At 47.7% G+C, this 144,179-nt stretch overlaps 1 protein-coding gene, 1 long non-coding RNA gene and 1 pseudogene across 4 annotated transcripts; 2 read left to right on the top strand and 1 right to left on the bottom strand.

Annotated features, from left to right (window-relative positions):
- The first annotated feature begins 25,503 nt into the window (after nucleotides 1-25,503).
- On the top strand, nucleotides 25,504-132,435 carry LOC139232681 (uncharacterized). Of its 3 annotated transcripts, XR_011588070.1 has the most exons (7): nucleotides 25,504-25,624; nucleotides 31,600-31,656; nucleotides 35,341-35,426; nucleotides 77,452-77,500; nucleotides 81,516-81,675; nucleotides 122,938-123,108; nucleotides 132,212-132,435. It is a non-coding gene; the product is annotated as an uncharacterized lncRNA (long non-coding RNA). The 3 variants fall into 3 exon arrangements; XR_011588069.1 differs by lacking the exon at nucleotides 31,600-31,656; XR_011588071.1 differs by lacking the exons at nucleotides 31,600-31,656; nucleotides 132,212-132,435 and adding an exon at nucleotides 123,261-123,326.
- On the bottom strand, nucleotides 35,301-86,130 carry LOC139232680 (polyunsaturated fatty acid lipoxygenase ALOX15B-like). The gene is made up of 14 exons (XM_070863149.1): nucleotides 85,951-86,130; nucleotides 82,862-83,066; nucleotides 75,294-75,375; nucleotides 71,919-72,041; nucleotides 69,386-69,489; nucleotides 65,583-65,755; nucleotides 60,374-60,517; nucleotides 58,475-58,678; nucleotides 57,506-57,592; nucleotides 52,684-52,853; nucleotides 48,210-48,331; nucleotides 46,617-46,717; nucleotides 39,936-40,106; nucleotides 35,301-38,020 (listed from the first exon to the last, which is right to left on the bottom strand). Exons 1-14 carry the CDS (start codon nucleotides 86,095-86,097, stop codon nucleotides 37,841-37,843), a joined length of 2,013 nt encoding a protein of 670 aa, XP_070719250.1. The 5' UTR covers nucleotides 86,098-86,130; the 3' UTR covers nucleotides 35,301-37,840.
- LOC139233275 (U2 spliceosomal RNA) lies at nucleotides 98,982-99,225 on the top strand (annotated as a pseudogene).
- Nucleotides 132,436-144,179: the final 11,744 nt, after the last annotated feature.

Below are 144,179 nucleotides of genomic sequence, written 5' to 3'. Positions count from 1 at the left end.
TTATAACCTCCCTGGGCGGCCGGTAGGGGTCCGATGTAGTCGATCTGGATCGACTGCCATGGTCCCTCTACCCGCCTGACGTGTCCCATAGACGCCTTCCTTTTCTGAGGGTCTGGATTGTTTGCAGCGCAAACCAGACAGCCCGCACAGAAGTTGCGGACGTCTTCCCGGAGGTCTGGCCACCACCCTGCCTTTTCTACCCGTTGCCAGGTAGATTCTGGCCCAGGGTGTCCCGCACCTGGACCCTCATGGGCCAGCTGAAGGAATTCCCTCCGGTGTTGTGGCGGCACTACCCATTTGTCCCCTTTAAACAACATGCCTTCCCGCACAGCAATATCTACAGCACTGTATGGGCCCTCTGCCTTTTCCCCCCTTTTGATAGCAGCCAAGGCAGCCTTCAGGATCGGATCCTGCATCTGGACTACTTTAAGGTCCGGGGCCACAGCCGCCTCTACGCTCCCTTGTGTCCCTGGCTTGCTTCTTGCTGCTGCTATCCTGCCTGCCTCGTATGGGTCCCATGGGCGACCTGTGCGAGCACCTTCCCTTGCCAGCAGGTCTGCCTGCTGGTTACCTTCCCCCCGTGGCTCAGTTTTGGAGTGGGCCTTTACCTTATGGATATATACATCCCCGGTTTCTCCCACTGCAGCCACGATCTTTTCTAGCAGGGGTTTGGTCACAAGGGGCTTCCCATCCGCAGAGGTGTACCCCCGGCGTGACCAAATCGCCAGATACTCTGTACATGAATTGCAAGTGAACATGCTGTCCGAGCAAATCGTGTATGGGGTAGGGAATTCCTCGGGGTGTGTGACCACATACATCACCGCCGAGAGTTCCGCCTGCTGGGCGCTCAGGGTGCATGGGAGTTTAAGAGCCAAGGCAATTCCTGCCTTGGGATCCCAAACTCCGCAGCCCGTGAGTCTTGTACCCGCGGACACTGAACTGGAGCCATCAACATAGATCTCGCGGCCTGTGGGGTGTATCCCTGCCCGAAATCCAAAGTTAATGTCCCATACCCCCTCCACAGAGCATCGATGCGGCTGCCCTGGATAGATTAAATTTGCTGCGAGCCTGGGCTCGCAGAGGCCCTTGACCTTTAAAGTCATTTGGGAGAGGAGGAGGGTCCAGCGAGTGATTCTAGCACTGCTCACTGTCCCGTCCTTAATCCTCCCGTCCAACAGCATCTGCGTCGGGGTATGATGGGTGAGGAGTGTAATGGGGGATATTCCGGTAAAGATCTGAGCTCTCTTTACTGCCCAGTGGGTGGCAAGCAAGTGCCTCTCACAATTGGAGTATCCCTTTTCTACCTCCGTGAGGACCCTGGAGGAGTACACCACTGGTCTCAGCTGACCGTTTCGCTCCTGGAGCAACACTGCACTTAAGCTGTCACCACTGGCTGCCACCTCCAGGAAGAATTCCTCACCCCCATCAATTGCCCCTAGGGCTGGTGCTACCTGCAGGTCTCTCTTAAGACGGACAAATGCTGCCTCACAGCCCTCGTCCCATTCCCACTCGACCCCCTTATGTAGGAGTCTGAGCAGAGGGGCGGCAGTGGCTGCATAGTCCTCGATGAAGTCCCTACAGTAGCCAGTGATTCCCAGGAAAGACCTTACCCCCGACACATCCCTAGGGACAGGGAGTTCCTGCACTGCCTTTCTTCTAGCCTCATCAATGGCCCTTTCTCCTGCCCTTATCGTCAGGCCCAGGAATTTTACCTCTCCTAGACCTATCTGGGCTTTCTTGGGGTTAACTTTAAAACCCCCTTCCTTCAGTAATACCAGCAGTTCGGCCAGCAGTGGACCGTGTTCCTCACTGCTGTCTGTGAACAACAACAGGTCGTCCACATACTGGACCAGCTGGTGTGGCTGGCTGAAGCCTTTTAAGCAGTTCGCCATGCATTGGTGAAAGATGCTGGGACTATTATGAAAGCCCTGTGGGAGGCAGCTCCATGTATACTGCTGTTCCCGGAAGGTGAAGGCAAACTTGTACTGGTCTTCCCTCCGTACAGGGATAGACCAGAACCTGTTGGATATGTCCAACACTGTGAACGTGGTTGCGGATGCAGGGATTTCCCCTATCAGATCCGCAACCGCCGCTACTGTGGGGGCACAAGCTGGGATGTTTTTATTGAGCACCCTATAATCCACCGTAGCCCTCCAAGAATTATCTGGTTTCCTAACCGGCCAAAGCGGGGAGTTGACATGGGTGGCTATGGGTCTCAAAACACCCTGCTCGACAAGCGAGCTTAAAGCTGTCTCCAAGTCTGCTTCTGCCTCTCGGGGAAAGCCATACTGCTTTTGCGGGCGCGACATGGGATCCCCATCTATACGAACCTCCACTCCTGTGACTCTCCCACAGTCGTGTTTATGGGTGGCAAATGCTGCAAGATTTGCTTGCACATAGTCCCGGTACTCGGCCGGGGTGTTACTGACCAGAACCTCCAGGTCGTAACCCCCTTTTGGCTTCATTGTACAGAGTCCCTTTTCCCTGTTTCTTATCAATAACCATGACTTCTCCCTCTGCTCCCGTGCCCACTGTGCCCCATAGACAGTGATTCCTCAAGTCTACTAGGATCTGGCGAGCGATGATAAAATCAGCCCCCAAGATCCCTTTTCCCACCTGCTCCCAGTTCATCAGGACGCACTTCCATTGTGTTTGGAGTGCTCCTAAACGAACTGCAAGCGGGACTGAGAAAAACCCAGCCTTCTCATTACCTGTGAACCCAACTAGTTGATACGGCACCCCGTTTGATAGAGGTGAGGTTGCGGGGTCCTCCGAATGGACTATCGTGCTGGAAGCACCAGTGTCCAAAAGGTAGGCACCCAATACACCCTCAACCTCCATCTTGACCCAGGGTCGTCCCCAGGGGTCATATTCTAGTGGGCACAGGTATGCAGGCTGGGTCTGGGCTAGTCACGGTCTCTGTACTGGCAGGGTTGCTGGTGCTTCCCTGCCTATTGCCGTGGCTACCTTCCCAGTCCCCTCCAGCGCTGTCCTCACTGCAGCTACTATCTGGTCAAGGGATAGTGAGGAGCTCACTCCACTTCCCCCACTCTGGGCGGCTCCTGAAGGACTTCTCCCCCCATATCTCTTTACTGGGCTCCTGCAATCCCTTTTAAAATGCCCAGCTTTCCCGCACCCGTAGCACACACCCTCCTTATCAATCGAGCGGCCACCCTCCTGGTGCCATTCCCTTTTGGGAATCGAGTTGGGCTTTACTTCATTTACCCGACCTTTGGAGGTTTTCTCCTCCTCCCCTCCTCCATTCCGTTGGACCAGTGCCAGTTGCCTGACCACTGCTTCCTCGGTGAGGTTGGGGTCCCGGGAATCGAACCACAGTTCTGCCCTGGCCTTGAGCCGGGGCAAGCAGTTTGCCACCAGCATCCTCAGCCAGCGGCCAGTCTGTACCGCGGAAAGATTCGCCCGGTCGAGGAGCTCCCCACAGGCTGCGTGGTATACCACCCACAGCCTGTCCGCAAACGCCTGCGGGGTTTCCCCTGCGAGCTGCCTTGTCCTTTCGACCCGTTCGAAAGGACTGCCGTCATCGAAGCCCATAGCCTCAAGGACGGCCCTCTGGACCTCAGTAAATGTACGCTGTCCCCTCCGGCATTCTGCCGGCAGGGCCTGGTACAATTTGCTGTCCAGAGAGAAGAGCAGCAGCTTGGCTGTCTCTTCCTCGTCGCACCCATTAATTTCCCCTGCCTGCATCACCTCCATGAAGTGGATAGACAGGTCCCCGGTGCGAGTGAGTTTGGCCAAATGGGCCACCATGGCCCTGAGTGATTGAACTCCATGGGGAATAATAAAGTCGCTCTCCAGCGCTCCCCGACCTTGGCCACCTCCCTGTGGAGGACCGTACTTGCGCTGCCTGACCGGGCACATCCGCCCTGGTTCAGGATCTTTCTGCGCTGGTCCCTCTACCTCCGGCTGTCCCACCAAACCCAGTGCAGCAGACAGTGCCTGGTCTCCTGATCCAGCCCTTAACTGACCCTCGGCTGGAGCCTCACATCCCTGCTGCTGAGCGGGACACATTGGTCCTGCCCCCAGCCCTGGGAATGCTACTACCTGCGTGCCCTGCCCCTCCTGGTACCCCACCGGACAAACCACCGGTGCCTCAGGAGGTGGTCGGGCGTCTCTTGCCTTTGGATTCTCCTCTACCCCCCAATACTCTCCTTTGTCCCCTGTGGACCCTCCAGGTCCTATCAGGGCGACCATCCCCTTTGCCTGGGACAGAGCGTGGGTGAGAATTTTAATCCTCTCCTGGCAGGGACCGTGATCTGCGAACTCACTGCTACTGGCCACTTTATAGGCTGCCTGTACGTCTTTTAATTTATTCTCCAGTTCCCAAATTTTCTGGGTGTGCCGAGAATTCTGTTCCCGGAGGGACCCCTCACTACCCTTGGCCTCAGTGACCTGACACTGAAGATAGTCCCGGCTATTTCGGAAGGTCTCCTCCAACTGCCGGTTCCTTTGCTGCTCCCCAGCTAATTCGGCCAGCAGGTTGTCCCCAACCACAGCCCGGATAGCAGAGAGCTCCTCTGATTTCTGAAGACTCTGTTCCAAGTCCTTCACCCGCTGATCGAGCTTTCGGGCTTGGCGGGTGAAGCAGATAAGCCAGATGGCCTTTTCCACCCTGCGGTTGTGGTCCTTCCCTGCTGTCCACTGGGCAGCAGCATCCACTGGGCGCTCTGCCCGAGTGAGGGCTTGTACCCAAGGTTTGGTGAGGTTCACCTTGCCAAAAATGTATGAGGAAATTCTCTCCTCCATTTTAGTTTCCTCTCTAATCACCTCATCTGTTATATTAACATCTCCTGTTTGCTTATGTCCCATCTGGGTCGCCATGTTCTGTAAGGGGTTTTCACAGGGTTGTTGTTGTGCCTTGGGTGTCTCTCTCTGGGCTTCTGCCCTCACAGCTTATGCCTGGCCTGTGAGGTACCCTGAGTGCTGCAAGAGCACCCCTGGAGAGACTGTGTCCACAGCTTATGAAGGGGGTTTTGAGACTCGTGCGTCCCCACAGCTTATGCCTAGCCTGTGAGGCACCTGTGCGTGTCAAACACTCCTAACCCCTTCTTCCCTAGCCTGTGACACACAGTTGAGCGTTTTCGAGGCGCTCCTAGCTTCCCTTACACGGTTCTGACATAAGACTCACGATCAGGAGATGTAATACAATAGAACTGAGACAAGGTGATTCCAAGAGGAACTTTAGGCTTCCAATTTATTTGGCAAGGTGTAACTCAACAAACAGCAATACACCGACAAAACAATCCCCCTAAATCCCACTAAACGGACACAACGAAAATCTTTACACCAGTTTAGCAGTACAATGCCCAACCTCCCACCTTTCCTGGCCTAACTGAGTTGGGAGTTCTGGGGACCAGAGGTTATACTCACTACTGTGCCTTCCGCAGTCTGGTGGTTTGTTTCTTCTATCTTCAGTGTCTTCGGACACTGGTTTTCCTTCCGTGTCGAGAGGCCTGTGGTTGTGGTTGTTGAATCACCAGGGCAGGGAAAATCATCACTCCTCTCTTCCACTACGTCAGAAACCCCTTTTTTTATAGCCAGATTATCCAGTCCGCCTCTCCTGCTGAAGTCGATTCTTCTCATTGGTGGACTTTTGATTTTGAAAAATGCAACAGTTTGAGGTTTTTAGGTTTTTTTCCCCACTGATCTTAACCTACTCAAGGTTTGAGTGGGTGTTGATTGCATTGGCCTCCTGTAGCCATTGTGCTAGTCTGGCCTGAGCCAGATATTTCTATGCCTGATGAAAAAGGTGTTGGAATATGTATGTGGCATTGTTTAAATGCTAATGTTTTCAAGGGGCAAGTTTCGAGGGTATACAGTTCCCAGACAATTTGATTAGTTCCAATGTCCAAACTGGCCCTTTTGATATTGACTCCACCCCTTTTCTTGCAGACCTTTAGAAAAATCCCAAATTCGATTAAAGTTCATAGTTTCTTCCATGTGCACTTTAGGATTTCAAACTTTCTGGTAGATAGTTCCAAATTAAATTCCCTTTCCTATGAGTCCAAACACTGGGGGGGGGGGGGTCTCCATTTGTGTCCCAAAGTTTTCCTTCCATCGGTTTCAATTCACAGCACAGACTGATCCCACAGCCCTTTTCCTTCTGGGTAAAATGAGGGGGGTTTTGTCCTCCCCTACATGATACCAGTCAGGAAACAGAACTAATAACATTGGTTATGTTCTGACAGTATGATAACAAAGTTTCACTCATTAAGTGAACATCAGCTTTCCTTAAATTGATTGTTCCTGGCAGCGACATGGGTCTTCCTGTTATAATTTCAAATGGGCTTAGACCTGTAGTTCTGTTCGGGGTTTCCCTAATGTAACATAGCACTATTGGTAGTGCCTGGGGCCATGGTGTTCCTTCTTGGTGATATTTGGCAAGCCGTTGTTTCAGAGTTTGATTCATTCGCTCTACTTGTCCTGATGATTGTGGATGATAAGGACAGTGTAAATCCCACGTAATGTTCAGTAACCTACAGACTTCTTGGCAGACAGCACCTGTGAAGTGTGTTCCCTGATCTGAGTCAATGCTACTCGGGACTCCCCATCAGAGAATGTAATCCTTACACAAGACCTTTGCAGTGTGATTGGCTGTGGCTCTTTTAGTTGGGACAGCTTCTGCCCATCTAGAGAATCTGTCGACCATGACAAGAATGTTAGTGTATCCTTGGCATGAAGGAAGAGATATATAATCAAGCTGCAGATGCTGGAATGGTCCGACAGGGGCAGGGGGCCTCAGTTGGGGCATTACTGTGATGGGTTCAGAATTATTTTTCTGGCAGACCACACAGCGGTCTGCTACCAGCTGGGCATGTTTTTTAAATCCCCGACCCCACCAGCTTTTCTGGAACCGTGCTGTCATCTGTTCTGAGGCCAAGTGTCCCCACGAGTGGATCTGTTGGGCTAAAAAAGGCATAAGAGCTTGTGGCACGACTGGCTTGTCGGTAAATCTTTGTCTCCAGACACCACCTTCACATAGCTTAATTCCTGCCTCAATCCATGTCCATTTTTCCTCTCGGGAGCACTCGCCTTGCATTGTTTGAAGGTCTCGTGTCAGAGTCCTGAGTGCTTTCAATCTGCACATCTGTGTTGGTTCTTTTGGAGGAACGCCCTGTGAGGCGGCATCTTTAGCTGCCTGGTCGGCTAGGGCATTTCCCTGTGCTTCTGTGGTATTTTCCTTGGTATGGGCCTTACACTTCAGGATGGACACTTCCCGAGGTAATTGTATGGCCTCGAGTAAGTCTCGGACTTCTTTTCCATTTCGGATAGGTGTACCAGCAGCAGTGAAGAATCCCCTTTTCCGCCATAACAGACCAAAGTCGTGAGCGACTCCAAAAGCATAACGCGAATCTGTGTAGACATTAGCTGTCTGTCCTTCTGCTATTCGACATGCTTCTGACAGGGCCCATAACTCGGCCTGTTGTGCTGACGTTCCTGACGGTAAACATCCGTTTGCCACTACCTCATATAAGGTTGTAACTGCCCATCCTGCTTTTCTGGTACCATTGTCAACAAAGGAGGAACCATCTGTAAACAGGATGAGGTCTGGGTTGTGCAGAGGCTCCTCTGCTGCTAAGGCTGCTTCTTCTGTTTCTTTTAACATCTCCACGCAGTCATGCTTTTCATATTCTCCCTCCTCTTGGTCCCTCGATTCTGACATCGGGAGCATAGTTGTGGGATTAACCGGTCTAGCCCGGACGATATGGAGATTAGGAGCTTCCAAAACTGCTGTCCAGCGGGTTCATCTAGCTGCCGTCACCTGAGACATTCTATTCATAGACAGCAAAGCATGTACGGTGTGGGGACACTTGACAATCAGCTTTTGGTCGAGGACTAGACCCGCAGTGATCATTACCGCTCGACATGTAGCTTCCATAGCTCTTAGGCAACTTCCCCATCCGAGGGCTACCGCATCCAGTTTTGCCGAATAATAGCCAATAGGTCTTTGCCGATCCCCATGTTCTTGTGTCAGTATAGCTGTCATGTATCCTTCTTTCTCATGGACAAACAGGGTAAATGGCTTACCACTGTCGGGGATTCCCAGAGCCGGTGCCGAACACAAAGCCTTTTTCAAACTCAGGAAGGCCTCTTGCTGTTCCTTAGTGAAGGTGATGGCTTCTTTAGAGGCACGTTTCCCCTTTAAAATATCATTCAGTGGCTGAGCAAGCTGTGTGAAGGAGTCAATCCAATTTCTGTTAAAGTTACATAATCCCAAAAAAGACCTTAGTTCCTGAATAGTGGTGGTTTTTTTAGCAGCCGGAATGGCTGCAGTTCTATCCTGGGTAAGTTTTCTCTTTCCTTGTGAAATCTTTTGTCCCAGGTATACAACCTCTTCTTGGGATATTTGTGCTTTGTCGATGCTGGCTTTATGTCCTTTCAGCCAAAGGTGGTCCAGCAAAGCTCGTAAATCTTGTTCATGCTGTTCTTCCGTGTTTGAAGCTAGCAGGATATCGTCTACATATCGGATGACTGTGGATGACAGGGGAGGTAATTGTCGCAAATGGCTTTGTAAAGCCATGTGGAATACCGTAGGGCTGTTGTGGAAACCCTGCGGTAACTGGGTCCAAGTATACTGTTGTCCTTGGACCGTGAAAGCAAACCACTGTCGAACCTCCGGTGCCAGAGGCACCGACCAAAATCCGTTGGCCATATCTATAACCGAGAAATATTTATGTTCCGTTTGAGGGCATTAAAAATGGTGGAGGGATCTGCGGCCAAAGGAGCTTTTTGATCAATACACTGGTTAGCTTTCCTATAATCGACAGTCAAACACCAAGCCTCATTAGATTTCTGTACCGGCCACACAGGGCTATTGAAGGAGCTAGGCATTTTAATAAGCACCCTTTCTTTCTCCAATTGCTGAATAACCGGTAAGATTCCCGCAATGGCAGTTGGACTGATGGGATACTGTTTAGTGCATGGAGGCTTTTTCCCAGTAAATGACGCAGGCTCTATCAGGAGTAGGCCACAATCATTCTTATCTTTAGCCGATATCGGGTGTTCCTTCAACTCTTCTTTCTTCAAAGTTCTAATTGACCATGTCACCCGACCATCCTCGAAATGCAACAATGAATCTACTTGGATTCAATTTACAGAAAAGAACTCGCCTTCTTTGACCTTATTGGCTCATTTGATAGTCTTTTAACCTTTAATTGGCTCGCTACTCAAAGGTCCTAAAATGTCAAGTTGATTGGTGACTTAATACAATGTGCTCAGTCACACGTAGACATGGGAGTCTGTGTTTTCTCAACCTGTCTAAATGCAGCCTGTTTGAATTCTCTACCACGTATCAACATTTGGTGTCAGAAGTGGGATCTCAACGGACGACCGCCGGGAACTTGCGAACTAAGAGCCGGACTAGCCTCGGACGAGTCGGGTGGAAAATGGCCACGGGAGTGAGTACCTTTTAAATACCACCTCGGTTTCCTCCAGTCCAAAAGTCTGAAGGAAGTTTTGTCGCTCGCTAGTTCTCATGTAGCGTCTGAACGAGATCCAGGTCAATCTGGCGAATACCTTTTAAACTTAGGAAATAAGTGACCAAGTCAGGTACGACGTCGACCTAGTATATCACTCGGCCTGTCTAGGCACGGATTGGACTTAAACAGACTAACTGGGATACGATTACCGCGGGGCGACGCGAGAGGGATTATCGCGGGGCGACGCGAGAAGGATTGAACAGATGATCAATGGCCCCTAGGAGGCACTAAGAGTGTAGAGGTGGTAAAAAGGGCACAAGAACTAATTTGGAAAAAGGGACGAGGAAAGAGGGCTAAAAGTTTAATTGCCACATGGAGACAATATTGTCAAAAACTAAAAGATGAATCACTTCTGTCAAGTTGGCAGGAAATTGCCACTAAGTTAGGACTCTCATTAATGGAAGGAGGACACGTTAAACCCCTGGATGTATTAAAGAAAGAGTGTGCACACAGAAAACGTACCAAGAGCTCCACTCAGACCTCTGAGAAGGGTATCGACAGTCTACGTAGTCAATTGGTTGGCCTTGCGTTGACCGCGGCCGATGATAAGATCGAAGAATGGCCACTGACTCGGCGCTCGATGGTGCCTCCCACACCTGGACCCCCTGGTCCTCTGTCACAACCCCCAACATAAATGGACTACCGGAAAATCTCCGGTTGATATTTAGGGAACCGCTGTGCCGACAGAGAAGCCAAGCAAGCCTCTCGCGGACAACAGATGGTGGTGCCTAGAATGATGAGTCAGACTAAAAACCCTGCAAAGGATAAGTCAGCCTCGGAAAAACCAATGCCAACCATCCAAGATGTCATTAAAGCACAGGAGGACACTCCTGAAAAAGATAAACCGTTGTGCAAAGATTATGGATGTACTTATGACAATGTTTCTAAACTCTGGACCACTCCCGCAGAACAGACTTGCGTGTCTGACGAGTTGGCCCTATGGGTTATTGAATGTATGCACTTTGCTACACATTGTGGAGCAAGGACAACAAGTGACACTCTTTTGGTCACTTGGTGGCACCCTAGACTCCAGGCACTGGCACAGAACATCAGTAGTCGCTGTCTTGTTTGTCAAAAGCTTAATCAGGGAAAGGAGTCTCCTGTGATTGGGGTAAGACACCCCTACTAGAAGGTCCCTTTGAGACCTCGCAGTTGGACTACATTGAGTTGTAAAGAGTTCAGTGTTACAAATATGTGTTAGTAATAGTAGATGTGTTTAGCAAATGGATCGAGGCTTACCCTACCCTGGACAATAAGGCTCAAACTGTTGTTAAGGTGTTAATGAGGGAAATTGTTCCCAGATATGGTATCTCAGCTCGACTGAGTTCCGATAATGGCCCTCACTTTATTGGCCAAGTTAACAAGGAATTCTGTTCCCAGATGCGCATTAACCAGCAGCTGCATTGTGCCTACCGACCCCAAGCTGTGGGACTAGTTGAGCGTGCGATTCAAATTCTTAAAACCAAGATTGCAAAACTGGTAGCATCGACCGGACTCAATTGGCTCAAACTCCTTCCCATAGCCCGATTCCAGATCTGAACTACCCCCGCCGGTAAGGCTAGACTGAACCCCGCTGAGGTCATTTATGGTACGCCTCTTAGGACCCCATGGAATCAGAATGTCCCTTCACTGTCCAATTCCACCACATGACTGAGGAAATGACGACCGATGTTCTTGCCCTGACTCAGGCTCTGCGAATAGCCCACAAACAGGTTCGAGATGCTCACCTCGACCTCCCAGTCTTACCTGAATCGTCTATCGTGATACCAGGAAAGTATGTCCTGATTAAGAAATGGATTCGAAAGGGATTAGAGCCACGATGGGAGGGGCATTTTCGGGTGTTACTCACTAACCCACTGCAGCTAAGGTTGAGGGGAGAAGCGCTTGGGTTCACCTGCACCACTGTAAACTTATCACCCTATGATGAACCCATTTTACTGGCTTTCCTAACCCTTATTTCTATTCCAGACTTCCTCTTCTCCATAGCTGAATAAGGACCTTCTTAGAGGCTTCCCGATTGGCAAAGTGAATCCCGAGGAAGGCAGTTTGGATCCCCGCCCGGCATGATAGACGAGCATTTGTACCGGCAGTAGACTAAAGAGGAAAACGAGGAAATCGGACTCCTCAACTCGGCGAAGATTTTTTTCAAGAGGAGGAAAAGACCCAGTTGTCATCCAACTTATGGCTACTACTAATGTGTAATATTGTTTGAGCGTAACAAACATGCCTAAGATAGCGTATATAATTGCGTTACTTTATGTTGTCACGGTTGTAAAGCTAAAGGGGTTAGAAGATAACTTGTTTTTCAAGACCCATATTCGGTTGCACGGCAATCGAACCGTGTGCTACCCACTAGCCCAATCAGTAGAGGCCCTGTTCGTGGCCACCCCGGGTGGACCCCCCCGTGACTTATATACGGCAGATACCTCGGACGCGCCCTGTGAGGGACAAACGGACGAATATAGAAGGGGTATACAGGGAATATGTGTGGAATTAATAGACTCCACGAATCCTGAGTGCAGGGGATCCCAGGGAAAGAACGGAGCGGTATGCTCAGACAATGCAAGCTACCCGCTTTGCTTCTCAGCGAAAGGGTGGGGTTGTGTATATGCCCTGGTCCCCGGGAACGCCACCTGTATTCAGAAGCAGTGTGCCTGTCAGCACTGTCGAGTGCGTAAAGGCCAGTTTACCTGTACCTGTAACGAGCAAAGATGCCTGAACGTGACCGCAGGAAGGCAAGTTATCTGCGGTCAGTGTAACGGAACACATGTCAGCTCAGAAACATGGGCATACCCGTTTGATGCTTACCAATTGGTAGGATCGGGCTCAAATTCAAGGGAACCGAGCAATTGGTGGTATAAGCAGTTCACGAGTGTTAGTAACACCAACGTAAAGTGTTAAAGAGCTAAGGAAGGATTCATGTTCCTCCTCAACGGCACCTTCAAGACAGCAACACCGACCCTCCCGGTCCTCTTTGCAGTAGGAACTATAGGACCACTCACTGTCCCATGCCCCAAAAGGGGGCATACCCGGAGAAGGATAGTAACACGGGCTATCAGTAAGGAGTTCTGTGCCGCCAATTGGGAGGATCCTATCACGCTGGGATCATCACTCGGCTACGGGTTCCTCGGGGCCCTATCTGTAGGGGGATCAGCGGGGGTAATTAGTGCCAAAAATAGGAATTATCTTATTTGTGGATTAACTATTCTGGGAAACAGCACATCTAAGGGATTGGATGCCATTAACCGGGAGCTGTCTGAATTAAGATTGTATACGCAGCAGACCCGCTATGCCGTGGATTACCAATTGGCCCAACAGAGGGGAATATGCACAATAATAGGAGACAAATGTATAACGCATGTTACGGATGAATCATATAATATCACCCAAGCCAGTGATGCTATAATAAAGAAGCTTGACGAGTTTAGACAAGGCCCAAAGAAGGGGAATAGCTGGCTTGACTGGCTATTAGAAAATCCTGGGGGTCCTATTTAACGCATGGAGTAGTTATTCTCGTTGTAATAATAATTACCTGTTGCTTGATCATCAGTTGTTTTAATGTCTGTTGTAAAGTCATGATGGCAAAGTTGGAAAATTCACTTACGGCCATGGGCCATCGGATCATGGTCCAACAAACTAAAGACCTCCTCGGTGTCAAAAAAGAGGATCAGGAGTGGGAATGCGAATGGCTAAATGCAATACTCCTGGATTAGCCACCAGAGTTATCATGAGATGATAAAAGGGGGGAATTAGAATGTGAGAAAATGTAGAGTAATGTTGAAAGAATGTAAAATATGTATAAAGGATTGAACTTAAAAACATGCCATGCTTCCACAGACTGTGGTCACCAGCTGGGGTGCTATGTCAGCGTGAATCAGCTAAAAATGTGGTGCAGATAACAGGATAAGACGGTGTAGCAGAACCAGATGGTGCGGTACTGATATATTGTAAACATAGTCTCGAGTGGAGAGCGGGAGAGAACTAAAGTGAGGCGGGCTGTGTCTGCCGACCGTGTGCAGCAGAAAAGCCCTATTGGCCCAGAATGAAGAACGGAGAGACAGGGATTGGGCAAGCTGAGTGTCAGTGAACTGTGTATTGTCTGGAAAATATATAACTACTGTATGTTTGTACTAACCTTTGGCTTGTCTTGCGATGGTTAACTGACTCCCAGAGAGTCGGAACTCTCTGGTGAAGGCAAGCCAGCATCAATGTCGCATTAATAAAGTATAACTCAGAGTAACTTGGTGTTCATGTCAGTGTTTTCGCAGAGACAGATTGAGGGAAAAGAATCCGTATTGTTAGTCCTCTTAATTTTCAATGAAATGCGAACTCCGCTTGTAGTTTTAAAGTAACTTTATTCTGGCAGCAGCAACAATCTTCTGGCTTTAAGCCAGGCCTTTGTCCTTCTGAGACCACATGATCAAAATGGCTGTACTTATACCTGGTTCAATTTACGGAAAAGAACCAGCCTTCTTTATCCTTATTGGCTCATTTGATAGTCTTTTAACCTTTAATTGGCTCGCTACCCAAAGGTCCTAAAATGTCAAGTTGATTGATGACTTAATGCAATGTGCTCAGTCACACGTAGACATGGGAGTCTGTGTTTTCTCAACCTGTCTAAATGCAGCCTGTTTGAATTCTCTATCATTCCCCCCTTTGATTCTTTCACAAACTGAATCATAAAACATCAGGTATCACTGGTTAAACATTCTACAAAATAATTTCATACATGTTAACAGAGTTTCCTTCTAAAATTTGTTGATGTGTTTCGCCACATGTCCGGACTAGTAGCTTCCACACAAATTTACACCAACCCGAGTTCCATCGTGGCCACAATGGAAGTCTGGTTTTAGTAGGTTATTAAGCTTATTCCAATTTAATCCAAATCAATATCTTAATTCAACCAGTAAACAACCTTCCCTTAAGCATAACATACCCCTGTGCCATGTACAGACAGTCTGCTGGGACCTGCTAGGTGTCTCACCTGCGGGACAGCAGCTACAGCCGCCTGGTTTCAACAACATTTAATCAACATAAACAAATAATATAAAAGTAAAATAATTACAACGAATAGAATGAAACTTTCCACCAATGAAATTCCTATTGAACCTAGCCATTCAGTGGCTCCACTCCACAAAGTGAATGAAGAGGGTTGCTTAAGTTTTTCTACCTCCTTTTGGATATGCTCCGCTAAGTGGGTAATTTCTTCGGAGCTATCTGCGATATATGTGCAACACTCAGTTCTGAGTAGGGCGCAAGTGCCTCCCTTTTCAGCCAGGATGTAATCAAGGGCCAGTCTATTCTGTAGGGCTACTGTGCGGATTGCTACCATTTCTGCATTGATTTTAACTAGGGCCTCTGAGGTATCGTTGGCTACCCGTTCCACAACGGATGCCATGTTAATGGATTCCCTTGGTACTCTACTATTTCCCTATGGTGCAGAGGGTCGGCTAGTAAGAAATACTGTATTACTGACTGTAGGTATTCTATGCCTAGAATACCTACAGTCAGTAATACAGTAAATGTATACATTTTGGCAAAAAGTAATTGTCCTTATTAGATTTCAGCTTCAGTTATGGCTGCTCATTTAACGTGTGAAGCATGGATCCAGGCTTTCTTTCCTTGGCCTTTAACAGCTGCCTGGCTGGTCAATAACACTTGATAAGGTCCCTCCCACTTGGCACCCAAAGGTTCTTTATGCAACTTTTTCACATACACCCAGACTCCCGGGATGATGTTGTGTCATCCTTCGGGTGGATTACCCCAAGCTGCTGATACCAGTCAGGAAACAGAACTAATAACATTGGTTATGTTCTGACAGTATGATAACAAAGTTTCACTCATTAAGTGAACATCAGCTTTCCTTAAATTGATTGTTCCTGGCAGCGACATGGGTCTTCCTGTTATAATTTCAAATGGGCTTAGACCTGTAGTTCTGTTCGGGGTTTCCCTAATGTAACATAGCACTATTGGTAGTGCCTGGGGCCATGGTGTTCCTTCTTGGTGATATTTGGCAAGCCATTGTTTCAGAGTTTGATTCATTCGCTCTACTTGTCCTGATGATTGTGGATGATAAGGACAGTGTAAATCCCACGTAATGTTCAGTAACCTACAGACTTCTTGCAGACAGCACCTGTGAAGTGTGTTCCCTGATCTGAGTCAATGCTACTCGGGACTCCCCATCAGGGAATGTAATCCTTACACAAGACCTTTGCAGTGTGATTGGCTGTGGCTCTTTTAGTTGGGACAGCTTCTGCCCATCTAGAGAATCTGTCGACCATGACAAGAATGTTAGTGTATCCTTGGCATGAAGGAAGAGATATATAATCAAGCTGCAGATGCTGGAATGGTCCGACAGGGGCAGGGGGCCTCAGTTGGGGCAGTACCGTGATGGGTTCAGAATTATTTTTCTGGCAGCCCACACAGCGGTCTGCTACCAGCTGGGCATGTTTTTTAAATCCCCGACCCCACCAGCTTTTCTGGAACCGTGCTGTCATCTGTTCTGAGGCCAAGTGTCCCCACGAGTGGATCTGTTGTGCTAAAAAAGGCATAAGAGCTTGTGGCACAACTGGCTTGTCGGTAAATCTTTGTCTCCAGACACCACCTTCACATAGCTTAATTCCTGCCTCAATCCATGTCCATTTTTCCTCTCGGGAGCACTCGCCTTGCATTGTTTGAAGGTCTCGTGTCAGAGTCCTGAGTGCTTTCAATCTGCACATCTGTGTTGGTTCTTTTGGAGGAACGCCCTGTGAGGCGGCATCTTTAGCTGCCTGGTCGGCTAGGGCATTTCCCTGTGCTTCTGTGGTATTTTCCTTGGTATGGGCCTTACACTTCAGGACACTTCCTGAGGTAATTGTATGGCCTCGAGTAAGTCTCGGACTTCTTTTCCATTTCGGATAGGTGTACCAGCAGCAGTGAGGAATCCCCTTTTCCACCATAACAGACCAAAGTCGTGAGCGACTCCAAAAGCATAACACGAATCTGTGTAGACATTAGCTGTCTGTCCTTCTGCTATTCGACATGCTTCTGACACGGCACGTAACTCGGCCTGTTCTGCTGAGGGTAAACATCCTTTTGCCACTACCTCATATAAGGCTGTTAATGCCCATCCTGCTTTTCTGGTACCATTGTCAACAAAGGAGGAACCATCTGTAAACAGGATGATGTCTGGGTTGTGCAGAGGCTCCTCTGCTGCTAAGGCTGCTTCTTCTGTTTCTTTTATAATCTCCACGCAGTCATGCTCTTCATATTCTCCCTCCTCTTGGTCCCTCGATTCTGACATCGGGAGCATAGTTGCAGGATTAACTGGGCTGGCAAGGATGATATGGAGATTAGGAGCTTCCAAAACTGCTGTCCAGCGGGTCCATCTAGCTGCCATCACCTGAGACATTCTATTGATAGACAGCAAAGCGTATACGGTGTGGGGACACTTGACAATCAGCTTTTGGTCGAGGACTAGACCCGCAGTGATCATTACCGCTCGACATGTAGCTTCCATGGCTCTTAGGCAACTTCCCCATCCGAGGGCTACCGCATCCAGTTTTGCCATAATAGCCAATAGGTCTTTGCCGATCCCCATGTTCTTGTGTCAGTATAGCTGTCATGTATCCTTCTTTCTCATGGACAAACAGGGTAAATGGCTTACCACTGTCGGGGATTCCCAGAGCCGGTGCCGAACACAAAGCCTTTTTCAAACTCAGGAAGGCCTCTTGCTGTTCCTTGGTGAAGGTGATGGCTTCTTTAGAGGCACGTTTCCCCTTTAAAATATCATTCAGTGGCTGAGCAAGCTGTGTGAAGGAGTCAATCCAATTTCTGTTAAAGTTACATAATCCCAAAAAGGACCTTAGTTCCTGAATAGTGGTGGGTTTTTTAGCAGCCGGAATGGCTGCAGTTCTATCCTGGGTAAGTTCTCTCTTTCCTTGTGAAATCTTTTGTCCCAGGTATACAACCTCTTCTTGGGATATTTGTGCTTTGTCGATGCTGGCTTTATGTCCTTTCAGCAAAGCTCGTAAATCTTGTTCATGCTGTTCTTCCATGTTTGAAGCTAGCAGGATATCGTCTACATATCGGATGACTGTGGATGACAGGGGAGGTAATTCTCGCAAATGGCTTTGTAAAGCCATGTGGAATACCGTAGGGCTGTTATGGAAACCCTGCGGTAACTGGGTCCAAGTATACTGTTGTCCTTGGACCGTGAAAGCAAACCACTGTCGAACCACTGCCAGAGGCACCGACCAAAATCCGTTGGCCATATCTATAACCGAGAAATATTTATGTTCCGTTTGAAGGCATTAAAAATGGTGGAGGGATCTGCGACCAAAGGAGTTTTTTGATCAATACACTGGTTAGCTTTCCTATAATCGACAGTCAAATGCCAAGTCTCATTAGATTTCTGTACCGGCCACACGGGGCTATTGGAGGAGCTATGCGTTTTAATAAGCACCCTTTCTTTCTCCAATTGCTGAATAACCGGTAAGATTCCCGCAATAGCAGTTGGACTGATGGGATACTGTTTAGTGCATGGAGGCTTGGTCCCAGTAAATGACGCAGGCTCCATCAGGAGTAGGCCACAATCATTCTTATCTTTAGCCGATATCGGGTGTTCCTTCAACTCTTCTTTCTTCAAAGTTCTAATTGACCATGTCACCCGACCATCCTCGAAATGCAACGATGAATCTATTTGGATTCAATTTACAGAAAAGAACTCGCCTTCTTTGACCTTATTGGCTCATTTGATCGTCTTTTAACCTTTAATTGGCTCGCTACCCAAAGGTCCTAAAATGTCAAGTTGATTGGTGACTTAAAACAATGTGCTCAGTCACACGTAGACATGGGAGTCTGTGTTTTCTCAACCTGTCTAAATGCAGCCTGTTTGAATTCTCTACCACGTATCAACATTTGGTGTCAGAAGTGGCATCTCAACGGACGACCGCCGGGAACTTGCGAACTAAGAGCCGGACTAGCCTCGGACGAGACGGCTGGAAAATGGCCATCGGAGTGAATACCTTTTAAATACCACCTCGGTTTCCTCCAGTGCAAAAGTCTGAAGGAAGTTTTGTCGCTCGCTGGTTCTCATGTAGCGTCTGAATGAGATCCAGGTCAATCTGGCGAATACCTTTTAAACTTAGGAAATAAGTGACCAAGTCAGGTACGACGTCGACCTTGTATATCACTCGGCCTGTCTTGGCGCGGATTAGACTTAAACAGACTAACTGGGATACGATTACCGCGGGGCGACGCGAGATGGATTATCGCGGGGCGGCGCGAGAGGGATTGAACAAATTATTAGGAGATGATCAATGGCCCCTAGGAGGCACTAAGAGTGTAGAGGTGGTAAAAAGGGCACAAGAACTAATTTGGAAAAAGGGACGAGGAAAAAGGGATAAAAGTTTAATTGCCACATGGAGACAATATTGTCAAAAACTAAAAGATGAATCACTTCTGTCAAGTTGGTAGGAAATTGCCACTAAGTTAGGACTCTCATTAATGGAAGGAGGACACATTAAACCCCTAGATGTATTAAAGCAAAAGTGTGCACACAAAAAACGTACCAAGCGCTCCACTCAGATCTCTGAGAAGGGTATTGACAGTCAACGTAGTCAATTGGTTGGCCTTGCATTGACCGAGGCCGATGATAAGATCGAAGAATGGCCACTGACTCGGCGCTCGACGGTGCCTCCCGCACCTGGACCCCCTGGTCCCCTTGGTCCCCTGCCACAACCCCCAACATAAATGTACCGCCCACACTACCGGAAAATCTCCGGTTGATATTTAGGGAACCGCTGTGCCGACAGAGAAGCCAAGCAGGCCTCTCGCGGACAACAGATGGTGGTGCCTAGAATGATGAGTCAGACTAAAAACCCTGCAAAGGATAAGTCAGCATCAGAATGCCAACCATCCAAGATGTCATTAAAGCACAGGAGGACACTCCTGAAAAAGATAAACCATTGTGGAAAGATTATGGATGTACTTATGACAATGTTTCTAAACTCTGGACCACTCCCGCAGAATAGACTTGCATGTCTGACGAGTTGGCCCTATGGGTTATTGAATGTATGCACTTTGCTACACATTGTGGAGCAAGGACAACAAGTGACACTCTTTTGGCCACTTGGTGGCACCCTAGACTCCAGGCACTGGCACAGAACATCAGTAGTCGCTGCCTTGTTTGCTAACAGCTTAATCGGGGAAAGGAGTTCCCTGTGATTGGGGTAAGACGACCCTACCAGAAGGTCCCTTTGAGAGCTTGCAGTTGATGTAATAGTAGATGTGTTTAGCAAATGGATCAAGGCTTACCCTACCCTGGACAATAAGGCTCAAACTGTTGTTAAGGTGTTAATGAGGGAAATTGTTCCCAGATATGGTATCCCAGCTCGACTGAGTTCCGATAATGGCCCTCACTTTATTGGCCAAGTTAACAAGGAATTCTGTTCCCAGATGCGCATTAACCAGCAGCTGCATTGTGCCTACCGACCCCAAGCTGCGGGACTAGTTGAGCGTGCGATTCAAATTCTTAAAACCAAGATTGCAAAACTGGTAGCATCGACCGGACTCAATTGGCTCAAACTCCTTCCCATAGCCCGATTCCAGATCTGAACTACCCCCGCCGGTAAGGCTAGACTGAACCCCGCTGAGGTCATTTATGGTACGCCCCTTAGGACCCCATGGAATCAGAATGTCCCTTCACTGTCCAATTCCACCACATGACTGAGGAAATGACGACCGATGTTCTTGCCCTGACTCAGGCTCTGCGAATAGCCCACAACCAGGTTCAAGATGCTCACCTCGACCTCCCAGTCTTACCTGAATCGTCTATCGTGATACCAGGAAAGTATGTCCTGATTAAGAAATGGATTCGAAAGGGATTAGAGCCACGATGGGAGGGGCATTTTCGGGTGTTACTCACTACCCCCACTGCAGCTAAGGTTGAGGGGAGAAGCGCTTGGGTTCACCTGCACCACTGTAAACTTATCACCCTATGATTAACCCATTTTACTGGCTTTCCTAACCCTTATTTCTATTCCAGACTTCCTCTTCTCCATAGCTGAATAAGGACATTCTTCGAGGCTTCCCGATTGGCAAAGTGAATCCCGAGGAAGGCAGTTTGGATCCCCGCCCGGCATGATAGACGAGCATTTGTACCGGCAGTAGACTAAAGAGGAAAACGAGGAAATCGGACTCCTCAACTCGGCGAAGGTTTTTTTCAAGAGGAGGAAAAGACCCAGTTGTCATCCAACTTATGGCTACTACTGATGTGTAATATTGTTTGAGCGTAACAAACATGCCTAAGATAGCGTATATAATTGCGTTACTTTATGTTGTCACGGTTGTAAAGCTAAAGGGGTTAGAAGATAACTTGTTTTTCAAGACCCATATTCGGTTGCACGGCAATCGAACCGTGTGCTACCCACTAGCCCAATCAGTAGAGGCCCTGTTCGTGGCCACCCCGGGTGGACCCCCCCGTGACTTATATACGGCAGATACCTCGGACGCGCCCTGTGAGGGACAAACGGACGAATGTAGAAGGGGTATACAGGGAAGATGTGTGGAAGTAATAGACTCCACGAATCCTGAGTGCAGGGGATCCCAGGGAAAGAACGGAGCGGTATGCTCAGACAATGCAAGCTACCCGCTTTGCTTCTCAGCGAAAGGGTGGGGTTGTGTATATGCCCTGGTCCCCGGGAACGCCACCTGTGTGCAGATGCAGTGTGCCCGTCAGCACTGTCGAGTGCGTAAAGGCCAGTTTACCTGTACCTGTAACGAGCAAAGATGCCTGAACGTGACCGCAGGAAGGCAAGTTATCTGCGGTCAGTATAACGGAACTCATGTCAGCTCAGAAACATGGGCATACCCGTTTGATGCTTACAAATGGTAGGATCGGGCTCAAATTCAAGGGAACTGAGCAATTGGTGGTATTAGCAGTTCACGAGTGTTAGCAACACCGACGTAAAGTGTTATAGAGCTAAGGAAGGATTCATGTTCCTCCTCAACGGCACCTTCAAGACAGCAACACCGACCCTCCCGGTCCTCTTTGCAGTAGGAACTATAGGACCACTCACTGTTCCATGCCCCAAAAGGGGGCATACCCGGAGAAGGATAGTAACACGGGCCATCAGCAAGGAGTTCTGTGCCACCAATTGGGAGGATCTTATCACGCTGGGATCATCACTCGGCTACGGGTTCCTCGGGGCTCTATCTGTAGGGGGATCAGCGGGGGTAATTAGTGCCAAAAATAGGAACTATCTTATTTGTGGATTAACTATTCTGGGAAACAGCACATCTAAGGGATTGGATGCCATTATCCGGGAGCTGTCTGAATTAAGATTGTCTACGCAGCAGACCCGCTATGCCGTGGATTACCAATTGGCCCAACAGGGGGGAGTAAGCACAATAATAGGAGACAAATGTATAACGCATGTTACGGATGAATCATATAATATCACCCAAGCCGTTGATGCTATACGAAAGAAGCTTGACGAGTTTAGACAAGGCCCAAAGAAGGGGACTAGCTGGCTTGACTGGCTATTAGGGGGATCCTGGGGGTCCTATTTAACTCATGGAGTAGTTATTCTCGTTGTAATAATAATTACCTGTTGCTTGATCATCAGGTGTTTTAATGTCTGTTGTAAAGTCATGATGGCAAAGTTGGAAAATTCACTTACGGCCATGGGCCCCCGGATCATGGTCCAACAAACTAAAGACCTCCTCGGTGTCAAAAAAGAGGATCAGGAGCGGGAATGCGAACGGCTAAACGCAATACTCCTGGATTAGCCACCAGAGTTATCATGAGATGATAAACGGGGGGAATGAGAATGTGAGAAAATGTAGAGTAATGTTAAAGAATGTAAAATATGTATAAAGGATTGAACATAAAAACATGCCATGCTTCCACAGACTGTGGTCACCAGCTGGGGTGCTATGTCAGCGTGAATCAGCTAAAAATATGGTGCAGATAACAGGATAAGGATGGTGTAGCAGAACCAGATGGTGCAGTACTGATATATTGTAAACATAGTTTCGAGTGGAGAGCGGGAGAGAACTAAAGTGAGGAGGGTGTGTCTGCCGACCGTGTGCAGCAGAAAAGCCCTTTTGGCCCAGAATGAAGAACGGAGAGACAGGGATTGGGCAAGCTGAGTGTCAGTTAACTGTGTATTGTCTGGAAAATGTATAACTAATGTATGTTTGTATTAACTTTTGGCTTGTCTTGCGAGGAAGAACTGACTCCCGGAGAGTCGGAATTCCCTGGTGAAGACAAGCCAGCATCGATGTCGCATTAATAAAGTATAACTCAGAGTAACTTGGTGTTCGTGTCAGTGTTTTCACTGAGACAGATTGAGGGAAAAGAATCCGTATTGTTAGACCTCTTAATTTTCAATGAAATGCGAACTCCGCTTGTAGTTTTAATGTAACTTTATTCTGGCAGCAGCAACAATCTTCTGGCTTTAAGCCAGGCCTTTGTCCTTCTGAGACCACATGATCTGTGGTTTTACAATGACGAAACAAAGCTCGCATGAGGTACAGTGAGCAGGAATAGTTAAAATGCTGTGTGATATTAAAATATACAGTATGTATTGTCAGAGTACCCCAAAACACCAGTAAAAATTATGGAATTCCATATGGTAAAAGTGGAATTTAATTTATGATCCTGGTAATTACAGACTAGTTGGACTTTTGTTACAAGTGTTGTCACTAGGCATATTCAGTGGATTGATTATAAGGAAAAACTGCGCTTAAACCACAGGTTTTCAACCTGGGATTCCAGGGGCGTGGATCAGGAGATCTCTGAGGTTATCAGTCTGTCAAAATGTTCTTGATTTATTTTTTGTATTTGAATTAGTATCACATTATTTACATAAGAACATAAGAACTAGGAGCAGGAGTAGGCCATATGGCCCCTCGAGCCTGCTCCGCCATTCAATAAAATCCTGGCTGATCTGATCTTGGCCTCAACTCTACTTTCCTGCCTGTTCTCCATAACCCTTGACTACCCTATAGTTCAATAATCTGTCTATCTCAGCCTTGAATATATTCAATGACCCAACCTCCACAGCTCTTAGGGGTAGAGAATTCCAACGATTCATGACCTTCTGAGAGAAGAATTCCTCCTCACCTCCGTCTTAAATTGGCGAACCCTTATTCTGAAACTATGCCCCCGGGTTCTAGATTCCCCCACGAGGGGAAATATCCTCTCTCCATCTACCCTGTCCAGCCCCCTCAGTAACTTATGGGGTTGACTTATGAGGAAAGGTTGAGTAGTTTGGGCCTCTACTCGTTGGAATTCAAAAGAATGAGCCATGAATTCAGATCAGCCATGATCTTATTGAATGGTGGAGTAGACTCGAGGGGCTAGATGGCCTACTCCTGTTCCTAATTCTTATGTTCTTATCTATCGAAACGTATAAGATTATGAGGGGGCTTGACAAGGTGAATGCAGAGAGGATGTTTCCACTGATAGGGGAGACTAGAACTAGGGGGCATAATCTTAGAATAAGGGGCCGCCCATTTAAAACTGAGATGAGGAGGAATTTCTTCTTTCAGAAGGTTGTGAGCCATTTAGGACCGAGATGGGAGAAACTTCTCCACTCAGAGAATTGTGGGCATGTGGAATTCTCTACCACAGAAAGTTGTTGGGGACAGTTCGTTAAATATATTCAAAAGGGAGTTAGATGTGGCCCTCACTTCTAAAGGGATCAAGGGATATGGAGAGAAAGAAGGAATGGAGTACTGAAATGCATGATCAGCCATGATCACATTGAATGGTGGTGCAGGCTCGAAGGGCCGAATGGCCTACTCCTGCACCTATTTTCTATGTTTCTATTTTTCTATGTAAATCTGTGGAATTCGCTGCCTCAGAGAGCTGTGGAAGCTGGGACATTGAATAAATTTAAGACAGAGATAGACAGTTTCTTAATCGATAAGGGGATAAGGGGTTATGGGGTGCAGGCGGGGAAGTGAAGCTAAGTCCATGATCGGATCAGCCATGATCGTATTAAATGGCGGAGCAGGCTCGAGGGGCCGTGTGGCCTACTCCTGCTCCTATTTTCTATGTTCCTATGTTAAATGGCGGAGCAGGCTCGAGGGGCTACGTGGCCTACTCCTATTTCAAAACAAAACAAAACTTTGCAATAAGATCACCTCTCATTCTTCTAAACTCCAATGAGTATAGGCTCAACCTTTCCTCGTAAGACAACCCCTTCATCCCAGGAATCAACCGAGTGAACCTTCTCTGAACTGCCTCCAATCCAACACACATAATTGTGTGTTATGTTTTTAACCTGCATAATTGCGGTGAAACCTCACTAAGTTTTATGTTGCCATATGCCACTAAAAAACCCACGCTTGGGCAATTATATTCCTTCGGGTAGCCGCGGCAGATTTTTAATTAAATGAGTACAAAGGATCCATTGTCAAGATTGCTGGGAGTATTTCAATATTTGATGGGTGATATGTGCCCACCCAATAAACAATTGAGTAGCACTGATCACATCACCTGTAAAACATGGTGTGATGTGCTGAATCTCTCCAAGTGGCCCAGCATTAGTGGTGCTAGGCCTGTGCTCACCTGTGGTCCTCACTGCAGCCTGTGCACTGCTCGACATCTCTTCCCCACATGCACAGGTGTGAGGGCGCACAGTGTCAGTGGTGGCTTACACCAGTCTAGCCGCCACTGTGAGCTTCACCAAAGCTCGCCGTGCCCATACATCTTTAAATGGTCTCCACGTGTGCCGCTCAAACACTCTTCCTACCCGACTGGGCCAAGTGGTCCTTGAAGAGATTGCACGACAGGAGTCGCTGGGACCGCCGTTGGCCGCCCTCGCGCGCTGATGGGGTTGCGACGTGATTGGTTCAGAGTGGCGGGATGCGAGCGAGGGCGGTGTGATTGGTTGAGAGCGCTGAAGGGGGAGCTTGCGGCGTGATTGGTTGAGAGCGGCGGGAATGCGAGCGAGGGCGCTGTGATTGGTTGAGAGCGCTGAGGGACTTGCAGTGTGATTGGTTGAGAGCGCTGGGCTCGTGGGGCGGGAGGTGCGAGCTCGCGGGACGGCGGTTGTCCGGTCGGAGGGTGAGCGCGCGAGCGCTTCCCGCGCACCTGTCGGCACCAAACTGCCCGGAGAGACGGCAGCAGCTAGGTTCGATATTTGAAGAGATTTTGATTTTGTTAAGCGGCGGAAGGATGTTTCCCCCCCCCCCCCCCCCCCCCCGTTGTGTGTGTGTGGGGTGGGGGAACAATTGGCCACCCAACATGTGCGGATGGCGGGGCTGGAGCGGGGGAAATGGCGGCTGCACCTCCGGGGGGGCAGCGGAAAGGGGGCAATAGCCCCCCCACCCCCGGAGTCGAGGATGACTTATTTCCACACTAAAACAGGTCCGAAATTGGAAATGTTCTGAAATCCGGACACCGGGATGATCCGTGGAGGCCCGACATCGCCCCCTGACCTCGGCGGCCTGACCCCCCGGCGGCCTGACCCCCTGGCGACCCCCGGCGGCCTGACCCCCCCCCCCCCCGGTGACCCTGAGCGTTTCTGCCTCTACTACCCTTTCAGGCAGTGAGTTCCAGACCTCCATCTGAAGAAATTGCCCGTGAAATCCCCTCTAAACCTCCCCACGATTACTTTAAATCTATGCCCCCTGGTCGTTGACCCCTTTGCCAAGAGAAACAGATCCTTCCTATCCACACTATCCAGGCCCCTCATAATTTTATTCACCTCAATCAGGTCTCCCCTATATAAACTACATCATACGCACTGCCCTCATCGACCCTCCTGGATACCTCCTCTCAAAATTCAATCAAGTTAATCAGACACAGCTTTCCCTTAACAAATCCATGCAGACTGTCCTTGATTAATCCATGTAATTCCAAATGAAAATTTATCCTGTCCCTCAGGATTTTTCCAATAATTTTCCCATCACTGAGGTTAGGCTGACTGGCCTGAAATTAATTACTGGGTCTATATCTTCCTTTTTAAACAAAGGTACAACATTAGCAGTCCTCCAGTCCTCTGGTACACGCCTGTAGCCAGAGAGGACTGGAAAATGATGGTCAAGGCCTCAGCTATTTCCTTTTGTGCTTCTCTAAACAGCCTGGGGTACATTTCATCCGGGCCTGGGGATTTATCCACTTTCAAAGCTGCTAAGCCCCTTAATACTTCCTCTCTCACTATGTTTATCTTGTCTAATATTTCACACTCCTCCTCCCTGATTGCATTGTCTGCATCCCCCCTCTCTTTTGTGAAAACAGATGCAAAGTATTCATTAAGAATCATACCCTCGCCTTCTGTCTCCACACACAGGTTTCCCTGATGGTCTCTAATAGGCCCCACTCTTTCTCTAGTTATCCCCTCGCTCTTAATGCATTTATAAAACATCTTGGGGTTTCCCTGATTTTACTTGCCAACGTTCTTTATTGCTCCCTCTTTGCTTTCCTGATATCTTTTATTAATTGCACCCTGCACATCTTATACTCCTCTAGCATTTCTTCAGTGTTGAGTTCTTGGTATCTGTCATAAGCCTCCCTTTTTTTCTTTATCTTACCCTGTATGTCCCTTGACATCCAGGGGGCTCTAGATTTGTTAGTCTCACCCTTTTTTTTTAAGGGAACATACTTGCTCAGTACCCTCAGGATCTCCTCCTTGAATGCCTCCCACTGCGCTGACACTGATTTACCATCAAGTAGCCGTTTCCAGTCCACTTTAACCAAATCCCATCTCAGCTCAGCAAAATTGGCTTTACCCCAAATGAGAACTTGTATTCCTGGTCCACCTTTGTCCTTTTCCATAACTACCCTAAATCTTACTGAATTATGATCGCTATCACCAAAATGCTCTCCCACTGATGCCCCTTCCACCTGCCCCTTTTCATTCCCCCAAACCAAGTCCAGAACCTTCCCTTCCCTTGTTGGGCTTGTTACATACTGGCTAAAGAAGTTCTCCTGAATGCATTTGAGGAATTCCGTACCATTCACACTACTTTTTTCCCAGTTGATATTGGGGTAGTTGAAAATCCCCACTATTACAGTTCGATAGTTTTTGCACTTCGCAGCAATTTGCCCACATATTTGTCTTCTATCTCCCTCTGACTGTTTGGGGGGCTATAGTACACTCCCAGTAATGTGATCGCCCCTTTTTTGTTCTTCAATTCAACCCATCATCATCATAGGCAGTCCCTCGGAATCGAGGAAGACTTGCTTCCACTCTTAAAATGAGTCCTTAGGTGGCTGAACAGTCCAATACGAGAACCACAGTCCCTGTCACACATGGGAAAGATAGTCTTTGAGAGAAAGGGTGGGTGGGACAGGTTTGCCGCACGCTCCATCCGCTGCCTGCGCTTGATTTCTGCATGCTCTCGGCGACGAGACTCGAGGTGCTCAGTGCCCTCCCGGATGCACTTCCTCCACTTAGGGTGGTCTTTGACCAGGGACTACCAGGTGTCAGTGGGGATGTTGCACTTTATCAGAGAGGCTTTGAGGGTGTCCTTGTAACGTTTCCGCTGCCCACCTTTAGATTGTATGCCATGAAGGAGTTCTGAGTAGAGCGCTTGCTTTGGGAGTCTCGTGTCTAGCATGCGAACAATGTAACCTGCCCAGCGGAGCTGATCAAGTGTGGTCAGTGCTTCAATGCTGGGGATGTTGACCTGATTGAGGACTCTAATGTTAGTGCGTCTGTCCTCCCAGGAGATTTGTAGGATCTTGCAGAGACATCGTTGGTAGTATTTCTCCAGCGACTTGAGGTGTCTACTGTAAATGGTCCATGTCTCTGAGCCATACAGGAGGGCGGATATTACTACAGCCATGTAGATCATGAGCTTGGTGGCAGATTTGAGGGCCTGGTCGTCAAACACTCTTTTCCTCAGACGGCTGAAGGCTGCACTGGCGCACTGGAGATCGTGTTGAATCTCATCGTCAATGTCTGCTCTTGTTGATAAGAGGCTCCCGAGGTATGAGAAATGGTCCACTTTGTCCAGGGCCGCGCCGTGGATCTTGATGACGGGGGTAGTGCTGTGCGATGAGGACCTTTGTCTTACGGATGTTTAGCGTAAGATCCATGCTTTCGTACACCTCGGTAAATACGTCGACTATGTCCTGGAGTTCAGTCTCCGTGTGTGCACAGACGCAGGCATCATCCGCGTACTGTAGCTCAACGACAGAGGTTGGGGTGGTCTTGGCCTGGCCTGGAGACGATGAAGGTTGAACAGCTTCCCACAGGTTCTGTAATTTAGTTCCACTCCAGTGGGGAGCTTGTTGACTGTGAGGTGGAGCATGGCAGCGAGGAAATCATGCTTGACAAACCTGGAATTTTTTGAGGATGTAACTAGTAGAGTGGATAAGAGAGAACCAGTGGATGTGGTGTATTTGGACTTTCAAAAGGCTTTTGACAAGGTTCCACACAAGAGATTGGTGTGCAAAATTAAAGCGCATGGTATTGGGGCTAATGTACTGACATGGATAGAGAACTGGTTGACAGACAGGAAGCAGAGAGTCGGGATAAACGGGTCCTTTTCAGAATGGCAGGCAGTGACTAGTGGAGTGCCGCAGGGCTCAGTGCTGGGACCCCAGCTATTTACAATATACATGAATGATTTGGATGAAGGAATTGAGTGTAGTATCTCCAAGTTTGCAGATAAACTGGGTGGCGGTGTGAGCTGTGAGGAGGACACTAAGAGGCTGCAGAGTGACTTGGATAGGTTAGGTGAATGGGCAAATGCATGGCAGATGCAGTATAAGGTGGATAAATGTGAGGTTATCCACTTTGGGGGCAAAAACACAAAGGCAGAATATTATCTGAATGGCGGCAGATTAGGAAAAGGGGAGGTACAATGAGACCAGGGTGTCATGGTACATCAGTCATTGAAAGTTGGCATGCAGGTGCATCAGGTGGTGAGGAAGGCAAATGGTATGTTGGCCTTCAGAGCTAGGGAATTTGAGTATAGGAGCAGGGAGGTCTTATTGCAGCTGTACAGGGCCTTGGTGAGGCCTCACCTGGAATGTTGTGTTCAGTTTTGGTCTCCTAATCTGAGGAAGGATGTTCTGGCTATTGAGGGAGTGCAGCGAAGGTTCACCAGACTGATTCCCGGAATGGCTGGACTGACTTGTGAGGAGAGACTGGATCAACTGGGCCTGGATTCACTGGAGTTTAGAAGGATCACAGGGGATCTCATAGAAACATATAAAATTTTGATGGGACTGGACAGGTTAGATGCAGGAAGAATGTTCCCGATGTTGGGGAAGTCCAGAACCAGGGGACACAGTCTAAGGATAAGGGGTAAGCCATTTAGGACTGAGATGAGGAGAAACTTCTTCACTCAGAGTTGTTAACCTGTGGAATTCTCTACCGCAGAGAGTTGTTGATTCAGTTCATTGGATATATTCAAGAGGGAGTTAGATATGGCCCTTGCATAGAAACATAGAAAATAGGTGCAGGAGTAGGCCATTCTGCCCTTTGAGCCTGCACCGCCATTCAATGAGTTCATGGCTGAACATGCAACTTCAGTACCCCATTCCTGCTTTCTCGCCAACACCTTGATCCCCCTAGTAGTATGGACTACATCTAACTTCTTTTTGAATATATTTAGTGAATTGGCCTCAACAACTTTCTGTGGTAGAGAATTCCACAGGTTCACCACCCTCTAGGCGAAGAAGTTTCTCCTCATCTCGGTCCCAAATGGCACAGCCCCCCATCCCCAGACTGTGACCCCTGGTTCTGGACTTACCCAACATTAATAAGAACATAAGAATTAGGAACAGGAGTAGGCTATCTAGCCCCTCGAGCCTGCTCCGCCATTCAACAAGATCATGGCTGATCTGACTCCACTTACCCGCCCGCTCCCCATAACCCTTAATTCCTTAATTGCGGCTCAAGGGATCAAGGGATATGGAGAAACAGCAGGAAAGGGGTACTGAAGTGAATGATCAGCCATGAGCATATTGAATGGTGGTGCAGGCTCGAAGGGCCGAATAGCCTACTCCGGCACCTACTTTCTATATTTCTATGTTAAGAGGGTTGTGGCGATGACGCAGCCCTGTTTGACCCCCATCCGAATGTGGATTGGGTCTGTAATGGATCCTTTGGTAAGGATCACGGCCTGCATGTCGTCGTGGAGCAGGCGGAGGATGGTGACAAATTTTTGGGGACATCCGAAACGGAGGAGGACGCTCCATAGACCCTCGCAGTTGACAGTGTCAAAGGCCTTTGTAAGGTCGATAAAGGCCATGTATAAGGGCTGGCGCTGCTCCCTGCATTTTTCCTGCAGCTGTCGTGCTGCAAAAATCATGTCTGTTGTGCCCTGTAGGGGGCAAAATACGTACTGTGACGGATCCGCATATATTGCCTCGTTTAATGACTGCTCTAACATATATTGTGTGCTCATGTATCGGGTGGAATCATCACTGGTGGATACTGAAATCGATGGGTGTGTGTAGAGTTTGGTGCTCGGATTCAATGTTGGGGGAGGGTTTGAGTTCTATTCAGGAAATTAGGATTTTATGGAAGAATCGGTTATTTATAGATTCAGAATATGTGTGCAGGACATCCCTGTCGTTACATATTAAGATCCAATCAAGACACTGCTTTTGGTAGGCATGTTCACTTCACTGGCTCCTGGATAACGGAAGATTAATCTTGCGAAGGAAAATAATTTTGTGGTGTGTCTGGATAATTGAAATGAACATGTCAGTTGACATAGTTTGAAAATGCCTCCTCTCTGAAGTGGACATAAAATATCCCATGACACTGTTTCAAAGAAGAGCAGGGGAATTATCTCCAGTGTTCTGGCCTATATTTTCCCTCATCAAAATAACAAAAAAACAAAAATCTGGTCATTATCACATTGCTGTTTGTGGGAGCTTGCTTGTGTGCAAATTGGCTGCCACGTTTCCCACATTACAACACTGACTACACTCCAAAAGTACTTCATTGCTGTAAATCGCTTTGAGACGTCCGGTGGTCGTGAAAGGTGCGATATAAATCCAAGTCTTTTTTCTTTCATATAAATAGTAAAAGGGTAGTAATAGGAGGGCTAGGGCCGATTAAGGACCAACAAGGAGCTACACATGGAGGCAGAGGGTATGGCTGAGGTACTAAATGAGTACTTTGCATCTGTCTTCATCAAGGAAGAAGATGCTGACATGGACATAGAAAAGGAGGAGGTAGAGGAGATACCGACTGGGGTAAGAATTGTTAAAGATGAGGTACTAGAAAGGCTGGCTGTACTTAAAGTAGATAAGTCTCCAGGACTGGATGGGATGCATCCTAGGCTGCTGGGGGAATGAAGGAAGAAATCGCGGAGGTCCTGGCCATAATCTACCAATTCTCCATCGAAACTGGGGTGGTGCCAGAGGACTGGAGAATTGCACATGTTACACCCTTGTTCAAAAAAGGGTGTAAAGATAAACCTAGCAACTACAGGCCGGTTAGTTTAACCTCTGTTGTGGGGAAGCTTTTAGAAACAATAATCAGGGACAAAATTAACAGTCATTTGATTAATTAAGGAAAGCCAGCACGGATTTGTTAAAGGCAGATCTTGTTTAACTAACTTGATCGAGTTTTTTGATGAGGTAACAGACTGTTGATGAGAACAATGCGGTTAACGTGGTGAACATGGATTTCCAAAAGGCATTTGGTTGACGGCGCCATGTCTCACATTTACACTGGAGGGCGCTGTGTCTCACACTCACACAAGGGGGCCCCATGCCTCACGTTTACACAAGGGGGCGCCGTGCCTCACGTTTACCCGAGAGGGCGCCATGTCTCACACTTGAACAAGAGGATGCCGTGTCTCATGCTTACACAAGGGTGTGCCGTGTCTCACGCTCACACAAGGGGGTGCCGTGTCTCACATTCTCACAAGGGGGTGCCGTGTTTCACACTTACACAAGAGGGTGCCATGTCTCACACTCACACAAGGGGGTGCCGTGTCTCACACTCACACAAGAGGACGCCGTGTCTCACACTCACACAAGAGGGCGCTGTGTCTCGCACTCACAAGGGGGTGCCGTGTCTCACACTTACACAAGAGGGTGCCGTGTCTCACACTTACACAAGAGAGCACCGTGTCTCACGCTCACACAAGAGGGCGCCGTGTCTCACACACAAGAGAGCGCCATAAGAACATAAGAATTAGGAACAGGAGTAGGCCATCTAGCCCCTCGAGCCTGCTCCACCATTCAAAAAGATCATGGCTGATCTGGCCGTGGACTCGGCTCCACTTACCCGCCCGCTCCCCATAACCCTTAATTCCCTTATTGGTTAAAAGTTGCCTCACGCTTACACAAGAGGGCACATGTCTCACACTTACATATAAAATTCTGACGGGATTGGACAGGTTAGATGCAGGAAGAATGTTCCCGATGTTGGGGAAGTCCAGAACCAGGGGACATAGTCTAAGGATAAGGGGTAGGCCATTTAGGACTGAGATGAGGAGAAACTTTTTCACTCGGAGAGTTGTTAAGCTGTGAAATTCCCTGCCGCAGAAAGTTGTTGATGCCAGTTCATTGGATATATTCAAGAGGGAGTTAGATGTGGCCCTCGCGGCTAAAGGGATCAAGAGGTATGGAGAGAAAGCAGGAAAGGGGTACTGAGGGAATGATCAGCCATGATCATATTGAAGATCAAGAGTGCACGTGTCTCACACGCAAGGGGGCGCCGTGTCTCACACTCACACTGGGGGGGGCACCGTGCCTCACACTTACACAAGAGGGCGCCATGCCTCAAACTCACACAAGGGGGCACTGTGTCTCACACTTCTACAAGGGGGTGCCGTGTCTCACACTTCCACAAGGGGGTGCCGTGCCTCACACTTCCACAAGGGGGTGCCGTGTCTCACACTCACACAAGGGGGCGCCGTGCCTTACACTCACACAAGGGGCGCCGTGTCTCACACTCACACAAGGGGGCGCCGTATCTCACACTCATACAAGGGGGCACTGTGTCTCACGCTTACACAAGAGGGTGCCGTGTCCCAAACTGGAGGCTATGTGGAAGGAATGTCCCAGAGACCAAATCCAGGGATCACTGACACCCAGTGACTTCCTCTGCAAAGTACCTGAACGTGTTGTCGCCTCTCAAATCCGTGCCCATCTTTCCCGCAACTCCATGTTTAAATCCCTCCAATCTGGTTTCTGTGCCTGTCACAGTACTGAAACTGCTCTCAGTCACAAAATGACATCCTTTGTGACTGTGACAAAGGCAAACTATCTCTCCTCATCCGTCTTGACCTGTCTGCAGCTTTTGACACGGGTGACCACTCTATCCTTCTCCAATGTCTCTCCACCACCGTCCAGCTGGGTGGGACTGCACTCGCCTGGTTCCATTCTTATCAATCTAATCGTAGCCAGAGAATCACCTGCAACGGCTTCTCTTCCCGCCCCCGCATTATTACCTCTGGTGTCCCCTAAGGTTCTATCCTTGGCCCCCTCCTATTTCTCATCTACATATTGTTCCTTGGCGACATCATCCGGAAACAGTCAGTTTCCCCATGTACGCTGATGACACCCAGCTCTACTTCACCACCACACCTCCACGGTCTCTAAATTGTCAGACTGCTTGTCCAACATCCAGTTCAGGATGAGAAGAAATTTTCTGAAATTGAATATTGGGAAGCCCGAAGCCATTGTTTTCGGTCCCCGCCACAAACTGTGTTCCCTAGCCATTGACTCCATTCATCACCCCAACCTCTGTCTAAGGCAGAACCAGACTGTCCGCAACCTTGGTGTCATATTTGACCCTAAAATGAGCTATCGACCACATATCCACACCACAACTAATACCGCCTATTTCCACCTCCGTAACATCGCCTGTCTCCACCCCTGCCTCAGCTCATCCGTTGCTGATGCCCTTATCCAAGCCTTTGTTACCTCTAGACTTGAGTATTCCAATGCACTCCTGGCTGGCCTCCCACATTCTACCTGACGTAAACTAGAGGTGCTATATAAATACATGTTGTTGTTGAGAATCTAAATCTAGGGACTGCTGACACCCAGAGACCAAATCCAGGGATCACTTACACCCAGAGACCAAATCGAGGGACCACTTGCACCCAGGGACCAAATCCAGGGACCACTCGCACCCAGAGACCAAATCCAGCGACCACTTGCACCCAGAGACCAAATCCAGGGACCACTCGCGCCCAGAGACCAAATCCAGGGACAACTCGCGCCCAGAGACCAAATCCAGGGACCACTCGCACCCAGAGACCAAATCCAGGGACCACTTGCACCCAGAGACCAAATCCCACCTTCAGTGTCTTGGCTACACACTCAGACTCTTTCCCTAAACTCCACCCATCGTTCTACTTCTCACCCCACCGTTAAAAGTTCACACAGAACCTTCCTCTTCAACCATGGCCCCCTGTCACCTCCCCACTCCTGCTCCAAGTTCCCATCTTTGTGTAGTCCCACATTCAATCCAAATTGTCGTAAACTAATGACATTTAACATTTCTGAAATAGGTTAATTTTCCCATTAATAAAATGTTATTTTTTAAATGTTTTATTCTCTGGTGTAGTAGAACAATACTGGAGATGTTGCTATTTGAATATGTACACATTTGAATATTAAATGGAAGCAAAATACTGTGGATGCTAGAAATCAGAAATAGAACAGAAAATGCTGGAAACACGCAGCCGGTTAGGCCGTACTGCAGAGAGAAACAGAGTTAATGTTTCACGTCGATGATGTTGAAATGGCTCTTGTAGCACAGAATAGGAGGTAGCATTTTATAAAGGGTTAATCCTCTCAATTTAAGTTATGAGGCAGCTTTGTCTTGCCCATTTTTCACTAGATGTCACTTAAATAAGACAAGTCTCTGTTCAAAATCATTTCAGTTCCTTTTATTAAAGATATATATTTCTGCAGGCGATGCTGGTTAATGTGGATGCTTGTTTACGAGTTCTTGCCCAAGCATAGCTAACAGGTGGTGCAGATCTGACAAGAGCATTTAGGTAAGTACAACTCCTTTCTCTCCAACTCCATTTTTAAATCCGTTTTCTCTCCCACATCAAGGACACAGTAGACAGGTGTCAGTGAGCTCTGGGGAGCCATTCAATCAGATTGACACCACTGTTTCAGACAATGAGAATGTCTATTGACACCACTGTTTCAGCCAATGAGAGTGGTTATTGCCACCACTGTTTCAGCCAATGAGTTGGAGGTAGGGCAGGACTTATGGCAGGAATCACAGCAGAAGTTACGTTCCAGCAAACAAAGTGTATTTAAACAGCGCATCACAGCAAATGGTCTACAAAGTCTAATTAAAAAGTACATAACTCACGACCGAAGCTACAGCAACTTCTCTGATAAAAGCAGGGTTATTGCTCCAGTGAGCAAGGGATAGTTCCATACAAATTATGTTCTTAAATTCAATGGCAGTCACTGACAGCAGTGATGGTGGGGTATATTGGTGTGACCATATGGAGCCATTTCAGTTCAGGGAACCTTAACCGGGAAGACAAATCTTAGTTGTTTATTAAGCATCAGAAAGGATTGATTGGTCTTTAGTATAAGTTGGTGATTCTGGGTTTTCTTCCGTCGAATGTACAGACGGTAATCATTAAATGAAACATTTCCTCCATCTCGCAAGGACCATAGCCCCTGCTGGAGGCCAAATCTAGAACAATTGGGAGTCCAAAAAGGAACAGGAGGAGGCCATTCAGCCCCTCGAGCTTGTTACACAGGAACAGGAGGAGACCCATTCAGCCCCATTCAATAAGATCGTGGCTGCTCTGCGACATAACTCCATATACCCGCCTTTGGCCCATATCCCTAAATAACTTTGGTTAATAAAAAGCTATCAATCTCAGATTTAAAATTAACAATTGATCTAGCATCAATTGCCATTTGCAGAGTGAATTCCAAATTTCTACCACCCTTTGTGTGTAGAGGTGTTTCCTGATTTCACTCCTGAAAGGTCTGGCTCTAATTTTTAGACAATGCTTCCTAGTCCTAGAATCCCCAACCAGTGGAAATCAAGGAATCCTTATCTGGAGCTGGTCCATTGTAGACGACATGGTGTGAGGGGACGAAAATGTTAACCTGCCTCCCAGCTGAAGATTTCACGTGACCAGTAGTATTTCAGCTTTTTCTTTTAAGGTCACAAAAGAAGAAATTGTCCCAAGAAGTTTTTATGCCTTGATAATAATATATTAGGAATTATTTTCAGAGATTTACTATTGAATGGTCTCAATTCTATTGCAATGTGAGTAGTTTGTCTTTTTGCATTTTGGCTCAGTCCAAATGACATATTTTGTGCACAGGAACAGCTTCTATTTCATGATCACAAATGGAGAAACGAGTAACCAAGGGAATTATAGACCTGTTGGTCTTAGCTCAGCTGTGGGCAGACGACTAAAGGTAGACTTTTCAAACTGGTACACCGAGCATGGATCATCACCCATTTGGGGCATATCGCAGGAATTCAGATGGAAAACCCCATGACCTTTGATCTATTAATGGACCAAAAAGCATGGGTAGAAGTCACACGTCTGAATTCCCCAGATGTGTTCCTGATGTGTGAAGCAGGGGGTTAATCAGAGAGTCAGCACAGGGTAAATCAGAGACGGGTAGGTTTTAAGGAGCGTCTTGAAGGAGGAAAGAGAGGCGAAGAGGTTTAGGGAGGGAGTGCCAGAGCCTGGGGCCCAGGCAACACAAGGCACAGCCACCAATGGTGGAGTGATTCTAATCAGGGATGTTCAGGAGGACAGAATTAGTGCAGTGAATGAAAGTGACCCCTAAAAGATAGGAATGTCAGTAGAAAGGAACAAACCAATAGACTGAAGGGTTTGATACATGGGAATGACGAATGAAGAAGCGGGGTTGTGATGTTGAATTTGTACAAGACATTGCCTCGGCCACAGTTGCAGTAGTGCGTGCAGTGCCGAATGCTTTCTTCTTTTGTACAGCCACGGCCAGCATCAGGCAGGCCCGTGTCTCTTTCTTGCAGCCTCTTTGATTTGCCAATTTGTGCTTTGGGCCCAAACTGTCTGGAGCTGGGTTGAATCTGCGAAAGCGAACTTCACCATCGGACAGAGAGGATTTCCCTCTAAATCTGTGAAGTGCAACCCAGCTCCAAGAACAGAACAAACTGAATAGTTATTAACGACGTCACCCAGCACCGCCCCCAACAGCACATAAAATAAACAGCAAAAGAAATACAAAATGCAAAGGCAGTTCATTATGAAAAAGATCTGTAGAAATTATTCCTTGTTTTCATCAATAAAAAAAAGTAAATAACAGCAAGTTTCAATTCAGCTGCTTTAGTTTGCTGACGAGCATTTTTGAATAATTTTGAAGCACAAAATTCTAATTTATCGCAATGCATGAAGCAACCCTTGTAATCTCTGATCAATGATTCTGCATTTCATATTGCAACGCTGTTTTCGATTAGGTTGGGCAGCAGATAGCCGTACTTCAGCTCAAGGCCCTCATTCCTTGTCTCAATCTCACGCTGGATTTGCAGGAGATCTGTCTGGAACTTTTTTATGCATGCCTGCGGTGCCGCTTCAGTGAAACGCTCTTCAACGTACGTCCCAAGTTTTGCCTGGAGAATAAAGAAATGTTTTTGTGTATGACTGCAGATAAGATCGGCCAGCCCCAATCAGTCCAGATGGCAACATGCTGTCCGCCATCCCACACACACTGCAATACAATCCCTCACAATATCAAACCTTTCCTTTCTCTACGCTTTCTAATATCACGTGGGTAAGAAAAGTCAATCAAATTTGTCTAAGTTTCTCCTCCCCTACCCCTTCCCCCAACCGAATGTTGTCCTCTCTGTCAGTGCCATATATGGGGAAGGATGTACTTGCATTGGAGGCTGTTCAGAGAAGGTTCACTAGGTTGATTTCGGAGATGAGGAGATTGACTTAAGAAGATAGGTTGGGCCTATACTCATTGGAATTCAGCAGAATGAGAGGTGATCTTATCGAAACATATAAGATAATGAGGGAGCTTGACACAGAGGATGTTTCCCCTGATAGGGAAACTAAAACTAAAGGGCATAGTCTCAGAATAAGGGGCCACCCATGTAAAACTGAGATGAGGAGGAATTTCTTCTCTCAGAGGGTTGTAAATCTATGGAATTCTCTGCCCCAGAGAACTGTGGAGGCTGGGTCATTGAATATATTTAAGGAGGAGATAGGCAGATTTTTGAGCGATAAGGGAATAAACGGTTATGGGGAGCAGGCAGGGAAGTGGAGCCGAGTCTATGATCAGATCAGCCATGATCTTATTGAATGGCGGAGCAGGCTCGAGGGACCAGGTGGCCGACTCGTGCTCCTATTTCTTATGACTGGATAGTGATCAGGATCTGGAACCTGAGCTAATTTCCCCTCCTTAGACTACAGATGCTGCCCCGGCACAGATTGGCTCCAAATCTTCTAAATCTCCAATAACCCTCACTGCCAGTTCAATGCCCTTAAAGCCCCACTGTCACCCTTGCATTGCTCCTAAAGCCCCACTCTCACCCTTACATTGCCCCTAAAGCCCCACTCTCACCCTTACATTGCCCCTAAAGCCCCACTCTCACCCTTACATTGCCCCTAAAGCCCCAACCTCACCTTTGCATTGCCCCTAAAGCCCCAACCTCACCCTTACATTGCCTAGATTGCTTCTGACCCCACTTTTTGGAAACTCTTAAAACTGCATGGCAATAGTCTGACTCTATTCCTGCTCCTTGATGGTCTGCTGGGGCATTGCTCCATGATACTATTGTTTAAATTGGTAACACATACTGGGAGTAATGACAGGGCAGGGAGTTCTTGGATTGCTGCAGGATTTGAAGAACAGTTTGAGGTTATGCCTTTCCAGAAAAACCTGGTTAGATATTTTCCGACATCGGTAGTGTGGGGGATCGTGTCCACCAGTACTTGTGAAAATATCGAAGGCATGTCCATTACAACTGTGACTACACTTCAAAAGTACTTCATTGGTTGTAAAACATTTTGGGACACCCTGAGGTTGTGCAAGGTGCTATAATAAAATGCAAGTCTTTCTTTCTTTCACTAATAACACAGATTCTGTCCATCAGGGAGGTTGGAGAGGTGCCCAAGAATCATGTTCCCCGTGATGGCTCCAAGCACCCCCAGGAAGTTGGTTTGAAAGATCCTGATGGGGACTATTTAATGCAAACAGTATTTTTGCTGGTTGGCTGAACTCCGTTGAATGAGGGAAATCAGAGTTGTACCCTTCCCTCACCTTAGTACCATGTGTTGGCACTTCAGCATGCCAATAGTGCCAGGACATGAGCACTTTTACTCCTCTGCCCCTAAAACACCAGTCCTTATCAGATCTAGGACTGATTAGCACACTTCATTAATGGTTCAAATTACCTCTAACAGAAATATGCCAGAGGCAGGGGAATTAAATTATAAATATAATTCTTATCGTTTTAAAGGGGCGGGGGTCTAATTGTAACTTATTCTCTGTATTGGTGAGAGGATATTGCTCATACTTACTGAAGAGGGCGATGTTTTACTGAGCAGGTGTATGGTTGCAAGCACTATGGCCATTGACCCTTCTCCTGGTAATGTACAAAAGATATCTGTTTTTCCAACTTTGCCCTTTTCAGTGGGTGGGGGTTTCTGCATGGTACTCGGGTTGTTTGGCATCCAGGAGCCCCAATCAAACTGGGAAAGAAAGCAAACACTTGATTAATATTCATCTAGTCATCACTATGGCAACAATAACTGGCCGACAGATCAACGTGGAACAGCTGGCCGTTTGCCTAAACACACAAACGTCTCCATCTACACATCCCCCATGTTAAGTCTTGGATAAAGAGTCAGACTAGATACTGCAAGCTCAAAGTAAGTGTGACCGTAGTCCTTTATTACAGATCTCAGAGTGTCTCTCCAGCCTGTGAGGCCTCCTTATACACAGGTGCCCCCAAGGGATTGTGAGATCCCTTGGGACTCCAAGGGATAAGCCCTTTGGTGGTTAGACATGGTATTTACAGGTTTAAATACATAACACCCCACACACAAGAGTGGCCTAAAGTAAAGAATACACCGACTACAGTGTTTTTAAAGCAACTGCCTTTTCAAAATCATAAGATATATAACATAATTTTCCCTCTGGAGATGAAATAAATTGAGTTGAATCCATGTAGCAACAGGGTTGGTGCCTGAATGCCTTTCAAGAATGGGAGGTTTCTCACCAAATCTTTGGTCCCATTGCAGTAAACATTATCGGGATTGCCAGAACCATCCCCAAGCTAAGCTGCGACGGACATCAATCTTGAGTTTGTCATCAGGAAATCTTCCAGCTGTGCTCCAGGGTGACTCAGCTGATCATTGTTTCCCCAATCCCTTTTGGAAAGATCCCACCAGATCTTCACCCATCCCACCAGCTCTTTACCCACCCCGCTAAGCACAGGAACGGTAGAATAGTGGTTCTGTTACTGGACCAGTCATCCAGAAGCCTGGATTAATAATCTGGCAGATGTCCGTTCAACTCCCACCGTGGCAGCTTGTGAAGTTGAATTCAGTTATTGAACAAAAATCTGGAATAAAAAGCTAGTATCAGTAATAATGAGCATAAAGGTATCGGAATGTCATAAAAGCCAAACTGGTTCACTAATGTCCTTCAGGGAAGGAAACCTGCCGTCCTTACCTGGTCTGGCCTATACGTGACGCCAGATCCACAGCAATGTGGTTGACTCTAAACTGACCTCTGAGATGGCCCAGCTACTATAAAGAATAAAACCACACGGCATCGACCTAGGCATTGGATTCAGACACGGCAAAGGCACACCCAGCCCAGTCGATCCTGCAAAGTCCTCCTGACGAAAATCTGGGGACTTGTGCCAAAATTGGGAGAGCTGTCCCACAGACTATTGAAGCAACAGCCTGACAGAGTCAGACAGAATTATAGCCATCAGTCAACATCCCACACGCCTTCATCATCATCAGAACATAAACATTAGGTGCAGGATTCGGCCCCTCGAGCCTGCTCCGCCATTCAATGAGATCATGGCTGATCTTCGACCTCAACTCCACTTTCCTGCACCATCCCCATATCCCTTGATTCCCTTAATATTCAAAAATCTATCGATCTCTGTCTTGAATATACTCAAAGACTGAGCCTCCACAGCCCTCTTGGGTAGAGAATTCCAGCGATTCACCACCCTCTGAGTGAAGAAATCTCTCCTCATCTCAGTCCTAAATGGCCGACCCCCTATTCTGAGGCTGTGACCCCTGGTTCTAGACTCCCCAGCCCAGGGGAAACATCCTCCCTGCATCTACCCTGTCAAACCCTGTAAGAATGTTGTATGTTTTAATGAGATCTCATTCTTCTAAACTAGAGATTATAGGCCTAGTCAACTCAATCTCTTCTCATAGGATCATCCTCCCATCCCAGGAATCAGTCTGGTGAAACTTCATTGCACTCCCTCTATGGCAAGTATATCCTTCCTTGGGTAAGGAGACCAAAACTACACAATACTCCAGGTGTGGTCTCACCAGAGCACGATATAATTGCAGTAAGACATTTTTACTCTTATTGTAATAAAGGACAACATTCCATTTTCTTTGTTAATTGCTTGCTATACCTGCATCTTAACTCTCAGTGATTCGTGTACAAGGACACCCAGGTCCCTCTGAACACCGTATTAAACTCGATCATATTATGATCACTATTAGATAAATGTTCACGCACCGTTACACTGTTAACTAAATCTGGCTCATTACTCATTATTAAATATAACATGGCTTGCCCCCTTGTTAGTTCTAGGACATATTGTTGCAAAAAACTGTCCTGAACACACACAAGAAATTTGCTACCTTTCTGATATGAGCTCATCTGCTTATCCCAATCTACATGAAAGTTAAAATCCCCCCATTAACCCACACTGCCTTTACTACATGCGTGTCTGATAACTGCGTTAATTCATTCTGCCACTTTACAGCTGCTACCAGAAAACAGAGAGTAGGATCATTTTCAGGATGGCAGGCTGTAAATAATGGGGTACCGCAGGGATCAGTGCTGGGGCCTCAACTATTTACAATCTAGATTAATGACTTAGATGAAGGGACTGAGTGTGATGTATCCAAATTTGTTGATGATACAAAGCTAGGTGGGACAGTAAGCCGTGAGGACGACACAAAGAGCCTGCAAAGGGATATAGACAGGTTAGAGTGGGCAGTAAGTTGGCAGATGGGAGTATAATGTGGGGAAATGTGAGGTTATTCACTTTGATAGAAAGAATAGGAAAATAGAATAGTTTTTAAATGGTGAGAAACTATTAAATGGTGTTCAGAGAGATTCAGGCGTCCTTGTACAAGAAATAGAGTTAGCATGCGGTTACAGCAAGCAATTAGGAAGGCAAATGGCATGTTGGCCTTTATTGCAAGGGGGTTGGTGTACAAGAGTAAGGAAGTCTTGCTACAATTTCACAGGGCCCCTTGGTGAGACCACACCTGGAGTACTGTGCACAGTTTTGGTCTCCTTATCTAAGGAAGTGCAACAAAGGTTCACCAGATTGATTCCTGGGATGAGAGAGTTGTCCTATGAGGAGAGATTGAGTAGATTGGGCCTATACTCTGGAGTTTAGAAGAATGAGATGATCTCAATAAAACATACACGATTATGAGGGTGATTGACAGGATAGATACTGAGGGATTATTTCCCCTGGCTGGAGAGTCGAGAGTCCAGGTACTTCCTGTCCAAAAAAAGGGTAAATCCAATCCGGCTATTGCCGCCCTAGCAGCCTACTCTCAATCATCAGCAAGGTGATGGAAGGTGTCGTCAACAGTGCTATCAAGCGGCACTTACTCGCCAAAAACCTGCTCACCGATGCCTAGTTGGACCATTCAACTCCAGACCTCATTACAGCCTTGGTTAAACATAGACAGCTGAATTCCAGAGGTGAGGTGAGAGTGACTGCCCTCGACATTGGCAGCAAGGAGCCCTAGTAAAACTGAAGTCAGTGGGAATCAGGGAAAAATCTCTGCTGCTGGAGTCATACCTAGCAGAAAACGAAGATGGTGGTCAATCATCTCAGCCCTAGGAAATCGCAGCAGGAGTTCCTCAGGGCAGTGTCCTAGTACCAACCATCTTCAGCTGCTTCATCAATGACCTTCCCTCCATCATAGGGTCTGAAGTGGGGCAGTTTGCTAATGATTGCAGTGTTCAGTTCCATTCGCAGTACCTCAGATAATGAAGCAGTCTGTGCCCGCATGCAGCAACATCCAGTCTGAGGTTGAAAGATGGCAAGTAACTTTTGCACCACACAATTATCAGACAATGACCATCTCCAACAACAGAATCTAATCAACTCCCATTGACATTCAATGGCATTACCATCGACAGATTCCCCACCAGCAGCAGCTCGGGAGTCACCAATGACCAGAACCTTAACTGAGCCAGCCACATAAATACTGTGCCTACAAGAGTGGGTCAGATGTCAGGTATACTGTGCCTACAAGAGCGGGTCAGAGGTCGGGTATTCTGCACCCTCAACACCATCCAGGACAAAGCAGCCCGCTTGATCGGCACCCCATCCACCTTAAACATTTACTCCCTCCACCACCAGCGCACCGTGGCTGCAATGTGCACCATCTACACGATGCACTGGAGCAACTCATCAAGGATTCTTTGATAGCACCTCCCAAACCCACAACCTCTAGAAGGCCAAGGGCAGCAGGCACATGGGAACATCCATACTTTCAAATTCTCCTCCAAGTCACACACATCCTGACTTGAACATATATCATCGCTACGCCACAATCCTGAAACTCCCTACTCAACAGCACTGTGGCAGCACCTTCACCACACGGACTGCAGTGGTTCAAGAAGGCAGCTCACTGCCACCTTTTCAAGGGCGATTAGGGATGGGCAATAAATCTTGGCCTTGCCAGCGATGTCCACCTCCCGTGAATGAATAAAAAAATTAAAAAGGTTCCCGCCCTCCCCAAAGGTCCTCTCCCATCCCCGCAGGTCTCCACCCTCCCCACAGGTCCTGATTCCTCCCCCCAGATCCTCTCCCATCCCCCCAGGCCCTCACCCATCAAGCCAGAAACCTCTCTCATCAGGTCTATGCCCATCGCACCAGGTGCCTGCTTGTCGGATTTTCTACCAGATGTCAGGGTGGGTGCGGAATGTTGCAGTCCGACCCAGAAAGCCCAAAATCTGCAGGCCTGTATCCCAGCCCCATGAGCTCGAAACCTTAAAGAGATCACTTTCTACAATAGCTACAGTATTCACATCCATGATGAATGCACTGACTGATCTTTGGGCCCTTGTGCCTGGGGTATCACCTGGAGATGTGCTTGGAGCTGTCTCACACCCCAGTCTTCCTCTATGGTACCGAATAGGCTAGGGATTCCAACATCCTTTCCATCTGGTGCAGGTGCTGGGAGACCATCCCTGTGCCCACACATACATGCGATGCTTGGCAAGTATCATTCTTTTAAAAGCAGGCATCGTGTGATTGGATGAGATCAAAACATACCACAGCTTCTATCAGGATGTGTAGATCGCTCATTTTGAACGACCTTATTTAGCTTATCAGCTGGTTTCTTCCTGAGACTGATAAGCAAAAACGGAATTCATGCCACATGCGGTTACTGGTTTAAGTTGATAATACATGTATAAACGTGCAAGAAGCAGAAGTTTCTGTATTCTGACAAAGTGTGCAATGCGGTTGACTCTTAACTGCCCTCTGAAATGGCCCAGCGAGCCACTCGGTTGTAGCAAACCGCTACCGTCACTGCACGGACTGTAGCGGTTCACCACCACCTTCTCAGGGCAATTAGGGAAGAGCAATAAAGGTTGGCCTTGCCAGTGACGCCCACATCCCAGAACAAATAAAAAATTAAACTTGAGTCATAATTAGCTGATATGTGAACCAAACACATTTTCTGCTGTATGTGAATTTGTTTAGAATTCCATACACGCATGAATGGAATTATTTATCTATTGGCTTTTGAGTCCCACAGTGCAGGTCCCTAGCAAGGTTAACATAAAGCAGGATCGAGGAGGCGATCAGTAGAGAAATCGCAGTTTGGTGACATCAAGCTTAGATTGTGAAAGCCTGCAAATTGTAGATTGTGTTCGCATTTTCTTGTATTGTAAGGATGGTGTTTGTGCAGTGTCAGTTCACTGCCCAGAATTCAGTGCTTTCTGTTGAGTACGTAGGTTTATTTCTGTTACCACCCTTGTTTACAAACCCCTCCATGGCCTTACCCCCTCCCTATCCCTGTAATCTCCTCCAGCCCCACAATCCCGCGAGATGTCTGTGCTCCTCTAATTCTGGCTACTTGAACAGCCCTGATTTCCATCGCTCAACCATTGGTGGCCGTACCTTCAGCTGCCAAGGCCCATAGCGAGGGGATTTGAGTACAGGGGCAGGAAGGTGTTGCTACAGTTGTACAGGGCCTTGGTGAGGCCACACCTGGAGTATTGTGTACAGTTTTGGTCTCCTAACCTGAGGAAGGACATTCTTGCTATTGAGGGAGTGCAGCGAAGGTTCACCAGACTGATTCCCGGGATGGCGGGACTGACCTATCACGAAAGACTGGATCAACTGGGCTTGTATTCACTGGAGTTCAGAAGAATGAGAGGGGGCCTCATAGAAACGTTTAAAATTCTGACGGGGTTAGACAGGTTAGATGCAGGAAGAATGTTCCCAATGTTGGGGAAGTCCAGAACCAGGGGACACAGTCTAAGGATAAGGGGGAAGCCATTTAGGACCGAGATGAGGAGGAATTTCTTCACCCAGAGAGTGGTGAATCTGTGGAATTCTCTACCACAGAAAGTTGTTGAGGCCAATTCACTAAATATATTCAAAAAGGAGTTAGATGAAGTCCTTACTACTAGGGGAATCAAGGGGTATGGTGAGAAAGCAGGAAGGGGGTACGGAAGTTGCATGTTCAGCCATGAACTCATTGAATGGCGGAGCATGCTAGAAGGGCCGAATGGCCCACTCCTGCACCTATTTTCTATGTTTCTATGTTTCTAAGCTTCGGAATTCCCTCCCTAAACCTCTCCGCCTCTCTTTTAAGACGCTCCTTAAAACCTACCTCTTTGACCAAGATTTTCTCCTTATGTGGCTCAACATTCCTGTGAAGTGCCTTGGGACATTTTACTATGTTGCTATATATAAATTCAAGTTGTTACTGTTGTAAATACAAGGTTACCTGTCCAGAATTTACTGCTGTGTGCTGGCCAGAGCAGGTGAATATGACCATGGTCAGATACTTGGTGAGATCTGCTTTAGTGCAGAATGATGTTGGGATACCTGGAGAGAGAATATATAAGATGTAACAGGAATTGACAGGACACGAATATGCCATTCACCATGAACACTGCAACATTGTCAAAATGGACGACAACAGCCCACTGCCTTGGATGGCACTGTCATACTGAAGATTATTCGACTCAATTGTCACATAATCCTAAATGTTAGGTAGAGTGGGTGCCTTTACTAGTATTTCCTTGTTCCAATATTTTATAGCAACATAGGAATTTCTAGACCGAAAAATACCACGGTCCATTTAGTTCATCTTCCACCATCTTGGTAGTTGCATGATACAACGATAATGGAGTTATTGACTAATCACAGCGATCAATCTCTAACAATGAATCTACAACAGCCCCGGCTATGACATGAGGAAACCCCCCCCCGCAGAGGTAAAAAGCTTTGGGACTCAGAGGTCCAAAATCACCTGTTCCTCCCGAGCAAGCTACTCTCACCACACGTCATGTCTCAAATCACTCAGATACTGGATCTTAAAATGTTATTTCTGAAATAAATCAATCTATTTTGCATTTGAATGAATCAATACAAACTGATTGCACCATTTTCGTCGGGAGCCTGTTCCATAGATCGACCACTCGCTCACTGATTCATTTTGAATTTCCTCCCCTCAAGCACTGGCCATGTTCTCTGCTTTGACTGTTCTGGACAAGTTGAAACAACTCATTGTGGTCGACATTATCTAGAATCCTAAAAACAGCAATCGTATCATCTCTCAACCTTCTCCTCCAGTGAGAACATGCTTATGTTATAATTGGAGGAGTCATCTTATGTGTCATCACCTCTGGAATAACAATTTGAGTGTGGTGCTCTGGCATCACTGAATGTGAACTTCTGCACAACATAGCTGCTCCCAGGGTGCAGCCTAGACAACTTTGATTAAGCTGACAGCTAATGGTTAATAACAGTACACAAGAATAGTTTGATGCTAATCATGTTACCCCAAAGATGGTTATTGTGGATGATTTTTGTTGATATAAGTGGCCGATTAACAATAAACTGTGTCAGCTGTGGCTCAGTGTGTAGCACCCTCGCCTTCTGAGTCAGAAGGTTGTGGGTTCAAGTCCCACTCCAGGGACTTGAGCACAAAAATATCTAGGCTGAGGGAGCACTGCACTGTCGGATGTGCCGTCTTTCGGATGAGATCTTAAACCAAGGTCTGCCCTCTCCGATGGACATAAAAAATCACATTGGCACTATTTCAAAGAAGAGCAGGGAAGTTTGTCCTGGGGCCAATATTTATCAACATTAAAAAAAAAAAGATTATCTGGTCATTATCACATTGCTGTGTGTGGGAGCTTGCTGAGCGCAAATTGGCTGCCACGATTCCCACATTACAACAGTGACTACACGCTAAAAGTACTTCATTGGATGTGAAGCACTTTGAGATGTCCTGTGGTTGTGAAGGGCACTATAGAAATGCAAGTCTTTTTAAAGTAATATTTTTGAAAATCAGACATTTCAAAAATAACACCTGATGATGGTCTTGCCAAGAATCCTTCAGTGAAGATTTCTGCGACCCACTCTTGCGTTTCGGAATCATCCTGAACGGACGCATCATTCTTGTAGTAGACGTCAACAATGCTTTCTACAAACCTTTGAAAGAAGAAGGAATCTGCATCTGTATGTATTTTGCTCAGAATTTCTATCCATTCAGAGATCTATGTTCAAGGCGAAGGCCTATTGTTGGAAAACACCACCAAGACTAGCACTGTACAAATCAGGTGTTGCAACATTATGGAATCCCATCTATGGGACCATGGGGCTCCACAATGAAACAACACGATAACATCTTTACCGTGGGAAAAGGAACGGCAAGGCGAAGCATGAGTGGGAAGTTGGGAGAGCTGATTGAAACTTTGATTCAAAAGAGGAAGCGAGGAGGGGTTTTATGGCCGGCCATCGAACAGGGAATAGCATATTAGCCAGAGTTAGAGGCAGAACGGGCTCAGGACTGGGCATAAGGGTGGAAAAGGTTACAGAGTTAGGGTGGAGTAAGGCCATGAAGAGATTTGAGGATGAGGATATTGAACCATGTCTCAAAAGGATACTCAAAATCGGCCGGCCAGGATTGGAGAGATGGGCAAGCGGGGTTGAATGAAAGAGGTATTCAGGTGGTGACATTTTGGACTAGGTGGAGGCCTAAATCATCTCCATGCTCGTTGACCTACAATTGGCTCCCAGTACCTCAACTTTAAAATGGTCATCCATGTGTTTAAATCCTTTCAACGTCTCGCCCCTCCCTACCTCTTTAACCTCCTCCAGGCCCTACACCCTTCCTACCTCTGCAACCTCCTCCAGCCCTACACCCCTCCCTATCGCTGTAACCTTCTCCAGCCCCTACATCCTCTCTACCTCTGTAATCTCTTCCAGCCGTACACACCTCCCTATCGCTACAACCCCCTCCAGCCCCTACACCCCTTCCTATCTCTGTAACCGCCTCCAGCCACGACACCCATCCCTATCTTTGTAACCCCTCCAACCCCTACACCCCTCCCTATCTCTGTAACCGCTCCAGCCCCGACACCCCTCCCTATCTCTGTAATCCCTCCAGTCCCTACACCCCTCCCTATCTCTGTAACCTCCTCCAGCCCCTACACCCCTCTCTACTTCTGTAACCTCCTCCAGCCCCTACAGCCCTCCGTATCTCTGTAACCCCTCCCTATCTCTGTAAACCCTCCGGCCCCTACATCCCTCCCTACATCTGTAACATCCTCCGTACATCCCTCTACATCTGTAACCTCCTCCAGCTCTACACGCCCCCCCGCCCCCGTAACTCTGTAACCCCTCCAGCCCTACACCCCGCCCTATCTCTGTAATCTCCTGCAGCCCCACACCCCTCCCTATCTCTGTAACCTCCTCCAGCCCCTAAATCCTCCCTACCTATGTAACCTCCTCCAGCCCTACACCCCTCCGTATCTCTGTCACACCTCCAGCCCCTACACCCCTCCCTACCTCTGTAACCTCCTCCAGCCCCTACACCCCATCCCTATCTCTGTAACCTCCTCTAGCCCCTACACCCCTCTGTATCTCTAATCTCCTCCAGCCCCTACACCCCTCTCTCTACCTCTGTAACCTCCTCCAGCCCCTACACCCCTCCCTATCTCTGTAACCCCCTCCAGCCCCTACACCCCTCCCTATCTCTGTAACCCCCTCCAGCCCCTACACACCTCCCTATCTCTGTAACCTCCTCCAGCCCCGACAGCCCTCCCTATCTCTGTAACCTCCTCCAGCCCCTACACCCCATCCCTATCTCTGTAACCCCCTCCAGCCCATACACCCCTCCCTATCTCTGTAACCTCCTCTAGCCCATACACCCCTCCCTATCTGTGTAACCCCTCCAGCCCCTACACCCCTCCCTATCTCTGTAACCGCTCCAGCCCATACACCCCTCCCTATCTCTGTAATCCCTCCAGCCCCTACACCCCTCCCTACCTCTGTAACCTCCTCCAGCCCTACACCCCTCCCTATCTCTGTAGCTCCTCCAGCCCCTACACCCCTCCCTACTTCTGTAACCTCCTACAGCCCTCCATATCTCTGTAACCCCTCCTTATCTCTGTAAACCCTCCGGCCCCTACATCCCTCCCTACCTCTAACATCCTCCGTACATCCCTCTACATCTGTAACCTCCTCCAGCCCTACATCCCCCCCCCCCCCGTAACTCTGTAACCCCTCCAGCCCTACACCCCTCCCTATCTCTGTAACCTCCTCCAGCCCCTACACCCCTCCGTATCTCTGTAATCTCCTCCAGCCCTACACCCCTCTGTATCTCTGTAACCCCTCCAGCCCTACACCCCTCCCTATCTCTGTAATCTCCTCCAGCCCCACACCCCTCCCTATCTCTGTAACCTCCTCCAGCCCCTACACCGCTCCATACCTCTGTAATCTCCTCCAGCCCTGCAACCCTCTAAGAATAATGCCTTCCTCCAACTCTGGTTCTTGTCAGTGGCAGAGCCGGTGGGTGGGTGGGAGAACGGGTCGGTCGGGGGACCTTGACCTCTCCCCAATCACATTGAGATTGGCCGATTTTGTTTCTCAGAATTCAAACAAGCTGCGTTGCTGTTTTGAGTTGGACGTGAACGGTAAAGCTGCATTGGAGGATGTCGCGGCTGTGCTGTGCCAGGTCAGCTAAATCAGGATATCAACCCCGTCCACACCCCCATCCCCTCCACCCAGCTCCCCCTGCCCACACCCCACCCAACACCCCCCCCGATCCAACCCCATCCTTTGACCGTCGCTCTATTCTTGCCCCTTGTACATCCCCCACTCCCTTCACCAACCATTGACGGTCATACTGTCAGCTGTCTAAGCCCCACGCTCTGGAGTTTCTTCCTGAAATCTTTCTGCCTCTCTGCCTCCCTCTCCTTTGTTAAGACCCTCCTTAAATCTGCATCTCTTTGACCAGTCTTTTGGTTATGCCTCCGAATATCTTCTTCTTTGGCTTGGTGTCAGTCTTTGTCTGATTACACTTCCCTCAAGGTGCTAATTAAATGCATTTTGATGTTGTTGTGGAGCTTGGGGGAGCAGAGGAAGATTTTAAACAAAATTGAGTCTGGCCGTTCTGAAGTGGGGTTTATGGTTTGGGCTGTGGTGGGGGTTATGGTGGGGCAGAGATGGGTGACATGACGGAGGTGGAAATAAGCAGTGCTGGTGTTGGGCAGAATATCAGGTTTGAAGCTCAGCTCTGGGACACACAGGACACTGAGGCTGCAGTCTGGGTGGAAATGGAGTCAAAAGCAGGAGAACAGAGATTTTGGTGTGGGCTGAAAATGATGATGTTGGTCTTTACAGTATTCATTTAGAGAAAATTCAGGCTGATCCACAACATGATGCTGAGGACCAATGAGGGAATCGAGGGACCGAGGATGGTCCACATTGAATGCTGCAGGGAGTCGAGGCGGCCAAGGAAGGATTATGTTCCACGATCGCGGTCTACAAGGTAGATCATTGGTGACCTCGGTTGGACGGGCTCAGTTGCAGGGACTGCACGCAAATCAAACTAAAAGTATTCAAACAGAGTTGTGGAAAAGATGAGCAGAAAGTTGGGAGATGGTTGAAGAACCTTGGAGAGGAAAAGGAGGTTACAGATGGGGCAGTACTTGAGAGGACAAAAGAGTTGTGGGAGGGAGTGCTGATGCTACCAGTACAGAGGGAACCAGTTACAATGCCAATGAGTTTAGGAGAACGGGAAGGTGGTTGAGTGGGCACTGGGCAGGAGTTGGGTGGGGAAGGGATCAGAGGGGCAGGAGGTGGGTAGGGAAGGGATCAGAGGGGCAGGAGGTGGGTAGGGAAGGGATCAGAGGGGCAGGAGGTGGATCTCATGAGCAAAGTGAGCCTGATTAAAGAAAAGCAAAATACTTGCAGTGTCCATATCTCTCCAGGATTTTAATAATCATCTGGGGACTGCGTAGATTGGTAATACCTGTGGCATTTTGTTCTAACCGTTAACGTTTTTTCGCCTCCCCTCCCTCCCTACAGCACAGCACCGAAGAAGAGGAGTGGGAGAGAAGGGGAGGTAAATCAGGATGCAGCAAGAAGGGAAGGCTGAGAGAATAGTGATGAATTCCACAGCTTTGAGGTCCTCGTGCAGGAGGAGTAGGAGATGGTCGGATGAGTCTTGGTTTGAACATAGTGAGGATCTGGGGAGGAGGGAGTGTGTAAGACACGGTATCTGGACCCAAGGAGGAACAGAACAACCTTGATAATAGAGCAGGAGTTTGGGGGCTAGAGGTGAGGCAGAGAGAGACTGATCAGCAATAGGTCTACATACACATTTGTTTTTCCAGAAATCACCAGGGTCAAATTCATAAGCCATCTTTCCTTGTTACGGTTGTCTTTAGCTGATCAATAGCTTGATGGATGAGCCCCTTTTCTCCGGATATCACATGCAGGATATTGAATGAATATTACTTCAATGGCTGGAGTTGTGTCAGCAGAAGGACTCTCACCTGTTGATTGCGAACCAGATTTTCAGTGCATCATCCCTATAATGATAGTTGGGTAGCTTTTCCACACCTCGAATGGCCAGGTCTTCTGGGAGACACAGAGATGCGTAGGTAGTCTGCGCCAAAGCCCGTTGCAGGATTTGGACTTTTGCAATCCCTCCCGTGGAAAATGCCTGGAGTGACATAATATAAATATGATGCAGTATTTGGAACATGCAGTGAGGTACAACATCACCCACAGCACCAGGGTCTTGGGTGGGAGAAATTTGCATTGTTTGCGCATCCTGATAGCCCCCCGGCTGGGGGGGGGTGGGTTCTATCACCTTCCGCAGAATTGCGTGGGAGTTAGCGGAGGTGCAAACCGGCAGCGTACCGAGCCGCCGCATGCGATGTCAGTGCCAGCCTCATGGGTCGTGAACCCGGCCATACACTGATAAGCGAAGCCTTTTCTTTGATGCCATCTGGACGAAATTTGACAGACGCCTATCAGTAACATGGTCAGTAATGTGTGCATCTTGGTTGCTGCATGGTGGGCCCCCCTCCCTCACCTTTATGCCAATTTAGTCCCATTTACACTTGCAGATGATGCCTCGGAGGCGGACCAACCTGTGTCTGTCCCCCAGAGCTAAGTGAGGCCAGCGAGCAAATGTGGGAGGAGGAGGATGCCGAGGAAGAGACAGATCCAAGCACCTCGTCACTGCTTCTCACCCTCGCACGCACCAGCTCAGATACTGGGAGTACACGTTCTTTACAGCTTAGCTTAGTAGAGGGGTCTGCACTGGGTGATGCACCGGGACCTAGCGGGCTGAAGCATGGTCAAGGGCAAAGGGAACCTCGGGAGCCAACTCCCCAGAGGATGACTTCGCGCGGGGGTTCTGCTGCACAGGACTAGATAAGGACCTCGATGGGGAGGCATTCACACAAAGGGTGCTGGCCATGCGCTCTGACATGTTCGGGGCAATGCCAAGGGTACCCGAGAGCCTGTCGCAAGTGGTAAGGAGCATGAAGGAGTCCGCCTCCCGCATTGCAGACCATGGAGCCCATCATTTGCAGTGTGCAGACGATGGTGGGCTCCCAGGACTCAGGACGCGTGCCATGGGCTATGTGGCAGCTGCTATTGCAGCACAGGCGGAAGCGACGCAATGTCTTAGTGCTGTAATGGAGAGGATGTCTGCTGGCGTGGAAGCTCAGACTGCTCTCACGCAGTCTCAGTAAGATGCCACGCAGTGCCTTACTGCTGTCATGCAGTTAGTGGCTGATGGCATCGAGTCTGTGACTGCTCTCATGTAGTCCCAGCTGGATGCCACCACGAGCTCTGACTGCTGCCATCACCACTGGGTCCACCACGGTCCTCCGGGGATCTCGCGGTGTCGCAGCAGGCCACCTAACTGTGCTGCAGCAGATTAGTGGGGATGCTGAGGGGCTGCTCCAGAGGAGTGGTGCTGGCTCATTGGAGCAGGAACTGCTGTGCTCCCCTGCCCTGCCACTCCGTCATTGCCACCAGCGATGGCTTGCACCCAGCCAATACAGACAGGCAGTGCCGAGGATGAGGCGGCCCAGCCTGCAGCCAGCCCTTCGAGGGCCAGAGCTGGTCGGGGGAGACCTTGAAGGACATCTATAGTGTCTGGAGAGCAGCCATGCTGCAGCCACAGTGGAGACACTGCAGTGTAGTTCTAGAGTAAGTCAACGTAAAAGGGGCTATAAGGAAATTCACATGGGTGAAGGAAAATGTTTATTTTGATGCACGTTTTTGTTCTATGAATGTTGATTGGAAACTTTAGTATCTGTTGCTGTGTCTGATTTCAGTGGGAAATGATGTGTGGAAGGGCTCATTGGTGTGGGCATGGGATGCACAGCGGAAGCTGGAAGTGGCGATCAACTTATTGGGAATGAGCAGCAATGAGACGGTCCCGGATGTCCCTTGCAGGATCCAGATGATGAGGCCGACTCCTGCGTGGCCCCGGAACCTCCTCCTGCTGCTTCTCCTCAGGTACTATGGCTACGTCGTCGGCCAATGGCTGTGCCCTCATGATTGCCAGGTTGTGAAGCATGCAGCAGACGATGACGAATAGGGACACCCAGACAGGCGAGTGCTGCAGGACCCGTCCTGAGAGATCCAGGCAGCAGAATCGCAGTTTCAAGATTCTGATGGTCTGCTCAATGATGCTCCTGGTAGCCGAATGACACTCATTGTAAGATTGCTGCGCAGGAGTGGTGGGGTTGCGAAGGGGAGTCAGGAGCCAGGTGCATAGTGTGGAAGGGCTTGTCCCCTAGGAGCCAGCCACTACCTTCATTTGGCGGCTGAAACAGACCCGGCACACCGGTCTGCCGCAGGATGAAGGCATCGTGGCTGCTGCCAAGACAGCGAACATCAATGGCTGTGATTTGACGTTTGTGGTCGCACACCAACTGCACTTTGAGTGAGTGGTATCCCTTCCAGTTTTGGGAGATCTCCGGTTGGTTCAGCGGCGCCCTCAATGCCACGTGGGTGCAGTCTATCGTGCCCTGAACCCTGGGGGAAGCCAGTTGATTGCTCTTAACTGCTTCCTCTGGTCATTGGAAATGAGATGCAGCCCCTCCTCCTATTGTACAGATCGTCTATGACCTGATGAATGGAGCAATGCGCGGCAAACTGGGATATGTTGGACATGTCTGCTGGGGCTCTTTGGAAAGATCCAGTGGGTAGAAATTCAGGGTGATGGTGACCTTGGACGTCATTGATAAGAGTGGTCCTCAGCTTTGTTTTAGGCTGTCTGCAGGAGATGGCACAATTCCGTCACTACGACTTTCCTGAATCGCAGTCTCTTCAGACACTGGTCATCATTGAGGTTGATGTAAGAAACCAGTTGTCGGAAGACACTTGCACATCTGTGTCTGCGTCTTGCTCTGCCTCCTTCCTCATCCCCTTCTGGTTCCTGGTCATGCTGCTCCCGACCCTCTGTGTCCTGGTGCTGCTGCACGTCTGCCTGCCGCTGCCTTCTCCTCTCCATGTCCCTGTCGCTCTGGCTCTGGGTGTCTGCATTCCTGCCCCTCCTCCTCACTGCATGCCCATCTCCACACCTTCTCCATGACCATCTCCATGGCCTTCTCTATCTGGGTGTGCCACCCTGTGTCCCTTTCTCTCAATCTGTATTAGCCGGCACCGCTCTGTTCTGCGAGCCATCGTCCACTGCCAGGACTTAGCCCATTACTCGCAAGCAGTGGGCTACTCTGCTAATGCTAGCTATTGGAGTAAGGTTGGGTATTGCAGGCTGCGCAAACTGAGGCCCAGTAATCGGTGAAGGCTGTATCAGACGCAAAACGTAGAAGGTCTCAACCCAGAAGCAAATTTTGGCCGACAACAATGGTGGCAACCACAGCGCGTCTTTAGATATCGCTGGCGGTTCAGATTGCTGGTTTGACAGCGGCAGAAAAAACTGTCGCTGGCACCGACAAGCATTCGGTAGACGATTCCGGGGCAATGTCTGTTCCGGGGCGATGATCAGGCGATGCGCACGGTGATGACCTGCCCGGATGAGCAGGGCGTTAACCTTTTGTGCCTGCAGAAATTAGGAGTGCAATATTCCGATCGTCGTTGAGGCCGCCCCAACCGGGCGGGAACTAATTTCCACCCCATTACTACGGTAACGGCCCTTAAAAAAAGGGGCAATTTCGGCCCCTTAATCTCTAACAGGTCACAACTCTTACACCAATTACAGTATACATTTCTCGTGCTAGAATTTGCTCTGTCAGGTGTCCCATCACATTTAATCATAACACTGTAACTAGTGGGGTGCCGCAAGGATCGGTGCTTGGGCCTCAGCTATTCAATCTATATCAATGATTTGGGTGAGGGGTTTTGCTGATGATACAAAGCTAGGTGGGAATGTAAGTTGTGAGGAGGATGCAAAGAAGCTTCAAGGGGATATAAACTAGCTAAGTGAGTGGGCAAGAACATGGCAAATGGAATATAATGTGGAGAAATATGAAGTTATCCACTTTGGTAGGAAAATAGCAAAACAGAGTATTTTTTAAATGATGAGAGGCTGGGAAATGTTGGTGTTCAGAGGCACCTGGGTGTCCTTGTACACAAATCACTGAAAGTTAACATGCAGGTTCAGCAAGCAATTAAAAAAGCAAATGGTATGTTGGCCTTTATTACAGGAGGATTTGAATATAAGAGTAAAGCTGTCTTACTGCAATTATATAGGGCCCTGGTGAGACCACACCTGGAGTATTGTGCAGTTTTGATCTCCTTACCTAAGGAAGGATACACTTGCCACAGAGGGAGTGCAACGAAGGTTCACCAGACTGATTCCTGGGATGGAGGGATTGTCCTATGAGGAGAGATTGAGTAGACTAGGCCTATATTCCCTACAGTTTAGAAGAATGAGAGGTGATCTCATTGAAACATACAAAATTCTTACAGGGCTCGACAGGGTAGATGCAGGGAGGATGTTTCCCCCTGGCTGGGGAGTCTACAACCAGGGGTCACAGTCTCAGGATAAGGGGTCAGCCATTTAGGACTGAGATGAGGAGAAATGTCTTCACTCAGAGGGTGGTGAATCTTTGGAATTCTCTGCCCCAGTGGGTTGTGGAGGCTCAGTCGTTGAGTATACTTAAGACAGACATCGATAGATATTTGGATATTAAGGGAATCAAGGGATATGGGGATCGGGCGGGAAAGTGGAGTTAAGATAGAAGATCAGCCATGATCTCATTGAATGGCGGAGCAGGCTCAAGGGGCCGAATGGCCGACTCCTGCTCCTAATTCTTCTGGTCTTGTGTCGGCCACATTTGTATCATTTCAATTATTTTCACCAAAAATGTAAAATAGCTCACTCACCTGATCAAACACTCCACCTTCTGCTATGAGGAGTTTCCTTGCTGCAGTATTTATGTTTAAGGTAAATTTCAGATGAGGCATGAGAAGCTGAAAGATGAAAGAATTTTAATTATAGCGTATCTTCGCACATATATCGGCCTTGTATCCTTCACACTGTGATTGGCCAGAGTGCTTTGATGTTGCACAGCTACTTTGAAGGGTTGCTCCCATTGGTAGTCTCTGTTGTGCATCACCAGTTCTCGTTCTTAAGAAAGAGAGAGAAAAACAACATCGAAAGAATTTTGATGGTCTGTCCAATTCTGAGAAGATGTTTATACTTGTGGGAGAGCCCTTAACTCGGTGCCATAAATATAAGATAGTCACCAATAAAGAATTCAGGAGGAGCTTCTTGACCCAGAGAGTGGAATTCATTATCACAGGGAATGGTTGAGGCGAAAAGCATAGATGCCTTTATGGGGAAGCTGAATAATTACATGAGGGAGAAAGGAATAGAAAGGTATGCAGATAGGGTTAGAGGGAGTAAGGTGAGAGGAGGCTCATGTGGAGCATAAAAGACCAGTTGGGCCGAGTGGCCTGTTTCTGTGCTATAAATTCTATCGAATTACCCCCTCCCCCAGAGGCGTGGATATTTGCTGGGTTGCATTCCACAGGTCCTGGCCTCCTCTGGTGCTTCCATTCTTTCCGTGTGATCCTGGTCAGTGAGAGTTGACAGTATGTTCAACTAATCCTATCGTCACACGTGCACTTTCCAACAGAATTCACAGTGCTGACCAGGGACAGGAGCTGATTTATCCTCTCCCTCGGCCAAAGTTGCCAAGGACAGTTGTAGCGCCTCAACGGAAACCCTGCCAGAAATCAGATACTCAACACAGAACAGGGACGGAATGTGCAGAACAGCAGTGGGAATGATTCCAACTCTGGTTTCTAAAATACAGTATACAGGGGTGATTGCATTTCATCTGAAAGTACCTTGAAAATAGGGTGTGCATTTGGAAGCTTTCGTAATGTTGCGATGGAAAAGACCTCTGCAAATAGGTGTGTCTTCAGCAAGTGTGAGACCAGCTGGTGAAGCTGTGTGTCAGCATGTCGAACCCAGATCTTGGCAAGACGCCAGTCATATTTGCTGTCATTCGGAAAGAAAATCGGGTTTTGGGGTCCTGGTTCCTGTTTGATCTGTCAATCACAGAAATTATAGTCATTACAAGTGACTTTTACTGTAAGCTTGAGGCAAGAACGTGACAGGGTAAAAGGTGTAGATCAATAGATAGCGGTGGAAATGTTAATTTATGGAGAGAGGCATTGGGAACTATAAAGGATAGGAGGGAATCCCAATTTATTGTTTGACTTAAAACCTTGTCACTCCTGAGTGATAATGTCGAGCAAGGAGTAAAGTTTCAGTAAAAATTCAGCTGATATTAAATATTAATTTAAAAATACCTCTCCCAAAAAATGGAGTAAATCTAATGAGTCATCATCATCATCATAGGCAGTCCCTCAAAACGAAGATGACTTGCTTCCACGCCAAAAAGGGATGAGTACACAGGTGTTTCAATGAAAGATCTAATATTCCAGATCCCGAACTACATCTTGGAGGGTGGAAGATGCCTGTGCGTGGATTTTTTTAAAGTGTGGTGGCCGTTGCACACCAGCCATGACAAGGGCTTGACAGAGCTAGGTCTTGGTCCAGTGACAAGGATTACCCAAGACGACTGGAGACCTGCTCTGCTGCACGCACCTAGTGCGCACACATGTCGCAGTGTGGGCTGGCCCGTGCTGCCCCTGGACCCTCGGTTCTTCTGGGACCCAGACTGATGCCTCTCCTGGGCCCCGGTCACTTCCCTTTACAAATTCTTGCCGCTCCTATGCCCCTCATGCTGTGCCTGCCCGCACTGCAATCAGCGACCTGACTTTGCAGCCATCGCTCTCCTGCAGCAGCACGCGCTGCTCCCTGTAGTGGTATGCCACCGCACGCTGCTCCCTCTGATGGCCCCGGCCTGCTGATGGTCTTGCAGGCCGGGACCGCGGCAATTTCCGGGCCGGGCCGCTAATCGATATTGGTAAAAGATCGTTGGTTGTACATAACACACGAAGTACTACATGAATTAACAGCGAACTATCAAAACGAATTAGAAATTATATAGTTTTTGAGGAAATACACCTGTGTTAAGAGCGCAGAAGAGAACGACTATTGATGTAAAATCACTTACCACTTTGTATTAGAGTGTTAGAGAGTACAACGGGGAGGGGATGACAGAGGGAGTGAAAGAGGGAGAGAGAGAGATGACATAGAAAGGACAGCAGATGGGGCAGAGGGAGAGAAAGAGAGAGAGATCAGCAGCAAGGGGGAAACAGAGAGTGAGACAGGGACATAAAGAGAGACAGAAACAGGGAGGGAGAGAAACAGAGAAAGGAGATAGATAAGGACAGAGTGAGGAAAAGAGAGAGGTACCAATAGAAAAAAGATGGACAAAGAGATAGATAAACAGAAAGAGAGGGGGAAATGAACAGAAAGAAACAAACAAAGGGGAGAGATAAACAGAGATAGGAGGGAAATCGCGGAAAGGAGAAGAGATAGAGAGGAGAGAGATAAAGAAAAGAGAGCAGAGTGGAGAAATATAAGCAAAGACAGAGAGAGAATAAATTGATAGACTAAGAGAGTGAGAGAGAGACTTGGTTGACAAGAAAGGGAAATAAACACATTCACAAAGATAGAAAAATACTAAGCAATGATGTGCAACAAGTTCATGAAGATATTTGTAAAGATGGGTAGCAAACAGAGAAAACCCCAGAGACTAGAGGGAGGGCAACAGAACCAAAAACACACTTAGAAACAGATTCGCTGTTAACGGGGAGAGCGGCAGACTCTACCTGGATTGCAATGGGAATTAATTCGTTCTCTGGATTCGAATACAACAGACACATTGGCGCTTCAAGATATTGCTGATTTTCATTGATTGAATGGGCTGGAATCCCAGTCAGCATCTCGTAGTCAACAATAAAAATGTTTCCTTTCTGAAATAAGAATGAGATGTCATTTTTTTTTTAAAAGCTGCGGTACTGTTGATCAAGAAAAAAAACAGATGCAGAGAGGAATACTGCATGGAGTCTGTGACACTCCCGACATCAGTCAGCAAAATAAACCCCTCAATTGCTGCTGGACAAATCACGCAATTCAACCACTGGCGATTTGAGCACGTCCCAGTAAAACTATGGATAGAAATTACAACCCTCCATTCTGTTCAGTGAATGACTGGAGTGAGCAACACAATGACTGGAGCAAAGACTGTTCACGACTAGGTTTAGAGTAGTTATGTAAAGGACACAGAACGATCAAAGGTAAAGATACTGAACTGGAACGGCGCTAATTTTAGGGACTGGAAAAGAGATCTGGCCCAGGTGGAATGGAAACAAAGATTATCGGGTCAAACAGTAAATTAGCAATGGGAGGCCTTCAAAGGAGGAGCTAGTGTGGGACTAATTGGATAGCTTTTTCAAAGAGCCAGCACATAGTCGATGGGCTCCTTCTGTGATTTATGATTCTTTGACACTAACAGATTCTGTGCATTATCCTATATAATACTGTTGTTTCATTATTATACATCCTGACAGCATAGCCTGAGCATTATCCCATATAATATATAATAGTTTCATTATTGTCCTGTTTTATTGCACGCTGTGCATTATTCTGCATAATATCCCTGTTATTATCCTGCCACACACTAAGGTCATCTAGCTATACAGTTTTTAGAATGCATCCAGGGTTCCTTCCTTGATCAGCGTGTTTCTTATCTAACAAGAAATGCAGTGCTGATTGATTTTGTATTGTGAACAGTTGATGCGCGAGTTCAAGAAAAGATGACAACAGCAAATTAACCGTCTGGTTCAAAAATAAGGAAGCTGAACAGGAAAGGCTTAAATTTTATTTAGAAAGACAGATATGGCCCAAATGAAATGGCAGAAACGTCGGCAAATGATGAGAGATCGGAGTGTGGATCTTCAAAAATGAGATGAATAGAGTGACGTATCAAAGCGTTCTGGGGATAAAGAAAGAAATTAACCCACCTTAAAAAGATTCATGAAAAAACTAGGGCCAGCAGTATGAAAGAAAATCATGAAGAATATAGCAAAGGTACTATAATAAACTAGCATGAAATATAAAAACAGATCGTAAGAGTCTCTACACATACATAAAAAGGAAAAGAGTGGCTAAAGTAAATGTTGGTCCCCTAGAGGATGAGACTGGGGAATTAATAATGGGGAACAGGGAAATGGCAGAGACGTTGAACAAATATTTTGTATCGGTCTTCACAGTAGAAGACACTAAAAACGCCCCAATAGTGGATAATCAAGGGGCTATAGGGAGGGAGGAATTTAATACAATCACTATCACTAAAGAAGTAGTACTTGGTAAAATAATGGGACTAAAGGCGGACAAGTCCCCTGGATCTGGTGCCTTACAAAGAGAGTGGCTGCAGAGATAGTGGATGCATTGATTGTAATCTGCCAAAATTCCTCGGATTCTGGGGTGGTCCCAGCGAATTGAAAAACTGCAAATGTAACGTCCCTATTTAAAAAAGGAGGAAGACAGAAAGCAGGAAACTATAGACCAATTAAGCCTAACATCTGTCGTTGGGAAAATGCTGGAGCCCATTATTAAGGAAGCAGTAACAGGACATTTGGAAAAGCATAATTCAATCAAGCAGAGTCAGCATGGTTTTATGAAAGTGAAATCATGTTTGACAAATTTGCTGGCGTTCTTTGAGGATGTAACGAGCAAGGTGGATAATTGGGAACCAGTGAATGTGGTGTATTTGGATTTCCAGAAGGCATTCAATAAGATGCCACATAAAAGGTTACTGCACAAGATAAAAGTTCACTGGGTTGGGGGTAATATATTAGTGTCGATAGGGGATTGACTGACTAACAGAAAACAGAGAGCCGGAATAAATGGGTCATTTTCCAGTTGACAAACAGTAACTAGTGGGGTGCCACAGGGATCGGTGTTGGGGCCTCAACTATTTACAATCTATATTAATGACTTGGATGAAGGGACCAAGTGTAATGTAGCCAAGTTTGCTGATGATACAAAGATGGGTGAGAAAGTGTTATGTATGTAATAACTCGATAGATTGAATACTGTAAACTAACACAGGTACAAACCTGGCTCTGTTTTATTAGGACCCAAAGTGATGGCTGGCCTTTTATAGCTGGCCGCACACACGTGCGTACAGCCCAATGACCTCTGACAGTGGCGCCACCTGGTGGCTAGTAACCCCAAGCATACACACATGACAGAAAGCAAATTGTAAAGAAGGACACAAAAAATCTGCAAAGGGATATAGACAGGCTAAGTGAATGGGCAAAAATTTGGCAGATGGAATATAATGTGGGAAAATGTGAGGTTATTCACTTTGGCAGAAAATAGAAAAGCAAATTATAATTTAAATTGAGAAAAAATGCAAAGTGCTGCAGTACAGAGGGACCTGGGGGTCCTTGTGCATGAAACACAAAGAGTTAGTATGCAGGTACAGCAAGTAATCAAGAAGGCAAATGGAATGTTGGCCTTTAATGTAAGGGGGATAGAGTATAAAAGCAGAGAAGTCCTGCTACAACTGTACAGGATATTGGTGAGGCCACACCTGGAGTACTGCGTACAGTTCTGGTCTCCGTATTTAAGGAAGGACATACTTGCATTGGAGACTATTCAGAGAAGGTTCACTAGGTTGATTCGGAGATGAGGGGGTTGACTTATGAAGCTAGGTTGAGTAGGTTGGGCCTATACTCAATGGAGTTCAGAAGAATGAGAGGTGATCTTACCAAAACATATAAGATAATGAGGGGGCTCGACAAGGTGGCTGCAGAGAGGATATTTCCACTCATAGGGGAAACTAAAACTAGGGGCTTAGTCTCAGAATAAGGGGCCGCCCATTTAAAACTGAAATGAGGAGGAATTTCTTCTCTCAGAGGGTTGTAAATCTGTGGAATTCTCTGCCCAGAGAGCTGTGGAGGCTGGGTCATTGAATATATTTAAGGCGGAGATAGACAGATTTTTGAGCGATAAGGGAATAAAGGGTTATGGGGAGCGGGCGGGCAAGTGGAGCTGAGTCCATGATCAGATTAGCCATGATCTTATTCAATGGCGGAGCAGGTTCGAGGGGCCAAATGGCCTACTCCTGCTCCTATTTCTTATGTTCTTATGTACGGTGAGGAGATAAAAAGGGAGATTAGAAGGGGCTAAAAGTGAACGTGAAAAAGACTAGCAGATGATATAAAAGGAAATAGCAAAAGGAATGAGTTTTAAAAAAAGCTAATAACAGATTTAATTTGCTTCAATTGCTGATTTTCTCATTTTAACTTAATTTATAATTATGATACATATTATTTAATTTTGTTTAATTATAATTAATCTTTATTATACTGATTTTACTATTGTATACTCCTTATTGTATTATTTACAATGTAATTTGAATTCCTTTATTAAGCAAAGGAATAGTTAGAGAGAGATAGGGACCAGTCAGGGATGATGGGGAATCTCTGTGACTTTGGCCATGGCCATAGTGTTCGGTCCCCATCACAAACTCTGTTCCCCAGCCACCGACTTCATCTCTCTCCTTGGCCACTGTCTGAGATTGTCCTCACAACCCCTGGATTTTAAAATTCTCATCCTTGTTTTCAAATCCCTCCATGGTCCTCACCCACTATCTCTGTAACCTCCTCCAGCCCCACAACCCTCCGAGATCTCTGAGCTCCTCCAATTCTGGCCTCTAGTGCTTCCCCGATTTCCATCACTCCACCATTGGTGGCCGTGCCTTCAGCTGCCTGGACCCCAAGCTCTGGAATTACCTCCCTAAATGTCTCCGCATCGCTACCTTCTCTCCTCCTTTAAGACGCTCCTTAAAACATACCTCTTTGACCAAGCTGTCCTAATATCTCTTTATGTGGCTCAGTATCAAATATTGTTTGATAACGTTCCTGTGAAGCACCTTGGAAAGATTTACTACATTAAAGGCGCTACATAAATGCAAGTTGTTGTTGTTTAAACCTATTGAATCATCTTGAGTTGTGAAATAATCAGGTGAAACATAGAAACATAGGAAATAGATGCAGGAGTAGGCCATTCGGCCCTTCGAGCCTGCACCGCCATTCAATGAGTTCATGGCTGAACATGCAACTTCAGTACCCCGTCCCTGCTTTCTCGCCATACCCCTTGATCCCCCTAGTAGTAAGGACTACATCTAACTCCTTCTTGAATACATTTAGTGGATTGGCCTCAACAACTTTCTGTGGTAGAGAATTCCACAGGTTCACCACTCTCTGGGTGAAGAAGTTTCTCCTCATCTCGGTCCTAAATGGCTTACCCCTTATCCTTAGACTGTGACCCCTGGTTCTGGACTTCCCCAACATTGGGAACATTCTTTCTGCTTCTAACCTGTCTAATCCCATCAGAATTTTAAATGTTTCTATGAGATCCCCTCTCATTCGTCTGAATTCCAGTGAATACAAGCCCAGTTGATCCAGTCTTTCTTGATATGTCAGTCCCACCATCCCGGGAATAAGTCTGGTGAACCTTCGCTGCACTCCCTCAACAGTAAGAACGTCCTTCCTCAAGTTAGGAGACCAAAACTACACAATACTTCAGGTGTGGCCTCACCAAGGCCCTGTACAACTGTAGTAACACCTCCCTGCCCCTATACTCAAATCCGCTCGCTATGAAGGCCAACATGCCATTTGCTTTCTTAACCGCCTGCTGTACCTGCATGCCAACCTTCAATGACTGATGTACCATGACACCCAGGTCTCGTTGCACCTCCCCTTTTCCTAATCTGTCACCATTCAGATAATAGTCTGTCTCTCTGTTTTTACCACCAAAGTGGATAACTTCACATTTATCCACATTATACTTCATCTGCCATGCATTTGCCCACTCACCTAACCTATCCAAGTCACTCTGCAGTCCAAACAGGTCCAGAAATAACGTGAAGCTTTGCTTTTGGGATTATTGTATTATCTGACTCCTCTAACATTGTTTATCTGCAATGATGAGTGCCGTGTGACAGTGCGGTTAGACCACACCTACCTGGAGTTCGTGCTGGAGCGAGGTGCTTGGCCCAAGAGAGGGGGAGACCATTTCATCCGTAACAGGGAATTTTGATGGGATGGCTGTGCATTGTTTGATTAGTACAGGGTTTGATCCATTCAGATATTGGTAACCAAAGAACGTGTCTTCCTTCCAGTGTTTCGCCACATACGCTGTAAGGGACAAAGCAGACACATTGTTCACCTCAGTGCACACTGCATTCGATGGCAGTGGGGATCCGTGATGGTACAGTCCTTTGGAAACCAAACGGTTTATACCATAAGTGGATTCTCCCATTAATACCACTTTGGATATTCCCCGTTTATCACATAGGCAATCAACAACTGAGTGGGGGCGATTTGTAATGGCCAGTCATTGTTTCCCAGCAAGAGATCAGGTGTGCCCCTCCTGGTCCCACAATGTAGCTCTGGGCTACTGCTGGTGGCACCCCCCTCCCCCCACCCACCCGGGATCAGCTCTCCCTGTCCCCTTCCCCCCCCACCCGGGATCAGCTCTCCTGTCCCCTTCCCCCCACCACCACCCGGGATCAGCTGTCCCTGTCCACGGATCAGCTCTCCCTGCCCTATCCCCCACCACCCAGGATCACATCACCCTGCCCTCAGTCCCCTCTCCACATCAGCTCTCCCTGCCCCCCCATTCCCCGGGATCACACCTCCCTGCCCTGCCCAGGATCAGCTCTCCCTGCCCCCCCCCCCCCCCGACCCCGGATCAGCTCTCCCTGCCCCCCCCCCCCATCCCCCGGGATCACACCTCCCTGCCCCCCTGGGATCAGCTCTCCAAGTCCCCCCGTCCCCCCCCCATCTCCCGGGATCACATCTCCCGGCACCCCCCACCCCCCCCAAACCGAGATCTCACCTCCCTGCCCCCCCGGATCAGCTTTCCCTGCCCCACCCCTCCTGCTGGTATGTTTGCAAGCTGCAATAGTAGGGCTTGTTGGATTCATACTTGCCAATGATTCTGCCGACAGTCATAACAGGACTGCACTCAAACGTGCAAAGGTTGCAAGGTTTCCTCGATTCCAAGAAACTTGTGTGATCATGACCCCAGAGAAAACAAGATTCAACAAAGTAGAAGATGAGATAAATGAAAAAGTTTTGTTTAGATACTGCTCAGCTGTGGTTTATGGCATTGATAGATGGTTTCCAGTTATTGAGAAAGAATGAGTTACAATGGCGATGATGGAATGAGTTTTGAATTCATCACAGCAAGGGCAATGGGAGAATAAAGAGTACATAGTTAGAGATTAACAGAAACTAGAGAGGAATGTGCAGGGAAAGATTCATAGACACACACACAACCAGACACACACAAATACACAACCAGACACACATACACACAACCAGACACACACACACACAACCAGACACACACACACACACACACACAACCAGACACACACACACACACACAACCAGACACACACACACACACTCACAACCAGACACACACACACACTCACAACCAGACACACGCACACACTCACAACCAGACACACGCACACACTCACAACCAGACACATACACACAACCAGACACACACACACACAACCAGACACACACACGCTCACAACCAGACACACACACACTCACAACCAGACACAGACACACACACTCACAGCCAGACACACACACACAACCAGACACACACACACACAACCAGGGACACACACATAAACAGACACACACACACACACACAACCAGATACACACATAACCAGACACCCACACACATAACCAGACACACACTCACACACACACACAACCAGACACATACACACACAACCAGATACACACACTCACAACCAGACACACACACGTACACACAACCAGACACACACACGTACACACAACCAGACACACACTCACAACCAGACACACAGATGCACACACACTCACAACCAGACACACACACACACAACCAGACACACACACATACACACACACACAACCAGACACACACATAACCAGACACACACATAACCAGACACACACACACTCAACCAGGGACACACACACACACACAACCAGACACACACACTCACAACCAGACACACGCACACTCACAACCAGACACACACACACACTCACAACCAGACACACACACACACACATACAACCAGACACACACACACTCACAACTAGACACACACAGACACACACACACACACACTCACAACCAGACACACACACACACAACCAGACACACACATAAACAGACACACAACCAGACACACACATAACCAGACACACACACACACACACAAGCAGATACACACATAACCAGACATCCACACACATAACCAGACACACACACACTCAACCAGGGACACACACACACACACAACCAGACACACACACTCACAACCAGACACACGCACACTCACAACCAGACACACACACACACTCACAACCAGACACACACACACACACATACAACCAGACACACACACACTCACAACTAGACACACACAGACACAGACACACACACACTCACAACCAGACACACACACACACAACCAGACACACACATAAACAGACACACAACCAGACACACACATAACCAGACACACACACACACACACAACCAGATACACACATAACCAGACATCCACACACATAACCAGACACACACTCACACACTCACAACCAGACACACGCACTCACAACCAGACACACACATAACCAGACAAACACATAACCAGACACACACACACACAGACACACACACACAACCAGGCACACACACATAACCAGACACACACACACACACAACCAGATACACACATAACCAGACACACACTCACACACACAACCAACGACACAAACAACCAACGACACACACACACACACACACACACAGCTAACATAAAAGGGAACCCAAAAGTATTTTATAAATATACAAATAGTAAAAGGGTCATCAAAGGAAGGGTATGGCTGATTCGGGACCAAACAGGTTAGGATTTGGAATGGATTGTCTGATAGGGTGGTGGAGACTGAGTCAATTGTAGCTTTCAAAAGGAAATTGGATAAATACTTGAAGGGAAAATAATTTTCAGGGCTGTGGGTAAGGAGTAGGGGAGTGGGACTAACTGGGTAGCTCTACCAAAGAACTGGCACAGGCATGATGGGCCAAATGGCTTCGTTCTGTGCTGTATCATTCTGTGCTTCGATACATACACACACACACACACACACACAGAGCCCCATACACACACACACACACACACACACACACACACACACAGAGCCCCATACACACATCCAGACACAACCGGGCACAAACACACACACACTGTGTCAATGTTGTAATGAAGACGGAAGCAGCAGCCAATTTGCCCACAACGGGGTCTCACAAACAGCAGTGAGATAAGTGACCAGATTATCTGTTTGTAGTGATGTGGGTTGAGGGATAGATATTGGCCCCAGGACATATGGAAGAACTCCCCCCCGCTCTTCTTCAAAATTGTGCCGTGGGATCTTTCACAATCCCCTGCTAGGGGGGAGCCAGGTCCTGGGTTTAACGTCACTTCCGAAAGACATCCTCAGTACCGTACTGGAATCTTATGTGCCCGAGTTCATAGTTGGCATCAGCACTCATAATCTTCTGACACAGGGACAACAGAGGCACCAAACTACGAGCAGATAAATCAGCACCAAGCAGGGATGGAAGGTGAGATCTTCCTAGTCTGTGTGACTTGGTACAATAGTGGGCTTTTATCCTCTGATTCGTTGTGAAGCCCCATTGTTTATCTAAAAATACAAGTGGGTGTTGTTAGGTATTACCTGAGATTGGAATACTGCTGAAGTCACACTTTTTATGCAGATCACCCAGGCTATTCCATATCTTCTTTGAGATTTTCAGTGGGTCCAGACCAAGTTCTAACATGCTGAGATAACAAAAACATGTTACAATTAAATGCAACAAAAAGTGGAAACTTTTACTGCTGCAGGCAGAGGTGAGTTCAGGAGCCCCAGTGAGTGAGGAGGCGAATGCGGCACCTGGTCTGGTATTGAGCCATACAGGCCAGGTCTGTACTGTCACAGCAACAATAGAGCAACAACTTGCATTTGCACACCACCTTTAATGTGGTAAACCAACCCAAGGCATTTCACAAGAGCGTTATCAGACTTTTGATACTGAGCCACATAAGGAGATATTGGGATAGCTGACTTAAACGTTAGTCAGAGGTAGGTTTTAAGGAGCGTTTTAAAGGAGAAGAGAGGTGGAGAGGGGTGAGATTTAGGGAGGGAATTCCAGAGTTTAGGCAGCTGAAGGCATGTCCTCCAATGGTGGACCAATTAAAATCACAGATGCGCAAGAGGCCAGAATCGCAGGGCTTACTGAGATCTGGAAGGGCGAGCGCCATGGAGGGATTTGAAAACAAGGATGAGAATTTTAAAATTGATGTGGGTCAGCCAATATAGGTCAGCAAGGACAGGGGGTGATGGGTGAATGGGACTCGGTGCGAGTTAGGACACGGGGCAGCGAGCACAGGGGGTGATGGGTGAGCGGGACTCAGTGCGAGTTAGGACACGGGGCAGTGAACAAAGGGGGTGATGGATGAGCGGGACTCGGTGCGAGTTAGGACACGGGGCAGCGAGCACAGGGGGTGATGGGTGAGCGGGACTCTGTGCAAGTTAGGACACGGGGCAGCAGAGCTTTAGATAAGCTCAAGTTTATGGAGAGTGCAAGGTGGAAGGCCAGCCAGGGGAGTGTTGGAAATTTGGGTCTAGAGGTAACAAAGGCACAGATGAGGGTTTCAGCAGCAGAAATTACTGTTTATTCGTTTATGGGATGTAGGACTCGCTGTCAAGGCCAGCATTTATTGCCCATCCCTAATCGCCCCTTGAGAAGATGGTGGTGAGCCGCCTTCTTGAACCACTGCAATCCGCATGGTGAAGGTGCTCCGACAGTGCTGTTAGGGAGGGAGTTTCAGAATTTTGACCCAGTGATAATGAAGGAACGGTGATATATTTCAAAGTCAGGATAATGTGTGACTTGGAGCGTAAAATTGGAGCTGATGGTGTTCCCATGCACCTGCTGCCCCAGGATGTTTATGGTAGAAATTCGGTGTTGGTAATCCCGTTGAATGTCAAGGAGAGCTGGTTAGACTCTCTCTTGCTGGAGATAGTCATTGCCTGGCACTTGTGTGGTTCAAATGTTACTTGCCACTTATCAGTCCAAGCCTGAATGTTGTCCAGGTCTTGCTGCATGCGGGAATAGGCTGTTTCATCATCTGAAGAGTTGCAATCATCAATGAACATCCCCACTTCTGACCTTAGGATGGAGGGAAGGCCATTGATGAAACAGCTGAAGATGTTTGGGCCTAGGACACTGCACTGAGGAACTCCTGCAGCAATGTCCTGGGGCTGAGATGATTGACCTCCAACAACCACAACCATCTTCCCATTGACTTCAGTTTTACTCGGGCTCCTTGATGCCACACTCGGTCAAATGCTGCCTTGATGTCGAGGGCAGTCACTCTCACCTAAACTCTGGAATTCAGCTCTTTTGTCCATGTTTGGACCAAGGTTGTAATGAGGTCTGGAGCCAAGTGGTCCTGGCAGAACCCAAACTGAGTATCGGTGAGCAGGTAATTGGTGAGTAAGTGCCACTTGATAGCACTGTCAACGACACCTTCCATCACTTTGCTGATGATTGAGAGTCGACTGATGGGGTGGTAATTGACCGGATTGGATTTGTCCTGCTTTTTGTGGACAGGACATACCTGGGCAATTTTCCACATTGTCAGGTAGATGCCAGTGTTGTAGCTGTACTGGAACAGCTTGGCTAGAGACGCGGCTAGTTCTGGAGCACAAGTCTTCAGCACGTCAGCCGGGATGTTGTCGGGGCCCAGAGCCTTTGCTGTATCCAGTGCGCTCAGCTGTTTCTTGACATCATGTGGAATAAATCGAATTGGCAGAATACTGGCTTCTGTGATAGTGGGGACTTCAGGAGGAGGCCGATATGGATCATCCACTCGGCACTTCTGGTTGAAGATGGTTGCAAACGGTTCAGCCTTGTCTTCTGCACTTGCGTGCTGGTCTCCGCCATCATTGAGGATGGAGATATTCATGGAGCCTCCTCCTCCCGTTAGTTGTTTAATGGTCTACCGCCATTCACGACTGGATGTAGCAGGACTGCAGAGCTTTGATCTGATCCGTTGGTTGTGGGATTCTCTAGCTATGACTACAGAGGCTACAGTGGATTTCTATAGCCATGGTGCCTGTGGCTGAACATCACCTGGGCAAAGCATTTATCAGCTGATCCATCTGAGCACTGTTGTGTGAATTTTTGACTTTAAACAATACTTACGCAGAATCAACATTGAATACTACTCCAATTTTCCTCTCAACTGTAAAACGTGCATCTTTGGGCAAATCCTTGATAGTTTCTGCATTGATACATCTGGGAATTCCAGGTGCATACGTGCTCCACCTGAAATAGCAAGGCAAAGGTATTCAATATAAAAAATCAACTATGCAATCGATATTTTTGGTGTAATACCACTGCTTATTAAGTTGAGTGATGTTATGCTAAAGAATGGAATACCTTTCAGTGTTTGCACTAGGTGTCAGCACCAAGCACCCAGGGCAGGACTCTCTACACTACCCTATCAAACACTCCCAGGGCAGGTACAGCACGGGGTTAGATACAGAGTAAAGCTCCCTTTACACTGTCCCAGCAAACACCCCCAGGGCAGGTACAGCATGGGGTTAGATACAGAGTAAAGCTCCCTCAACACTGTCCCATCAAACACTCCCAGGGCAGGTACACCACGGGGTTAGATACAGAGTAAAGCTCCCTCTACACTGTCCCATCAAACACTCCCAGGGCAGGTACAGCACGGGGTTAGATACAGAGTAAAGCTCCCTCTACACTGTCCCATCAAACTCTCCCAGGGCAGGTACAGCACGGGGTTAGATACAGAGTAAAGCTCCCTCTATACTGTCCCATCAAACACTCCCAGGGCAGGTACAGCACGGGGTTAGATACAGAGTAAAGCTCCCTCTACACTGTCCCAGCAAACACCCCCAGGGCAGGTACAGCATGGGGTTAGATACAGAGTAAAACTCCCTCTACACTGTCCCATCAAACACGCCCAGGGCAGGTACAGCACGGGGTTAGATACAGAGTAAAGCTCCCTCGATACTGTCCCATCAAACACTCCCAGGGCAGGTACAGGGAGTTAGATACAGAGTAAAGCTCCCTCTACACTGTCCCATCAAACACTCCCAGGGCAGGTACAGCACGGGGTTAGATACAGAGTAAAGCTCCCTCTACACTGTCCCATCAAACACTCGCAGGGCGGGTACAGCACGGGGTTAGATACAGAGTAAAGCTCCCTCTGCACTGTCCCAGCAAACACTCCCAGGGCAGGTACATGGAGTTAGATACAGAGTAAAGCTCCCTCTACACTGTCCCATCAAACACTCCCTGGGCAGGGACTGCACGGGTTAGATAACAACAACAACGTGTATTTATATAGCTTCATTAACATAGTAAAACATTGCAAGGCGCTTCACAGCAGTGTTATAAGACAAACATTTGAAACCAAGCCACGTCAGAAGAAATTATGGCAGGTGACCAAAAGCTCAGTCAAAGAGGTAGTTTTTAAGGAGCGTCTTACAGGAGGAACGACAGTAGACAGGTTTAGGGAGGGAATTACAGAGCTTGGGGCCTAGGCAACAGAAAGCACGACCACCAATGGTTGCACGATTACAATCAGGGATGCTCAAAAGGCAAAATTTGAGGAGCACAGGAGTGTGTTTGTGGGGTTAAAGGAAATCAGAGATAGGGAGGGGACGAGGGCCATGTAGGGATTTGTAAACAAGGACGAGAATTTTGAAATCGAGGGGTTGCTTAACCGGGAGCCAATGGAGGTCAGCGAGCACAGGGGATGATGGGTGAGCGGGACTCAGTGCGAGTTGGGACACGGGGCAGCGAGCACAGCGGGTGATGGGTGAGCAGGACTCAGTGCGAGTTAGGACATGTGCAGCCTCATTTACTGCCCCCCTTCACTCCTGGGACGAAAATGCCCTATTTCCAACAATTTTACAAGCCATTTCGCCAGACGCTAATTTTTCAAAAAGTTAATAGTTAACTTCAAAATGGGGCGCTATCAAACTGTGCCCCCTTTATAACATCTCTGAGGCACATCTGTGCCAATAGAGAACTGAGGTGAAACTTTACAAAGTAATTTCACATCTGACTCTTCCAACCAGTATAGAGGTGAGGGGAGAGGGGTGTTCAGCCTGAGAGCAGGTACTATTATCTATCTGGCAATCATAGGTTGACATGGAAGGTGCTACAGTATTTACATTACTCGTGACTTCACACCGGGACACCACACGGAATACGCCAATCTATTTAATCTCCATATATGAGCGTATACATCAGGCTTGTTGCGGGCTCCCTTCTCCACTGTAGCCACCCCAGCTCAATGCTGGTGACTTGACACCTGCCGTTTGATAGTCAGCCCTGAAGGGTTAGACCTGGGTCCCTGGCACCGACCAGCACCAAACTCTTTGCAGACAAGACACTTGTCCCTCACTGCCAGACTTTTTGTCTTTTTTTGCAGGCAGGAAATCCTGGTGTCCAGCCCAGTGGGACTGGTTGGTGTAGAGGTTTGGCGGCCATTGGGAGCAGAGGTTATAAGAACATAAGAACATAAGAATTAGGAACAGGAGTAGGCCATCTAGCCCCTCGAGCCTGCTCCGCCATTCAACAAGATCATGGCTGATCTGGCTGTGGACTCAGCTCCACTTACCCGCACGCTCCCCATAACCCTTAATTCCCTTATTGGTTAAAAATCTATCTATCTGTGACTTGAATACATTCAATGAGCTAGCCTCAACTGCTTCCTTGGGCAGAGAATTATACAGATTCACAACCCTCTGGGAGAAGAAATTCCTTCTCAACTCGGTTTTAAATTGGCTCCCCCGTATTTTGAGGCTGTGCCCCCTAGTTCTAGTCTCCCCGACCAGTGGAAACAACCTTTCTGCCTCTATCTTGTCTATTCCTTTCATATTTTAAATGTTTCTGTAAGATCACCCCTCATCCTTCTGAACTCCAACGAGTAAAGACCCAGTCTACTCAATCTATCATCATAAGGTATCCAAAGGTCATGCATGCGTCTCTTGACCTTTGTGACTTTAGTTCCTGCCTCTTGACCTTAATGACATCACTTCGAGGTTCAGACTCGCTGGCTGCAGATAACGTGCTGATCCTGAAGGGGGAGGGACTGCAGATCTCAACAAACTGCTCCCCAGGATCCCCATGATCAGCCTGCCCTTAGTTTGAGCCCAGGACAAGTTTACGAGAAGAGTTCATGAAAAGAGCACAAATTTACTGCACTAGCTGGGTCAACACCTGCTTCAAACCACCTGTACCAAAAACATTTGTAACCATGAGTTCAGGAGATCTTTATCCTGCCTGGGCCGGGTTTGAACCCATGGTTCGAGAAGTGAGAGGACAGTGCTTGAGCACTCTGAGACGTTCAGACCCCAGAGAGACACACACCAGCCTGTGTGGCTGTTTGCCACAAACTATAAGAAGATCCCAAGTTTGATGCCTGCTCTACATTGAGTTGCTGTTTCAAAGTGACATTAGCAGAAAAATGCCGTGATTCTCACTCGGTGTAATAAGGTTGCCTCATTCTAAACACTTATATATCACTGCAATACTCACTGATATGCTGCTTGCCTTTCACCCATTTCATTGATCCAGTGTTGTTCAAGGATGTCTGAGTTATATTCATGTCTCTTCCGTGCTGGATAAGGACAATTAAAAAATCACCAGCAAATCAAAGAAAGATGGGTTTTCTCTTGCATGGGGACTTTGCCCCTGGATAAGGCAGCTGGCCCAGCGCAAGCACCAGTTAGAAAATGGTGGCCACTTTGCCTAGCTGCCTTCGGAGCCAGCCAAGTACCTTGTCACTGGCGAAGACGGCGAGTGGAAAACGGGGCCACAGACGCCCAACACCAGCGCCCGGCGCCCAATCTGCGGAGCAACACCAGCTCCCAAAATCTGCAGACCAACACCAGCGCCCAATCTACGGACCAACACCAGCGCCCAATCTACGGACCAACACCAGTGCCCAATCCATGGAGCAACACCAGCGCCCAATCTATGGGCCAACACCATCGTCCAATCTACGGACCAACACCGGCGCCCAATCTATGGACCAAAACCATCGTCCAATCTACGGACCAACACCGGCGCCAAATCCATGAACCAACACCAGCGCCCAATCTATGGACCAACACCGACGCCCAATCTACGGACCAACACCAGTGCCCAATCTATGGACCAACACCAGTGCCCAATCTATGGACCAACACCAGCGCCCAATCTATGGACCAACACCAGCGCCCAATCTATGGACCAACACCAGCGCCCAATCCATGGACCAACACCAGCGCCCAATCTATGGACCAACACCAGCGCCCAATCTATGGACCAACACCAGCGCCCAATCCATGAACCAACACCAGCGCCCAATCTATGGACCAACACCGACGCCCAATCTATCGACCAACACTAGCGCCCAATCTATGGACCAACACCAGCACCCAATCTACGGACCAACACCAACGCCCAATCTATGGACCAGCACCAGCGCCCAATCCATGGACCAACACCAGTGAACAATCTATGGACCAACACCAGCGCCCAATCTATGGACCAACACCGGCGCCCAATCTATGGACCAACACCGGCGCCCAATCTATGGACCAACACTAGCGCCCAATCTATGGACCAACACCAGCACCCAATCTACGGACCAACACCAGCACCCAATCTACGGACCAACACCGGCGCCCAATCCATGGACCAACACCGGCACCCAATCCATGGACCAACACCGGCGCCCAATCCATGGACCAACACCAGCGCCCAATCTATGGACCAACACCAGCGCTCAATGTATGGACCAACATCAGCGCCCAATCCATGGACCAACATCAGCGCCCAATCTATGGACCAACACCAGCGCCCAATCCATGGACCAACACCAGCGCCCAATCTACAGACCAACACCAGCGCCCAATCTATGGACCAACACCAGCGCCCAATCCATGGACCAACACCAGTGAACAATCTATGGACCAACACCAGCGCCCAATCTATGGACCAACACCGGCGCCCAATCTATGGACCAACACCGGCGCCCAATCTATGGACCAACACTAGCGCCCAATCTATGGACCAACACCAGCACCCAATCTACGGACCAACACCAGCACCCAATCTACGGACCAACACCGGCGCCCAATCCATGGACCAACACCGGCACCCAATCCATGGACCAACACCGGCGCCCAATCCATGGACCAACACCAGCGCCCAATCTATGGACCAACACCAGCGCTCAATGTATGGACCAACATCAGCGCCCAATCCATGGACCAACATCAGCGCCCAATCTATGGACCAACACCAGCGCCCAATCCATGGACCAACACCAGCGCCCAATCTACAGACCAACACCAGCGCCCAATCTATGGACCAACACCAGCGCCCAATCTACGGACCAACACCGGCGCCCAATCCGTGGACCAACACCAGCGCCCAATCCATGGACCAACACCGGCGCCCAATCCACGGACTAACACCGGCGCCCAATCCATGGACCAACACCGGCGCCCAATCTATGTACTAACACCAGCGCCCAATCTATGGACCAACACATCCCAGAATGAATTTAAAACAATGAAACTTTAGTCATAAGTAGCTGATATGTGAACCAAACACATTTTCTGCTGTATGTTTGTGAATTTGTTTGAATTCCATACACGCATGAATTGAATTATTTATTTTTTGGCTTTTCATATTTACCCCTAAGGGACAAGAGCTCTGCTTTCCAAAGGAAACAGCAATGGACGACTAAAGAGGTAAGGGACACATAAAACTAAAAGATAAAGCATACAAGAATGCAAAAATTGGCATCTTATTTAATTTCCACTTTACATACCAACGCTGAAATTAATATGTGGAGTTAAGGCTTTACTGAATTCACTTCATCAGCAATTAGGAATTTGTTATTGAAAACATAAAAGCAATTTCATTTCTTCAGCAAGTTATTAAGAAGGTCAACAAATCGTTTGTTGACTTTGTTCGTCATGTTTATATTTAATATATTCCTACGTGATTGTACAATTATAGGGTTCAATTTTCCCCAGTGATTTGCGCCGTTTTTTTGCAGCAGGCTGCTTTTTTTGGCCTAAGTTAAAAAATCAATTTCCCCGATCAATTTGCACCAGCATAACTCAGTTAATATTTTTTAGGTACGTTTTTTTTTCAGCCAAAGGGGGCGTAACCTGCCACCCACGTCAATTCTGGCCATTTAGAAACATAGAAATTTACAGCGCAGAAGGGGGCCATTTCGGCCCATTGTGTCCGCGCCGGCCGGCAAAGAGCCGCACAGCTCTTGGTCAGCAGCCCTAAAGGTTACATATAAACCTGTGAACAATGACGGAAAGGCAAAGGGCACCCAGCCCAACCAATCCGCCTCACACAACTGCGACACCCCTTGTACTGAAAACATCTCCACTCCACCCCAACCGGAGCCATGTGATCTCCTGGAAGAGGCAAAAACCAGATAAAAACCCAGGCCAATTTAGGGAGAAAGAAATCTGGGAAAATTCCTCGCTGACCCATCCAGGCGATCGAAACTAGTCCAGAAGATTACCCTGGCCGTATTCTATTCCCTGCAGTACTTACCATTATATTTGCACCGTCCAACAAAAGGTCATCCAGTCTAATCCCAATTACCAGCTCTAGGTCCGTAACCCTGCCGCTTACGGCATTTTAAGTGCCCATCCAACCATCGATTAAAAGTGGTGAGGGTTTCTGCATCCACCATTCTTCCAGGCAGTGAGTTCCAGATCTCCACAACCCTCGGTGTAAAAAAGTCACTCCCCTCAAATCTCCTCTAAACTTTCCACCAACCACCTTAAAACTATGCCCCCTCGTAACAGACCCCTCCACCAATGGAAATAGACCCTTACTATCCACTATGTCCAGGCCCCTCAATATTTTGTACACCTCGATGAGGTCTCCTCTCAACCTCCTCTGGTCCAATGAGAACAAACCCAGCCTATCCAATCTGTCCTCATAACTAAAATTCTCCATTCCAGGCAGCATTCGAGTAAATCTCCTCTGCACCCTCTCTAGTGCAATCACGTCCTTCTTACAATACGGTGACCAGAACTGCATGCACTACTCCAGCTGTGGCCTAACCAAAGTATTATACAATTTAAGCATAACCTCCCTGTTCTTATATTCTATGCCTCGGCCAATAAAGGCAAGCATTCCGTATGCCTGCTTAATCACCTTATCCACCTGGCCTGCTACTTTCAGGGATCTGTGGACAAGCACTCCAAGGTCCCTTTGTTCATCTACATTACTAAGTGGCCTACCACTTAATTTGTACACCCTTTCCATATTAGCCCTCCCAAAGTGCATCACCTCAGACTTCTTTGAATTAAATTCCATTTGCCACTGCTCTGCCCACATGACCAGTAGATTGATATCCTCCTGCAGTCCATGACTTTCCTCTTCATTATCAACCACACAGCCAATTTTAGTGTCGTCTGCAAACTTCTTAATCATACTTCCTATATTGAAATCTAAATCATTGATATATACCACAAAAAGCAAGGGACCCAATACTGAGCCCTGCGGAACCCCACTGGAAACATCCTTCCAGTCACAAAAACATCCATCAATCATTACCCTTTGCTTCCTACCTCCGAGCCAATTTTGGATCCAATTTGACACTTTGCCCTGGATCCCATGGGCTTTAACCTTCATGACCAGTCTATCATGTGAGACCTTATCAAAAGCTTTGCTAAACTCCTTATATACTACATTGTACGCACTACCCTCATCGACCCACTTGGTTACCTCCTCAAAAAATTGAATCAGGTTAGTCAAACACGATCTTCCCTTAACAAATCCGTGCTGACTGTCCTTAATTAGTCCTTGCCTATACAATTGCAGATTTATCCTGTCTTTCAGGATTTTTTCCAATAATTTTCCCACCACTGAGGTTAGGCTGACAGGCCTGTAATTACTGGGCCTATTCCTTTTCCCCTTCTTAAACAAGGGCACTATATTAGCAGTCCTCCAATCCATATCTAAAGAGGACTGGAAAATGATTATCCGGGCCTGAAGACTTACCTACTTTCAAAGCTGCTAAACCCCTTAATACTTCCTCTCTCACTATATTTATTTCATCCAGAATATCACACTCCTCCTCTATAGCATTATCTGCATTACCTCTTTCCTTTGTGAAAACAGATGCAAAGTATTTGTCAAGAATCCTACCAACATCTTCCGCCTCCACACAAAGATTACCCTCATGGTCTCTAATAGGCCCTACCCTTTCTTTAGTTACCCTCTTACTCTTAATATATTTATAGAACATCCTAGGGTTTTCCTTAATTTTACTGGTCAAGAATTTCTCATGCTCTCTCTTAGCATTCCTAATATCCTTTTAATTTTGCCTCTTAACTTTCTATATTCCTCTAAAGATTCTAAAGTATTTAGCCATTGATATATGACATAAGCGTCCTTTTTTTTCTTAATCCTCCCCTGTAAGTCCCTGGCATCCAGGGGGCTCTAGAATTATTTTTCCCAGCCATTTTCTTCAAGGGCACATGTTTAGCCTGAGCTCTCTGGATTTCCTCCTTGAATGCCTCCCACTGTTCCGACACTGATTTACCCACAAGTAGCTGTTTCCAGTCCACTGTGGCCAAATCACTCCTTAACTTAGCAAAATTAGCTTTTCCCCAATTCGGAACTTTTATTCCAGGCCTATTTTTGTCCTTATCCATAACCAACTTGAATCTGACTGAATTATGGTCACTGGCACCCAAGTGCTCCCTCACTAATATCCCTTCAACCTGCCCAGCTTCATTCCCCAAAACTAAATCCAAGACCGCCCCCTCTCGTGTTGGATGTGCTACATACTGACTAAAAAGGTTCTCATGAAGTTCTCAAGAATTCCGCACCCTCTATACCCTCCACACTAAATTTGTCCCAATCAATATTTGGATAGTTGAAATCCCCTACTATTACTGCCCTATGGTTTTTAGACCACAGAAATTTGCCTACATATTTGCTCCTCTATCTCCCTCCCACTGTTTGGGAGTCTATAATACACGCCCAGCAATGTGGTCACCTTTTTTTTATTTTTCAATTCGACCCATATGGCCTCATTTGATGATCCCTGTAGCATATCATTCCTCCTCACCGCTGTAATAGTTTCTTTAATCAGTACCGCTACCCCCCACCACCCCCCCCCCCCCCACACACTTTTTACCCCGCTCTCTATCTTGTTTAAAAATCCTGTAGTCAGGAATATTGATCTGCCAAACCTGCCCCTCTTTCAGCCATGTTTCTGTTAATGGCCATAATGTCATACTCCTAAGTGTCTACCTGTGCTCTTAGCTCATCTGCCTTATTCACTATATTCATGGCATTAAAGTATATACCATTCAGCACAGGAAGGCCTCCTTGCTTACTACATACTAAGCCCTGTTTCCTCTGTCTTACAGATTCGCTTTCTAGATTGTTGCTATCTAACTTCTGCTTTACTTCCTTCCCTTTTGAATTAGTTCTCAGGATCCCATCCCCCTGCCAAGCTAGTTTAAACTCTCCCCAACAGCACACCCCATGAGGATATTGGTCCCGGCGCTGTTAAGGTGCAACCCGTCCGGTTTGTCCAGGTCCTACCTCCCCCAGAAGCAGTCCCAATGCCTCAAGAATTTAAAGCCCTCCCTCCTACACCAATTTTCCAGCCACGCGTTCAACCTTTCTATCTTTCTATTCTTATACTCATTAGCACGTGGCAATGGTAACCCGGAGATTACTACCTTTGAGGTCCTTTCATTTTCTTCCTAGCTCCCGAAATTGTTCGTGTTGGACCTCATCCCTCATTTTACCTATGTCGTTGGTCTCGATATGGAAGTTTGGCCAGCTGAGAGTTACTCTAGTTCTTCTTAGGCCAGTGTATGTGGCCTCTGCAGAAAAATTTTCTGGAGAGTTAAGGAAATCAGCACAGGTAAGGAAATCGGCGCAGGTAAGTGCAGCAGATACCCGGACAGCAGCAGCAGGAGAGGTAAGAGAGGGGGAGGTGGGGGGGAAGCCTTTCGGGTATAGTTAGGTGTGGGGACTGGGAGGGAGGCCATTCAGCCTGGGATAGGGGCGGGGAAGCGGATTGGGAGGTTACTCGGCCAGGGCTAAGGGCGGGGCAGTGGGACCGGCAAGGCACTTGGGGCTAGGGGCGGGGGAGTGGACTGGGAGGCCCTTCAGCCAGGGATAGGGGGGGGATCGGCACCGGCATCGGGAGGGAGGGGGGGACTTTAATAATTGGAGGTAAGTTGCTGTAATGTATTTTAATGTGTTTTTAAGTTGCTGCAATGTGTTTTAATGTGTTTTTAAGTTGCTGCAATATATTTTAATGTGTTGCGAGCTGGCTGTACGTTCCACTTTCCGGCATCAGCCCGCATTGTGTCACTGGTTACCGTGGCAACCCGATCTTTTTGGCGCAGATCAAGGCTCTACCCCCAAAACTAAAGGACAGGTTAGGCGGCGCCAAAATGAAGAAATCAAACAGGGAAACTTGGAACATCTTTTTTTGGCGTATTTGGGCCCCCAAAAAAGGGCATAACTCTTCAGGTATGCCAAAAACAAGCTTTGTGGAAAATTGAGTCCCTAGAATTTTACAGCTAAAAAAAGCCGTTCAGCCCATCAAGCCTGTGCCAGCTCTCTGAACGTGCTAGTCACTGAATCCCATTTCCCTGCCCTTTCCCCATGTCCCAATATTTATCCACTTCCCTTTTAAAAGCTGTGTTGAATTCTGATTCCACCACTGTTTCTGGTAGGGAATTCCATGTCCCAACAAACCTCTGAGATTATAATAAAGGCTGGTGGTTTCTGTTTAATTGAGAATAAATACCTTGCTGCTTTAGTCTGAACAAATTCTGGTCCACATGTCATATCAACCTGCTGGGACAGAGTGCACAGTGTGGTACGAGGCCACATTTAAACCCACCATTGATTGATATTATTGCAACTAGGGACGTGGTTAAATCTGGAGTCACAGAGCTCTTCACGGGCAGATGTCAATAATGGTACAGCTTCCAGTTAGTAAGAGAAAAAAATTGGTTGTGAAACCGCTGTGATGGAAAACCCAAAATTGTAGCACCTTCCCTAAATGTCTCTGTATATAAATTGCTTCAATGTACCTGTTCCTTCCATGACCTCGAGCGAGTCATCATCAATGAGCCAGGTATAGCACGGGAAATTGAAGACTTGGTTGTTTGATGCTTCCACAGTGACATGTTGAGGATACCAGCTGTCTTCAGGCATAAGCAAGTGTTTATCTTTGTACAACTTCACCAGCAAGATCTCCCCAAGATCATTTTCGCTTTTAATCTTAATCGACTTGGACTGTGAAGAAAACAAGTGACAATGAGCTACGGCTTTTGGATTTGGTTTTACAACACTGATACATGGGGCGATTCCAAACTCCTCTTCCTCACCACAGGCAGAGACCCTCAGTCTTCTCTCTCTCACCTCAGGGACCCTCATTCTCCTCTCCCTCACCACAGAGACCCTCAGTCTCCTCACCCTCACCACAGGGACCCTCAGTCTCCTCACCCTCACCACAGGAACCCTCAGTCTCCTCACCCTCACCACAGGCAGAGACCCTCAGTTTCCTCACCCTCACCACAGGGACCCTCAGTCTCCTCACCCTCGTCACAGTGACCCTCAGTCCCCTCTCACTCACCACAGTGACCCTCAGTCCCCTCTCCCTCACCACTGGGACCCTCAGTCCCCTCTCTCTCACCACAGGGAACCTCAGTCTCTTCACCCTCACCACAGGCAGAGACCCTCAGTCGCCTCACACTCACCACAGGAACCCACAGTCTCCTCACCCTCGTCACAGTGACCCTCAGTCCCCTCTCCCTCACCACAGGGACCCACAGTCTCCTCAACTTCACCGCAGGGACGCTCAATCTCCTCTCCCTCACCACTGGGACCCTCAGTCTCCTCACCCTCACCACAGGAACCCTCAGTCTCCTCACCCTCGTCACAGTGACCCTCAGTCCCCTCTCACTCACCACAGGGACCCTCAGTCCCCTCTCCCTCACCACAGAGACCCTCAGTCTCCTCACCCTCACCACAGGGACCCTCAGTCTCCTCACCCTCATCACAGTTACCCTCAGTCCCCTCTCCCTCACCACAGAGGCCCTCAGTCTCCTCTGCCTCACCACAGGGGCCCTCAGTCTCCTCACTCTCACCACAGGGACCCTCAGTCTCCTCTCCCTCACCACAGGGACCCTCAGTCTCCTCTCCCGCACCACAGGGACTCTCAGTCCCCTCTCCCTTCCCACAAGGACCCTCAGTCTCCTCTCCCTCACCACAGGGACCCTCAGTCTCCTCACCATCACCACAGGCAGAGACCTCAGTCTCCTCACCTTCACCACAGGGACACTCAGTCTCCTCACCCTCGTCACAGTGAGCCTCAGTCTCCTCACCCTCACCACAGGGACTCTCAGTCTCCTCACCCTCGTCACAGTGAGCCTCAGTCTCCTCTCCCTCACCACAGGGACTCTCAGTCTCCTCACCCTCGTCACAGTGAGCCTCAGTTTCCTCTCCCTCACCACAGGGACCATCAGTAACCTCACCCTCACCACAGGGACGCGCAATCTCCTCTCCCTCACCACTGGGACCCTCAGTCCCCTCTCCCTCACCACAGGCAGAGGCCCTCAGTCTCCTCTGCCTCACCACAGGGGCCCTCAGTCTCCTCACTCTCACAACAGGGACCCTCAGTCTCCTCTCCCACACCACAGGGACTCTCAGTCTCCTCTCCCGCACCACAGGGACCCTCAGTCCCCTCTCCCTCACCACAGAGGCCCTCAGTCTCCTCTGCCTCACCACAGGGGCCCTCAGTCTCCTCACTCTCACCACAGGGACCCTCAGTCTCCTCACCATCACCACAGGCAGAAACCCTCAGTCTCCTCACCCTCACCACAGGGACACTCAGTCTCCTCACCCTCGTCACAGTGAGCCTCAGTCTCCTCACCCTCACCACAGGGACCCTCAGTCTCCTCACCCTCGTCACAGTGCCCCTCAGTCCCCTCTCCCTCACCACAGGGACCCTCAGTCCCCTCTCCCTCACCACAGGGACCCTCAGTCTATTCACCCTCACCACAGGGACCCTCAGTCTCCTCACCCTCACCACAGGGACGCTCAATCTCCTCTCCCTCACCACAGGGACCCTCAGTCCCCTCTCCCTCCCCACAAGGACCTCAATCCTCTCTCCCTCACCACAAGGACCCTCAGTCTCCTCTGCCTCACCACATGGACCCTCAGTCACTCTGCCTCACCGCAGGGACCCTCAGTCTCCTCACCCTCACCACAGGGACCCTCAGTCCCCTCACCCTCACCACAGGGACTCTCAGTCTCCTCACCCTCATCACATGCAAAGACCCTCAGTCTCCTCTGCCTCGCGACAGGGACGCTCAGTCTCCTCACACTCACCACGGGGATTCTCAATCTCCTCACGCTCACCACAGGGACCTTCAGTCTCCTCTCCCTCACCACAGGGACCCTCAATCTCCTCTCCCTTACCACAGGGACCCTCAGTGCCCTCTCCCTCACCACAGGGACGCTCAGTCCCCTCTCCTCACGACAGGGATGGTCAGTCTCCTCACCCTCACCACAGGGACCCTCGGTCTCCTTACCTTCACCACAGGGACCCTCAATCCCGTCTCCCTCACCACAGGGACCCTCAGTCCCCTCTCTGTCACCACAGGGACCCTCAGTCTCCTCACCCTCACCACAGGCAGAGACCCTCAGTCTCCTCACCTTCACCACAGGAACCCTCAGTCTCCTCTCCCTCACCACAGGGACCCTCATTAGCCTCTCTTTGAGCCAGCCTATCAGAATGGTGATAATTAAGCGCACCTTCGGGCTGGAGTGAGCACTTTGCAGCGGGCTCGAGTCCCGCTACCCACACGTGTAAATAACTTTTCCTGCATCGACACGGGGAAGCTTAAACAGTGATTATTCCCACATTTCAGTAGACTTGGATCCTTTGCAAAATTTTCACTTGTTGGATTGTTGAGCCAGCTGCTGATTATCATAAATAATAATCAATATAATAAACAGTAAGCTCCTTATTTAAATCATTGAATTGCATAATGTAAACAATATCAATAAATAAACTTAGAAATCCATTGGAGTTTCAGACCCAACAATAACTCCTTGCGTTCCCCTTTATTAAAAAGTCGCAGCTCTGCTCTCCGGTTAAGGAAGGTATACTGACGCTCCCAGGCATAAAATGGGTTAAGCTCCAGACCCGAAACTTATCGGACCTGTCCAGCGACCCCACCAATGACACATAAATCTTATCAACCGTCCCGGCTTTGAAGAATTCCCCAGTGGTGAGTGTGACCTCGTAGATTACAGACATTCTGGTCCTGAGCTGCAGACAGCGCCTGTGGATGGGTGTATGCAGGCTTAATACTGAAACAGGGGGCGGGGAGGTGGGAACATTTGGTATATCTCAATAGGACGTCTGCAGTGTCAACACCAAGCTAGTCTTGCCAAAAACAGAGAGCTGTGGCCGTTGTGTTTGTGGATTAAGTTTTGTTAAGATTGAAATCAGGCCTTAAAGGTTTATAAAGCTTACAGTACATACAATAGTACTTTTTAGGGATTTTTTCTCCCTTTTCTCTCTAACCTAGGATAGTGTTTTAAACTAGGTGGGGGAAATTATAATGTCCTGTATTAAATTTATAGCTTAACTAGCTAAACTAATTAATATAACTATAAATAATAATTGAATAAACACTTTAACATTAAATAAATGAAATAAGGCTGGACTAAGATATGGCAGGGCAGGGTGTGAGTCGGGGGTGCAGTATGTGGGAGTTTGTGGACAGCAAGACTGTCCCCAGCAAACACGTCTCCATCTCGAACCTCCCAGCTCAGAGTCATTGAGCTGCAGTGAGAGTTAGAGACACTCTGACACATGAGGGAGAGGGAGGAATTTCTGAGAGTTTTATCCAGAATACAGTCACACCCCAGAGGAAAGCACAGGTTGAGGAAGGGAGGGTGTGACTGTTAGGGAGCCGGTTAGCGGGGATTTAGGAGAGGTTGAGAAGGAGGTCCCACAGGCACTGGTCCTGTGCAACAGGTATGATGTACTCCCTCCCTGTGAGGATAAGGAGAAAGACTGCAGAGAGGGCAGTCACAATGCAGACCAAGACACCGTGGCTCATAAGCCTGGGGCGGGGAGAGCAGAATAGAAATGTGGCAGTGATAGGGGACTCTAAAATTGGGGGATAGATCGCATTCTCTGTAGCCAAGAACGAGAATCCCAAAGGGTGTGTTGTCTACCCGGTGCCAGGGTAAAGGATATCTTATGGCAGCTGGAGAGGAACTTGGAAAGGCAGGGGGGAAATCCATTTGTCATGGGCCATGTTGGAACAAACAGCATGGGAAGGAACAGGGAGGAGGTCCTGCTGAAAGAGTATCAGGAGTTAGGCTCTAAATGTAAAAACAGTGCCTCGAAGGTGTAATCTCTGGATTATTTCCTGAGCCATGTGCAAATTGGCAGAGAAGCAAACTGATCAGGAGAATTAACACGTGGCTAAAGGGTTGGTGTAGGAAAGATGGGTTCCTTTTCATGGGACACTGACACCTGTTCTGGGACAGGAAGGAGCTGTACCGATGGGACGGGCTCCACCTGAACACGGGATGGGACCCGTGTCCTAGCGGAAAGGGTATAGGGAGATGGCAAAGGCTTTAAATTAGTATGATGGGGGAGGGGGGAGGTATCTACACGAAACGCAACCAGCCTAAATATAAACAAAATAGGAAAAGAGTGCATAGGGAAAAAATAAAGTAAAGGAGGACATTGATGGCCTGGGAATAAATAGAGTTATAGAACAGGAGTCTAAAAAGATGGTTAAACATAAGCGAGAGGAAATCCTGTAAAATTGTCTGTACAGCACTGCACAAAGTGTCAGTAATAATACAGGGGAGCTGGAGGCAATCATGCATTGGGATTACTGAGACATGGCTACAAAAAGTTCAGGACTGGGAACTAAACATTGCAGGCTGTAATATATTCAGAAAAGATAGCAAGGGAAAAGGGGGAGGTGGAGAAGCTGTACTTATTAGGGATAACATAATGGCAGTAATAATAATAATAACTTTTATTTTTATAGCACCTTTATCATAGTAAAACGTCCCAAGGCGCTTCACAACAATTTTACAACACGTTAGATATTGATCATTGAGGGAGAGAAAAAGCGGGAGAAGGAAGTGTAAAAGGAGTTTAAACGCTCGGCAGCCAAAATGCTCACGCAGATAGACAGGCGACAAAACCTTTTTTAAAAATTGAAATTACATTGTAAATAATACAATAAGGAGTATACAATAGTAAAATCAGTATAATAAAGATTAATTATCTTTAACCCTCAGTCCCCTCTCCCTCACCACAGAGACCCTCAGTCCCCTCTCCCTCACCACAGGGACCCTCAGTCTCCTCACCCTCACCACAGGGACCCTCAGTCTCCTCACCCTCACCACAGGGACCCTCAGTCTCCTCATCATACCCCTCTGCCTCACCACAGGGACCCTCAGTCTCCTCACCCTCACCACAGGGACCCTCAGTCTCCTCACCCTCACCACAGGGACCATCAGTCTCCTCATCCTCACCACAGGGACCCTCAGTCTCCTCATCCTCACCACAGGGACACTCAGTCTCCTCATCAGTCCCCTCTGCCTCACCACAGGGACCCTCAGTCTCCTCACCCTCACCACAGGGACCCTCAGTCTCCTCATCAGTCCCCTCTGCCTCACCACAGGGACCCTCAGTCTCTTCACCCTCACCATAGGGGCCCTCAGTCTCCTCACCCTCACCACAGGGACCCTCAGTCTCCTCACCCTCACCACAGGGACACTCAGTCTCCTCACCCTCACCACAGGGACGCTCAATCTCCTCTCCCTCACCACAGGAACCCTCAGTCTCCTCACCCTCATCACAGTGACCCTCAGTCCCCTCTCCCTCACCACGGGGACCCTCAGACCCCTCTCCCTCACCACAGAAACCCTCAGTCTCCTCTCCCTCACCACAGGGACCCTCAGTCCCCTCTCCCTCACCACAGAGGCCCTCAGTCTCCTCTGCATCACCACAGGGACCCTCAGTCTCCTCACTCTCACCACAGGGACCCTCAGTCTCCTCTCCCTCACCACAGGGGCCCTCAGTCTCCTCTCCTGCACCACAGGGACCCTCAGGCCCCTCTCCCTCCCCACAAGGACCCTCAGTCTCCTCACACTCACCACAGGGACCCTCAGTCTCCTCTCCTGCACCACAGGGACCCTCAGTCCCCTCTCCCTTCCCACAAGGACCCTCAGTCTCCTCTCCCTCACCACAGGGATCCTCAGTCTCCTCACCATCACCACAGGCAGAGACCCTCAGTCTCCTCACCCTCACCACAGGGACACTCAGTCTCCTCACCCTCGTCACAGTGAGCCTCAGTCTCCTCTCCCTCACCACAGGTACCATCAGTAACCTCACCCTCACCACAGGGACGCGCAATCTCCTCTCCCTCACCACTGGGACCCTCAGTCCCCTCTCCCTCACCACCGGGACGCTCAGTCTCCTCTACCGCACCACAGGGAACCTCAGTCACCTCTCCCTCCCCACAAGGACCCTCAAACCCCTCTCCCTCACCACAAGGACTCTCAGTCTCCTCTCCCTCACCACAGGGACCCTCAGTCTCCTCACCCTCACCACAGGGACCCTCAGTCCCCTCTCCCTCACCACAGAGACCCTCAGTCTCCTCACCCTCACCACAGAGACCCTCAGTCTCCTCACCCTCATCACAGTGACCCTCAGTCCCCTCTCCCTCACCACAGAGACCCTCAGTCTCCTCTGCCTCACCACTGGGACCCTCAGTCTCCTCACTCTCACCACAGGGACGCTCAATCTCCTCTTCCTCAGCACTGGGACCCTCAGTCTCCTCACCCTCACCACAGAGACCCTCAGTCTCCTCACCCTCATCACAGTGACCCTCAGTCCCCTCTCCCTCACCACAGAGACCCTCAGTCTCCTCTGCCTCACCACAGAGACCCTCAGTCTCCTCACCCTCACCACAGGGACGCTCAATCTCCTCTTCCTCAGCACTGGGACTCTCAGTCTCCTCACCCTCACCACAGGGACCCTCAGTCTCTTCACCCTCATCACAGTGACCCTCAGTCCCCTCTCCCTCACCACAGGGACCCTCAGTCCCCTCTCCCTCACCACAGGGACCCTCAGTCTATTCACCCTCACCACATTGACCCTCAGTCCCCTCTCCCTCACCACAGGGACCCTCAGTCCCCTCTCTCTCACCACAGAGACCCTCAGTCTCCTCTGCCTCACCACTGGGACCCTCAGTCTCCTCACTCTCACCAAAGGGATCCTCAGTCTCCTCTCCTTCACCACAGGGACCCTCAGTCTCCTCTCCCACACCACAGGGACCCTCAGTCCCCTCTCCCCCCCCACAAGGACCCTCAATCCTCTCTCCCTCACCACAAGGACCCTCAGTCTCCTCTGCCTCACCACATGGACCCTCAGTCACTCTGCCTCACCGCAGGGACCCTCAGTCTCCTCACCCTCACCACAGGGACCCTCAGTCTCCTCACCCTCACCACAGGGACTCTCAGTCTCCTCACCCTCATCACATGCAGAGACCCTCAGTCTCCTCTGCCTCGCGACAGGGACGCTCAGTCTCCTCACACTCACCACAGGGACCTTCAGTCTCCTCTCCCTCACCACAGGGACCCTCAATCTCCTCTCCCTCACCACAGGGACCCTCAATGCCCTCTCCCTCACCACAGGGACGCTCAGTCCCCTCTCCCTCACCACAGGGATGGTCAGTCTCCTCACCCTCACCACAGGGACCCTCGGTCTCCTTACCTTCACCACAGGGACCCTCAATCCCCTCTCCCTCACCACAGGGACCCTCAGTCCCCTCTCTGTCACCACAGGGACCCTCAGTCTCCTCACCCTCACCACAGGCAGAGACCCTCAGTCTCCTCTCCCTCACCACAGGGACCCTCATTAGCCTCTCTTTGAGCCAGCCTATCAGGATGGTGATAATTAAGCGCACCTTCGGGCTGGAGTGAGCACTTCGCAGCGGGCTCGAGTCCCGCTACCCACACGCGTAAATAACTTTTCCTGCATCGACACGGGGAAGCTTAAACAGTGATTATTTCCACATTGCAGTAGACTTGGATCCTTTGCAAAATTTTCACTTGTTGGATTGTTGAGCCAGCTGCTGATTATCATAAATAATAATCAATATAACAAACAGTAAGCTCCTTATTTAAATCATTGAATTGCATAATGTAAACAAAATCAATAAATAAACTTAGAAATCCATTGGAGTTTCAGACCCAACAATAACTCCTTGCGTTCCCCTTTATTAAGGAAGGTATACTTACGCTCCCAGGCATAAAATGGGTTAAGCTCCAGACCCGAAACTTATCGGACCTGTCCAGCGACCCCACCAATGACACATAAATCTTATCAACCGTCCCGGCTTTGAAGAATTCCCCAGTGGTGAGTGTGACCTCGTAGATTACAGACATTCTGGTCCTGAGCTGCAGACAGCGCCTGTGGATGGGTGTATGCAGGCTTAATACTGAAACAGGGGGCGGGGAGGTGGGAACATTTGGTATATCTCAATAGGACGTCTGCAGTGTCAACACCAAGCTAGTCTTGCCAAAAACAGAGAGCTGTGGCCGTTGTGTTTGTGGATTAAGTTTTGTTAAGATTGAAATCAGGCCTTAAAGGTTTATAAAGCTTACAGTACATACAATAGTACTTTTTAGGGATTTTTTCTCCCTTTTCTCTCTAACCTAGGATAGTGTTTTAAACTAGGTGGGGGAAATTATAATGTCCTGTATTAAATTTATAGCTTAACTAGCTAAACTAATTAATATAACTATAAATAATAATTGAATAAACACTTTAACATTAAATAAATGAAATAAGGCTGGACTAAGATATGGCAGGGCAGGGTGTGAGTCGGGGGTGCAGTATGTGGGAGTTTGTGGACAGCAAGACTGTCCCCAGCAAACACGTCTCCATCTCGAACCTCCCAGCTCAGAGTCATTGAGCTGCAGTGAGAGTTAGAGACACTCTGACACATGAGGGAGAGGGAGGAATTTCTGAGAGTTTTATCCAGAATACAGTCACACCCCAGAGGAAAGCACAGGTTGAGGAAGGGAGGGTGTGACTGTTAGGGAGCCGGTTAGCGGGGATTTAGGAGAGGTTGAGAAGGAGGTCCCACAGGCACTGGTCCTGTGCAACAGGTATGATGTACTCCCTCCCTGTGAGGATAAGTAGAAAGACTGCAGAGAGGGCAGTCACAATGCAGACCAAGACACCATGGCTCATAAGCCTGGGGCGGGGAGAGCAGAATAGAAATGTGGCAGTGATAGGGGACTCTAAAATTGGGGGATAGATCGCATTCTCTGTAGCCAAGAACGAGAATCCCAAAGGGTGTGTTGTCTACCCGGTGCCAGGGTAAAGGATATCTTATGGCAGCTGGAGAGGAACTTGGAAAGGCAGGGGGGAAATCCATTTGTCATGGGCCATGTTGGAACAAACAGCATGGGAAGGAACAGGGAGGAGGTCCTGCTGAAAGAGTATCAGGAATTAGGCTCTAAATGTAAAAACAGTGCCTCGAAGGTGTAATCTCTGGATTATTTCCTGAGCCATGTGCAAATTGGCATAGAAGCAAACTGATCAGGAGAATTAACACGTGGCTAAAGGGTTGGTGTAGGAAAGATGGGTTCCTTTTCATGGGACACTGACACCTGTTCTGGGACAGGAAGGAGCTGTACCGATGGGACGGGCTCCACCTGAACACGGGATGGGACCCGTGTCCTAGCGGAAAGGTTATAGGGAGATGGCAAAGGCTTTAAATTAGTATGATGGGGAGGGGGGAGGTATCTACACGAAACGCAACCAACCTAAATATAAACAAAATAGGAAAAGAGTGCATAGGGAAAAAATAAAGTAAAGGAGGACATTGATGGCCTGGGAATAAATAGAGTTATAGAACAGGAGTCTAAAAAGATGGTTAAACATAAGCGAGAGGAAATCCTGTAAAACTGTCTGTACAGCAATGCACAAAGTGTCAGTAATAATACAGGGGAGCTGGAGGCAGTCATGCATTGGGATTACTGAGACATGGCTACAAAAAGTTCAGGACTGGGAACTAAACATTGCAGGCTGTAATATATTCAGAAAAGATAGCAAGGGAAAAGGGGGAGGTGGAGAAGCTGTACTTATTAGGGATAACATAATGGCAGTAATAATAATAATAACTTTTATTTTTATAGCACCTTTATCATAGTAAAACGTCCCAAGGCGCTTCACAACAATTTTACAACACGTTAGATATTGATCATTGAGGGAGAGAAAAAGCGGGAGAAGGAAGTGTAAAAGGAGTTTAAACGCTCGGCAGCCAAAATGCTCACGCAGATAGACAGGCGACAAAACCTTTTTTAAAAATTGAAATTACATTGTAAATAATACAATAAGGAGTATACAATAGTAAAATCAGTATAATAAAGATTAATTATCTTTAACCCTCAGTCCCCTCTCCCTCACCACAGAGACCCTCAGTCCTCTCTCCCTCACCACAGGGACCCTCAGTCTCCTCACCCTCACCCTCACCACAGGGACCCTCAGTCTCCTCACCCTCACCACAGGGACCCTCAGTCTCCTCACCCTCACCACAGGGACCCTCAGTCTCCTCATCCTCACCACAGGGACCCTCAGTCTCCTCACCCTCACCACAGGGACCCTCAGTCTCCTCACCCTCACCACAGGGACCCTCAGTCTCCTCATCCTCACCACAGGGACCCTCAGTCTCCTCACCCTCACCACAGGGACGCTCAATCTCCTCACCCTCACCACAGGGACCCTCAGTCTCCTCACCCTCACCACAGGGACTCTTAGTCTCCTCACCCTCACCACAGGGACCCTCAGTCTCCTCATCAGTCCCCTCTGCCTCACCACAGGGACCCTCAGTCTTCTCACCCTCACCATAGGGGCCCTCAGTCTCCTCACCCTCACCACAGGGACCCTCAGTCTCCTCACCCTCACCACAGGGACACTCAGTCTCCCCTGCCTCACCACAGGGACACTCAGTCTCCTCTCCCTCACCACAGGGACCCTCAGTCTCATCACTCTCACCATAGGGACCCTCAGTCTCCTCTCCCTCATCACAGGGACCCGCAATCCCCTCTCCCTCACCACAGGGACCATCAGTCTCCTCACCCTCACCACAGGCAGAGACCCTTAGTCTCCTCACCCTCACCACAGGGACCCTCAGACTCCTCCGCCTCACCACAGGGACCCTCAGTCTCCTCTCCCTCACCACAGGGGCCCTTAGTCTCCTCACCCTCGCCACAGGGATGCTCAGTCTCCTCACCCTCACCACAGGGACCCTCAATCTCCTCTCCTTCATCACAGGGTCCCTCAGTCCCCTCTCCCTCACCACAGGGACACTCAGTCTCCTCACCCTCACCACAGGCAGAGACCCTCAGTCTCCTCACCCTCACCACAGGGACCCTCAGTCTCCTCACCCTCGTCACAGTGAGCCTCAGTCTCCTCTCCCTCACCACAGGGACCCTCAGTCTCCTCACCCTCACCACAGGGACGCACAATCTCCTCTCCCTCACCACTGGGACCCTCAGTCCCCTCTCCCTCACCACAGGGAACTTCAGTCTCTTCACCCTCACCACAGGCAGAGACCCTCACTCTCCTCACATTCACCACAGGGACCCTCAGTCACCTCACCCTCGTCACAGTGACCCTCAGTCCCCTCTCCCTCACCCCAGGGACCCTCAGTCTCCTCACCCTCACCACAGGGATGCTCAATCTCCTCTCCCTCGGCACTGGGACCCTCAGTCTCCTCACCCTCACCACAGGGACCCTCAGTCTCCTCACCCTCGTCACAGTGACCCTCAGTCCCCTCTCCCTCACCACAGGGACCCTCAGTCCCCTCTTCCCTCACCACAGAGACCCTCAGTCTCCTCACCCTCACCACAGGGACCCTCAGTCTCCTTACCCTCGTCACAGTGACCCTCAGTCCCCTCTCCCTCACCACAGGGACCCTCAGACCCCTCTCTCTCACCACAGAGACCCTCAGTCTCCTCTGCCTCACCACAGGGACCCTCAGTCTCCTCACTCTCACCACAGGGACCCTCAGTCTCCTCTCCCTCACCACAGGGACCCTCAGTCTCCTCTCCCGCACCACAGGGACCCTCAGTCCCCTCTCCCTCCCCACAAGGACCCTCAATCTCCTCTCCCTCACCGCAGGGACCCTCAGTCCCCTCTCCCTCACCACAGTGACCCTCAGTCTCCGCACCATCACCTGAGGGACCCTCAGTCTATTCACCCTCACCACAGGGACCCTCAGTCTTCTCTGCCTCACCACATGGACCCTCAGTCACTCTGCCTCACCACAGGGCCCCTCAGTCTCCTCACCCTCACCACAGGCAGAGACCCTCAGTCTCCTCACCCTCATCACAGGGACCCTCAGTCTCCTCACCCTCGTCATAGTAACTCTCAGTCCCCTCTCCCTCACCACAGGGACCCTCGATCTCCTCACCCTCACCACAGGGACACTCAATCTTCTCTCCTTCACCACTGGGACCCTCAGTCTTCTCTGACTCGCCACATCGAACCTCAGTCTCCTCACCCTCGTCCATTAGGGGTGCATGCAATAAAGGTGCAGCAGTTATCATGGGTGACTTTAATATGCATATAGATTGGGCTAACCAAACTGGAAGCATTTCGGTGGAGGAGCATTTCCTGGATTGCATAAGGGATGGTTTTCTGGACCAATATGTCGATGAACCAACTAGGGGGGAGTCCATCGTAGACTGGGTGTTGTGTAATGAGAGAGGATTAATTAGCAATCTAGTTGTGCGAGGCCCCTTGGGGAAGAGTGACCATAACATGGTGGAATTCTACATTAGGATGGAGAATGAAACAGTTAATTCAGAGACCATGGAAAGAAGGGTAACTTTGAAGGTATGAGGCGTGAATTGGCTAGGATAGATGGGCGAATGATACTTAAGGGGTTGACAGTGGATGGGCAATGGCAGACATTTAGAGACCGCATGGATGAACTACAACAATTGTACATCCCTGTCTGGCGTAAAAATAAAAAAGGGAAGGTGGCTCAACCGTGGCTATCAAGGGAAATCAGGGATAGTATTAAAGCCAAGGAAGTGGCATACAAATTGGCCAGAAATAGCAGCGAACCCGGGGACTGGGAGAAATTTAGAACTCAGCAGAGGAGGACAAAGGATTTGATTAGGCAGGGAAAATAAGTACGAGAGGAAGCTTGCAGGGAACATTAAGATGGACTGCAAAAGCTTCTATAGATTTGTAAAGAGAAAAAGGTTAGTAAAGACAAACATAGGTCCCCTGCAGTCAGAATCAGGGGAAGTCATAACGGGGAACAAAGAAATGGCAGACCAATTGAACAAGTACTTTGGTTCAGTATTCACTAAGGAGGATACAAACAACCTTCCGGATATAAAAGGGGTCAGAAGGTCTAGTAAGAAGGAGGAACTGAGGGAAATCCTTATTAGTCGGGAAATTGTGTTGGGGAAATTGATGGGATTGAAGGCCGATAAATCCCCAGGGCCTGATGGACTGCATCCCAGAGTACTTAAGGAGGTGGCCTTGGAAATAGCGGATGCATTGACAGTCATTTTCCAACATTCCATTGACTCTGGATCAGTTCCTATGGAGTGGAGGGTAGCCAATGTAACCCCACTTTTAAAAAAAGGAGGGAGAGAGAAAACAGGGAATTATAGACCGGTCAGCCTGACATCGGTAGTGGGTAAAATGATGAAATCAATTATTAAGGATGTCATAGCAGCGCATTTGGAAAGAGGTGACATGATAGGTCCAAGTCAGCATAGATTTGTGAAAGGGAAATCATGCTTGACAAATCTTCTGGAATTTTTTGAGGATGTTTCCAGTAGAGTGGACAAGGGAGAACCAGTTGATGTGGTGTATTTGGACTTTCAGAAGGCCTTCGACAAGGTTCCATACAAGAGATTAATGTGCAAAGTTAATGCACATGGGATTGGGGGTAGTTTGCTAACGTGGATTGAGAACTGGTTGGCAGACAGGAAGCAAAGAGTAGGAATAAATGGGTACTTTTCAGAATGGCAGGCAGTGACTAGTGGGGTACCGCAAGGTTCTGTGCTGGGACTCCAGCTGTTTACATTGTACATTAATGATTTAGACGAGGGGATTAAATGTAGTATCTCCAAATTTGCGGATGACACTAAGTTGGGTGGCAGTGTGAGCTGCGAGGAGGATGCTATGAGGCTGCAGAGTGACTTGGATAGGTTAGGTGAGTGGGCAAATGCATGGCAGATGAAGTATAATGTGGATAAATGTGAGGTTATCCACTTTGGTGGTAAAAACAGAGAGACAGACTATTATCTGAATGGTGACAGATTAGGAAAAGGGGAGGTGCAACGAGACCTGGGCGTCATGTACATCAGTCATTGAAGGTTGGCATGCAGGTACAGCAGGTGGTTAAGAAAGCAAATGGCATGTTGGCCTTCATAGCGAGGGGATTTGAGTGCAGGGGCAGTGAGGTGTTACTACAGTTGCACAGGGCCTTGGTGAGGCCACACCTGGAGTATTGTGTACAGTTTTGGTCTCCTAACTTGAGGAAGGACATTCTTGCTATTGAGGGAGTGCAGCAAAGGTTCACCAGACTGATTCCCGGGATGGCGGGACTGACATATCAAGAAAGACTGGATCAATTGGGCTTGTATTCACTGGAATTTAGAAGAATGAGAGGGGATCTCATAGAAACGTTTAAAATTCTGACAGGTTTAGACAGGTTAGATGTAGGAGGTTCCCAATGTAGGGGAAGTCCAGAACCAGGGGTTACAGTCTAAAGATAAGGGGTAAGCCATTTAGGACCAAGATGAGGAGAAACTTCTTTACCCAGAGAGTGGTGAACCTGTGGAATTCTCTACCACAGAAAGTAGTTGAGGCCAATTCACTAAATATATTCAAAAAGGAGTTAGATGTAGTCCTTACTACTAGGGGGATCAAGGGGTATGGCGAGAAAGCAGGAAGGGGGTACTGAAGTTGCATGTTCAGCTATGAACTCATTGAATGGCAGTTCAGGCTCGAAGAGCTGAATGGCCTACTCCTGCACTTATTTTCTATTTTTCTATGTTTCTATGTCACAGTGACCCACAGTCCCCTCTCCCTCAAAACAGGGACCCTCCGTCTCCTCACCCTCACCACAGGGACCTCAGTCTCCTCTCCCTCACCACAGGGACCCTCAGTCTCCTCTCCCTCACCACAGGGACCCTCAGTCTCCTCACCCTCACCACATGCAGAGACCCTCAGTCTCCTCTCCTTCACTACAGGGACCCTCAGTCCTCTCTCCGTCACCACAGAGACCCTCAGTCCCCTCTCCCTCATCACAGGGACCTTCAGTCTCCTCACCCTCACCACAGGAACCCTCAGTCTCCTCTGCCTCACCACAGGGTCCTTCAGTCCCCTCTCCATCACCACAGTGACCCTCAGTCCCCTCTCCCTCACCACAGGGACCCTCAGTCTCTTCACCCTCACCACAGGGACCCTCAGTCTCCTCTCCCTCACCATAGGGACCCTCAGTCTCCTCACCCTCATCACATGCAGAGACCCTCAGTCTCCTCTGCCTCGCAACAGGGACCCTCAATCTCCTCACCCTCACCACAGGGACCCTTAGTCTCCTCTCCCTCACCACAGGGACCATCAGTCTCCTCACCCTCATCACATGCAGAGACCCTCAGTCTCCTCTGCCTCGCGACAGGGACGCTCAGTCTCCTCACCCTCACCACAGAGACTCTCAATCTCCTCACGCATACTACAGGGACCTACAGTCTCCTCTCCCTCACCACAGGGACCCTCAATCTCCTATCCCTCACCACAGGGACCCTCAGTGCCCTCTCCCTCACCACAGGGACCCTCAGTCCCCTCTCTGTCACCACAGGGACCCTCAGTCTCCTCACCCTCACCACAGGCAGAGACCCTCAGTCTCCTCACCTTCACCACAGGAACCCTCATTAGCCTCTCTTTGAGCCAGCCTATCAGGATGGTGATAATTAAGCGCACCTTCGGGCTGGAGTGAACACTTCGCACCGGGCTGTGCAGCTCCGCAGCTCGAGTCCCGCTACCCACACGTGTAAATAACTTTTCCTGCATCTACACGGGGAAGCTTAAACAGTGATTATTCCCACATTGCAGTCGCTTCTCGGCCTTTTGGCTAAGATCAAGTGTCGTATCTATTCTTATCTCGGCCTTTTGGCTAAGATCATGCGTAACTGACCTGACAGGGGAGTAACCATGACCCCAACGTGGTTCTCCCTGGATCAGGAAGGTGGTTCTCCTATGCTTTTTGGAAATAGGAGGTGGGTGGGGTGGCTTGACCCATCCACCTCCATGGCACAAACCTGGTATTGCAGTACTTCCAGGAACGGTGCTTGGGCTCTCGGCCTTTTGGCTAAGAGCATTAGCGCAGGGTGACCCTTGATGTGTGCAAGGTGACCTCTGGCGTTTGTGATCTGACAAAGAATTGGAAAGATTGGCTACGAATTAAAAAAAAAAAAAAATTCCCACATTGCAGTAGACTTGGATCCTTTGCAAAACTTTTTACTTGTTGGATTGTTGAGCCAGCTGCTGATTATCATAAATAATAATCAATATAACAAACAGTAAGCTCCTTATTTAAATCATTGAATTGCATAATGTAAACAAAATCAATAAATAAACTTAGAAATCCATTGGAGTTTCAGACCCAACAATAACTCCTTGCGTTCCCCTTTATTAAGGAAGGTATACTTACGCTCCCAGGCATAAAATGGGTTAAGCTCCAGACCCGAAACTTATCGGACCTGTCCAGCGACCCCACCAAGGACACATAAATCTTATCAACCGTCCCAGCTTTGAAGAATTCCCCAGTGGTGAGCGTGACCTCGTAGATTACAGACATTCTGGTCCTGAGCTGCAGACAGCGCCTGTGGATGGGTGTATGCAGGCTTAATACTGAAACAGGGGGCGGGGAGGTGGGAACATGCAACCATATTTGGTATATCTCAATAGGACGCCTGCAGTGTCAACACCAAGCTAGTCTTGCCAAACAGAGAGGTGTGGGCGTTGTGTTTGTGGATTAAGTTTTGTTAAGATTGAAATCAGGCCTTAAAGGTTTATAAAGCTTACAGTACATACAATAGTACTTTTTAGGGATTTTTTCTCTCTTTTCTCTCTAACCTAGGATAGTGTTTTAAACTAGGTGGGGGAAATTATAATGTCCTGTATTAAATTTATAGCTTAACTAGCTAAACTAATTAATATAACTATAAATAATAATTGAATAAACACTTTAACATTAAATAAATGAAATAAGGCTGGACTAAGATATGGCAGGGCAGGGTGTGAGTCGGGGGTGCAGTATGTGGGAGTTTGTGGACAGCAAGACTGTCCCCAGCAAACACGTCTCCATCTCGAACCTCCCAGCTCAGAGTCATTGAGCTGCAGTGAGAGTTAGAGACACTCTGACACATGAGGGAGGGGGAGGAATTTCTGAGAGTTTTATCCAGAATACAGTCACACCCCAGAGGAAAGCACAGGTTGAGGAAGGGAGGGTGTGACTGTTAGGGAGCCGGTTAGCGGGGATTTAGGAGAGGTTGAGAAGGAGGTCCCACAGGCACTGGTCCTGTGCAACAGGTACGATGTACTCCCTCCCTGTGAGGATAAGGAGAAAAATCTGCAGAGAGAACAGTCACAATGCAGACCAAGACACCGTGGCTCATAAGCCTGAGGCAGGGAGAGCAGAATAGAAATGTGGCAGTGATAGGGGACTCTATAATTAGGGGGATAGATCGCATTCTCTGCAGCCAAGAACGAGAATTCCCAAAGAGTGTGTTGTTTACCCGGTGCCCGAGTAAAGGATATGGCAGCTGGAGAGGAACTTGGAAAGGGAGGGGGGAAATCCATTTGTCATGGGCCATGTTGGAACAAACAGCATGGGAAGGAACAGGGAGGAGGTCCTGCTGAAAGAGTATCAGGAGTTAGACTCTAAATTAAAAAAACAGTGCCTCGAAGGTGTAATGTCTGGATTATTTCCTGAGCCATGTGCAAATTGGCATAGAAGCAAACTGATCAGCAGAATTAACACGTGGCTAAAGAGCTGGTGTAGGAAAGATGGGTTCCTTTTCATGGGACACTGACACCTGTTCTGGGACAGGAAGGAGCTGTACCGATGGGACGGGCTTCACCTGAGCTGGTATGGGACCCGTGTAAAAGTAACCGTCGAAATCTCGACTCCCGATAAATGACTCAGACACCTTCAGCTGCGGCAGAAGTTTCTTTAATTTACTTTCTAGCAAGGGAAAGGTCACATTCAGTCAATGGCTAAGTGAACACCTCCGCAATGGTACAATTTCACGAGATATTTATACAGTAAAACCCAAGTTATGGCCTCTCCCTGTGTATTGGCTCTATCTCGCAGTCAGTGAATACAGATAAAGAGTTAATTACTACATCCTTGTCCTGACATGTTTTCCAGATATTTCCTTTTGTCAGGGTTATTAGTTGGCCAGCCGGCCATTACTCGATGAGAGTGTGGTAATGAGCTATTACCTGCCTTGCATTGTGACAGGATGGTCCAGTTTCCTAGTCAGTTATCTTTTTGCATCAAATGGATGAGGTCTCTACAAGAGATAATGGCTGGTGGTTTGAGTACTTTGAAAAGGGTGGGGTGGAGTGGAACTGGTGTCGTATAGACAATAGGAGAGCACCATGGGTGGTACTTGTCTTCAGCAGGACTTGTCTCCTAGCTGTCTGGTGTCTATCAGCCATTTCAAGCCAGGTTTAGCTGTTTATGCAAGCCGACTGCTTTATGCAGAAATTTCTGGAAGGACCAGGACTCCATTTTGTTTTATATTAAAAAGGGCACAAAAATACCGTGTGGTACAGCTTAGGTAAAAATACATTTCCACATTCCAACATTTTGTCCTTCACAAGGACAACTTAATCCATTCTGATCTTGTACAGTCGCTCTATTTCCATTTCCACACAAGAGCCTTCAGTAGTTGTTGCTACCATAACTCTAGCCGTGGTCTCGGTAGGTAACATGGTTTTTCCCACTCTGGCACAGCAACACTTAACCAAGACAAATAATAGATATAGGGCGAAGACTATCAGCAGGAATATGATCAAACCCTATACCACAGATCTTCCTAGGGATCCCAACACCACAAGGTGATACCGTCCTAGCCAACTGTCTGTTTATATTCTATTACCTTTTTCCTAATGCATTCAGTTAGACTGCCGACTTCTTCTGATTTATCTGGGATATACGTACAGCATTCTCCACCTATTAATGCGCATGTCCCTCCTTCCTTGGCTAGGAGATAATCTAAGGCCATACGATTTTGGAGAGCCACTGTTCGAATAGCTACCATTTCATCATTCACCACTTCAAAGGCTTGGGAAGTTGCGTTGGCTACTGATTCGACTAAGTTAGCCAGTTCCTGTAACTGCCATTCGGTTGATACTATTCCATAGGGTGGCACCATTACCTTAAATATTCCATTTAGCCATGTCAAATCCCGTTTAAATCTATGACTTCCATTGGCATCCCTTAGAGTCTTTACTGATCTGATAAGGGGTACCACATATCCTAAGTAACAGGACCCTGTCCAGTTGGCTGGTAATCATGGGTAGGCTTTATGGCCACAAATAAATTATAGGACGTCAGCTCCTGGTCCTTTCACACCATCCATACTCGAGTGGTCTCACCTTCCCACCCTTCACCTGGGGCTTTGTTATGGACCATTGTCTAGCCAACGGTTGCTATCTTTCTCCCATCAGTGGGATTAGTTGTGGCTTGCCATTTAGTCATTTGGGAACACTTGCTGCGTCCCATTTCTGGTCCTTTAGTCTCATTACTCACTAGGCATATTATACCTTCAGGATTTCCTATTCCGGGAGTAATGCTTAGGAAGGGAGGCTGACAGTTATTATTATAATTGGGCTGGTACCATCCCTGGAAGGCTGTAAGTTTATACCCTGCTGACCTCCATTCTGTTTGCTCCTTCGTTTCTGTCACCTTGATTAGGTTTGTCTTATTTTGCACTATCAACCATTCTACCATTTCTGATTCGTTAAAGGGGACAGATCTCAGGGGAATACCCCCTTCGGAGTGCACAGGTACATGGGAACATATCCAACAACTCAACAAGTTTCTTTCTTGAGCATACTTATGACTCAGTGCATAAATACGTTTACTTGCAGTTCCCTTCGGTGGCGTGTCTGTACCCCGGTATAATCAATAAGGCAAAGTAAAACCCTGTCAAGCCCAGCACCATCAGTCCCCATAGTCCATACAGTTCCTTATTCAGTCTTCCTTTTTCTGTTCCTCTGGTTCCTTCTTCCCTTCCTCCTGGTCGGGTGCCCTTTTGCAATGGGACGCATGGATCCATGTTGGTCTTTCCTTTACCTTGATTGCAGTATTAGTCGCCAGCAAGACCTGGTATGGTCCTTCAAATCTTGGCTGTAGACTGCTTTTTCTTTTAAAGATTTTGATGCAAACGAATTCCCCGGGCTCTAGGTTATGACACTTCCCTTCCGCTGGCTTGACTTGAGCTTCCTTTACCTGTGAATGAAAGCGGGAAATACATTTTGTTAGTGCAATACAATAATTCAACATATTTTCCTCCATTTTGTGGATGTCCATTTGTTTTGCAGTAAATGGTGCTGTAAAAGGTAGTTGTTGGGGACGTCCCATAACTATCTCATGCAGTGACAGGCCTGTTGTTCTGTTGGTTGTAGATCGCATTACCATCAAAGCTAAGGGCAGCAGTTCTGTCCATTTCAGTCCAGTGTCATTGCATAATTTTGCCAGCTTATTTTTAAGCATTCCATTATATCTTTCAACAAGTCCAGCTGATTGTGGATGATAACTTCAATGAAAACGTTGATTAATCTGTAAAGCTTTACACATTTCTCTTATAACAGTTCCCGTGAAATGTGACCCGTTGTCGCTAGAAAGCTTAGCAGGGATTCCGAAGCGCGGTACGATTTCTTTTAACAAACATTTAGCAACAGTAGTGGCATCGGCCTTTTTACATGGAAAGGCTTCAATCCATCTAGAGAACACATCTACAATAACTAATACGTACTTGAATCCCATACACATAGGTAATTCAATAAAATCCATTTGTAAATGTACAAAAGGCCCGACTGGATTTAGGTGGGAGGCAGATTCTACTTTTTCCGTCTTACCCGGATTCATTGTCTGACAGGTAACACAATTTTCACAGATTTGTTTTGCAATTGCCAAAATACCTGGTGCGTACCAAGTTGCCAAAATATAATCTGCCATCCCCTCTCTGCCTGCATGTGTGAATGTATGAACACATCGGGCAATCCATGGAAGTAAGGATTTGGGCGCCACCACGCGGCCGTCGTGATGAACCCATATTCCTTCTGGATTTTTATAACATTGATCCTTTGTCCAGGTCACCACCTCTTCCATACTGGCCTGTGTCTGAAAGGTCAGCACGTCATTAATAGTGGGTGGCGGGTCTGAGCAATTATTTTTCCTTAGTGGGAACAATGACACCTGCATCCCCCCTTTTGACAGAGCTGCTGACTTAGCTGCATTATCAGCTCTGGCGTTCCCAAGTGCCACCTCATTCGACTGGCCTGTATGTGCTTGGCATTTGATAATGGCAAGTTTCAAGGGGCATTGAATGGCTCGCAGGAGATTTTCCACTTGTTGATAGTGGTTCCTGAAGAAGTCAGGTACCTGCGAAACTTCCAAATTTGTCCATAGCCATATGATGCCCCAAAAGCATACCTGGAGATGGTGTAGATATTAACTGTTTGTCCTTTAGCCAAAATACAGGCTCGAGTTAACGCAAACAATTCGGCTTGTTGGGCTGAAAAGGAGTCTGGAAGAGAGGCTGTTTTGACAACATTAAACTGGGTTACAATTGCATAAGCCACTCTAGTTTGGCCCCTATCATTTTGTAAGGCTGATCCGTCAACATAGTACACTAGATCAGGGTTACACATTGGTACATCTGTTAAATTGATATGTGGTTTAGTCACTAATTCGGTTACCATTTCACATGAATGGGGTTCGCCGGCTTCTTCCGTGGGGAGTAGAGTGGCTGGATTTAAGGTAGTACATCTTTTAATCATAAGGTTCGGATTTGATAACGGTTCGACTTCATACTTAGTGGTTCTTGTAGAAGTTAGGTGTGGGGTGGCACATTTAGTAAGTAAAATCTCGACAGTGTGTGGGATGTATAGAATGGTCTGATGATTTAGAGTTATTGTCTGAGCCTGTTGCATAGCATAATAAGCTGCTGCCAACAAAGGAAGACATCCTGGTAGTCCGCGTGCCACTGGGTCTAGTTGGGTACTGAAATACACTATCGGTCGCTGCCTGTCCCCATGTAACTGAGTCAAAACAGATTGTGCAAAACCCGACTTGTGATGAACAAATAAGTTGAATGGCTTAGTGTAATCTGGTAATCCCAAGGCAGGTGCTGAAGTGAGGGACTGTTTAAGACTCCGGAAAGCATTCCGGGACACCTCATTCCAAATCAACTTTTCTGGTAGTGCAGGCATGGACATGTCTATCAGTGGTCTAATGATCTCGGAATAACTCATAACCCATTGCCGGCAGTATCCTGTCATGCCGAGGAGGCGTTTCATTTCTCTCTTGGTTACTGGTAGTGGGGCAGAGCAGATTGCTTTTACTCGGCCTTGTGTCAATTGTCTCGTATCTCTGACCAATTTGTGTCCTAGATATTGAACCTTTTCTGAGACAAATTGTAACTTTGCCTTTGACACCTTGTGTCCTTTCGAGGCCAGGGCTTTTAATAACACAAGGGAGTCCGTTTCGCAGGCCAATTTGGAGGGTGAGGCGAGCAATAAGTCACCAACATACTGCACAAGTGTAGAACCTGCTGGTAAAATTACATCTTCCAATCCCTCTTTAGGCATTGTGAGAATATAGTAGGGCTTTCGGTAAATCCCTGCGGGAGTCTTGTCCACGTATATTGGCGTCCTTTATACGTGAAGGCAAACAGGAATTGAGACTCTGGGTGAATGGGTATTGAGAACAATGCTGAACACAGATCAATCACTATGTAATACGTTGAGGATGCCGGAATACTGGCAAGTATAATTGCCAGGTTGGGTACCTCCGGATAAGTTGGGAATACAGAATGATTCACAGCTCGTAGGTCTTGGACAAATCTCCATTTGTCACTATTGGGCTTCTGCACCGGAAAGATCAGTGTGTTACACGGACTTCTAGTTGGGACGATTATTCCCTGGGCCAGCAGAGACTTAATGACTGGCTCGATACCTTGTTCTGCGGCTGGAGACAAGGGGTATTAGGGCTTCTTGGGGAGTGGGGCGGTTGAATTGATCGCTACCTTATATGGTTGTGCGGTGAGCATCTTTCCTACTTCATTAGCGTGTGTAGACCATAGTTGCTCTGGAACCTTAGCAAGACGTTCTGCTGTGCTTTGTTGTAATGGGAAGCTAGTGACTGAAAGCATCCTTTCTTCTAAGACAGCATCGAAATATATTTTCCCATTCAACTTGACAGAATAGCCTCCCCCCCTTTCATGTTGCCCCAAAGTTCCATTAAGTGTGTGCCATTCCTCTTGTACTGGGGATCCTTGCATTCTTTTAACTATTCGTCCTAAATCCTGGGGTTTATGTGTGCCTGCAACCACAAGGGTGCAGTGTGGAACGCTCCCTTTAACCCTAAACAAACTCTGACTGTGGGAGGATAATTCAACCCCTGCCGCTATCCCTTCAGGTCCGATAAAAATTTGTTCAATCATCAATTGATGTTTCTGGTGCAGGAATGGTTGATAAAAGATTTGTGCTGTAGTGTCTGATCCCGTGTTGTCACAATATGCTGTGCAGTGTAATGTTTCGTGCCAATTTCCCAAGGTTTGAGATTTGAGGTAGGCTGTGATTAACCTTGTCACACACCAATATGAACCAACCAAATCGGATAGAGTTTTGCTTAGTGTGGGGTCCAAATTTTTCCAGGCATACAATATGGGAGTTGTGGGTTGAAGTAGTGGATATGCGCCACATTTATCTATGGGGACTCGAACCTCCAGACCAGCTGGGGAACAGAGGATCGCGGCACTCATTTTACACAATAGGTCACATCCACACAGATTTACTGGAACTTCATCAGACAGTAGGAATGAATGACTATCTTCGTAATCTTCTAATTGTACATTAATAGGGTTGGAGAAAAACATTTGCTGTGCATTTCCAGATAGTCCAATCACTGAGGTTTGGTTAGTGGAAGTGGGAATTCCCCTCGTATCCTCCCTTGAAAGGACCGAATAGGTGGCACCAGTATCCACTAGGAATGGGATATCCTTTCCTTGTATTCGTATTTTTACTTCAGGTTCTCTTATGGCATTTAACGAAACGACGGGTAGCTGTTTGTTTGCAGCACTTGGGTCTGGGATTGGGCGTCATTGATCATTATACAGGCAATTTGGTTGTTGGCCAAATTGCTTTTGGTCCAAATGGATTTTGAACAGAGAAGTTAGTCTGAGGTCTAGCATGCATCTGGACTTGGGTCGCATACAGGTTAGGTCCTGGAGGGGGAGGAGGTGGTCTATTACCTGCCTGTTGAGTCCAATCATAATTTGGTTGTTGCTGTTTTGACGGGCAATTTCTAGCCCAGTGTCCAGTCTGACCACAATTGTAACACGTATCATATTGTTCCCGCCCTGCACCTCCGCTCCCTCTTTCCCTGAAATTTCCTCCTCTGCCTCGCCCTCTTCCTCTACCCTGGGGGGGGGGGGGGCCGTAGGACGGTGTCACCGTGGTGGGTGTTGTTGGAGCTGCTTGTTCTACAAACACGGTGACCTTGCTTTTAGATTCTCTATTTCGCTCTTGTATGTCCTTTAACATAGATGCAACCTTGGATAGCGATTCCTGTCGCCATCCGAGACAAACTAGTTTAAAGGGATCTCTGAGTTCGGGTCGTAGCCCATTTACTACGGCGCTGATCATGGGAGATTCTACCTCCTCTATTTTCATGCCTGCACATTGGTTCATGATCTCTCGCATTCTTTCTACATAATCCTCAACATCCTCCTCCTTTCTTTGTGTAGTTTCCATAATTTTGGACCAATTCGTTTTCCTTGGGAACACCAAATGTAAGGCTTCCCAACATCTTTCCCAGAACCCCTCTCCTGGCTTCGTGCTGGGATCTGCATTGGGAGCCTCTCGATGGGTTTTAAAATTTGTGAATTTTATCTCAAGTTCGGCAAATTTCGTGTCCTTTAACCAAGCTTTCAGTAAGATTTGACCATCTAATATACTGGGTTCGTGGCACAAGATGATCACTTTTAACTGGTCTATGGCCTTTTCAATACAGGTTTTAGGGTCTGCCAATCCTTCCACAATTATTCTTAACTCACTTGGTGACCATGGTCGATAAATAGGAATCGGAGCCCCCTGAGGGAGTGGACTGGGGAAAAGTCTTACTGGGAATGCAGATTATGATGGCTCCAGGGCACTGGGCCCTTGTCCACGGGTAAGACTTCGCGTGCCACCTGCAGGGCCTTCATGGTATTGATTTCCTTGTGACGGATCTACTTCTCCTGTAGCCGCACCTGCATTGTTGGGAGCGGGTGTTACCCCGTTTCCCTGTGCTCCGGCCCGAGGATCGTCTCCTCCCTGTTGGCCTGGAGCGTCCACCGGGCGTGGAACATACAGTGGTGGTCGATGGCTGTAGGGAGTCCAATCCTCATCCCAATCCTCATCCTCATCTTTTTCCCAACCCTTAGGGGCACTTGGTGAGTGTGCCTTTGTCTCTTTAGCAACCATAACGGATGGGTGTTTGTTATGTCGAGGGCGATTCACCTGCTCTACCCGTTCATCCCCCTGCTTTCTCCCTCTAGTACACTGCTTGCTAACCCTTAGGCTCTTCTCGTGTCGTTCCTCAGCTTCCCTTTTCCCATCTCCAAACGCCGACCAATTCACTTTCTTTTTACCTCTTCTACCTGGGTCTCTGTCTATAAGGCATTCTTCTAGACATGTTATTCTCTCTAAATTAAATGAACCATCGGGTGGAAATGGCCTGTTTTCACCCTTAGTCCACTTTACCCATTCTCTTAGGTGGTCAATTGAAGACTGACCACAATTCTGGAGCATGAAATGGGCTGGGTCCCTTTTGGTGGTGGTTTACTTGCTCCAGCACCCATTCTGGATGATTAAGATTTTCCACAGATTCTGATCTCACAATCCTTTCGGCCAACCGAGTTCTCCACGCCCACTTCTCCTGGCCATTACGTGGCCTGAAAAGGCTCTTAATTCGTGCTCGGTCTGGGTGTGTGAGAGATGTTGGCAAGAACCAACCGTAGTTGATCAATCAGTTACTGTTTCTTCTCTTAATTAATCCTTGTTTTTCCAAATCACAATTTTCCCTAGTGACTCTTCCCGTTTCTCTAATTACAATGTCGCATAAAGATATTGCACACAACAGTATAACAAGGACAACTAGGACAAACAACATTCATGCGAGTATACAAATCATAACCTTAAACTCTATCTAAACAAATAATCAATTCTCAGTCTGCGTTGTACGCCACTACAGACCGAGTCCTTAACTTATCCTAATAAAACTTATAAAACTTATAAAATTTATGGTCCCATTACCTTAACTCTTATCACATAAGAACCTTCGACTGATTAGCGCTTTTTTTTCCCCTAATCTTATCACATAAGAACCTTCGATCGACTAGCGCTCTTTTTACCTTTTCCTACTGAAACCTTCCCCAGGCTGCTTCAAGATATTTCCAGAACCAGATCTCTTCTGCCTGCAAGCTGAGAAAGAAATGATCATAAAAAAATAACTTTAGCTTTTAAATGTCAAGTCTCGTAGGTTGCAGTACCTCCCCTGTGGACAACAGATTACATATGCGATTCAACAGTGAAGAAACCTCTTGTGAGCAAAAGGCTCACCTTGTTTTGGCCACTGAAGCCTTTCACTGGAGAGGCACTATGCCTGTATCCGTTTTACTCACAGGGCAGAGTGTATGCATCTCGATGGAACCTCCAAAAAGTAACTGTCAAAATCTCGACTCCCGATAAACGACTCAGACACCTTCAGCTCCGGCAGAAGTTTCTTTAATTTACTTGCTAGCAAGGGAAAGGTCACATTCAGTCAATGGCTAAGTGAACACCTCCGCAATGGTACAATTTCACGAGATATTTATACAGTAAAACCCAAGTTATGGCCTCTCCCTGTGTATTGGCTCTGTCTCGCAGTCAGTGAATACAGATAAAGAGTTAATTACTACATCCTTGTCCTGACATGTTTTCCAGATATTTCCTTTTGTCAGGGTTATTAGTTGGCCAGCCGGCCATTACTTGATGAGAGTGTGGTAATGAGCTATTACCTGCCTTGCATTGTGTCAGGATGGTCCAGTTTCCTGGTCAGTTATCTTTTTGCATCAAATGGATGAGGTCTCTACAAGAGATAAAGGCTGGTGGTTTGAGTACTTTGAAAAGGGTGGGGTGGAGTGGAACTGGTGTCGTATAGACAATAGGAGAGCACCATGGGTGGTACTTGTCTTCAGCAGGACTTGTCTCCCAGCTGCCTGGTGGCTATCAGCCATTTCAAGCCAGGTTTAGCTGTTTATGCAAGCCGACTGCTTTATGCAGAAATTTCTGGAAGGACCAGGACTCCATTTTGTTTTATATTAAAAAGGGCACAAAAATACCGTGTGGTACAGCTTAGATAAAAATACATTTCCACACCGTGTCCTAGCGGAAAGGGTATAGGGAGATGGCAAAGGCTTTAAATTAGTATGATGGGGGAGGGGGGAGGTATCTACACGAAACGCAACCAGACTAAATATAAACAAAACAGGAAAAGAGTGCATAGGGAAAAAATAAAGTAAAGGAGGACATTGATGGCCTGGGAATAAATAGAGTTATAGAACAGGAGTCTAAAAAGATGGTTAAACATAAGCGAGAGGAAATCCTGTAAAACTGTCTGTACAGCAATGCACAAAGTGTCAGTAATAATACAGGGGAGCTGGAGGCAATCATGCATTGGGATTACTGAGACATGGCTACAAAAAATTAGGATTGGGAACTAAACATTGCAGGCTGTAATATATTCAGAAAAGATAGAGAGGGGAAAGGGGGAGGTGGAGAAGCTGTACTTATTAGGGATAACATAATGGCAGTAATAATAATAACTTTTATTTTTATAGCGCCTTTATCATAGTAAAACGTCCCAAGGGGCTTCACAACAATTTTACAACACGTTAGATATTGACCATTGAGTGAGAGAAATAGCGGGAGAAGGACGTGTAAAAGGAGTTTAAAGGCTCGGCAGCCAAAATGCGCACGCAGATAGTCAGGCGACAAAAATGGGGAAAAAAATTCTAATTACATTGTAAATAATACAATAAGGAGTATACAATAGTAAAATCAGTATAATAAAGATTAATTATAATGAAAAAGTTAAATATATAGAAAAAATTGATGCAGCTATCAGCAAGACAAAAATAGAATCCATATGGATAGAGATAAAAAATAATAAAGGAGCGAGTGGTCGATCTATGGAACAGGCTCCCGACCAAAATGGTGCAATCAGTTTGTATTGATTCATTCAAATGCAAAATAGATTGATTTATTTCAGAAATAACATTTTGAGATCCAGTATCTGAGTGATTTGAGACATGACGTGTGGTGAGAGTAGCTTGCTCGGGAGGAACAGGTGATTTTGGACCTCTGAGTCCCAAAGCTTTTTACCTCTGCGGGGGAGGGAGGGGGGTTTCCTCATGTCATGTCTGGGTCTGTTGTAGTTTCATTGTTAGAGATTGATCGCTGTGAGTAGTCAATAACTCCATTATCGTTGTATCATGTAACTACCAGGATGGTGGAAGATGAACGAAATGGACCGTGGTATTTTTCGGTCTAGAAATTCCTATGTTGCTATAAAATATTGGAACAAGGAAATACTAGTAAAGGCACCCACTCTACCTAACATTTAGGATTATGTGACAATTGAGTCGAATAATCTTCAGTATGACAGTGCCATCCAAGGCAGTGGGCTGTTGCCGTCCATTTTGACAATGTTGCAGTGTTCATGGTGAATGGCATATTCGTGTCCTGTCAATTCCTGTTACATCTTATATATTCTCGCTCCAGGTATCCCAACATCATTCTGCACTAAAGCAGATTTCACCAAGTATCTGACCATGGTCATATTCACCTGTTCTGGCCAGCACGCTGCAGTAAATTCTGGACAGGTAACCTTGTATTTACAACAGTAACAACTTGTATTTATATAAAGTATTAACATAGTAAAATGTCCCAAGGCGCTTCAAAGGAGTGTTGAGCCACATAAGGAGAAAATCTTGGTCAAAGAGGTCGGTTTTAAGGAGCGTATTAAAAGAGAGGCGGAAAGGTTTAGGGAGGGAATTCCGGAGCTTAGGGCCTTGGCAGCTGAAGGTACGGCCACCAATGGTTGAGCGATGGAAATCAGGGATGTTCAAGAAGCCAGAATTAGAGGTGCACAGACATCTCGGGGGATTATGGGGCTGGAGGAGATTACAGAGATAGGGAGGGGGTAAGGCCATGGAGGGGTTTGTAAACAAGGGTGGTAACAGAAATAAACCTACGTACTCAACAGAAAGCACTGAATTGTGGGCAGTGAACTTGTAAATTCCTGGATTCTTTTACCTCAATCTGGTTCAGTAAAATTACTGAGTCGAATACCTCTTGTGCTTTGAACAAAGCAGTCTTTATTACCGGCCAGTAAGACCTATCCGACAGAAGATATACCCTCTGGATAGAGCGTACACACTCCCTACGGATAGGTGAAGTTACATCGTAAAGCGTTAACAGTTATACAGTTTTGAAATCAGATAACAAAATACAAATGGATTGACAGTCTAATTTCAGCCACTCATTAGTCAATCTATATGAGATGTTTTTCTTGAAAGCTCAAGTATTGCCTCTAAATGTTCCAATCTAGTGGTGTGATTATTAACTGAGACCTTGCAATTCTGCAGATTTATTTTATGTTACAATTAGTTGTCATTGGCAGGAGTAGTGACTTGAAACCTTGAGACAGACTGTTAGCTATGCTGATGTTGCACTATTTGCAATCTGACATTCTCCCAGCTATTCTTCCATGGCTTATACATTTTCATATATCCCGTTTACTTTACTGTCCTTAATTCCATATATTCCGTTCAGATATCCACAAACTGACACTGCACAAACACCATCCTTGCAATACAAAAAAACGCAAACACAATCTACAATTTGCAGGCTTTCACAATCCAAGCTTGATGTCACCAAACTGCGATTTCTCTACTGATTGCCTCCTCGATCCTGCTTTATGTTAACCTTGCTCGGGACCTGCATTGTGGGACTCAAAAGCCAATAGATAAATAATTCTATTCATGCGTGTATGGAATTCTAAACAAATTCACATACAGCAGAAAATGTGTTTGGTTCACATATCAGCTAATTATGACTCAAGTTTCATTTTTTATTTGTTCTGGGATGTGGGCGTCGCTGGCAAGGCCAACCTTTATTGCTCTTCCCTAATTGCGCTGAGAAGGTGGTGGTGATCCGCTGCAGTCCGTGTAGTGACGGTAGCAGTTTGCTTCAATCGAGTGGCTCGCTGGGCCATTTCAGAGGGCAGTTAAGAGTCAACCGCATTGCACACTTTGTCAGAATACAGAAACTTCTGCTTCTTGCAGGTATTATCAACTTAAACCAGTAACCGCATGTGGCATAAATTCCGTTTTTGCTTATCAGTCTCAGGAAGAAACCAGCTGATAAGCTAAATAAGGTTGTTCAAAATGAGCGATCTACACATCCTGATAGAAGCTGTGGTATGTTTTGATCTCATCCAATCACACGATGCCTGCTTTTAAAAGAATGATACTTGCCAAGCATCGCATGTATGTGTGGGCACAGAGATGGTCTCCCAGCACCTGCACCAGATGGAAAGGATGTTGGAATCCCTAGCCTATTCGGTACCATAGAGGAAGACTGGGGTGTGAGACAGCTCCAAGCACATCTCCAGGTGATACCCCAGGCACAAGGGCCCAAAGATCAGTCAGTGCATTCATCATGGATGTGAATACTGCAGCTATTGTAGAAAGTGATCTCTTTAAGGTTCCGAGCTCATGGGGCTGGGATACAGGCCTGCAGACTTTGCGGCTTTCTGGGTCGGACTGCAACATTCTGCACCCACCCTGACATCTGGTAGAAAATCCGACATGCAGGCACCTGGTGCGATGGGCATAGACCTGATGAGAGACGTTTCTGGCTTGATGGGTGAGGGCCTGGGGGGATGGGAGAGGATCTGGGGGGAGGAATCAGGACCTGTGGGGATGGTGGGGACCTGCGGGGATGAGAGAGGACCTTCGGGGAGGGTGGGGACCTTTTTAATTTTTTTATTCATTCACGGGAGGTGGGCATCGCTGGCAAGGCCCAGATTTATTGCCCATCCCTAATCGCCCTTGAAAAGGTGGCAGTGAGCTGCCTTCTTGAACCACTGCAGTCCGTGTGGTGAAGGTGCTGCCACAGTGCTGGTGGGTAGGGAGTTTCAGGATTGTGGCGTAGCGATGATATATGTTCAAGTCAGGATGTGTGTGACTTGGAGGAGAATTTGAAAGTATGGATGTTCCCATGTGCCTGCTGCCCTTGGCCTTCTAGAGGTCGTGGGTTTGGGAGGTGCTATCAAAGAATCCTTGATGAGTTGCTCCAGTGCATCGTGTAGATGGTGCACATTGCGCTGGTGGTGGAGGGTGTGAATGTTTAAGGCGGATGGGGTGCCGATCAAGCGGGCTGCTTTGTCCTGGATGGTGTTGTGGGCGCAGAATACCCGACCTCTGACCCGCTCTTGTAGGCACAGTATTTATGTGGCTGGCTCAGTTAAGGTTCTGGTCATTGGTGACTCCCGAGCTGCTGCTGGTGGGGAATCTGACGATAGTAATGCCATTGAATGTCAATGGGAGGTGATTAGATTCTGTTGTTGGAGATGGTCATTGTCTGATAATTGAGTGGTGCAAAAGTTACTTGCCATCTTTCAACCTCAGACTGGATGTTGCTGCATGCGGACACAAACTGCTTCATTATCTGAGGTACTGCGATTGGAACTGAACACTGTGCAATCATCAGCAAACTGCCCCACTTCTGACCCTATGATGGAGGGAAGGTCATTGATGAAGCAGCTGAAGATGGTTGGTACTAGGACACTGCCCTGAGGAACACCTGCTGCGATTTCCTAGGGCTGAGATGATTGACCACCATCTTCGTTTTCAGCTAGGTATGACTCCAGCAGCAGAGATTTTTCCCTGATTCCCACTGACTTCAGTTTTACTAGGGCTCTTTGCTGCCAATGTCGCGGGCAGTCACTCTCAACTCACCTCTGGAATTCAGCTGTCTATGTTTAACCAAGGCTGTAATGAGGTCTGGAGTTGAATGGTCCAACTAAGCATCGGTGAGCAGGTTATTGGCGAGTAAGTGCCGCTTGATAGCACTGTCGACGACACCTTCCATCACCTTGCTGATGATTGAGAGTAGACTGCTAGGGCGGCAATAGCCGGATTGGATTTACCCTTTTTTTGGACAGGAAGTACCTGGACTCTCGACTCTCCAGCCAGGGGAAATAATCCCTCAGCATCTATCCTGTCAATCACCCTCATAATCGTGTATGTTTCATTGAGATCATCTCATTCTTCTAAACTCCAGAGTATAGGCCCAATCTACTCAATCTCTCCTCATAGGACAACTCTCTCATCCCAGGAATCAATCTGGTGAACCTTTGTTGCACTTCCTTAGATAAGGAGACCAAAACTGTACACAGTACTCCAGGTGTGGTCTCACCAAGGGGCCCTGTGAAATTGTAGCAAGACTTCCTTACTCTTGTACACCAACCCCCTTGCAATAAAGGCCAACATGCCATTTGCCTTCCTAATTGCTTGCTGTAACCGCATGCTAACTCTATTTCTTGTACAAGGACGCCTGAATCTCTCTGAACACCATTTAATAGTTTCTCACCATTTAAAAACTATTCTATTTTCCTATTCTTTCTATCAAAGTGAATAACCTCACATTTCCCCACATTATACTCCCATCTGCCAACTTACTGCCCACTCTAACCTGTCTATATCCCTTTGCAGGCTCTTTGTGTCGTCCTCACGGCTTACTGTCCCACCTAGCTTTGTATCATCAACAAATTTGGATACATCACACTCAGTCCCTTCATCTAAGTCATTAATCTAGATTGTAAATAGTTGAGGCCCCAGCACTGATCCCTGCGGTACCCCACTATTTACAGCCTGTCAACCTGAAAATGACCCTACTCTCTGTTTTCTGGTAGCAGCTGTAAAGTGGCAGAATGAATTAACGCAGTTATCAGACACGCATGTAGTAAAGGCAGTGTGGGTTAATGGGGGGATTTTAACTTTCATGTAGATTGGGATAAGCAGATGAGCTCATATCAGAAAGGTAGCAAATTTCTTGTGTGTGTTCAGGACAGTTTTTTGCAACAATATGTCCTAGAACTAACAAGGGGGCAAGCCATGTTATATTTAATAATGAGTAATGAGCCAGATTTAGTTAACAGTGTAACGGTGCGTGAACATTTATCGAATAGTGATCATAATATGATCGAGTTTAATACGGTGTTCAGAGGGACCTGAATCACTGAGAGTTAAGATGCAGGTATAGCAAGCAATTAACAAAGAAAATGGTATGTTGTCCTTTATTACAATAAGAGTAAAGATGTATTACTGCAATTATATCGGGCCCTGGTGAGACCACACCTGGAGTATTGTGTAGTTTTGGTCTCCTTACCCAAGGAAGGATATACTTGCCATAGAGGGAGTGCAACGAAATGGACCGTGGTATTTTTCGGTCTTGAAATTCCTATGTTGCTATAAAATATTGGAACAGGGAAATACTAGTAAAGGCACCCACTCTACCTAACATTTAGGATTATGTGACAATTGAGTCGAATAATCTTCAGTATGACAGTGCCATCCAAGGCAGTGGGCTGTTGCCGTCCATTTTGACAATGTTGCAGTGTTCATGGTGAATGGCATATTCGTGTCCTGTCAATTCCTGTTACATCTTATATATTCTCGCTCCAGGTATCCCAACATCATTCTGCACTAAAACAGATCTCACCAAGTATCTGACCATGGTCATATTCACCTGCTCTGGCCAGCACGCTGCAGTAAATTCTGGACAGGTAACCTTGTATTTACAACAGTAACAACTTGTATTTATATAAAGTATTAACATAGTAAAATGTCCCAAGGCGCTTCACAGGAGTGTTGAGCCACATAAGGAGAAAATCTTGGTCAAAGAGGTAGGTTTTAAGGAGCGTCTTAAAAGAGAGGCGGAGAGGTTTAGGGAGGGAATTCCGGAGCTTAGGGCCTTGGCAGCTGAAGGTACGGCCACCAATGGTTGAGCGATGGAAATCAGGGATGTTCAAGAGACCAGAATTAGAGGAGCACAGACATCTCGGGGGATTGTGGGGCTGGAGGAGATTACAGAGATAGGGAGGGGGTAAGGCCATGGAGGAGTTTGTAAACAAGGGTGGTAACAGAAATAAACCTATGTACTCAACAGAAAGCACTGAATTGTGGGCAGTGAACTGACACTGCACAAACACCATCCTTACAATACAAGAAAACGCGAACACAATCTACAATTTGCAGGATTTCACAATCCAAGCTTGATGTCACCTATTGATTGCCTCCTCTCTCCTGCTTTATGTTAACCTTGCTCGGGACCTGCACTGTGGGACTCAAAAGCCAATAGATAAATAATTCCATTCATGTGTGTATGGAATTCTAAACAAATTCACATACAGCAGAAAATGTGTTTGGTTCACATATCAGCTAATTATGACTCAAGTTTCATTTTTTATTTGTTCTGGGATGTGGGCGTCGCTGGCAAGGCCAACCTTTATTGCCCTGAGAAGGTGGTGGTGAACCGCTACAGTCCGTGTAGTGAAGTTAGCGGTTTGCTACAACCGAGTGGCTCGCTGGGCCATTTCAGAGGGCAGTTAAGAGTCAATCGCATTGCACACTTTGTCAGAATACAGAAACTTCTGCTTCTTGCACATTTATACAGGTATTATCAACTTAAACCAGTAACCGCATGTGGCATAAATTCCGTTTTTGCTTATCAGTCTCAGGAAGAAACCAGCTGATAAGCTAAATAAGGTCGTTCAAAATGAGTGATCTACACATCCTGATAGAAGCTGTGGTATGTTTTGATCTCATCCAATCGCACGATGCCTGCTTTTAAAAGAATGATACTTGCCAAGCATCGCATGTATGTGTGGGCACAGGGATGGTCTCCCAGCACCTGCACCAGATGGAAAGGATGTTGGAATCCCTAGCCTATTCGGTACCATAGAGGAAGACTGGGGTGTGAGACAGCTCCAAGCACATCTCCAGGTGATACCCCAGGCACAAGGGCCCAAAGACCAGTCAGTGCATTCATCATGGATGTGAATACTGTAGCTATTGTAGAAAGTGATCTCTTTAAAGTTCCGAGCTCATGGGGCTGGGATACAGGCCTGCAGATTTTGGGGCTTTCTGGGTCGGACTGCAACATTCCGCACCCACCCTGACATCTGGTAGAAAATCCGACATGCAGGCACCTGGTGCGATGGGCATAGACCTGATGAGAGAGGTTTCTGGCTTGATGGGTGAGGGCCTGGGGGGATGGGAGAGGATCTGGGCGGAGGAATCAGGACCTGTGGGGAGGGTGGAGACCTGCGGGGATGGGAGAGGACCTTTGGGGAGGGCGGGAACCTTTTTAATTTTTTTATTCATTCACGGGAGGTGGGCATCGCTGGCAAGGCCCAGATTTATTGCCCATCCCTAATCACCCTTGAAAAGGTGGCAGTGAGCTGCCTTCTTGAACCACTGCAGTCCGTGTGGTGAAGGTGCTGCCACAGTGCTGTTGGGTAGGGAGTTTCAGGATTGTGGCGTAGCGATGATATATGTTCAAGTCAGGATGTGTGTGACTTGGAGGAGAATTTGAAAGTATGGATGTTCCCATGTGCCTGCTGCCCTTGGCCTTCTAGAGGTTGTGGGTTTGGGAGGTGCTATCAAAGAATCCTTGATGAGTTGCTCCAGTACATCGTGTAGATGGTGCACATTGCAGCCACGGTGCGCTGGTGGTGGAGGGAGTAAATGTTTAAGGTGGATGGGGTGCCGATCAAGCGGGCTGCTTTGTCCTGGATGGTGTTGTGGGCGCAGAATACCCGACCTCTGACCCGCTCTTGTAGGCAGAGTATACCCAACCTCTGACCCGCTCTTGTAGGCACAGTATTTATGTGGCTGGCTCAGTTAAGGTTCTGGTCATTGGTGACTCCCGAGCTGCTGCTGGTGGGGAATCTGACAATAGTAATGCCATTGAATGTCAATGGGAGGTGATTAGATTCTGTTGTTGGAGATGGTCATTGTCTGATAATTGTGTGGTGCAAAAGTTACTTGCCATCTATCAACCTCAGACTGGATGTTGCTGCATGCGGACACAGACTGCTTCATTATCTGAGGTACTGCGAATGGAACTGAACACTGCAATCATCTGCAAACTGCCCCACTTCTGACCCTATGATGGAGGGAAGGTCATTGATGAAGCAGCTGAAGATGGTTGGTACTAGGACACTGCCCTGAGGAACTCCTGCTGCGAATTCCTAGGGCTGAGATGATTGACCACCATCTTCGTTTTCTGCTAGGTATGACTCCAGCAGCAGAGATTTTTCCCTGATTCCCACTGACTTCAGTTTTACTAGGGCTCTTTGCTGCCAATGTCGCGGGCAGTCACTCTCACCTCACCTCTGGAATTCAGCTGTCTATGTTTAACCAAGGCTGGAATGAGGTCTGGAGTTGAATGGTCCAACTAAGCATCGGTGAGCAGGTTATTGGCGAGTAAGTGCCGCTTGATAGCACTGTCGACGACACCTTCCATCACCTTGCTGATGATTGAGAGTAGACTGCTAGGGCGGCAATAGCCGGATTGGATTTACCCTTTTTTTGGACAGGAAGTACCTGGACTCTCGACTCTCCAGCCAGGGGAAATAATCCCTCAGCATCTATCCTGTCAATCACCCTCATAATCGTGTATGTTTCATTGAGATCATCTCATTCTTCTAAACTCCAGAGTATAGGCCCAATCTACTCAATCTCTCCTCATAGGACAACTCTCTCATCCCAGGAATCAATCTGGTGAACCTTTGTTGCACTTCCTTAGATAAGGAGACCAAAACTGTGCACAGTACTCCAGGTGTGGTCTCACCAAGGGGCCCTGTGAAATTGTAGCAAGACTTCCTTACTCTTGTACACCAACCCCCTTGCAATAAAGGCCAACATACCATTTGCCTTCCTAATTGCTTGCTGTAACCGCATGCTAACTCTATTTCTTGTACAAGGACGCCTGAATCTCTCTGAACACCATTTAATAGTTTCTCACCATTTAAAAACTATTCTATTTTCCTATTCTTTCTATCAAAGTGAATAACCTCACATTTCCCCACATTATACTCCCATCTGCCAACTTACTGCCCACTCTAGCCTGTCTATATCCCTTTGCAGGCTCTTTGTGTCGTCCTCACGGCTTACTGTCCCACCTAGCTTTGTATCATCAACAAATTTGGATACATCACACTCAGTCCCTTCATCTAAGTCATTAATCTAGATTGTAAATAGTTGAGGCCCCAGCACTGATCCCTGCGGTACCCCACTATTTACAGCCTGTCAACCTGAAAATGACCCTACTCTCTGTTTTCTGGTAGCAGCTGTAAAGTGGCAGAATGAATTAACGCAGTTATCAGACACGCATGTAGTAAAGGCAGTGTGGGTTAATGGGGGGATTTTAACTTTCATGTAGATTGGGATAAGCAGATGAGCTCATATCAGAAAGGTAGCAAATTTCTTGTGTGTGTTCAGGACAGTTTTTTGCAACAATATGTCCTAGAACTAACAAGGGGGCAAGCCATGTTATATTTAATAATGAGTAATGAGCCAGATTTAGTTAACAGTGTAACGGTGCGTGAACATTTATCGAATAGTGATCATAATATGATCGAGTTTAATACGGTGTTCAGAGGGACCTGGGTGTCCTTGTACACGAATCACTGAGAGTTAAGATGCAGGAATGGCAAGCAATTAACAAAGAAAATGGTATGTTGTCCTTTATTACAATAAGAATAAAGATGTCTTACTGCAATTATATCGGGCCCTGGTGAGACCACACCTGGAGTATTGTGTAGTTTTGGTCTCCTTACCCAAGGAAGGATATACTTGCCATAGAGGGAGTGCAATGAAGTTTCACCAGACTGATTCCTGGGATGGGAGGATGATCCTATGAGAAGAGATTGAGTTGACTAGGCCTATATTCTCTAATTTAGAAGAATGAGATCTCATTGAAACATACAACATTCTTACAGGGTTTGACAGGGTAGATGCAGGGAGGATGTTTTCCCTGGGCTGGGGAGTCTAGAACCAGGGGTCACAGCCTCAGAATAGGGGGTCGGCCATTTAGGACTCAGATGAGGAGAGATTTCTTCACTCAGAGGGTGGTGAATCGCTGGAATTCTCTACCCAAGAGGGCTGTGGAGGCTCAGTCTTTGAGTATATTCAAGACAGAGATTGATAGATTTTTGAATATTAAGGGAATCAAGGGATATGGGGATGGTGCAGGAAAGTGGAGTTGAGGTCGAAGATCAGCCATGATCTCATTGAATGGCGGAGCAGGCTCGAGGGGCCGAATCCTGCACCTAATGTTTATGTTCTGATGATGACGAAGGCGTGTGGGATGTTGACTGATGGGTATAATTCTGTCTGACTCTGTCAGGCTGTTGCTTCAATAGTTTGTGGGACAGCTCTCCCAATTTTGGCACAAGTCCCCAGATATTAGTCAGGAGGACTTTGCAGGATCGACTAGGCTGGGTGTGCCTTTGCCGTGTCCGAATCCAATGCCTAGGTCGATGCCATTGGTTTTATTCTTTATAGTAGCTGGGCCATCTCAGAGGTCAGTTTAGAGTCAACCACATTGCTGTGGATCTGGCGTCACGAATAGGCCAGACCAGGTAAGGACGGCAGGTTTCCTTCCCTGAAGGACATTAGTGAACCAGTTTGGCTTTTATGACATTCCGATACCTTAGTGCTCATTATTACTGATACTAGCTTTTTATTCCAGATTTTTGTTTAATAACTGAATTCAACTTCACAAGCTGCCACGGCGGGAGTTGAAAGGACATCTGCCAGATTATTAATCCAGGCTTCTGGATGACTGGTCCAGTAACAGAACCACTATTCTACCGTTCCTGTGCTTAGCGGGGTGGGTAAAGAGCTGATGGGATGGGTGAAGATCTGGTGGGATCTTTCCAAAAGGGATTCGGGAAACAATGATCAGCTGAGTCACCCTGGAGCACAGCTGGAAGATTTCCTGATGACAAACTCAAGATTGATGTCCGTCGCAGCTTAGCTTGGGGGTGGTTCAGGCAATCCTGATAATGTTTTCTGCAATGGGACCAAAAATTTGGTGAGAAACCCCCCATTCTTGAAAGGCATTCAGGCACCAACCCTGTTGCTACATGGATTCAACTCAATTTATTTCATCTCCAGAGGGAAAATTATGTTATATATCTTATGATTTTGAAAAGGCAGTTGCTTTAAAAACACTGTAGTCGATGTATTCTTTACTTTCGGCCACTCCCTCAGTGTGGAGGTGTGTAGATGGAGACGTTTGTGTGTTTAGGCAAACGGCCAGCTGTTCACATTGATTTGTTGGCCAATTATTGTTGCCATAGTGACCCTAAGCGGGGGAAGTGCATCTGGGAGGGCGCTGAGCACCTCGGGTCTCGTCGCCGAGAGCATGCAGAAAACAAGCACAGACAGCGGAAGGGGTGTGTGGCAAACCAGACTCCCCACCCACCCTTTCCTCCAACCACTGTCTGTCCCACACTTGACAGGGACTGTAATTCCCGAATTGGGCTGTTCAGTCACCTGAGAACTCATTTTTTGATTGGAAGCAAGTCTTCCTTGATTTCGAGGGACTGCCTATGATGATGATGAGATGATAGTAAGCAGTGTTTTTAATGTTTGTTTTCTTTCCCAGTTTGATTGGGGCTCCTGGATGCCAAACAATCCAAGTACCATGCAGAAACCCCCACCCACTGAAAAGGGCAAAGTTGGAAAAACAGATATCTTTTGTACATTACCAGGAGAAGGTGCAACGGCCATAGTGCTTGCAACCATACACCTGCTCAGTAAAACATAGCCCTCTTCAGTAAGTATGAGTAATATCCTCTCCCCAATACAGAGAATAAGTTACAATTAGACCCCCCGCCCCTTTAAAATGATAAGAATTATATTTATAATTTAATTCTCCAGCCTCCGGCATATTTCTGTTGAGATAATCTGAATCATTCTACTTCATAGGCAGTCCCTTGGAGTCGAGGATGACTTGCTTCTACACGATGAGTTCTCGTGTAACTGATGAGTCCAATGCGGGACCTACAGTCTCTGTCACAGGTGGGGCAGGTGGTGGTTGGACGGACGGGTGCCTGGGTTGCCGTGCGCTCCTTCCGTTGTTTCTGCTTGACTTCCGTGTGCTCCCGGTGAAGAGGCTCGAGGTGTTCTGCGTCATCCCGGATGCTTCTCCTCCACTTGGAGCGATCTTGAGCCAGGGATTCCCAAGTGTCGGTGGGGATAAGAACATAAGAATTAGGAACAGGAGCAGGCCATCTAGCCCCTCGAGCCTGCTCCGCCATTCAATAAGAGCATGGCTGATTTGGCTGTGGACTCAGCTCCACTTACCCGCCCTCTCCCCGTAACCCTCAATTCCATTATTGGTTAAAAATCTATCTATCTGTGACTTGAATACATTCAATGAGCTAGCCTCAACTGCTTCCTTGGGCAGAGAATTCCACAGATTCACAAGCCTCTGGGAGAAGAAATTCCTTCTCAACTCGGTTTTAAATTGGCTCCCCCGTATTTTGAGGCTGTGCCCCCTAGTTCTAGTCTCCCCGACCAGTGGAAACAACCTCTCTGCCTCTATCTTGTCTATCCCTTTCATGATTTTAAATGTTTCTATAAGATCACCCCTCATCCTTCTGAACTCCAACGAGTAAAGATCCAGTCTACTCAATCTATCATCATAAGATAACCCCCTCATCTCCGGAATCAGCCTAGTGAATCGTCTCTGTACCCCCTTCAAAGCCAGTATATCCTTCCTTAAGTAAGGTGACCAAAACTGCACGCAGTACTCCAGGTGCAGCCTTACCAATACCCTATACAGCTGCAGCAGGACCTCCCTGCTTTTGTACTCCATCCCTCTCGCAATGAAGGCCAACATTCCATTCGCCTTCCTGATTACCTGCTGCACCTGAAAACTAACTTTTTGGGATTCATGCACAAGGACCCCCAGGTCCCTCTGCACCTCAGCATGTTGTAATTTCTCCCCATTCAAATAATATTCCCTTTTACTGTTTTTATTCCCAAGGTGGATGACCTCACACTTTCCAACATTGTATTCCATCTGCCAAACCTTAGCCCATTCGCTTAACCTATCCAAATCTCTTTGCAGCCTCTCTGTGTCCTCTGCACAACCCGCTTTCCCACTAATCTTAGTGTCATCTGCAAATTTTGTTACACTAATAATGTTTCTGCCCGGGATGTTGCACTTTTTCCAAGGAGGCTTTGAAGGTGTCCTTGAGACGTTTCCTCTGCCCACCTGGGGCTCACCTGCCGTGACGGAGCTCGGAGTAGAGTGCTTGTTTCAGGAGTCTGGCATCGGGCATGCGGATGATGTGGCCCGTCCATCGAAGCTGGTCGAGTGTGGTCAATGCTTCGATGCTGGGGATGTTGGCCTGAACGAGAACGCTGATATTGGCGCGCCTATCCTGCCAATAAATTTGCAGCATCTTGCAGAGGCAGCGTTGGTGCTACTTCTCCAGTGCTTTGAGATGCCTGCTGTACATAGTCCATGTCTCTAAAGCATATAGGAGGGTGGGTATCACCACTGCCCTGTAGACCATGAGCTTGATGCAGTGTTTGAGGTCCTGGTCTTCAAACACTCTCTTCCTCCGGCGACTGAAAGCTGCACTGGCGGCGGTGTTGGATTTTGTCATCGACAGCTGCCCTTGTTGACAGACATTAATGAAGTGTCTGTAACCAGCAGGAAGTGTGGTAATCAGTCCTAGATCTGGTAAGGACTGGTGTTTTAGGGGCAGAGGAGTAAAAATGCTCATTTGGCACTATTGGCATGCTGAAGTGCCAACACATGGTACTAAGGTGAGGGAAGGTTACAACTCTGATTTCCCTCATTCAACTGAGTTCTGCCAGCCAGCAAAAATACAGCCTCCATTAAATAGTCCCCTTCAGAATCATTCAAACCAACTTCCTGGGGGTGCTCAGAGCCATCTCGGGGAACATGAGTCTTGGGCACCTCTCCAAACTCCCTGACGGATAGAATCTATTATTAGTGAAAGAAAGAAAGACTTTCATTTTATTATAGCACCTTGCACAATCTCAGGGTGTCCCAAAATGTTTTACAACCAATGAAGTACTTTTGAAGTGTAGTCACTGTGGTAATGGACATGCCTTCGATATTTTCACAAGTACTAGAAACATAGAAAATAGGTGCAGAAGTAGGCCATTCGGCCCTTCGAGCCTGCACCACCATTCAATAAGATCATGGCTGATCATTCACCTCAGTATCCCTTTCCTGCTTTCTCTCCATACCCCTTGATCCCTTTAACTGTAAGGGCCATATGTAACTCCCTCTTGAATATATCCAATGAACTGGCATCAACAACTCTCTGCGGTGGAGAATTCCACAGGTTAATAACTCTGAGTGAAGAAGTTTCTCCTCATATCATAAGGCTTACCCCTTATCCTTAGACTGTGTCCCCTGGTCCTGGACTTGCTCAACATCGGGAACATTCTTCCTGCATCTAACCTGTCCAGTCCCATCAGAATTTTATATGTTTCTATAAGATGCCCTCTCATCCTTTTAAACTCCAGTGAATACATGTCCAGTCGATCCAGTCTCTCCTCATATGTCAGTCCTGCCATCCCGGGAATCAGTCTGGTGAACCTTCGCTGCACTCCCTCAATAGCAAGAATGTCCTTCCTCTGATTAGGAGACCAAAACTGTACACAATATTCCAGGTGAGGCCTTACCAAGGCCCCATACAACTGCAGTAAGACCTCCCTGCTCCTATACTCAAATCCCCTAGCTGTGAAGGGCAACATACCATTTGCCTTCTTCACCGCCTGCTGTACCTGCATGCCAACTTTCAATGACTGATGTACCATGACACCCAGGTCTCATTGCACCTCCCCTTTTCCTAATCTGCCGCCATTCAGATAATATTCTGCCTTCGTGTTTTTGCCCGCAAAGTGGATAACCTCACATTTATCCACATTATACTGCATCTGCCATGCATTTGCCCAGTCATCTAACCTGGCTAAGTCACCCTGCAGCTTCTTAGCCTCCTCCTCACAGCTCACACCGCCACCCAGCTTAGTGTCATCTGCAAACTTGGAGATATTACTCAATTCCTTCATCTAAATCATTAATGTATATTGTAAATAGCTGGGGTCCAGCACTGAGCCCTGTGGCACCCCACTAGTCACTGCCTGCCATTCTGAAAAGGACCCGTTTATCGCGACTCTGCTTCCTGTCTGCCAACCAGTTCTCTATCTACGTCAATACATTACCCCCAGTACCATATGCTTTAATTTTGCACACCAATCTCTTGTGTGGGACCTTGTCAAAAGCCTTTTGAAAGTCCAAATGCACCACATCCACTGGTTCTCCCTTGTCCACTCTACATCCTCAAAAAAGTCCAGAAGATTTGTCAAGCATGATTTCCCTGTCATAAATCCATGCTGACTTGGACCGGTCCTGTCACTGCTGTCCAAATGCGCTGCTATTTTATCTTCAATAATTGATTCCAACATTTTCCCCACTACTGATGTCAGGCTAACCGATCTATAATTCCCCGTTTTCGCTCTCGCTCCTTTTTTTAAAAGTGGTGTTACATTAGCTACCCTCCAGTCCATAGGAACTGATCCAGAGTCGATAGATATTGGAAAATGACCACCTATGCATCCACTATTTCTTGGGCCACTTCCTTAATTACTCTGGGATACAGACAATCAGGCCCCAGGGATTTATCAGCCTTCAATCCCATCAATTTACCCAACACAATTTCCTGCTAATAAGGATATCATTCAGTTCCTCCTTCTCACTAGACCCTCGGTGCCCTAGCACATCCGGAAGGTTATTTGTGTCTTCCTTCGTGAAGACAGAACCAAAGTATATGTTCAATTGGTCTGCCATTTCTTTGTTCCCCATTATAAATTCAGCTGAATCTGACTGCAAGAGACCTATGTTTGTCTTCACTAATCTTTTTCTCTTCACATATCTGTAGAAGCTTTTGTAGTCAGTTTTTATGTTCCCAGCAAGCTTCCTCTCATACTCTATTTTCTCCCTCTTAATTAAACCCTTTGTCCTCCTCTGCTGAATTCTAAATTTCTTCCAGTCCTCAGGTTTGCTACTTTTTCGGCCCAATTTATATGCCTCTTCCTTGGATTTAACACTATCCTTAATTTCCCTTGTTAGCCATGGTTGAGCCACCTTCCCCATTTTATTTTTACTCCAGACAGGGATGTACAATTGTTGAAGTTCATCCATGTGATCTTTAAATGCTTGCTATTGCCTATCCACCATCAACCCTTTAAGTATCATTTGCCAGTCTATTCTAGCCAATTCACGTCTCATACCATCGAAGTTACCTTTCCTTAAGTTCAGGACCCTAGTCTCTGAATTAACTATGTCACTCTCCATCTTAATAAAGAATTCTACCATATTATGGTCATTCTTCCCCAAGAGGCCTTGCACAACAAGTTTGCTAATTAGTCCTTTCTCATTACACATCACCCAGTCTAGGATGGCCAGCCCTCTAGTTGGTTCCTCGATATATTGGTCTAGAAAACCATCCCTAATACACACCAGGAAATCCTCCTCCACCACATTGCTACCAGTTTGGTTAGCCCAAATAATATGTAGATTAAAGTCGCCCATGATAACTGCTGTACCTTAATTGCAAGCATCCCTAATCTCCTGTTTGATGCTGTCCCCAACCTTACTACTACTGTTTGGTGGTCTGTACACAGCTCCCACTAGCGTTTTCTGCTCTTTGGTGTTCCGCAGCTCCACCCATACAGATTGCACACCAGCTCGGCTAATGTCCTTCCTTACTATTGCGTTCATTTCCTCTTTAACCAGCAACACTACCCCACCTCCTTTTCCTTTCTGTCTATCCTTCCTGAATGTCAAATACCCCTGGATGTTGAGTTCCCAGCCTTGGTCACCCTGGAGCCTTGTCTCCGTGATGCCAAATATATCATATTCATTAATTGCTTTCTGTGCAGTTAATTCATCCACCATATTACGAATACACCTCGCATTGAGGCACAGAGCCTTCAGGTTTGTCTTTTTAACACACTTTGCCCCTTTAGAATTTTGCTATAATGTGGCCCTTTTTGATTTTTGCCTTGGTTTTCTCTGCCCTCCACTTTTACTTTTCTTCTTTCTATCTTTTGCTTCTGTCCCCATTCTACTTCCCTCCATCCCCCTGCCATATTAGTTTAACTCCTCCCCAACAGCACTCGCAAACACTCTCCCTCGGACATTGGTTCCGGTCCTGCCCAAGTGCAGACCATCCGGTTTGTACTGGTCCCATCTCCCCCAGAACCGGTTCCAATGCCCCAGGAATTTGAATCCCTCCCTTCTGCACCACTCCTTAAGCCACGTATTCATCTGAGCTATCCTGCGATTCCTACTCTGACTAGCACATGGCACTGATAGCAATCCTGAGATTATTACCTTTGAGGTCCTACTTTTTAATTTAACTCCTAGTTCCCTAAATTCAGCTTGTAGGACCTCATCCCGTTTTTTACCTATATCTTTGGTACCTATATGCACCACGACAACTGGCTGTTCACCTTTCCCCTCCAAAATGCCCTGCAGCCGCTCTGAGACATCCTTGACCCTTGCATCAGGGAGGCAACATACCATCCTGGAGTCTCGATTGTGGCCGCAGAAACGTCTGTCTATTCCCCTTACAATAGAATCCCCTACCACTATAGCTCTCCCACTCTTTTTCCTGTCCTCCTATGCAGCAGAGCCCCCCACAGTGCCATGCACTCCCCATATAAGTCATCCCCCCCAACATTACCCAAAACGGTGTATCTGTTTTGGAGGGGTTGACCGCAGGGGACCTCTGCACTTCCTTCCTTCCACTGCTCTTCCTGTTGGTCACCCAATCCCTATCTGGCTGTGTAACCTTTACCTGCGGTATGACCAACTCACTAAACGTGCTATTCACGGCATCCCCAGCATCGAAGATGCTCCAGAGTGAATCCACCCGCAGCTCCAGTGCCGCAATGCGGTCTGTTAGGAGCTGCAGCAGGACACACTTCCCACACATGTAGTCCTTAGGGACACTGAAAGCATCCCTGAGTTCCCACATAGCACAGGAGGAGCATGACATGTGTCCGAGCTCTCCTGCCATGACTTAACCCCGAGATTAACTTAATTTGGTAACAACAATGATAAAGGTTACCTACTGATATGGGAAAAGAAAAAAAAACTACTCACCAATCACCAGCCAATCACTTACCCCCTTGGCTGTGATGTCACCCTTTGATTTCTTTCTACTTCTTTTTTGCTTTCTCTCCCTGCAGCTGCACCAGCTAGCCTCTCCGATGTCCCGCTCTGCCTCCCGACTCATCACGTTGCTCCCTCTGACTGATGGGCCTTTTGTAGGCCTCTCTGACATCCCGCTCCGCTTACCGGCTCACCACACTGCATCCTCCAACTGATGGGCCTTTTGTAAGCCTCTCCAACGTCCCGCTCTGCCTCCCGCCTCACCATGCTGCTCCCTCCAACTGATGGGCCTTTTGTAGGCCTCTCCGACGTCCCCCTCCGCCTCCCGACTCACCATTGGTGGGCACGATCCCCCACATTACCGATGTCAAAAAATCTCTAACCAGGTTTTTCTGGAAAGGCGTAACTGTTATGTTCATAAGAAGTGATGTAACTGAGTACTGTAGACATGAATAAGTGTGACCTTAGTTCGTTTATTCTACTCCAGAGTGCTAGTACAGCATGGGAGGCCTGCTTATATATAGTGCTCCCAAGGATGCTGGGATCCCTTGGGACTCCAACAGGTACGCCCTCAGGTAGCGGTACAATACTGGTTACATAGAGTTGCATACATAACATCACATCCTCCCAAAGTCAATAGGACACTTATTTACAGGGTGAGACGATCTGGGGCTTTTCGCTCCCTAGTCGATCGTCTCGGTACAAATACAGGTGTAGATGAGTTGGTTGGTTCTTCGCTGGGCTGCTGGGGACGGTGAGTTCGGCTTCGTGGTCAACCGTGATGCCGGTTGCCAGTTGTGTGTGTGTGTGTGTGGGAGGGTCAAAGTTGGTGGTGTCCTCTTCAGGTTGCTCGTGGCTGTCTGTTAATCGCAGTTTGGTTTGGTCCAAATGCTTTCTGCACATTAGTCCATTTGTGAGTTTGATCTGAAACACCCTACTCCTTTCTTTGGCTATGACAGTGCCAGCAAGCCATTTGGGACCATGTCCATAGTTGAGTACAAATACAGGGTCATTGACTTCAATATCACGTGACAAATTTGCGCGATCGTGGTACATGCTTTGTTCGGCAGGGGGATCCCCGGTGAGCGAGTGGAGACTCCAACGCCCTCAGGTGGTGGTACAATACCGATTACATAGGGTTGCATACATAACAGTAACCTCAAACTGTTATATATGCAGACGATAGATATACTCTCTGTGTAGTCACTGTATAGTTGCATAAGATGGAGACTTGTTTACCTGATGTACTATCAATAAGATTTACACTGTGTATATACATGCTGGCACCACTAGAGGGTGCAACTAGTGGAGACCGGGGTTTCCTGCCCTGGTGGCAGGGCTGTATAAATACAATCTACCCAATCCTGGCGCAGGGCAATAAAACATAACAAATGCAAGTCACTGAACCAAGGTGTCACAATATAAACTGTAAAAAAAAATTTTTTTCATCCTTTCTTTGTACTTGCACTGTGCCTGATCCTGTATGTTAATATAACGGGCCAGCTGCATGATCTCGCTGTGGGGGCAGGGGGGATGGATATATGTAGCCATGGACACACACATGGATCACACCCAGAACCCACTGGAACCTCCATTGCATCATCGAACCATCCAAACTGGTAACCACTACCTGACGTTGTGGCAAAAGGACTTGGGGGTAACAGGGAGAGAACCAAGCCAAAGCACAGCCAAGGTACAAGAGCTATTGTCACTTAAGTCTGGGGAGAGCTAAGCCAGAGCACATAGTGCAAATGTAATTGGCACAAAGGACTTGGGGGAGAGTGATGTTATGTATGCAGACTATAGATATACTCTCTGTGTAGTCACTGTATTGTTGCATAAGATGGAGACTTGTTTACCTGATGTACTTCAATAAGGTTTACACTGTGTATATACATGCTGGCACCACTAGTGGGTGCAACTGGTGGAGACCGGGGTTTCTTGCCCTGGTGGCAGGGGCTGTATAAAAGGGGAGCCACCATGCGGCTGCCTCACTCTGGAGTTACGAGTAAAGGGCCAAGGCTACTGCAGTTTGAGTACAACACATTGCCTCGTGGAGTCATTCATAAGTACATTACAGACATAATACAAACTGTTCTTCAAATCCTGCAGCAATCCAAGAACTCCGTGCCCTGTCATTACTCCCAGTATGTGTTACCAATTTAAACAATAGTATAATGGAGCAATGCCTCAGGAGACCATTAACGAGCAGGAATAGAGTCAGACCATTGCCATGCAGTTTTAGAGTTTCCAAAAAGTAGGGTGGGGCGTAGGGACTGGAGCAGGCAGTGAGGGTGGGGCGTAGGGGCTGGAGCAGGCAGTGAGGGTGGGGCGTAGGGGCTGGTGTAGGCAGTGAGGTTTACTGGAGTTTTAGAAGATTTGGAGCTGATCTGTGCCGGTGCAGCACCTGTAGTCTAAGGAGGGGAAATCAACTCAGGTTCCAGCTCCTGATCACTATCCAGTCATAAATGGCACTGACAGAGAGGACAAAATGCGGGAGGGGGTAGGGGAGAGGAGAAACTTAGACAAATTTGATTGACTTTTCTTACCCATGTGATATTAGAAAGCGTAGAGAAAGGAAAGGTTTGATATTGTGAGGGATTGTATTGCAGTGTGTGTGGGATGGCGGACAGCATGTTGCCATCAGGACTGATTGGGGCTGGCCGATCTTATCTGCAGTCATACACAAAAACATTTCTTTATTCTCCAGGCAAAACTTGGGACGTATGTTGAAGAGCGTTTCACTGAAGCGACACCACAGGCATGCATAAAAAAGTTCCAGACAGATCTACTGCAAATCCAGTGTGGGCTTGAGACAAGGAATGAGGGCCTTGAGCTGAAGTACGGCTATCTGCTGCATAACCTAATTAAAAATAGTGTTGCAATATGAAATGCAGAATCATTGATCAGAGATTACAAGGGTTGCTTCATGCATTGCGACAGATTAGAATTATAAACTTCAAAATTATTCAAAAATGCTTGTCAGCAAACTAAAGCAGCTGAATTGAAACTTGCTGTTATTTACTTTTTTTATTGATGAAAGCAAGGAATAATTTCTACAGATCTTTTTCATAATGAACTGCCTTTGCATTTAGTATTTCTTTTGCTGTTTATTTGATGTGCTGTTGGGGGAGGGGCTGGGTGACATCATTAATAACTAGTCAGTTCATCCTGTTCTTGGAGCTGGGTTGCACTTCACAGATGGAAATCCTTTCCGTCCGATGTGTAGAAGAGTTACATAAGAACATAAGAAATAGGAGCAGGAGTAGGCCACCTGGCCCCTCGAGCCTGTTCCGCAATTTAATAAGATCATGGCTGATCTGATCATGGACTCAGCTCCACTTCCCCGCCCGCTCCCCATAACCCTTTATTCCCTTATCGCTCAAAAATATGTTTATCTCTGCCTTAAATATATTCAATAACCCAGCCGCCACCGCTTTCTGAGGCAAAGAATTCCATAGATTTACAACCCACTGAGAGAAGAAATTCCTCCTCATCTCAGTTTTAAATGGACAGTCCCTTATTCTGAATCTATGCCCCCTAGTTTTAGTTTCCCCGATGAGTGGAAATATCCTCTCTGCATCCACCTTGTCGAAACCCCCTCATTGTCTTATATGTTTCGATAAGATCACCTGATTCTTCTGAACTCCAATGTGTATAGGTCCAACCTACCCTCATAAGTCAACCCCCTCATCTCCTGAATCAACCTACTAAGAACCTTCGCTGAACAGCCTCCAATGCAAGTATATCCTTCCTTAAATACAGAGACCAAAACTGTCACAGTACTCCAGGTGTGGCCTCACCAATACTCTGTACAGTTGTAGGAGTTCTCTGCTTTTATACTCTATCCCCCTTGCAATAAAGGCCAACATGCCATTTGCCTTCCTGATTACTTGCTGTACCTGCATACTAACTTTTTGTGTTTCATGCACAAGGATCCTCTGTACTGCAGCACTTTGCAATTTTTCTCCAGTTAGATTATAATTTGCTTTTCTATTTTTTCTGCCAAAGTGGATAACCTCACATTTTTCCACATTATACTCCATCTACCAAATTGTTGCCTGTCTATATGCCTTTGCAGATTTGTTGTGCCCTCCTTACAATTTGCTTTCCCACCCATCTTTGTATCATCAACAAACTTGGCTACATTATACTTGGTCCTTTCATCCAATTCATTAATATAGTTTGTAAATAGTTGAGGACCCAGCACCGATCCCTGCGGCACTCCACCGGAAAATGACCAATTTATCCCCACTTTCTGTTTTCTGTTCGTTAGCCAATGCTCTATCCATTCTAATATATTACCCCCAATCCCGTGAACTTTTATCTTGTGCAGTAACTTTTTATGTGGCACCTTATTGAAAGCCTTCTGGAAATCCAAATACACCACATCCACTGGTTGCCCCTTATCCACCCTGCTCGTTACATCCTCAAAGAACTCCAGCAAATTAGGGAAATCATGTTTGATAATCTGTTTGATTGAATTATGCTTTTCCAATTGTCCCACTACTGCTTCCTTAATAATGGACTCCAGCATTTCCCCAACGACAGATGTTAGGCTATAGTTTCCTGCTGTTTGTCTGCCTCCTTTTTTTTAATAAGACCGTTACTATTGTGTTCCTAACACAGATGAGGCTGCACACAGGGAGGTTAAAATAACAGTGATCTCAGTCTTTAATAAGACACTCCAGAGTGAGGAACAGGCCTTAGGGGCCGGCTTATATACAGTGCTCCCAAGGGATGCTGAGATCCCTTGGGACTTCAGGGGATGAGCTCCCTGGTGGCAGAACATGGGAGTGCATGCTTTACAGATACACAACATCACTGCCCCCCAAAGTCAAAGTGAAAACTATTTACAAGGTGAGGTGGTCGGGAGCCTTTCTTTCCCTGGTGGACCGCCTCGGTACAAATGTCTGTTCTGGTGTGTTGGCTGTACCCTTGCTGGGCTGGCGTGTTGTTGGCCCTGCAGGGCTGCTAGGTGAGCCTGGTTTTGCTGAGCTGTTGGGTGTGATGGGTTCAATTTCCTGGTCCAGAGAGCTGTCGTTGATCCTATGGGTGTGTGTTGTGGGCTCGAAAAAGGTGGTGTCTGCTGTGGGTTGTTCAGGGCAGTCTGTGAACTGCAGCCTTGTTTGGTCCAGGTGCTTTCTGCAAAGGTGTCCATTGTCTAGTTTGACTACAAACACCCTATTCCCTTCTTTAGCTATCACCATGCCCGTGATCCACTTGGGGCCATGTTCATAGTTTAGCACATACACAGGGTCATTCAGATCAATTTCCCGTGACACAGTGGTGTGACCATCGTTTACATTTTGTTGCTGCTGCCTGCTCTCTACCTGATCGTGCAGGTTGGGGTGAACCAGCAAGAGTCTGGTTTTAAGTGTCCTTTTCATGAGTAATTCAGCCAGGGACACCCCTGTGAGCGAGTGGGGTCTCATACGGTAGCTGAGCAGTACTCAGGACAGGTGGGTTTGGAGTGAGCCTTTTGTGACTCGTTTAAGGCTCTGTTTGATGGTTTGTACTGCCCGCTCTGCCTGCCCATTGGAGGCTGGTTTAAACGGGGCCGAGGTGGCATGTTTGATCCCATTGCGGGTCATGAATTCTTTAAATTCGGCACTGGTGAAACATGGCCCGTTGTCACTGCCGTGGGTGGCAAACATGGCCCTCAGGCTTTCAATGGTGACGGTGGCGGTGCTTCCCGACATTATTTCACATTCAATCCATTTTGAAAAAGCATCCACCACCACCAGGAACATTTTACCGAGAAACGGGCCCGCATAGTCAACATGGATCCTCGACCATGGTCTGGAGGACCAGGACCACAAACTTAGTGGTGCCTCTCTGGGCGCGTTGCTCAACTGAGCACATACGCTGCATTGCCGTACACAGGACTCTGAGTCAGCGTCGATACCGGGCCACCACTATCGCTTTCATCATTACTATACCCGGGTGTCTGCTGTGGAGATCCGAGATGAACGTCTCCCTGCCCTTTTTTGGTAGCACTACGCGGATACCCCACAACAGGCAGTCTGCCTGAATGGACAGCTCGTCCTTTCGCCGCTGGAACAGCTTGATTGGCTCTTGCATTTCAACGGGGATGCTGGCCCAGCTCCCATGCAGTACACAGTTTTTTACTAGGGACAGCAGAGGATCTTGGCTGGTCCAAGTTCTAATCTGGTGGGCCGTGACAGATGATTTATCATTTTCAAATGCTTCCATGGCCATCAACAAGTCTGCGGGCTGCACCACCATCAACAAGTTTGCAGGCACCATTTCCACCCCTGTGGTAGGCAATGGTAGCCGACTGAGAGCATCCGCACAGTTCTCGGTGCCTGGCCTGTGGCAGGTGGTATAGTTATATGCTGATCGCGCGAGTGCCCACCTTTGTATGCGGGCTGAGGCATTAGTATTTATCCCCTTGTTTTCAGTGAACAGGGATGTGAGGGGCTTGTGATCGGTTTCCAGCTCAAATTTGAGGCCAAACAGGTACTGATGCATTTTCTTTACCCCGAACACACACGCTAATGCCTCTTTCTCAATCATGCTGTAGACCCTCTAGGCCTTAGACAAGCTCCTGGAGGCATAGGCGACAGGTTGCAACTTCCTCGCAACGTTAGCTTGTTGTAATACACACCCGACTCCGTAAGACGACGCATCACATGCTAGCACAAGTCTTTTACACGGGTTATACAATACAAGCAGCTTGTGGAGCATAAAATGTTTCTGGCTTTCTCAAAAGTAATTACTTGGTTTTTTTCCCCATACTCAGTTCTCACCTTTGCGCAATAACACATGTAGGGGCTCTAAAAGGGTGCTTAACCCCGGTAGGAAGTTACCAAAATAGTTGAAGAGTCCCAGCTCCGTGACGTTCTGTGGCCTGGGCGCGTTCCCGATAGCCTCTGCCTTGGCGTCTGTGGGCCGAATGCCATCCGCCACAATCTTTCTCCCCAAAAACTCCTGTTGCCATGAAGACGCATTTCGACCTCTTCAGCCGCAGCCTTACGAGATCCAGTCGCTGGAGGACATCCTCCAGGTTTTGTAGGTGCTCTGCGGTGTCCCAACCCGTGACCAATATGTCGTCCTGAAAGACCACCGTGTGTGGTACTGACTTGAGTAGGCTCTCCATGTTTTTCTGGAAGCCAACTGAATTCCAAACGGGCATCTGTTGTAGATGAACAGTCCCTTGTGCGTGTTGATGCAGGTGAGGCCCTTCAAAGACTCCTCCAGCTCCTGCGTCATGTAGGCCAAAGTCAGGTCGAGCTTGGTGAATGCCTTGCCTCTTGCCAGCATCACAAATAGGTCTTCTGTCTTAGGTAGCGGGTATTGGTCCTGTAGCGAGAAACAATTAATAGTTACTTTATAATCGCTGCAAATCCTGACCGTGCCATCACTTTTGAGTACTGGAACAATTGGGCTGGCCCACTCGCTGAATTCCACTGGGGAGATGATGCCCTTGCGTTGCAGCCTGTCCAGCTCGATTTCCACTCTCTCCCTCATCATGTGAGATACCGCTCGCGCCTTGTGTTGAATGGGTCGTGCCTCTGGGACCAAGTGGATCCGCACATTTGCCCTGGAAAAGTTTCCAATGCCTGGCTCAAAAAAGGTGTAGTGTCTCTGCACCTTGTTACAAACTCACACGAGGCATGGATATATCAGACAGTCACTATGTGACCTTCACTTTATTCCCAGGACTAAAAAGTATTGATCCTGGGTGGGACCTCCCCTTTTATACCTGGAAGCCCAGGTGAGGAGCTCACTCCCTGTGGTCAGGGTGTACATTACAACGGTACAGGTACAGTATGCATGAGTTACAGTTACATACTTATAGTCATTGCAAGATGGTGAAATACATGACATCACCTCCCCCCTTAGGTCTTTTAGTTTCAGAGGTTAAGTCTATCGGGTGGTCACCGCTCTCTTGTGGAGCGCCGCAGTTGTGACTCTGGTGGCTGAGCCTCAGCACGCGTCTCTGTCACTTGAGGGGATTCCGGCCTGTCCGGGCTGGCCGCATGGACTGTGCATGCTGAGGGCTGTCTTTGTTGCTCGTGCGCTGGCAGTGGTGTGGGTGCTATCTCATCATGCTCTTCTTCCAGTTCCTCCATGTCTATGCTGAACCTTGTCTTTACTTGGTCCAAGTGTTTGTGGCATATCTGCCCATTGTTTAGTCTGACCATCATGATCCTGTTTCCTTCTTTGCCAATTATGGTGCCCTCAAGCCATTTGGGTCCCAAAGCAGGGTTAAGAACAAATACCGGGGTCATCCATTTCTATACATCTCCCCTTTGAGCCTCGATCATGGAGCTCGGTTTGGGACTGGCGCTTGCCCTCAACAATGTCCACCAGGGCTGGGTGAATGAGGGACAGCCACGTCTTGAGCGTGCGTTTCATGAGGAGTTCCGCTGACAGGACTCCCGTGAGCGAATGCGGCCAGGACCTGTAGGCCAGCAGGAGGCGCGATAGGCAGTACTGAAGGGAGGGTCCTTGGATGCGTAGCATGCCCTGCTTTATGACTTGGACCGCCTGGCCATTGGAGGCCGGCTTGAACGGCGCTGTTCGGACGTGCTTGATCCCATTGCCCGACATAAACTCCTGGAATTCATGGCGGGTAAAACACGGGCCATTATCGCTGACCAGGAAGTCCGGCAAGCCGTGGGTCGCGAAAACCGTACGCAGACTCTCCACAGTGATGGATGTCGTGCACGAGTTCAATATGATGCACTCGATTCACTTCGAGTATGCATCGACAACGATCAGTAACATTTTCCCCATGAACGGACCCGCATAGTCCATGTGAATATGTGGCCATGGCCTGGTGGGCCAGGGCCATAGGCTGAGTGGGGTCTCCCTGGGGGCATTGCCCAGCAGGGCACACGTCGTGCACCTGCGAACCCAATGTTCCAGGTCTGAGTCAATTCCCGGCCACCACACGTGTGACCAGGCAATGGCCTTCATTAACACGATGCCAGGGTGCTCGCTGTGGAGTTTACTGATGAATGCTTCCCTTCCTTTCTGGGACATGACTACCCAGCTGCCACATAACAGGCAGTTGGCTTGGACGGAGAGTTCATCCATCCGTCTCTGAAACGGCCTGACTTCCTCGGGGCACGCCCTGTGTGCGGGCGCCCAGTCCCCAGTCAGGACAAATTTCTTTATCAGGGATAGGAGGGGGTCCCTGTTGGTCCAGAGTTTGATCTGGTGGGCTGTGATGGGGGAGCCCGCATTGTCAAAAGCCTCAAAGCCATGACCATCTCGGCGCTCTGCTCCGACGCCCCCTCGGTGTTGGCCAGTGGGAGCCTGCAGAGCGCGTCAGCGCAATTTTCGGTGCCTGGCCGGTGCCATATGGTAGTCATACGCAGCCAGCGTGAGGGCCCAGTGCTGTATGCGAGCTGAAGCATTAGCGTTGACAGCCTTGCTGTCGGACAACAGGGATGTTAACGGCTTGTGGTCCGTCTCTAGCTCGAACTGTCTACCGAAAAGGTACTGGTGCATCTTCTTCACACTGTACACACACGTGAGTGCCTCCTTCTCGACCATGCCGTATCCACGCTCTGCCTGGAAGAGCGACCAGGAGGTGTAAGCCGCCGGCTGGAGTCGGCCGTCATCGTTGCCTTGCTGCAAAACACACCCAACCCCGTAGGATGATGCATCGCATGTTAAAACCAGTTTTATACAGGGGTCATACAAAGTCAACTGTTTGTTGGAACACAGCAGGTTCCGCGCCTTATTGAAAGCCCGTTTTTGACAATCCCCCCCCCCTCCCAAGACCATTCACAACCTTTACGTGTGTAACAGCTCCAACAATGTGACCTTAAGTTCGGGAGGAAATTCCCAAAATAGTTCAAGAGTCCCAGGAATGATTGCAACTCCGACGTGTTGCTGGGCCTGGGCACCTGGCGAATCGCCTCAGTTTTTGATTCAGTGGGCCAGATCCCATCTGCAGCAACCCTCCTGCCCAGGAACTCAACCTCTGGGGCCAAAAACACGCACTTGGAGTGAGCTCCTCACCTGGGCTTCCAGCCATAAAAGGGGAGGTCCCACCTAGGATCAACACTTTTTAGTCCTGGGAATAAAGTGAAGGTCACAGAGTGACTGTGTCTGATATATCCATGCCTCGTGTGAGTTTGTAACAAGGTGCAGAGACACTACATCTGGCGACGAGAAACGGGAATCACCAAACCACGAGGATGGCCAGTGGTGGCACAGAGGAACGCTACTGTGTGGGTGAGGAGCTCACTCCCTGTGGTCAGCGTGTGCATTACAAGGGTACAGATACAGTATACATGAGTTACAGTTACATACTTATAGTCATTGCAAGATGGTGATTTAAATACATGACAAAGGAAAGGAAATTTGTTAAGAACCTGGGTACATGAGGCCTCATCGACATGTGATAGCGCTCGGATGTCATCCCAGTTCCAGCGGATTTTGCCCAGCCAGCTCCTTCCAAGCAGTGTGGGGTCATCGCCCAGGACAATCCAGAGTGGCAGTTCGTGCACCATGCCCTCGTAGGTGACCTTGACCATGGCGCTGACCAGGACAGTGATGAGCTCTTTGGTGTACATTCTCAGTTTCGTGTGGATGGGGCTCAGGGCTGGTCTGAATGCCTTGTTGCACCACACTCTCTCAAACATTTTTTTACTCATGATGGATTGGCTAGCGCCAGTGTCCAGTTCCATGGCTATGGGTAAGGCATTCAATTTTACGTTTAGCATTATAGGTGGATTTTTCATCAAAAATGTGTGCACCCCATGTACTTCAGCATCTGCCTCCTCTCTCTGAGGCTTGAAACTGCTTTGATCCACCATGGACCGATCTTCCTCTGCCATGTGGTGGTTAGCAGGTTTTGCAGAGCATGCAACGTGTTTGCAAGCTTGTTGGAGGTGCCCCATTGTTCCACAGCTCTTGCAAACATACCCTTTGAAGCGGCATGAATAGGCTGAATGGAAGCCTCCACAATGCCAACAAGATGTGAATTGCCTTGCATTCATCCTTTGTTGGGGACTCTGAGTCATCTGGGTCACCTGAGGCCTGCTGTCAGTTGCAGACTCGTGGGTTCTGCCCTGCACATTTCTGCTCGCAAACACAGTTCCAGTTAATTTGTGAACATTGCTAGCACTTGTGTGCTGAGAGATTTGTTTGGTGTTATCCTTGGTGGACATAAACATCTGTGCTATCGCAATGGCCTTACTGAGGGTCGGTGTCTCTACAGTCAAAAGTTTTCGTAGGATCTCGTGGCCAATGCCCAGTACAAAAAAGTCTCTGAGCATTTGCTCCATGTAGCCATCAAACTCACATTGTCCTGCAAGTCGCCTTAGCTCAGCGACGTAGTTCGCCACTTCCTGACCTTCAGATAGCTGGCACATGTAGAACCGATACCTTGCCATCAGCACGCTCTCCCTTGGGTTAAGATGCTCTCGAACCAGTGTACACAGCTCCTCATATGACTTATCTGTGGGTTTCACCGGAGCCAGAAGATTCTTCATGAGGCTGTAGGTTGGTGCCCCGCAGACTGTGAGGAGGACCGCTCTCCTTTTTGCAGCGCTTCCTTCTCCGTCCAGCTCGTTGGCTACAAAGTACTGGTCTAGCTGTTCGACATAGGCTTCCCAGTCCTCACCCTCCGAGAACTTCTCCAGGATGCCCACAGTCTGCTGCATCTTTGCATTGGATTCGTACACTCATCGCCAGTTATTGTGTGCCTAACACAGATGGGGCTGCACACAGGGAGGTTAAAGTAACAGTGACCTCAATCTTTAATAAGACACTCCAGAGTGAGGAACAGGCCTTAGGGGCCGGCTTATATACAGTGCTCCCAAGGGATGCTGGAATCACTTGGGACGTCAAGGGATGAGCTCCCTGGTGGCGGAACATGGCAGTGCATGCTTTACAGATACACAACAGTTACATTTGCGGTTTTCCAATCTGCTGGGATCGCCCCAAAATCCAGGGAATTTTGGTAGATTACAACCAATGCATCCACTATCTCTGCAGCCACTTCTTTTAAGACCCTAAGATGGAAGCCATCAAGTCCAGGGGACTTGTCCGCCTTTAGTCCCATTGTTTTACCGAGTACTACTTCATTAGTGATAGTGATTGTATTAAATTCCTCCCTCCCTATAGCCCCTTGATTATCCACTAATGGGATGTTTTTAGTGTCTTCTACCTTGAAGATCAATACAAAATATTTGTTCAACATCTGCCATTTCCCAATACGGTTGTCAGTGAAATTCGCTTCAGCAGATTTAACTCAGCTCCAGACAATATGGGCCCAAAGCACTATTGGCAGAATGGCTGGTTTGGGAAAGAGACACGGGCCTGTCTGATGCCGACAGTGGCTGCACGAAATAAGAAAGCATTCGGCACTGCACGCACTACTGCAACTGTGGCCGAAATACACCAGAGAATAAAACATTCACTTAATGGGAAAATTAACCTATTTCAGAGATTTTAAATATCATTAGTTTACAACAATTTGGATTGAATGAGGGACTACACAAATATGAGAATGAACTTGGAGTAGGAGTGGGGAGGTGACAGGGGACCATGGTTGAAGAGGAAGGTTCTGTGCAAGCTTTTAAAGGTGGGGTGAGAAGTAGAAAGATGGGTGGAGTTTATAGAAAGAGTCTCAGAGTGTGTAGCCAAGGCACTGAAGTTGGGATTTGGTCTCTGGGTGTGAGTGGTCCCTGGATTTGGTATCTCGGTGACAGTGTTCCTGGATTTGGTCTCTGGGACATACCTTCCACATATCCTCCAGTGAGTGTGAGGCGCCCACTCGTGTGAGTATGAGGCACGGCGCCCTATTGTGTAAATGTGAGACAAGGTGCCCTCTTGTGTAAGTGTGAGACACAGTGCCTTTCTGTGTAAGTGTGAGTCACGGCACCCTCTTGTGTGAGTGTGAGACACAGCGACCCCCCAGTGTGAGTGTGAGACACGGCACCCTCTTGTGTAAGCGTGAGACACAGCGCCCTCTTGTGTAAGTGTAAGACACAGCGCCCTCTTGTGTAAGTGTGAGACATGGCGCCGTCAACCAAATGCCTTTTGGAAATCCATGTACACCACGTTAATCACATTGCTCTCATCAACAGTCTGTTACCTCATCAAAAAACTCGATCAAGTTGGTTAAACACGATTTGAATAAACCAAATCCGTGCTGGCTTTCCTTAATTAATCCACACTTGGCCAAATGACTGTTAATTTTGTCCCTGATTATTGTTTCTAAAAGCTTCCCCACGACAGAGGTTAAACGAACCGGCCAGTAGTTGCTAGGTTTATCTTTACACCCTTTTTTGAACAAGGGTGTAACATTTGCAATTATCCAGTCCTCTGGCACCACCCCAGTTTCGATGGAGAATTGGTAGATTATGGCCAGGACCTCCGTGATTTCTTCCTTCATTCCCCCAGCAGCCTAGGATGCATCCAATCCAGTCCTGGAGACTTATCTACTTTAAGTACAGCCAGCCTTTCTAGTACCTCATCTTTATTAATTCTTACCCCAATCAGTATCTCCTCTACCTCCTCCTTTTCTATGTCCATGTCAGCATCTTCTTCCTTGATGAAGACAGATGCAAAGTACTCATTTAGTACCTCAGCCATACCCTCTGCCTCCATGCGTAGCTCCTTGTTGGTCCTTAATCGGCCCCAGCCCTCCTATTACTACCCTTTTACTATTTATATGAAAGAAAAAAGACTTGGATTTATATAGCACCTTTCACGACCACGTCTCAAAGCGATTTACAGCAATGAATTACTTTTGGAGTGTAGTCAGTGTTGTAATGTGGGAAACGTGGCAGCCAATTTGCGCACAAGCAAGCTCCCACAAACAGCAATGTGATAATGACCAGATTTTTGTTTTTTTGTTATTTTTATGAGGGAAAATATTGGCCAGCACATTGGGGATAATTCCCCTGCTCTTCTTTGAAATAGTGTCATGGGATCTTTTACGTCCACTTGAGAGAGCAGACATTTTCAAACTATGTCAACTGACATGTTCATTTCAATTATCCAGGCACACCACAAAATTAGTTTCCTTTGCAAGATTAGTCTTCCGTTATCCAGGAGCCAGTGAAGTGAACATGCCTCCAAAAGCAGTGTCTTGATTGGATCTTAATATGTAATGACAGGGATGAACTGCACACATATTCTGAATCTATAAATAACCGATTCCTCCATAAAATCCTAATTTCCTGAATAGAACTCAAACCCTCCCCCAACATTCAATCCGAGCACCAAACTCTACACACACCCATTGATTTCAGCATCCACCAGTGATGATTCCACCCGATACATTAGCACACAATATATGTTAGAGCAGTCATCAAACGAGGCCATACGGGTTGAATTGATGAATAAAAAAGGGCGATCACATTACTGGGAGTGTAATATAGACCCCCCAAACAGTCAGAGGGAGATAGAAGAGCAAATATGTGGGGAAATTGCTGCGAAGTGCAAAAACTATCGAACTGTAATAGTGGGGATTTTCAACTACCCCAATATCAACTGGGAAAAAAGTAGTGTGAATGGTACGGAATTCTTCAAATGCATTCAGAACTTCTTTAGCCAGTATGTAACAAGCCCAACAAGGGAGCAGATGGTTCTAGACTTGGTTTGGGGGAATGAAGAGGGGCAGGTGGAAGGGGTATCAGTGGGAGAGCATTTTGGTGCTAGTGATCATAATTCAGTAAGAT

This window comes from Pristiophorus japonicus, chromosome 20 (genome assembly GCF_044704955.1).
Source record: "Pristiophorus japonicus isolate sPriJap1 chromosome 20, sPriJap1.hap1, whole genome shotgun sequence".
In the NCBI taxonomy this organism is placed as follows: domain Eukaryota; kingdom Metazoa; phylum Chordata; class Chondrichthyes; family Pristiophoridae; genus Pristiophorus; species Pristiophorus japonicus.
The sequence above is the reverse complement of the archived record's forward strand: the minus strand, read 5'-3'. Positions and strand labels throughout refer to the sequence as shown.

Excerpts from the sequence above, each read along its gene's own strand:
- LOC139232680 (XM_070863149.1), bottom strand. The coding sequence starts at position 86,097 with ATGTCTGTAATCTACGAGGTCACACTCACCACTGGGGAATTCTTCAAA. Across the intron at positions 72,042-75,293 it reads GAAAGGCAAGCAGCATATCA|GTGGAGCACGTATGCACCTG; the intron begins GTGAGTATTGCA and ends TTGCTATTTCAG. Across the intron at positions 57,593-58,474 it reads ATGCACACCCTATTTTCAAG|CTTCTCATGCCTCATCTGAA; the intron begins GTACTTTCAGAT and ends TTCATCTTTCAG.